General features: G+C 59.4%; 26 protein-coding genes across 35 annotated transcripts in view; 14 read left to right on the forward strand and 12 right to left on the reverse strand.

The window, feature by feature from the left end:
• Positions 1–8,227: 8,227 nt before the first annotated feature.
• JDV02_003576 (uncharacterized protein) lies at positions 8,228–11,641 on the reverse strand. Of its 2 annotated transcripts, XM_047984712.1 has the most exons (5): positions 11,393–11,641; positions 10,620–11,325; positions 10,432–10,507; positions 9,879–10,317; positions 8,228–9,682 (listed from the first exon to the last, which is right to left on the reverse strand). In XM_047984712.1, exons 1-5 carry the CDS (start codon positions 11,560–11,562, stop codon positions 8,347–8,349), a joined length of 2,727 nt encoding a protein of 908 aa, XP_047840687.1. In that variant the 5' UTR covers positions 11,563–11,641; the 3' UTR covers positions 8,228–8,346. The 2 variants fall into 2 exon arrangements, with proteins under 2 accessions (XP_047840687.1, XP_047840688.1); XM_047984713.1 differs by lacking the exon at positions 11,393–11,641 and having other exon boundaries at positions 10,620–11,379.
• A 3,690-nt stretch (positions 11,642–15,331) lies between these two features.
• On the forward strand, positions 15,332–16,297 carry JDV02_003577 (uncharacterized protein). The gene has a single exon (XM_047984714.1). It carries the CDS (start codon positions 15,601–15,603, stop codon positions 16,111–16,113), a length of 513 nt encoding a protein of 170 aa, XP_047840689.1. The 5' UTR covers positions 15,332–15,600; the 3' UTR covers positions 16,114–16,297.
• A 1,141-nt stretch (positions 16,298–17,438) lies between these two features.
• Positions 17,439–21,734, reverse strand: JDV02_003578 (uncharacterized protein; the record flags this gene model as incomplete). The annotated part of the gene is made up of 4 exons (XM_047984715.1): positions 17,439–20,798; positions 20,854–21,071; positions 21,122–21,586; positions 21,638–21,734. The coding sequence occupies 4 exons, from the start codon at positions 21,732–21,734 to the stop codon at positions 17,439–17,441; spliced, it is 4,140 nt and encodes a 1,379-aa protein (XP_047840690.1).
• A 2,846-nt stretch (positions 21,735–24,580) lies between these two features.
• JDV02_003579 (uncharacterized protein) lies at positions 24,581–25,345 on the forward strand (the record flags this gene model as incomplete). The annotated part of the gene is made up of 1 exon (XM_047984716.1): positions 24,581–25,345. One exon carries the CDS (start codon positions 24,581–24,583, stop codon positions 25,343–25,345), a length of 765 nt encoding a protein of 254 aa, XP_047840691.1.
• A 3,667-nt stretch (positions 25,346–29,012) lies between these two features.
• Positions 29,013–33,289, forward strand: CNH1 (Na+/H+ antiporter). 2 transcript variants are annotated; one of them, XM_047984717.1, is made up of 2 exons: positions 29,013–32,045; positions 32,099–33,289. In XM_047984717.1, the coding sequence occupies exons 1-2, from the start codon at positions 29,949–29,951 to the stop codon at positions 33,014–33,016; spliced, it is 3,015 nt and encodes a 1,004-aa protein (XP_047840692.1). In that variant the 5' UTR covers positions 29,013–29,948; the 3' UTR covers positions 33,017–33,289. The 2 variants fall into 2 exon arrangements, with proteins under 2 accessions (XP_047840692.1, XP_047840693.1); XM_047984718.1 differs by having other exon boundaries at positions 29,013–33,289.
• Positions 33,290–34,014: 725 nt separating this feature from the next.
• On the forward strand, positions 34,015–35,197 carry GPI12_1 (N-acetylglucosaminylphosphatidylinositol deacetylase). The gene is made up of 2 exons (XM_047984719.1): positions 34,015–34,165; positions 34,226–35,197. Exon 2 carries the CDS (start codon positions 34,290–34,292, stop codon positions 34,950–34,952), a length of 663 nt encoding a protein of 220 aa, XP_047840694.1. The 5' UTR covers positions 34,015–34,165; positions 34,226–34,289; the 3' UTR covers positions 34,953–35,197.
• Positions 35,121–35,887, reverse strand: JDV02_003582 (uncharacterized protein; the record flags this gene model as incomplete). Its single annotated transcript, XM_047984720.1, has 2 exons — positions 35,121–35,422; positions 35,497–35,887. 2 exons carry the CDS (start codon positions 35,885–35,887, stop codon positions 35,121–35,123), a joined length of 693 nt encoding a protein of 230 aa, XP_047840695.1.
• Positions 35,888–36,525: 638 nt separating this feature from the next.
• Positions 36,526–38,257, forward strand: GPI12_2 (N-acetylglucosaminylphosphatidylinositol deacetylase). The gene is made up of 3 exons (XM_047984721.1): positions 36,526–37,262; positions 37,365–37,467; positions 37,569–38,257. Exons 1-3 carry the CDS (start codon positions 37,037–37,039, stop codon positions 38,116–38,118), a joined length of 879 nt encoding a protein of 292 aa, XP_047840696.1. The 5' UTR covers positions 36,526–37,036; the 3' UTR covers positions 38,119–38,257.
• Positions 38,258–40,319: 2,062 nt separating this feature from the next.
• Positions 40,320–42,576, reverse strand: JDV02_003584 (uncharacterized protein). The gene has a single exon (XM_047984722.1). It carries the CDS (start codon positions 42,008–42,010, stop codon positions 40,547–40,549), a length of 1,464 nt encoding a protein of 487 aa, XP_047840697.1. The 5' UTR covers positions 42,011–42,576; the 3' UTR covers positions 40,320–40,546.
• Positions 42,577–43,562: 986 nt separating this feature from the next.
• Positions 43,563–44,012, reverse strand: JDV02_003585 (uncharacterized protein; the record flags this gene model as incomplete). The annotated part of the gene is made up of 1 exon (XM_047984723.1): positions 43,563–44,012. One exon carries the CDS (start codon positions 44,010–44,012, stop codon positions 43,563–43,565), a length of 450 nt encoding a protein of 149 aa, XP_047840698.1.
• Positions 44,013–46,202: 2,190 nt separating this feature from the next.
• MTS50 (Mitogen-activated protein kinase adapter protein MST50) lies at positions 46,203–49,428 on the reverse strand. The gene is made up of 3 exons (XM_047984724.1): positions 48,622–49,428; positions 48,350–48,511; positions 46,203–48,269 (listed from the first exon to the last, which is right to left on the reverse strand). The coding sequence occupies exons 1-3, from the start codon at positions 48,890–48,892 to the stop codon at positions 47,248–47,250; spliced, it is 1,455 nt and encodes a 484-aa protein (XP_047840699.1). The 5' UTR covers positions 48,893–49,428; the 3' UTR covers positions 46,203–47,247.
• Positions 49,429–54,111: 4,683 nt separating this feature from the next.
• LCB2 (Serine C-palmitoyltransferase) lies at positions 54,112–57,791 on the reverse strand. Its single transcript, XM_047984725.1, has 2 exons — positions 57,356–57,791; positions 54,112–56,819 (listed from the first exon to the last, which is right to left on the reverse strand). Exon 2 carries the CDS (start codon positions 56,689–56,691, stop codon positions 54,640–54,642), a length of 2,052 nt encoding a protein of 683 aa, XP_047840700.1. The 5' UTR covers positions 56,692–56,819; positions 57,356–57,791; the 3' UTR covers positions 54,112–54,639.
• A 2,208-nt stretch (positions 57,792–59,999) lies between these two features.
• On the forward strand, positions 60,000–63,200 carry JDV02_003588 (Acetoacetate--CoA ligase). Of its 2 annotated transcripts, XM_047984726.1 has the most exons (3): positions 60,000–60,871; positions 60,990–62,722; positions 62,791–63,200. In XM_047984726.1, exons 1-3 carry the CDS (start codon positions 60,152–60,154, stop codon positions 62,900–62,902), a joined length of 2,565 nt encoding a protein of 854 aa, XP_047840701.1. In that variant the 5' UTR covers positions 60,000–60,151; the 3' UTR covers positions 62,903–63,200. The 2 variants fall into 2 exon arrangements, with proteins under 2 accessions (XP_047840701.1, XP_047840702.1); XM_047984727.1 differs by having other exon boundaries at positions 60,850–62,722.
• A 5,903-nt stretch (positions 63,201–69,103) lies between these two features.
• Positions 69,104–71,562, forward strand: STE4 (G protein subunit beta). Its single transcript, XM_047984728.1, has 5 exons — positions 69,104–69,493; positions 69,590–70,308; positions 70,372–70,461; positions 70,530–70,649; positions 70,764–71,562. The coding sequence occupies exons 1-5, from the start codon at positions 69,364–69,366 to the stop codon at positions 70,782–70,784; spliced, it is 1,080 nt and encodes a 359-aa protein (XP_047840703.1). The 5' UTR covers positions 69,104–69,363; the 3' UTR covers positions 70,785–71,562.
• A 3,215-nt stretch (positions 71,563–74,777) lies between these two features.
• Positions 74,778–75,706, forward strand: JDV02_003590 (uncharacterized protein; the record flags this gene model as incomplete). Its single annotated transcript, XM_047984729.1, has 2 exons — positions 74,778–75,392; positions 75,458–75,706. 2 exons carry the CDS (start codon positions 74,778–74,780, stop codon positions 75,704–75,706), a joined length of 864 nt encoding a protein of 287 aa, XP_047840704.1.
• Positions 75,707–77,639: 1,933 nt separating this feature from the next.
• On the forward strand, positions 77,640–80,639 carry JDV02_003591 (uncharacterized protein). Of its 2 annotated transcripts, XM_047984731.1 has the most exons (2): positions 77,640–78,210; positions 78,530–80,639. In XM_047984731.1, exons 1-2 carry the CDS (start codon positions 78,205–78,207, stop codon positions 80,399–80,401), a joined length of 1,878 nt encoding a protein of 625 aa, XP_047840706.1. In that variant the 5' UTR covers positions 77,640–78,204; the 3' UTR covers positions 80,402–80,639. The 2 variants fall into 2 exon arrangements, with proteins under 2 accessions (XP_047840706.1, XP_047840705.1); XM_047984730.1 differs by having other exon boundaries at positions 77,640–80,639.
• A 929-nt stretch (positions 80,640–81,568) lies between these two features.
• Positions 81,569–83,397, forward strand: sbp1_2 (Ran GTPase binding protein Sbp1). Of its 4 annotated transcripts, none has more exons than XM_047984732.1 (4): positions 81,569–82,088; positions 82,259–82,679; positions 82,748–82,876; positions 82,931–83,397. In XM_047984732.1, the coding sequence occupies exons 1-4, from the start codon at positions 81,996–81,998 to the stop codon at positions 83,020–83,022; spliced, it is 735 nt and encodes a 244-aa protein (XP_047840707.1). In that variant the 5' UTR covers positions 81,569–81,995; the 3' UTR covers positions 83,023–83,397. The 4 variants fall into 4 exon arrangements, with proteins under 4 accessions (XP_047840707.1, XP_047840708.1, XP_047840710.1 ...); XM_047984733.1 differs by having other exon boundaries at positions 81,569–81,688; positions 81,945–82,679; XM_047984735.1 differs by having other exon boundaries at positions 81,569–81,688; positions 81,945–82,088; positions 82,748–83,397.
• A 1,783-nt stretch (positions 83,398–85,180) lies between these two features.
• Positions 85,181–87,043, forward strand: tfg3 (transcription factor TFIIF complex subunit Tfg3). Its single transcript, XM_047984736.1, has 5 exons — positions 85,181–85,593; positions 85,654–85,802; positions 85,920–86,312; positions 86,410–86,495; positions 86,565–87,043. The coding sequence occupies exons 1-5, from the start codon at positions 85,490–85,492 to the stop codon at positions 86,586–86,588; spliced, it is 756 nt and encodes a 251-aa protein (XP_047840711.1). The 5' UTR covers positions 85,181–85,489; the 3' UTR covers positions 86,589–87,043.
• A 5,326-nt stretch (positions 87,044–92,369) lies between these two features.
• ARO80 (zinc finger transcriptional activator) lies at positions 92,370–96,659 on the forward strand. Its single transcript, XM_047984737.1, has 3 exons — positions 92,370–93,543; positions 93,610–95,357; positions 95,418–96,659. Exons 1-3 carry the CDS (start codon positions 92,543–92,545, stop codon positions 95,831–95,833), a joined length of 3,165 nt encoding a protein of 1,054 aa, XP_047840712.1. The 5' UTR covers positions 92,370–92,542; the 3' UTR covers positions 95,834–96,659.
• A 113-nt stretch (positions 96,660–96,772) lies between these two features.
• Positions 96,773–102,637, reverse strand: JDV02_003595 (uncharacterized protein). 2 transcript variants are annotated; one of them, XM_047984739.1, is made up of 5 exons: positions 102,230–102,637; positions 101,721–102,162; positions 101,432–101,619; positions 97,765–101,322; positions 96,773–97,709 (listed from the first exon to the last, which is right to left on the reverse strand). In XM_047984739.1, the coding sequence occupies exons 2-5, from the start codon at positions 101,792–101,794 to the stop codon at positions 97,663–97,665; spliced, it is 3,867 nt and encodes a 1,288-aa protein (XP_047840714.1). In that variant the 5' UTR covers positions 101,795–102,162; positions 102,230–102,637; the 3' UTR covers positions 96,773–97,662. The 2 variants fall into 2 exon arrangements, with proteins under 2 accessions (XP_047840714.1, XP_047840713.1); XM_047984738.1 differs by lacking the exon at positions 102,230–102,637 and having other exon boundaries at positions 101,432–101,741.
• Positions 102,638–103,924: 1,287 nt separating this feature from the next.
• On the reverse strand, positions 103,925–108,063 carry MgPP2CL-1 (Protein-serine/threonine phosphatase). The gene is made up of 3 exons (XM_047984740.1): positions 107,485–108,063; positions 105,388–107,065; positions 103,925–105,338 (listed from the first exon to the last, which is right to left on the reverse strand). Exons 2-3 carry the CDS (start codon positions 106,720–106,722, stop codon positions 104,877–104,879), a joined length of 1,797 nt encoding a protein of 598 aa, XP_047840715.1. The 5' UTR covers positions 106,723–107,065; positions 107,485–108,063; the 3' UTR covers positions 103,925–104,876.
• Positions 108,064–109,250: 1,187 nt separating this feature from the next.
• On the reverse strand, positions 109,251–110,781 carry DID4 (ESCRT-III subunit protein did4). Its single transcript, XM_047984741.1, has 4 exons — positions 110,543–110,781; positions 110,197–110,472; positions 109,858–110,115; positions 109,251–109,805 (listed from the first exon to the last, which is right to left on the reverse strand). The coding sequence occupies exons 1-4, from the start codon at positions 110,546–110,548 to the stop codon at positions 109,662–109,664; spliced, it is 684 nt and encodes a 227-aa protein (XP_047840716.1). The 5' UTR covers positions 110,549–110,781; the 3' UTR covers positions 109,251–109,661.
• Positions 110,782–111,204: 423 nt separating this feature from the next.
• Positions 111,205–114,399, forward strand: FZO1 (mitofusin). The gene has a single exon (XM_047984742.1). The coding sequence runs from the start codon at positions 111,322–111,324 to the stop codon at positions 114,103–114,105; it is 2,784 nt and encodes a 927-aa protein (XP_047840717.1). The 5' UTR covers positions 111,205–111,321; the 3' UTR covers positions 114,106–114,399.
• On the reverse strand, positions 114,171–116,071 carry JDV02_003599 (Adenosine deaminase). 2 transcript variants are annotated; one of them, XM_047984743.1, is made up of 4 exons: positions 115,987–116,071; positions 115,764–115,903; positions 114,928–115,636; positions 114,171–114,666 (listed from the first exon to the last, which is right to left on the reverse strand). In XM_047984743.1, the coding sequence occupies exons 1-4, from the start codon at positions 116,035–116,037 to the stop codon at positions 114,496–114,498; spliced, it is 1,071 nt and encodes a 356-aa protein (XP_047840718.1). In that variant the 5' UTR covers positions 116,038–116,071; the 3' UTR covers positions 114,171–114,495. The 2 variants fall into 2 exon arrangements, with proteins under 2 accessions (XP_047840718.1, XP_047840719.1); XM_047984744.1 differs by having other exon boundaries at positions 114,171–115,636.
• A 608-nt stretch (positions 116,072–116,679) lies between these two features.
• On the reverse strand, positions 116,680–117,232 carry tom22 (mitochondrial import receptor subunit Tom22; the record flags this gene model as incomplete). The annotated part of the gene is made up of 2 exons (XM_047984745.1): positions 116,680–117,053; positions 117,145–117,232. 2 exons carry the CDS (start codon positions 117,230–117,232, stop codon positions 116,680–116,682), a joined length of 462 nt encoding a protein of 153 aa, XP_047840720.1.
• Positions 117,233–124,008: 6,776 nt separating this feature from the next.
• Positions 124,009–129,071, forward strand: part of GDH2 (Glutamate dehydrogenase) — a 5,150-nt gene continuing 87 nt past the window's right edge. The window contains exons 1-5 of the mRNA XM_047984746.1: positions 124,009–124,351; positions 124,604–124,947; positions 125,446–125,693; positions 125,763–128,679; positions 128,741–129,071. The exon at positions 128,741–129,071 is cut by the window's right edge and continues 87 nt beyond it. Coding sequence (XP_047840721.1) covers positions 125,492–125,693; positions 125,763–128,679; positions 128,741–128,831 — 3,210 coding nt within the window. The 5' untranslated portion in view covers positions 124,009–124,351; positions 124,604–124,947; positions 125,446–125,491 and the 3' untranslated portion in view covers positions 128,832–129,071. The remainder of the gene's footprint in view (positions 124,352–124,603; positions 124,948–125,445; positions 125,694–125,762; positions 128,680–128,740) is intronic.

Raw genomic sequence — 129,071 nt, forward strand, 5'->3', positions numbered from 1 at the left:
GGAGCCAAAGACACACCCCCAGGCCCTCCCCGACGAATGCGCGAACGTGCCCATCGAGAGGCGAACCAACCTCCTCCACCAGGGGAAGGGGAAGCTCCCGCTGGGCCCGTCATCTGGCTCCTCTGGGCCCGCTGGGTGGGCATGGATCAAACAGAGGGTAGTGGGTTCCCCACGTACAAAGTGCTGTGGAAGGTTAGTACCTAGTAGTACTACTAAGGTAAGGTAGGTATCCATTCGTAAGCTCTAGGTTCCCGTCCTTGGCCTGTGCGCCGCCGCTGGTAGAGCTTTGGCACAGTGTGTCTGCGACGGCCCAGACAGGAGGCCCTTGCCAAGGCCCATCCAACACCACCACCACCACCACCACCACCAGCGCTGTCGTCTTTGCATCGTGGCTTCGGCCAACCGAGTCGCCGCTCCCAACCGGTGTGTTTGGCACCACATATGAATTCCCCGATAGCTGACTACCTACTGTTAAAGCATGCCCGTTCTGTGTGTATGTGTGTGTGTGTGTGTGTGTGTTTCCACGCCACGAAAATCGGCCGAGTCGAGTGGTGCTTCCACCTTTCCCCGATACCTTTGTGTCAGACATGTCGGGCGGCATGGAGCTTATCACGACGGACCTTATCAGCGTCGAGACGCCCAGCTCACGCCGCCCGCCGAACTGGCAGCTCTTGCCTGGAGCTTCACCCGCGACAATCGGCTCAGCGCCATGCGCGCGGGCCGTTCGTTGCCGAGCGGGTGCATCTGCGCTGCCCCTTCCTTTGGGAGGCTCTGCTCTGCTCTGCTCTGCTCTGAGCGGCCTCCTTCCGCCCATTGCCGCGCCCTGGGACAGGCTCCAGACGGGCGTCGCACAACAACGCCTCTGCCGTGCAACGAGACATTGATGGCATCCCGCCGCATTCACGACTCTGGCACGCCGCCCGATCCAGCGCAGCTTCTCGTCGTGTCATCGGGTTGATGGGAGGTCCTCGCCCCCGGACGACAGGCGCCCTTCGCCCGGCCGCCACTGGGACGTGGATTTAGCGGCAGACGCGGACGGATTTAGCAGTCGATCAAAAACTACGATGCGCCGCTCGTGTCTACTACGAGGTGGGCTGGTGTGAGGTGCGCGGGCAGCAGGGGTCCAGTGCATTTTGATCCCCAGCTGGGCCTGGCCTGGGCTGGCCTCCGGCCCTGATGCGGGTCGGGTGTGATGTGCGGCGTGCGCGCTTCTGGCGCTGGGGCCGCCCGCTGATGGAAGCAATCAGCGGGCGGGTCTGAGCTTCGCTCGCGCTGTGCCGCGTCGACCACTAGCGCCGTGCCCTGGATCTTCAGGCTAGGCCGACGAGGCGCACAGTGCGGGACGCACCCCCAGCCGCCGACAAGCACGCACGGCTGCCCTGCATGTATCGTGTACGTGCACAGTGGCACGCAAGGTACGAACGAACGAAACGAAAAGACGCACGCACCTCCATGCTCGGGGCACGATGCGTAGGTAGGTAGGTCGTTTTTGACGAGACAGACGGCAGCGCCATTCCCTTCAGAAACGGGGGATGATGGGGTTGCAGCGCACATCGGTAGGGCGCCTGCACTGCTCCCCTTCCTAGGCGGCATGCACGCGCATGCATGGCCACCCACCCAAGCAGTACCTTAAGTAACATCAAGACCTCAGTTACTTGCAGGCAGGTGGTCAGGTACCTAGGTAAGGTATGGTGCGAAGTGACTTACTTGTTGAGGTGATTTCATACCTCTACTAACCCAGTAGGTGCCTTCTCGAGGTTGACCGTCCAGGGCGTGGATCAAACGCGCCTCTTCTCGCTCCCTCACAGCAGCTACCAAACTGCATAATGCCCGCCGGTAGCGTATGCGATTTATGTTTTGTGTGGTCACTGTGGTGCCTACGCCCCAGGTACCTTATGCCACCGGAGATATGTGACTGATTTGATGATGATTCCCCCCCACATCGCATTGGTCGTCTCTCTTTCTATGCTCGTCGTCAAGCCGCGAATCGCAGCGGCAAGGATCGCAAGGCCAGGCTCTCTACATCGACGGCGAAGCACCAGCTTGCGTGCACCGTCATGGCGCAGGCTCCAAGGCAGCACCACGCCCCCGTGCCTCCACCGCAATGCGAACCTGCCGTCTCGCCCCAGCAAAGGCGAAGGTGAAACGCATGATAAAAGCTTCGTCGCCCTCCAGAGCCGGCATGTCTCGTTCGTGTGGCCAATGCATGGCCTGCTCGAAGCGGTCATGTGGCGGCCGTGGCGGACACGGCCCTGATATCTGCCGCGAGCGATTTCTCTGACGAAGTATCCGGGCAAGTGTGAGCGCATCGTCTGCACTTTGAAAAGGGCATTCAGCTTCGGATCGTCGTCCTGCACTTTTTGCCGTGTCGTCACAGCGAGCACCTTAGACATGCCGCCTCGGTGTCGACGACGGCGAACTGGCACCTCCGGTGATGGCATCAAAAGGCGTTACACCCGCCCCAGTACCCAAGGTCGTTGTACTTTGCCTGCGTTCGGTCCCAAGGCAATGTTGCACGGTACACTACAGTACTGCCTGGTACCAGGCACTAGGTTTGAATTCCCACTTATCGCAGGCTGCAAGTGCCTAAAAGTACGTCGTAGTGCCGCTTGCTAGCCGGTCTGAGGCATTGCCTACGAGGTTGGTAAAGGACGGATCATCTACTATGCCAGCCTGCATCGCTCGCAGACGGGGCTGGCAGCCAAGCGGCGGCGAGGCCGGAGCCGGTGCTGTCTTTGACACCGACAATTTTGCCTCCATGTGTCATAGAGACGCCCGTGATGGATTCTGTCCACAATACACGAAGCTCACCGCACTCCATTGCACGACATGGTAGCTGCCCGTCCACTCACTCGGTTATTAGGTAGGTAGTTAGTAGTGATGGGCAGGGCGGGATCCGGGGTCACTCTGCGCACTGTACAGTGTGTTCTTGGCAGGCAGCCCAAAAAAGCAGCAGATCCACGACTTGTGCTTCCTGTCGTTCCAAGCGAACGCAACCACTCGAGGAAGGAAGGAGCGATCGTCGGCACAGTGCCGGACCGGACAGGCAGGTTACCTGGTCTGGTAGCTGGAGGTGGTGTTGAGCGCATATGGGATGACTGACCTCGTCGATTTTCCTTTCAATCCAATCCCACCACCACGGCAGCCCACGCCGCGCCACGAGACGGGCACGATCGACCGACGGCCGCACCTTTTCGAGGCGGCACACACGCTCGCACGCGCGCGCTCACGCCTCTCACCCCTTCCCTTCCGTGGAAACGCCATCGACAACTGGGGCCAAACGCAACCTTGGAACGATCCACCACCGCGCGCCAGATGGATCGCGCCTTGGCTTGGCCCTCTGGCCCCTGTGCCCTTGTGCCCTTGCTGGCGAATGGTATCCCTTTCCGTCTCCAGGCTTCGAAACCGACTTCTCTGCAGATGCTAGCGCAGCCTCTGCTGGCCGTGACGCTTATCACACACGCTGGTGGAGCGTCCAGGGTACGGCCATGTCTTGGACCTGGTTATTAGCAACTCTCTGGTCCTTCGTACCCATCCACGATGGCATGGCTCTCACCGCCAAAGGGGGCATCGTGGTTGAGATGGAACGACGACATCGACCACGAATCGAGACCCAGGCCAAATTGGCTGGGGAAACACTCCGTATTCAAAGGGAAAGAGGCTCGACGACGTCAATCATTTGACTCATGTGCTGTCCGACACTCCGATAGAGCATGATGCCTGCCACTACGGTAGGGCCCAGCACTAATAAGCCGCCTTTCACGCGGGACATCGTGCATGTAGTACATGCATGCATCTGTCGCTGACAATCAAGCGGGCTGCAACAGCTCCATCCCGTGCCACAAAGGCGCTCGGCAGCGAAGTCGATGGCCACACCACTAAGTCAAAGCCTGCGTCGTCTTGACGGTGAATTCTTGGTCGTGCCTTGCAGGGTCATCAGCGCGGTCCCTGGTACTATTCTTCTTGACGTGCCTCCGGGCTCTTCGCGCTCTGTGCGGGTGCGCCCCGTCATGCAGTACCATGACCCTCGGCTGCTGTCAGTCCCGTCATTGGTGTCGCAGATAAAACGCGTGGGAGCTCTCCACAGCAGACAGGCACATCAATTTCTGTGGCCCGACCAGTGCGTCGATCGAACGCCGTGCATCGAGGGCTTCATCACGTGGTGCTCAACCAGACCATTCGAAACATGGCAACGGGAACAGGCATGCCCAGGTGAAGGTGAGACCGACAAGGCCAGCCATGTCCAACGGGTGACCGCATCTCACTCGGTCCCGGATCAGGGTACGGTACCACTAACAAAACACATGAGGCAGGCAGGCTCGGGGTACCAAGTGGTATGTTAGTACTTCGCCATAATGCCGCAAACGCCGCTCCCGACGCGGCGCCGGGTTATGGACAAACTGCCGCCCGGGTATTCTGGGCCCCGTGCCGCCGGAGCGTTTCGCACCAAACCATGGGACCAAGCCGAGGCGGCCCTCCACTATATTGGGGTTGTTTAATCCCTCGTCGCTCGTGCAGAACCGCCCCCGTCTTCATCACAATGGTCAATGCCAGGCCAGGGAACGAAGCGTCCCGTTGCATCCTCCATGGTTTGCACAGCCACCCCGATGGGTCCTCCCAGCCGCGGGTGCATCACCCACAAATCCGCGCCGTTTCAGCATTCCCGTGCGCTGGTGGAGCCGCTATGCCGCGCAGCAAGGCCCACTCCTGGAGAATCATGACTGGGGTCGAGGCTCACCCCAGGCTTGGACAGTGTGCAGGTTGGGCGGCAATGTCTGGACTCTGGACGTCGGTGCTGTTCCGGGTCCGGTCTGGAACTGGTGATGAGGCGGCCTTGCCACCGCCAGGTGCCATCAAAAGGAGGACACGGCCGCCCATCTGTCGAGTTTCGTCGTCTTTATCGTCATGTGTGCCCGCGGGATATTGTTCAAGCCGGCTTGAGGACGGCGCGGGACAGCGCATGGGGTTGCATAGTGCAACCGTTTGAGGCCCAATCGTCCAAGATCCCGAGCCGCGTGGACCAGGTGTTCGTACGACGTGCGGACTTTTGATAGAACCGACTTGATGTTGCTTGCATGCAAGGGGCAGTCGCAGCATCACGTCGCTACTCGATGACAGCATAGACACGCATGGCTCTCTCTCTCTCTCTCTCTCTCTCTCTCTCTCTCTCTCTGTCTGTGAGCGCCTTCACTGCCCAAACAAACTCACATTAGCGAACCGCAGCAGCCCTGGATGAAAGCAGCGTCCAGGCAGCGCAAGAAGCTCCCGAGGCGAGTCTGTCACTGCTTCCAGCAGCCATGGCCGGCCGGGAGGTTGTGATTCTGCAAGCCACTGGAGATGCCTGTCACCCGGTCGGCCTTTGATTTGCCCACGCATCCTGGCAACAAGCGATCGGCAAGCTGCCAAAGCGTCCGATTTGCCTGTCCAGATGCTCTTGAGCTTTGAGTCACAGCTCTGCCGTTCCCGTCGGTCGCTGTCATGACGCGTCGATGCTTGTTAGGTCGAGAACTCGCACAAGATGCAAAGGCGACATCCATCTGAAACGTGTCCCACGAGACACCGCTTGCTGTGCGCTCGAACTGTGAACCCCGAAGCTCCTTCAGCACTGGCGACGATGACAGGCCGGCAGATTACGTCCGAGTACCCCGGGTACGCACGGTCAGTAAGCAGATGAATCGTCGCCTTGTCTGCGCGCCCTCTGGTCAATTTTGTTTGGTCTTCAGCCCGCGGCCGTGCTCACGACTTGTGGTCGGTGGCTGACGACCCTTGGGCAAGTCGGGAAAAGTCATTTGGATGCGACCAGGACCCTGGGAGGGATGGACGCACCAGCCTCTCCAACCCCTGACTTCCCCAGATTTTAGACACCATCCCAGCCCTCGAAGAACTGGAACTGCTTACTTCACGGCAGCAGAGCTTCGAGGCGTAGGGACAGGATCACTTATGCCACCTCCCGTCCATTGGTCAACCAGACTCGGTCTCCAACGAGCAAGGAGCCCTGCACAATGATGCCTTGGCTGCGGACGGCTGAGCTGTCGGCTGACTTTGGGCGCTGCGGCAGCATGTCTGTGCTTGCTGGCTCTCCACATATCGCAAACCGGGGGCCATCAGGCCACAAGGTCCTGAACTGCTGATGCCGAAAAGTTGTCGAACGACGCAGCCCCCATAGGCTATCCATCCGCCAGATGGGCTTGTTTCGGGATTTCAACGTCCGCGTCGACGCCGTGTCGCCATGGAGATGTCATTGGAGGACTGCAATTAGCAGGCAAGTTTACTGCGCGTCGGCTCCGATCCACCTCATTGTGTACGATAGATGGCACTTGCTGCACGGCTTACGGGATTGCCGGTGGCTACACGCACGGCGGGCATATGACACCTTCCCTGGCTAGGACATTGCCGAGCTGGCACGCCGACCCCGGACGATGGGTCAACTTGAGCCTCCGAAGTAGCCAAGGCATCAGGGGCGTCGGGAATTGCGAAGTACGAGCAGTCACTTTGTTGCTAACACAGGACGCTGACTGTTATTGATTCGAAGTCATTGGACCACGCCGGTGAAGCTCGAAAGACTCGTACCAGGAGCAACTTAATTAATGGGCTTGCGTGTGGCCTGCGCTCGAAGTTACTATACAGTACCTGGCCGTGCTTGACAGGTTGAAGAGCACCAGACGGAAGTCGCCGCTTTCATGCCGCACAGTCTTGTGTACAGTGAACAGCGGCATGCCAACAGGCGGAGTCGTCGAAGACCTTAGCCTTGCGACGGAGACGTCCAGTCAAGAGTTGACCCACAAACCCAACGACCTCTCGCCGGCAGGGGGACCACTTTGGCCGTTGGGGATTGGGGAAGGTTGGGGGGTCACTAGCTCGTAGTGCTCTGGAGACGACGACACCGGTCTTCTTTTGTGGCGGCCGCCGCTCCCACTTGAGCCGGCGGCGCTGGAGGCAAGGGAAGAAGAGCTTGGCGCCACCGGACGGCTGACCAGGACGGGGGCACCTGGCTCGAAAACCTGGGGAAGGACAAGTGGAGGGCGAGGTTGCGCCTTGGCCAGGGCCAAGTCAGGGTTCCCCGTTGGAGGCGAGTCCACGGAAGTTGGGGGTTGCATCAGCGGCCAAGTTGGGCTGGGCACGGAGAGGCAGACGGCTCCCTGATCTGATGCCTCTGGACGAGAGATTGGTACTCGATCGAAAGAGGCAGCGTACGACGCAACCGCGTGATGCGCCTCGGCTTGGGCGATCAATAGTCGGTGCAGCCGACGGATGGGCCATGCTTCGTCGGCTAAACTGGAGGCTGTTAGTCGAGTCCCCGGCAGGCTTCTCTGCGCTGGCTCTTTTCGTTCTGCCCTCGACTCTTCACACCACAACGTGGGAGGCGTTGAGATCCGGGCTCGCCACCAGCCTCTGGGGTTAGGAACGGGCAGGCAGGAATCTTTGTCTGGTCGGTTCTCCGTTGGAGAGAGAAGAGATAGAGAGGGAGAAAGAGGCTTGTTGGACCCACACACCCCTCGGGCTCAACACCTCCCGCTGAGGTTCTGGTGCCACCACGGCGGTGCGTGGTTGCGTGGGATTCTCTTCTGCTTCCAGGGCCTTTTCCGGGTGGCTGCAAGCCGCCTCTCGGGGGTTTACTGCACCCAAAGACGCCAATGGCAACGAGCCTCGCCACCCCTGAGGGCGCTATCCGTTGGAACTTTGGTACCAGCGCGGCTTTTCATGCGGCGAGCCTCCGTCGCGATACAGGTTTAAGGGACGGCCGCTAATCTTGTCTCCGGGGGTGGCGGGGCTCTTGATGGCACGAAGCAGCCACAGGGCTGCATGCACGTATGTACATACGTACTGTGCCGTATGCACCATGTATATGTATGCATGGACATGGACCGGCCACCTGCGATTTGCCCGCGGCGGCCGTGGGTGCGGATAAGGGACGGAGGCGGAGCGCATGGGTCGGACGAATTCTGGCTCGCTCGCGTGTAAGTGAGTGAGTGGCAAGAGGCTCGCCGTCCGACTGCGCAGAAGTGCCGACATGAACGACGATGTAGGCTTCAGCTGCAGGGTCATATCTTGCTCGAGCCGCGGCATGTCTCCTTTGACACGTTCTAAGGCGATGGAGGTGCACGAGAACGTATTCCTCACCGTGAGGGATATCATTGTCGACGACGGCCGAGTACGAACGCAACGACCTCCGACGCATCATCGGGTGCCGCGTATGTACCACAGGCGCTTCTTGCTTGATGTGCCATCCGAGTTTTGTTTGTGCGGAAACATGCTTTTCTACAATAAACACAGAGAGAATCCCTGTTGCTACTGTTGCCCGTCCTCATCTTATTATTTCTTGAACAAGGCCCTATATGACCTTACCTACTGTCGCCCAGGTAGAGCGGCCCGCCTCTTTGCCGACGGGCTGGCCGTGCCGTACGCATTCGCCGCCTTGCGCTTCGAAGACGACGTCCTCGGCGATTTGCTGTGACCAATGGTCGGGGGCGTCCTCGCGCAGCAGATGGTGTCGGCGCGGTGAGTCTTGACGCCGTCGCTGCCGCCGTCTCCGTGTTCAAGTCGCCGGTGCCGCTGCTGGTGCCGCGAGGGAGTAGGTCTGCGAGTATGCTCGCCGACTTGATCGGCGTCGGACGGGGGGTTGAGAACGCAATCGATGGACATGCCCGTGTTTCTCCCGCCAGGGAGATTGGTCCTGCTGTTGTAATGTCCGGTCAAGGGGCCCTCACTGGCGGGATCGGTGTTGTGTTCGTGGTCATGGTCGTGGTGGCCTTGTCCGGGCTCGTCTTCAAGTGCCATATTGTCGCCCGATGCCATCTCGCTACCACCGCCTAGTTCCGGCTCATACTCTGGCATGTCCCCTTCGTCTGGTGCGTCCTCGCCATCTGGCCCAGTCTCGATGTCGTCTACCTCTGTCTCATCCACTGGTTCGGTCTCGTCGTCTACCTCGGTCTCGTCGACTGGATTCTCCGGAGGCCAGTACGAGTGCTTGAGCGCGGCCTCCGAGATGTATCGAAGCATGGACACGTCGGTTTGCGCCGCAGCGTCATCGTCAACGCCGGGCACTTGGTGGTCATCGCCGTCGCCTTCGCCCTCGGCCGCGTCCAGTTCGACTTGCCCGGTGGTAGGCGCATTGCTCGCCGCGTTGCGCCGCCGGCGGTTCAAGTCGCTCTTGTCGGCCTCGGGATAGGCGTTGTAGTTGTCTTGGTCCACAAAGACGACGCAGGGCCCGGGGTCGTAGAAGATCGGAATCGTGCGCGTCACGGTCCGGCCGCGACGGCTGCTACTAACACTAGACAGGGAATTTTGTGTGCTGATAGTCATGACCAGCTGGTCGCCGTGTTGTTCGTTCTCAGGCTCGTACAGGAGGGCCACTTTGCACTTGCCCTTGCACTTGTAGCGTCTCAGCGTATGGAAGCCATACGTTTTTTGGCACGGGACCGTTTTGATGGCTTTTCCCTGCCGGCGGCCGAGTTCGTTGATGCGGTCCCATCTTGCCTGCCACGGGTGGCACACGATCTCGGCGTCCTCGCCGAGGTCGAAGGTCTCTTCAAGACTCACGCCGCGGTCTAGGATGGCACGGGCCGTGTACGAGGACGTGGACCCGACATCCCTAACGGCGAAGACGGCCCTTTCCAAAAACTCGCGGACAGTGACGGTGTTCTTGAGGGCGAACGCGGCGCCAACACAAGCGCTGGCGGACCTGCAAGTCAATGTCGAGTCAGTTAAGACGACATTGAGAGTGTAGCGCAGACGTCTCGATGGCTTCCTCCGGAACGCTGCCCACATGGAAAAGGATGGGAGAAAAAGAGTCGGGATTGACGAGAAGTGACGGACGCTTATCGGTGGAAATGAATGAATGAAATAAACGGATGGGGGACCACCCATGGCACTCCTACCTGTTGCCCGTGAGCCTGAACTTATCCGTAGTAATGCACGTCATGCCTGCCTCCTCGATCTTACGCTTCACCTCTTTGAGGATGGTGTTGTTGAGGAAGCTCCCCCCGGTCAGTACGACGGCGGCGTGAGTGCTGGCATGCTCGTTAATCTTCTTAAACAGGCTGCGGAGCGGCGTGGCGAAGCACATGTCGTAGAAGCTCTCGCTCGTCTCCGAGCTGATGTCAAAAGTCATCAACTTATCGTCATCCCTGCTCTTACAGCCCCGGACGACGAAGCTCTTGCTCGTCATCTTGGCCCGCAGCCTGCGCCGGTAGTAGTCCAGACAATCCTCGAGGAGGTACCGGGTCTCGTCATCTGTCAAGTCGAGGTCACACTTTATCTGCTTCTCGATGTGTTCCTTGACAAGGAGCGTGTGTAGCTCGGATCCCCCGTAGGCGCCTAACCAAAGGAGAGAAGGGGAGGTGAGGGTCACGTTAGCGCGCGGGACCACAACCGAGCGGTCAATTTACGCTCGCCATGGGGAAGAGGGGGGAAGGTGAGGGGAGAACATACAAGTAGAGGCGGACGTGGAGAAGAAGGCAGTGTTCGCGCCGTCTCTCTGGCGAACGAGCTCAAACGTGTAAGTGCTCTTTGGTGTCTGCTTCAGTACAATGCATTTACGCGCACGTTGTTGCCGCCGCCGCCGCTGCCGCCAACAAGAAGGTGCGGGGACAAAACCAAGAAAGAAAACGCTCTCGTACCAGCGTGTGGCCGCCAAAGTCGGCCTGGAGGTACGTCGTCAGTTGCCTCTTCTCCTTGACGTCGATGTTGTTGCTGCGCAGCAGCAAATGCCCTATGGCCTCGGACTCCTCCAGCCAGTGAAAGTCGGACGCGGGGATGTCGGTCCAGACCTCGCGAAGGAGCTTCAGGTAGTTCCTTTGAGTCCTGGGTGTCCACGCGGGGGGCAGCGTGGCCGTGACGACGACCACGTCGTAGCCGTGGTGGCTCGCGTTGACGTCGACCTGGCTCTTCACCTGTTGCAGGTGGGCGACAAAGATGTCCCTCAGGCGCTGAAACACCCGCCGTCGATGCGCGATCCTCTCTCTTTTGGACCCGCCGGTGCCATTGACCTCTAGAAACAGGTCGTTGACGGGGGGGAAGAGGCGGCGCAGCTGCCGGAGCTTGCTCTCCTGCCGTCGGCACTGCAGGTTGAGCCCCTCGACGGCGATCCAGTACAGCTTCAGAGGGATCGACTTGGAGTGCACCTCGGCGCCGAAGCCGAGGCACTGCGAGGGCTCGGAGTCAGATTTAAACGGGGAGGCCGTCGAGGGGAAGTCGCAGTCGCAGTACACGTTGCCATTGTGGCCGTAGGTGGTGTCGCTCGGTATTATGACGGTGGCTTCGTCTCTATCCAGATTTACGAGGCACGCCCTGGTGGCCGTCATGCCAACGTCCAACGCGAGCACCCTACATGGATGGCTCTTGTCAGTCAACGCAACGGGGGTGCTCGTCAGGATTGAAGTCATGGACGTACGCTCGGTGGCGCAAGGGCTTGGGGCGTTTTCGGGCTCGCCTCTTGTCAACGGGAGACGGCCTGTGGCCGCCGGGAACCGAGCTGACATGCTGTAATCGGTTGGCGGCTTGACGGGTTACCCTCCGGCCGTCAGACGAAATGGATTCCTGACCGGCGGATAGAGGCCCCATGTGGTCATCCCCAAGGAAACCCTTTTTGATTTTTGCGGCGATAGCGAGTTGTAAGACACCTGAGTGACGGGCCGTGAGGAGGTAGCAGAAGCGCCTCCATCTCCGACTACCGAATCGACCAAGCCATCGTTTAAATACTATAGCAATCGAGCGCAATTACCGCTAGTTGTACCGGCATTGATTTACTATTCGTAGCATAGTCGCCCACTGCCCCGTCGTTCTCAGCCAATCTTTAGCGCCCAGCCCCCTGTAGATGAAGAAGGTGCAGCCCTGCTGACGGCGACACTGAGAGCAAGCGCAATTTACTGAGGTATGGGTAACAAACAGCAGCAGCAGCACTGGATATGAGCGACGGCAGTGACACTAGCAGCGCCAGTAGTGCTAGCAGCACTCATTCAGCCAGCTAAAGTACTAAGGTAGCAGCATCGCTGGCAACGTACCTACCTAGGGGGCCGTGGCGCCAGCCCCAGAAAATAGGTACTAACTCATTGAACGATGCTACTATATACGTGCAACTGGAGAAACTGGATGCTACGAATAGCACTATTCGACTTACCCGTCCACTATGTCCTGTCTTCTGACTTGCTTAGACTACAGAATAGAGAGTTCTTCAAGAGAACATTCTAGAGCAATATGGTGCCCTTGGCATGTTTGTCTAGTCACGCATTGAAGCGGCACGGTTGTTGGCGGGGGCAACAGACTGGACCCTGCCGAGCAGCAGAATAGAAATGGAAAGGCTGGGTGACCAGGGGGCCAAAGAGCTGTTGGTCGAAGAGTCTACTAAGGTAGGTCGCACCGCGCGGGGTCTTGACCAACAGTCGAGTAAAAGCAGACGCGATAGGCTGTTGATGCCTGCGGAGAGCGTTGGCGACGCGCACTCGGCAGGATGCTCCCCTCCTCACTTCTCTTTCCCCCCTGTCTGCAGTTCCTGACCATCAGGCTTTCTCTGCGTAATAAGGGCTGCGGTCTTACGTACAGTTCGGGTGGCTGGGACAAGTCGTTGCTACTTCAACAAGGTAGCCTTGCTGGGCTGTGTGACGCCACCTTTCCGTATGGCTTGCGCTCGACTGGTGTCTTATAATGGAGGAGACGATGACATTGGCCGCCCATCATGTTCATGATGAGGGGTTGAAACATGGTGAATTAGCAGTAGCATTAGCCTATATTATTTAGTATAAATAAAATAATCACTTACTCTTCTGTATGGCATTATCTGGTCGGGTATGAGATATACTTTTTTCGCACGACGGCTGCTCATCGTGGAACAGATGATGAATATGCTATAGGAGCCCCAACGCCATGTCGCGTAGCACACGTAAAAGGGGCTGAACGAACCAGGTTGTTTTGTACGACACATGGTTTCGTCTGTAGTGACGCCCACGAATCAAATTCAATCGGGGATGGCCCGCGGAACCCCGCGGAGTTGCTCTCATTATACCTCCTGCCCTAAGCTGAAATATGTCGACTGAAACTTGCAGATGGCTTATTGGGATCGCCGGTGCTGACTACGTACGTTCACCGAGATTTGAGGCTCTGCGGGCGGCGAGATTGTTGCGGAGGAGGAGGAGCAGTGTAACTATGGCAATTGCTATTCGAAATTCAGTGTTCCCCGAACCCGAGAGAGCCCCCCTCCTCTCATTCTCTCCCGTCCACATGCATCTATCCAATGTGAGTGCCCGCGGCACTTCATAAGGCTCAACCTCAGCTCGCCCCCAGCCGGCCCTCGACAAGACAACGGATGTGATCACGTGTCTCAGTACATGTCTGGTAGTCGCGGACGGCTGGCCCGTGCTCGTTTCTTCACTCACGGAGGGAGCCAACACAACAAAGCCTCCTCTCATCGAAAGCGGTCGGGATCGGCAGGTGTCTCCAGCACACGTCCCCTCGGCGAATCTCCCGTCATCGAGGCCAGGATCGACGGCTCACGTGGCGGTTGGCAGGCACATATACACGCACACACACACACACACACACACACACACACACCTCAAAGTGCGGCAAAGAAGATACGAGGCAACTGGATGAAGAGAACCCGCGCAAGCGAGGAGGAGAAGAAGAAGACCAACACGCCAATACCCATGACCCGTTCGTCTTCGTCGTCGTCATCGTCGTCGTCTCGACCTGCTCTGGGTGCGTGTGCTTGCTTACTTGACAGAAAGGGGGCAGATACGATGCGTGGATCGCGACGCACCCACGTTGCACCGCAGAGATGCCGTCAACTGCCGACCGTCTGCTGCGCGGCTTTCGGCCCGCGCGCGCGAGGCGGTGCTCCTGCGTCGGCCGACTGAGCCGAAGAAGGGGTTGTGCGAGTTGTTCGCCGTCCAGAGCCGTGGCCTTAAAAATAAATAATAAACCGAGCCCGGTTGGCGTCTTTTTTCTTTACTCGTTACGAAGTACGTAGTCGTAGACGGTGCTCCCTTCGCTCGCTCCCGCCAAGGGACCTCCTCCCCCACCCCACCCCCGTGCTCATGTTACATTGAGGCGAACCAAGGAGCCTAATATTACTATTTATTCTCGACATACAGGGAACCGACGGTCATTGTGGGATTGTCGCTCCGGCTCTCCGGTGGATGAAGGGTGGGCCGATGCTGCCCTCGCAGGTAGTATGGGTGTGTGTGTGTGTGTGTTTTTGTGTGTTTGTGTTTTTGTTTTGGTGTGTGGTTGTGAGCCCTCCCCGTCGTCGTCGTCGTCGTCGTCGTCCAAGACATCGGCTGCATATTGTCGCTTGTCCGGATCCGACCCGTCGTCGTCTTCCTGTCGACAATGTCTCAGAGAATTCACGACAGGACATCATCCCCCACCTTCTACACTGAGCCGAACTGAGCTGAGCGAAAAGCTTGGGCCACCCCGTCAACTGCCTCATCGCAGCCCCCGTCGTCCCGTACGTACGTATCCGAAAGAAAAAAAGCTTCCATTCCCGCTGGCCCATGCGCAACATGGCGTTACCATACCCTGCCAAGCCGGCGCCCCCCCTCTCACGATTGATCCATCTGAACCAACACGGCCGCCCGGCCGGTCGGTTGGGATGACGCAGTCGGAAAATCTGAACCTGGTGGCCCGTCCTTTGGGTTTCACATCTGTCCGGAAGCAGAAGGTCGACTATGTGGCTTGAGCAACAACTCTCCCTCTCTCTCCAAGAGGCTGACCGACCGGTTCGCTGGAGCCCGCGCGCGCCGGAGACGTTGTAACTTGTCCCCCAGGGCCATAAATGGTTCCACTACACTGGAGCCCAACTCGCGGTGCGTGTGCGTGGCTGCAGGTCCTGTAAACCTCAAACTCAATTGGCGCCGCCACGATGCCGTCTGGATGCAACGCGTTTATTATTGTTTGCGCCCTGCAGAGCACTATACTAGGTTTACGTGGTACTGGTAGTCCGTCGTACGCAGCCGTAGGCGTTCCCAGGTCGCACGGATGGCACCACCGGCAGTCCTCCTCGTATGTTGTAAGTTAGTATACATACTCGGCGGAGGACCGCCCACCCCCGATCTGGCAGGTCGAGGGAAAAGCCCGATGCAACGGCCCTCCTCGGACATCTCCTTGGCCCACGTCGACGAAGCAGCCCCGGCTAGTATCCAGAGCCCTCGACAAACTGATCAGTCGACTGGTGAGGCCAACATTGACCTGCCCTCCTGACCGGGCTCCTGACGGAGATGCGCCGAGCCGTGTACGAGGTAGGCGAGCGAGCCCAACGACTGGTACTCTACTAGTCGTGTTACTGCCACGGCAGGCCTCACCGTGGTGCTCTGTTGCGCGGCGCTGGCCCGTGCCTGTATGGGATATGCCGGTCGAGTCAGTCGGTCCTTGTGTCATCTCATATGCATATGCCGCCGCATATAAAGCCTCTTGAACCTCTGTCCATCAAGACTTTCTTGATCATCAAGGATTCTCTCAGTACAAAGACCTCGAGCGTATGCAACAAAGACAATATCCGCACTCAGCCAACACAGCGACTCTCATATATCACTCACATCAACCTTATTCCCCTACCACCAACCCACGACACCAAAGTAAAAAAGAAAACAAAGAACCATCACCATCATGAAGCTGTCCGCAGTCCTCCCCGTCGCGCTCCTCGCCGGCCTCTCCTCCGCCCAGAACCCCGATGACAGCCGGTGGACCAACCAGGCCAACTTCCAAAAGACCATCCTCGACACCACCAACCACTACCGCTGGGAGCACGGCGCCGCCAACCTCCACTGGAACGCGACTCTCGCCGGCTTCGCCAAGAGCTACCTCGACCGCAGCAACTGCAACTTCGCCCACTCGGGGGGGCCCTACGGCGAGAACATTGCCTACGGCTACCAGGCCCCCGGCGACGCCATCCGCGCCTTTGGCGACGAGCGCAAGGACTACGACTTCAACCGCCCCGGCTGGCAGCCCAGGGCCGGCCACTTCACCCAGCTCGTCTGGAAGGCCACCGACGCCGTCGGCTGCGCGGCGAGGCACTGCGGCAGCAACATGCGCTTCTACCTCGTCTGCGAGTACTCGCCTCGCGGTAACATTGTCGGCGGCGACTACTTCAGGGACAACGTCGGTCGTAAGATCCGATAGATAGATATGCTGGGCGGCTCAACGTAGCGCCGCTACGACATTGCGTCGATACCAGAGCGGAGTCGGGTTTTAGAAGGGCTTGTGATATGGGCCGATATTTTGTACATAGTATTTTCCTTCCGTTGTATATGATTGAGGAGAGCCGCACCCGTAGAAAAGAACAACACGCTTCACATATCGAGTCTATTTTGACGTTTCACATAATGATCGCGCGCAAGACGTCGCCGATAAGAGCTTGTGAGACGATACTGGCGACGATCAGCGTAAGAAACATAGCACCGACGAAGATTGTCAGGAGAGACTGGACCGATCATGTTTGGAACCACGAGCGCCTATCTTTGCTTCGGAGCCAAAGAGGAATTCTTGCGCGAAGCGGAAGCGGTATGCAGCGTCGACATCGCGTAGCTGTCTGCAGTAATTATGAAAATCATCATCACAATCTCTCCGTCTGTGGCATGGCGTTGCATTAGATTTAGACGTCAAATGTCATTGGCCCAAGGTTGCCATGCCGTGCGGGCAAGTAGGCACAATAGTCGCCATGGCCGGAAAAAGCAAGACTTTCAGTACGGATCAGTCATTCTGAGCCTTGACACCGCGAAGAAGAAGCAAGTATACATTCCCACTTTTGAAACCCTTTCATGTACTCACAACCTACAATACGGCTCAACGCGGCCACAAGAAATTCAAGCTTCAAATCCAGAAAGCAACAACCCACCAAGCAACTTCACAGTTCGGTTCGGGAACCAATGGGGAGCAAACCCGGAGTAGAATTGAAACAAACGAGGATCAATAGCACAAAACAAAAATCAATCGAGGTACACGTCTCGCCGACTATCCATCACACCAGGGGCGCATACACGCCTCGGCAAAACAAGCACATAAATCGCAACGCGCCATACATACACCCAGTACGCCATGACGTGGCGCATTGGTTCATGGCCACGGTCAGGAGACGTTGATACCAGACCGTACGTCTCTCTAACAACTCTTGACTTGGTCCCCCCGGTGCCATCACTTACACGAAACAAACTCCACTACAGATATCAGGGTCGTCGCAAATTGATGGTCCGGCGGGGCCCAGGCACAATGGATTGCAACCTCCTGTCAAACCCTTTCATGCCCACTACCCCATCTTTCATCTGAACAACCTTCGGTGCCCCCGGTCCTCATTTCCTTGATAGAAGGGCCCTCATAATGGAATAACGGAGTTTCAACTGTTTTGAGCCTTTGTAGCATGTAGTACCATCAGTTCTCGTTTACGCTGTCTCAATGGGTATCGAAATGAAACTCCAAACGCCAAGATTGCTCGTATATCGCAGTAATCATCAAATCCCCTCCACATCAATGCCATACCGCGGTCTGCCTCCGACTGCTTTCTCGCCTTCCCCCCACCATCTGAGACTGTACAGTCTGTGATTGAATACACCACCACGGCGGAGCCTTGCAGACTGCCTCCACTCCTCGCCCGGAGGTGCAAATTGTCGTGTCGCCATGTCCGCCCCTGCCAGCAGCACTGCCTTGCCAGCAATTGAACACGGGTCGTGAGGGAGTACCTTGCCGACTCTCATCAGCCATCTTGACGCAATCGCACAGATGACCATAGCTGCCAACATCGCCTGCAGAGCGATCTTCGGACCGTTGTTTTGATGAAGGCGTAGTCGCCCTGACGTCGTGAGGACGCCGCCGTAGGTTGGCATCTGCTGTGATTTACCATCGGCGGGTCCCTGCCGCATATTCAGTGAAATAGCTTGCGCCATATACACGCCATAGAGCCGGTTGGCGGCCGCGGCCAGGTCATCGGTATGATCTCGTCCAATGAGTTTCTCTATGGCCTGGCCTCCCTTGGCATTGACCAAGGCGTTGACGAACTGATCAACGTCATTATTCCACGGATCCGTCTTTCCAGGCCCCGGAATGGTCCTATTAAAGAACGAATCACTAAGTCCCATCAGGAAAGAGTTCACGGCAAACGGGAATCTTTGACCCCCCCTCTCCGTCTTTTGCTTTCGGTTGGTATTTTCATCTGCAATGGGCGGGTTCTTGGGATCGATTTCGAAGCCCGGGAGGTGCCATGTAACGTTCGACCTGACCTCTTCAACATGCTGGTAGCACAAAAGAGATTCCAGATTTTGCTCAAATTCCCACCGCGTATCGGTTCCAACCTTTCTGGCGGATTTCGCCCTAATCAGGCCCAAAGTAATCGCGAAGCTCGGACACCCATTGTCCGGTATCGTAATGCCGCTGGCACCCATTCCAGATCCCAATGTTGGGTTGGTGTCAACTGGTCCATCCCCCCGCACCATGTTGTTCTGCCATATCATGGTGGATGCTTTGCCGATGTATGCGAACTCAGTCGTATTTGGAATGCTGAAATACTGCATCCAAGTCCACTCGCTACTATTCGACTTTGGTGGGTTTTCGCACCAGTCTGAAGGCTTGAGCGTCGTATTGAAGCCAACGTACATTCTCCCAAACTTGGGATTTTGGAACCCATTCCCCCCAGGTAAGGTCCTCATCATATTCAAGTCTTGGCTGGTATCAACCAAGGTTATTCGACGTAATCCAGTCGGGACGCGGGTACAGTTAAGTACAGCTCTTGTGGCTGGAACATTGACGGTCAAGGGTGCATCAGCGCTCGCGTTTCTGAGCGAGACCGTTGACTGATTGAGATGGTTGAAGACGAGATTCCTATACGTCCATTGTGTATAATCGAGATCAAGAAATTCAATCAGACTGTCGATTGCCGAGGCTTGATTGTCATTCAGAGAGAGATCGACGCCCGTGAAGTTGAAGTTGTCCAATTGGCGAACGTCGACATGCTCGGTCAATGGCACATCAGATGCGCTGTAGAGACCAGACACAACAATAGTCAAGAATCCGCCGATGAAGTTGGAGAGAAGTGCCACGGCGACTGCGAAATGACGAGCTTTCAGGCTCGTAAACATGGCGACAGGGAGCAGCTTCCCGACAAGATTCGTGTATATGGATCGGCCAGGGGGAGCCGAGCCTCCTTTAAGGGCCACATACGGCGCGAAAATGGCGGCCAGGAGCTCCAAGCCTGCGTACATGCTGGACACGCCGAGGGCTACCGCCGCCGGGATGTATGTTGCGAATACCAGCGCGTTATTTGCTCCGGCATCGACGAATCCATTCTGCGTGTTGGAGAAGTGCTGAACGATCTCGAGCGCCGCAATGATTGACAGGGGGAGTAACACGGCCAGACCCAAGAACCACTGTGTTCCAGCAACAGGACGCCACCAGCTAACTTCACGACGGCTGTCGTCCTTGGCAACTCGCTCCATATCGCTTTCTCTAGACTGCTTTGGGTGAATTTCGAAACAGATGGCACCATTGGACTCTGTCGCAGTACTCCGGAACGCGAATACGCACAGTGATCGCTGGATGACACTCTGCGGTGAGTTCGCCACGCTCGCCAGAAGCTGCTGCAGCGCTGGACTGGATGCGAGAATGGTCGTTGTAGCGGCTAAAGAGCCTGGCTCGTGAGGGGTCGCGGAATGGGGCCTGACAAGTATCATTCCCGCCGAGATGATGACGAGCGAACCGAGAAAGGAGCACATGAAGCCCGTGGAGAGCTGCTTTACCTTCAGGCGATCCTCCGTGAACCGAATCTCACCTGTTACGTTTCGGTCGGTTGGCTGGACGGCCAACAAGTGTAGAATCTGTGTGGCAATCCCCTTGAAAACGCTGGCGCCGGTTTTTATGAGTAAGTCTCCATCCATGTAGTCACCAATAGTCGAGCTATGGCTCTTCAGTGTCATGAGCTGGAAGAACGTGGGCACTTGCTCAGACAAGACGTAGTCTTGCCCGCCCGTGCCCAATTTCCAAGTCCACGAACTCTGAAGGACAGCCAGGCCCAGCGCACCGCTCGAAAGCCCCTCCACCTGTTGGCCTTTGACATGGTCGGTCGATGTGACAGCCAAGGCAGAGCCGTTCAGGGCACTAGAGGTGTGGACATCATACTGATTGACTTGGTATGTGGGTTTGCAAAGTGCCCCTGTGAGCTTGTTTATGTAAAGGTATTTTGGACGGTCATAGCTGGAATTGTGGGCCGCAAAACGCAAATCAGCGACAGACATGAAGACTCGCTGGTCGAGGCTGCTGTTTGTCATCATGTTGATATAAGAGGCGTTGGTTCTACCAGGGTACTGGCTGAAGTCCCAGTCGACATTGCAGGGGAAAGTCTCCATTTGCGCCTGATAGTTCTGGGTCGCGTTCTTCTGGTGGTAGTAGCCATGATCGGGGCCTTCGGCGACAGGCACGCCTTTGATCTTGCAGTCCGAGGTCTCAATGTCTGTAACGAAAAACTCCGCGAGAATGCTTCGCCAGGGCATGCTGACCGCGGATCCGTTCTTCAATGGTAACAGTTCGCAGTCAAGGTCGATCTTAATGCCCTCAAGAGAAGTGGTGAAATTGACGTGACCTAGTCTGTGGTCGATTGGCGTCTCCAACGTTGGGATCAGTATGTCTTCGGATGTCCCCTGTGGAAACTGAAGGCCTCGGAAATTGATACCGTAGTACAACTGAGTCGCGGCAGGACCAATGTTGCGAAGTAGAGTGTAGTTCCAGGGTCCGTTCAGCCTGAATTCACTTTTGATCCTGAACTCGCTGCTTTCTTGCGACATCTCGGTCGGCTCCAGGATCAGCAAGCCGGTCGAAAAGACGGTCTGGGCCACAGTCAGTACATGAGAAGCGCACTTATTTCCGTCTCGTCTCACTTACTGTACCTAGAATCAACAGGTGGCCAATGATCGACATTGCTACAGCCCAATGCTTGTTTTTCAACGCCATCCAAAGGCTCGTGGGCAGAAGAGGATAGATGTAGTCCAGGAGAAGAGATTTTTCAGCCGTTGTCGGGCCGTCGCTGAGCTCTTTCCATGGCATGAGGATCTTGTTGGCGTAGTCCACCTGTCGCCAAAGCGCGCCGACAACGACTAGCACTGCATAGACATTAGCCAGCAATCTGCACCACAGAGACGGGGTGTCGTACGGGCGGTTGGGCCGTATTTCCAGGCATAGTGATTAACTTCCTTCTGCACCCCGATACCATTGTTCTTTTGGGAGAAATGAAATAGGAGGGCAGTGGCCAGGAGCATCAAGAAGAAAACGACTGCGAATATAGCCAGGACTGTCTTTGTTAGCCACAAAGGGATCCAGAACCTGACGTCTCTGCCCAAGGGCGGGCCTTGTGACCACGACGAGCTCTGATTCGAGGTCGCGTCCTTGATGTGGCGGCTGGAGGAGCTAGAAGAAGACACATAGGGCCGCCCCCCGTCTGCAAGCTCTTCCTCACTTGGGCGTAATGGCGACATTGACTGTTGCACGTCGGTAAAGTCTATCTCTCCATCGCGGGGGACCGGATAGTATTGCCGAGATCTATAAGGGCCGGGAGCCAAGGTAGGAGCGTCGACATCTTCATCTTGCTCGAGATCATCGTACTCGTCGTCTTGAGGAGCTGGATCGCCATCAGCCCCTGTCGATAACAAGTGGGGGTAGGAGGCCAAACCTTGAAGATAGCGTTGAGAAGACTCAGCTCGCCTGGGTGGGTTGTCGAGGTGTTGCGCGCCAGCCGCGGCGACCGGTTTCCTTCTGATTGTTGCCATGGCGGCGTCGCCGGCAAATAGACTCCGCGACGAGCAGCAAACCCAGCAAGGGACACATGATCAGATGAGGCTGCCGGCGAGTTTTTAAAGAGCCGCCTACACAGCAGGGCTGACTGAAGATGCTTGATGAGCCTCCAGTAGCGCGCCACGGTTTCCTGGAATTGCGGGCGCTCTTTGCGCGATCGGGACACTAGGCCAATCATGCCAGGGCCAGCTGCCTGAAGCGGCAGGATTAGTGGCGTCCACGAACGACCGACAGGGGGCCATGGTTGGCTGATATTGATAGTAGACGATGCGTGTGTCCCGTTGGGTTGGGGTCCCTCGATGGTGGTGGCTGTGGCGGGGGCTCCCGCGCTCCCTCCCGCGCGCCCCTCCCATCCTTTTGAGTTTGTCAGGCATCCAGGCCATGTCCGATGGTGTCTGAAAGATGGCTGCTCGTCATCGAGCTGCTTGGCCTGATCTCTCTCCACGCGGGGGGACCAGATGCAGCCCGGAGTCGCGGAACATGCAGCGTCTGAAAAGACACTGCCTACCTGGTCAGCGAGCTGCTGCGACAAATTTGCCATGGGTAGAAGCTGGTCCTGCGGCTCGTAGAGGATCTTGTGGAGGCAAATTATCGGTTGGCATCACTAGGTAGTAACTTGGTGCCTACTTGCCGCGTCGTGCGACGTGGACACCTACCTGGATGCTGTGCTAGGCCAGGCAGGATTCCTACTAGCTGGTCAACTTGTCAGCACTAATAATTGGCATCGTGGTCCATGTGAGCCGCAATGCTGCATCGTCCAAGATGGCAAATCATTGTAGGGGGGTTGGGACTGATCAGCGGTGACACGGACAGCCAGGATGACTGGTGAGCAAAGCCCACCGTCAGTTCAGTGGTGGAAGCGTGAGGTTGTTGAATCGGCTGCCAGGGTATGCCGCAAATGCTCGGAGTTTGCCCACCGCCAGCACAGGGACAGGGTAGGACACCCAACTACTACAATTTACGTACTTGATAACCCTTATTAACAGGTACTAACTAACATATCCTCAGGCTACACCTACGTCCCAACCAGGTACCTTATGTAGATTACTGTTAGGAAGGTACTAGGTAGGTAGTGCCTACCCTACCCTAGGTACCAGCACAAAATATAGTCTGCACGAGAAAGAAGAAACGAATGCATCCGCTTTGGCCATCAAGCATGTCTGTCTGTCGCCTCAATCACCATGAGCACAGATCAATTCTTTTTGGGCTCTCTCTCTTCCCACGTGCGCGTCAGCAGACGCCAGAGCCGCAACGAGGTCTGTCAGCGCCCCTCTTGTGTGTGCTAGGTACTTTAATATGCAGCGCACGGTGTCCTGTAATGATACCCAGGCATTGGTTGACCACGCTACCCCCGCGTCGTCGGTCATTCTTCACGCAAATTGTCTCGTCAGACGGACCAGCGGCGCCCCTACGTTGTCAAGGTTGGCTACCTGGTTATGTCATAGCCCATTCCACGACCTCCAACAAACGCCCTGCGTCAACGCCGCTCGCCCGCGTGGTGGAAGGGGAAATATTGGGGTCCTGGGCCACGAGGGCCAATCGAGGCGCGGCAGCCAGAGGTCGCCTGCAACAATGTCAAACACGCCTCGTTTCGTTTTGACCCCGAGTCACCGGCGTCATTGGGCCCCCCGCCTCGTTCGTTCGCCACCACCAGGGTGTCAATCAGCCTGACGACCGGACTGCGTTGTGATGGGCGAGTGGTGTGTGTGATGAAAAATGCTGCTCCTGCTGCGCTCCAGCCGCTCCAAGCACGGTACAGGAACCTCTTTCGGGCGTCTCGTGCAGCTTTCCGGCCGGCCGCGGAGGTCGGTGGGACGTGGGTGAGAGCGCAAGCGGGTGGCCATGTCGCTTGCAGCAGCGCAGTGGCCAGACGAGGCCGGGGACACGACTCGAAGGCGCAGGCAGCCCAGGCAGCCTCAACAGGGGAAGCTGCGTGCCGTGACAAAAGAAGCGACCGCCATTGGTGATGAATGGGCCATGGAGATCTCAGCTCCTCATGCCCCAGGCCCGACGCGAGGGATGGCATGGCCGCCCGACCTTTAAAAGGAAGGGACCGTCCATGTGCGCGTGGTTGGTTGGTCTTGCGGACATGGCGATGCATTCCTGTCGCGCATTCCAGCCCGTCGCCGCAACCCGCCATCTCTGGGCTTCCTACCCCAGCCTCTCGTACCCTCACTTACTTACTTACCTTACTCAAGGTACTTATCCCGTGACCCGCGGTCGTCGCAGTGTCTCTTCGCAAAGTCTCACCCATCATCAACTGCCCCTTGTCACTCATACTTGCTTATCATTCTTCTCCCATCGCCTTTTTCCCCAGAATTGCTTCGGCTTGCGATAGCATCCATCGTGAGTCGATCAATCTCGCCGAACGAAACGCATTGTGAAACTACCGCCCAACGCTCCCGCGCGACAGCCAGGATTCGCCGCGAACCATAACACCCACGAGGCCAAACATCGCGGGCGAGGCGGCTCTGACGAAGATCTCCTGCGGAACCGTCGAGCCGGATAGGCTGTGTTGTTACTTTTGGGTCACCTGTGACGCCCCGCGTTTCGCATCGCCATCGCGGACGGGGACAGAAACGCCCGGGTCGCGCCACGAGCCCCCAACCACTGCCCCTCGTTCGCCGCGTGAGCCCGGCCCAAGTCTCCCGCGCTGTGCACATCTCAGGTGCCGGCCAGCGCGGGCTGTTCCAACTCTTCGCAGCACCCGTCGGTTCAGTCGGTGGCTCGCTCAGAGAACGAACAACGGGCACGGCGCTGGCGATATCGACGCCGACGAGGCTGAGTGAGCCCCTCGAAGCAGCGCGCCGACGACACTACGATGACGAGGCGACGATCTCGGCCGCCCGTCAGGCTGGTCGATGTGATTTTCCTGGCAGGCACGGCGTCAGGGACCGTCTTTTCTCTGTCCAACTTCCAGATGCTGGCGGGAGGATTGGTGCCGCTCAACTGCATCCTTGCCTACAACACACCAATTCGAGGATGCCGTATCCGCGACTTCAGCGAGAAAACGTGCCCTGACGAGTGCCGAGATTCCTTGAATGAGGTTCAGACCAATGTTCAGGCGTCGTGTGACCTCATCGGTGCTGGCGAGGGCACTCTCCTATTCAAGGCGCAGAAGGGCACCCTGACAGACTCGCTGTGCCGACCACAGGAGGAAATTATCCCGACGCCGGAACCGACGCCAGCGCCAGAGACGACAATTCGGAGCTTCTCTATCATTCCGTCAGAGGCACCGCCCCCTCCCCCGAGCACATCGGAGCCGACTACCATATCCAGCGTACCGTCTACGTCAGAAGTCGAGTCGACATCTACAGTGACGTCAACGAGCTTCACCTCGAGCATCAGGTCGACGGTCAAACCCAAGAGCACGTCTACACCTCCATTACCGTCGACGAAAAGCGAATCGACATCGACGTCGTTATCGTCATCCTCAACAACTCAAGGGTCGAGACAGACGATTCCGCCAGGGAGCGGTGGTGGCAGCCCGTTCGACTTTATCAGCGCTGCCTCCGCATCGCGATGGTTGGACGTCGCCGTGATGTTGGGCGCGGCCGGGGGCGCGGCCGTTTTCGTCGTGGTCTAACGGCTCTATACTAATGTCATGAGTGGCTCGCAGGCCGTCTTATTATATACTCATTTACTTCTTGTCGGGTGGTGAAGCGCACGGCTGGGTGTCTGGGGGTTAACGCGGAGCAAAGGGGGGGGGGGTTATATTTGGCGGTAAACGGACAGGCATCTCGGGATGCGAGAAACGGCGTTCAGGCTGGGGAGCATTGTCGCTGGACCCGGGCGTGCCCGGCTGACCCTTGTAGGCGGATCCCGAAGGCGTCACGTAACGAAGGGACGGGGAGGTTATGACGGACTGAGAGGGTAATTTGTAGCGAGATACCACATGCACGCCGGGAAGGGCAGCGGTTTGCTTCTTCCGCGGCCTCGCGCATACTGTACCAATTGAAAACGAATATTGACGCCACGCCGGGCTCGGTGTGAGAGCTGGAGCCACGGGGCCTCACCGCTGGCTGCCACGAGGTGCCGGGGACGAAGTGGTCCCGGGTTGTTGCAGGGTCCGGATGCCGGCACGGGCTGCCGAGCAGCGACGTTTGTCTTTAGGCGCGAGTCTGCGGCCTCGACACGCCAATGAAGGAAGTGACGGGAGGCGGTGGGCCACGCATAGGCGTCGTCGTCTCCGTCGTCGTCGTCACACGGCTGCTGATGCCGGTGCCGGTGACGGTGCCGGTGCGCATACGTATCTGGCGGTGGGTGCGGATGGGGGAGGGACACTTGACGAGAAAACGTGGCTGCTTGGTGTTTGCTTTTCTCCGGGCCCGTGCAGAGCCGACCTGCTGGCAGCATGTGCCTAGAACGTATTACCTACCTACATACAATGCCGGCAGGCGGTCCACGATGAGGTCGATGGGGTCGTTGAAGAAAACAAAAAAGAGACAAGGGGAAAGGTAGACTTGGTGGTCTTGCTGGGTGTTAGTGGCGGTGGGGGGTAACTTAGTTACCTGTACGGAGTAGCTGGACAGGGAACTGAGGGAAGCGAGTGCCTGGGGGGTGCGGTTCCTGGCACTTAGACGTGGCCACGGCTTGGATGGACTCCCAATACCCAACTCTCTACGAAGTAGGTTAAATATCCTATTATTGGACTGGGGAGCAGGGAGGGCAGACGGTACATCCAATTCGGTATGTGCTCACGGCTCATGCATGTGGCGGCTTTCTGACGTGATGTTCCCATCCATGCATCAAGCAGACGAGGATGATTTGCTCCCGGGGACGCGCTGTACGCCTCGAGAAGCGCGGGGCGGGCGGGTGACAATCGGCACCGCACGCACACACTCACAAAGCCAGGTGACTTGACCGGGGGGTGTGCCGGGCCATGACGTCGCCGCGCATACAAGTATCGCGGGGGAGGCAACCCGGTCACGACGGGGGAGACAAGATTGGCACGAGGGGGAGCGAGATGATGCCACTGTACGCTTGCCGTTGCTTTTCTCCGTTGCGTGCGCGCGCATCATCCCGGGATATACTAATGTAGTATGTACCACATACCTAGCAGGTTGGTAGTAGGTGCTTCGTTAGGGCACACCTGTGGCTCGGTACAGCCAAGCACAGCACATCTCATCACAAAGAGGGATTCTATTTCCGTACTTTGGGGTAACTAGTCGACAGGCGGGGTTGCTAGATACTCGGCCAGGCATTGGCGTTGTTGCGGCTTGCCTGCCAAGCGGCGCGAGCCCAGAGGACCAAGAGATGCGAATCTCTTGGGAGTGCTGGGCAAGGGTTGACAACCGGTTTGATTTTTGTTCTGGGGTTCTTTTTTCGGCCACAGCTGGCGTGCTGCTTTTACGTTGGAAACAACAACACTAACAACACTGCATGCCACACACACACACATGTTGCGCCGGGTGTGTGCAGATCGGCGTTGAGACGGGAGCAGAACGATGTCAATGGAGATCAATAACACACACGTGTGCCCCTGCCCTTTCCCGCTGCTTCTTCCCGTCGCGGCTCGAGCTGAGAAGGAGGAGCAGCAGCTGATGAAGTGTGCAAGGGGGCAGACAGGGCTCGGAAATACTATCTATCTAGGTGGCTGTCGGCAGAGGACGCTGGCGGCGCGCGCGGTTAGCCCGGCCCGGGTCGTCGGAAGAAAAAGATTTTAAGCATAATCAAAGGCTGGCTGGGCTGGGTGGCCGTCCTCATCGCCCGCCACCACCATCCAGAAGGGGGGGGTGAAGCCGCGGCAGGCGGAGATGGTGGCTATACTGTACAAGGACGTGTGGGTTGCCAGGATGTCAACCTTGGAAACCGACTCTTGATCTTGCCATCGCTCTGCCTTGACGCCATTGCGCTCAAGAGGCAGGGGGTGCCTACGCATTGCGTGGAGGCTGGGGGGGGGGGGGGGTTAGTAATGGAGCTGGGATGCTTGGTGGGCAGACATGGCAGGGCTGGCGGCGCGTGAGATAAGGGTAGCGGGCGATTCTCATGCGCGCCCTGGGTCGGGACTGAATACGAACAGGGATACGGGCGGGCGGCTTTGTCGTCAACTGGGCCTCTTGCGCTTTTGCTTACTCTTTTCTTTCAGTTGCTATCTTTATCTTGGTACTGTCGCGAAAAACATACGGGAGCTGAGGGTGAACAGAGCTCGGCAAGCTATCACGGCAAGCTGAGTCGGCCTGTGCCGCAGTGCCCTGCCATTCACAATACAGTCAGGCTGTTGCCGGCCATCACGGAGGTCATCAGTACTATAGTAGTTCGACGCTGGCCGGTTGTTAGAGCAGCACCTGCCCAGTCCACCAACGGTGCAATGGATCCATCTGCTGCCCACCACCTGGCAGGTACCCCCTCATGCCCCCTTTGTGCTGTGCCAAGCGAAACGATGCGCTGCCTGTACTAATAAGGTACCCCGCCGCCGGGGAGATGCCCTGCCCCCCCACTGAGAAAACGGGCGCTGCGTGAACCAGGGTGTCCGCACTGCGTCGCGGTCCATGCTCGAGGTGGCGTCCAAGGTCCCCCCCCCTGGCGCGCCGAGCAGCAGTGGGAGAGCCAGGATACCTCAGGCACTACCAACGTACTTCACCACTGATGAAGTCCACGATGGCAGCAGCAGGGTGTGCATGACGGTCCATCGCAGTCGAGGTGGAGGCGCCACTCAATGCGCGTTCGGTTGTCCCCGGAAGTGCCAGCACGGCCGTTTTATCCTGTTCGTCTGGCTGGCTACCCATCGTCTACCACCCATGCATGCGCCCGCGTGGGTGTAATGAATGCACCACCAGCAGAGAGGCGGGCTCTTGGCTCGTGGGAGGAGGAGGAGCGGCGCGAGCAGACTTACCACTGCCCCCTCGTCCAACGCCAAGGTCCTGCTAAATACTAAACAAGGCCAATCCCGGCTTTGATTCTTCATAAAGTCGAGCGCCGTCTGCTCACGTCGACGGAACGTGCTCTTCGGCCTCCCCGTCTCTCCCCCCCCGTTTCCCTCACCACTTATTACTTGACTTGGCAGCCCGCCTTCTTCCCATCCACCGGCCTCGTGCTCTCTTTCAAAGGCTGCTGCTCGTCCTCTCTGTCAGTCGACCACAAAGATCCTCGTCGGTCGGTCGATCGGTACGTGCGAGTGTAGTCGAGCGCGGGTGTGCTCAGAACCAACTTCACCCGGGGAAGGTTATTACCTGCTTACTTTGCAAAGTCGGTACATTCAGCGCCAGTGGACCTCGTCTCACCTCGACTGGGTCAAGGTACTGGTTACACAGGCGCCGTTTTACTAGCCCAGGTCCCTACCACCTACGGCGTGCCACTGAAAGTGCGTGCAAGCCGCCACTAACCAGCGCCTCCGTCCGTCCGTCCGCCCGCCGCCGTCGCCGCTGCCCCCGTTCCATTCATTCGGCCGTCCGGGTCGGTGCTTGCTAGGCGTGCTCGTTAGCTTCCAAGTTGTTAGCGGACGCCGGGCGACGCGACCCATGCCGCTAATCGGGTGACGACATTGTATTTCGATCCAAGGTCACTTGCTCCTTCCGATCGTCGTACCCGAGACAAAAACTCTGTTTTGTCTCTGCAAACCCCCGTCCCACGCCCCAATTCCCATTGTATCGCCCTCGTCAAAACAAACCCGGCCCCGGGGACCGCCCTGGCTATTTTCTTTCGGTTTGATCTGCTGCCTGCGTGTCTTGCATTTTTCCAGACCTCAGCGCTGCAGGCCGACAGCGGCGGCAGCAGCAGGAGCAGCAGCGGTACAGCCACGGCGACCGCAGTTCTTCCTCCGTCCCCGCGCCGGCCTCAACGGTATCCGGCATTCGCCGTGATAGCGCGACCGTTGTTGTCCGGGTCGTCCGTCGACAGTCCCGGTGTCGCCGAAGACTGCGAATTCCAACCCGTCGATACCTGCGCGCCGCAACTCTTCCCGACGCCCTCTTCGTCGTCTGTACCGACAATACTCGACCTGCATGTCTCCAGTCCGCGCCGCCCTCCGCCACGGCTCGAGATCGATTGACCGCCGCTGCGCGAGGCCGACCCCCGGGCCTGCATCAGCCCCGGCTGCGCCCCGGCGCCGGACGCGCACGTCCTCCTGTCCCGACGATCGCATGTCGCAGAGATAGCATCCCGGCATCACCCAACCTCTCAGCTGCCTCGGCAGGTAACACAAACAAACCCCCCCGGCCGCCTGCCTCCCGTGGCCACGGCAGCGCACCATGGCGTGGTCTCACCTTGACATTACCAAGCCGCACTTGGTCTACATCATCCTCGGCGGCTTCACCTCTCTCTTCATGCTCTGCTCCTCCTTCATCAAGGAGCGCATGTACATCGGTGAAGCCACCGTCGCGACGCTGTGCGGCGTCATCTTCGGCCCCCATGCCGCCAACCTCATCAACCCAAACGAGTGGGGGAGCGTCGACATCGTCACCGTCGAGTTCTCCCGCATCGTTCTCGTCGTTCAGTGCTTCGCCGTCGGAGTCGAACTGCCCAAATTCTACATGGAGAAGCATTGGCGCTCCGTCGTCTTCCTCCTCGTCCCCGTCATGATGTTCGGCTGGCTCATCGTTAGCCTCTTCATCTGGTGGATGGTGCCCCAACTGAGCTGGCTCGAGTCCCTGGTCGTCGCCGCCTGCGTTACTGCCACTGACCCCGTCCTCGCCTCCTCCGTCGTCGGCAAGGGCAAGTTCGCTAAGCGCGTCCCCAAGCACTTGCGAGACCTGCTGTCTGCTGAGTCTGGCTGCAACGATGGCATGGCCTTTCCCTTCATTTACCTGTCGCTGTATCTCATCCAGTACCATGAGAGCGCCAAGGATGTCAGCTTCCACTTCGTCGTCTATGTCATCCTCTACGAGTGCATCTTCGGCGCCATCTACGGCTTCATCCTCGGCTACATTGCCCGCCACGGCATCAAGTTTGCCGAGCAGCGCGACTTGATCGATCGCGAAAGCTTTCTCGTCTTCTATTTCGTCGTCGCCCTCTTCTGCGCCGGCTCGGGCAGCATCCTCGGCTTGGACGACCTGCTTGTTGGTTTCGCCGCCGGCGTCGGCTTCTCCAACGATGGCTGGTTCGGCGAGAAGACGGAGGAGTCCCACGTCTCCAACGTCATCGACCTGCTTCTCAACTTGACCTACTTTGTCTACTTTGGCACCATTATTCCTTGGGAGCAGTACAACAATGACGTCTTTGGGCTCAAGGCGTGGCGCCTCGTCGTCATTGCCATATTCGTGCTTCTCTTCCGCCGCATCCCCATCATGATGGCTCTGAAACCATTCATACCCGACGTGAAAAACTGGCGCGAAGCACTTTTCGCGGGCCATTTTGGCCCCATTGGTGTCGGCGCCATCTTTGTCGCCATTCTAGCCCGTGCCGAGCTGGAACACGAAGAGCCAGTGCCACTGGCCGAGCTCCCCCCTCCAGGCGTCGATCACTACTCGCTCATCTACCTGGTCTGGCCGATTGTCAGCTTCCTCGTCATCTCGTCTATTCTCATCCACGGCTCTTCCATCGCCGTATTCACGCTGGGTAAGCGCATCAACACCCTCACATTGACCATGTCATACACGGCCGCCCCAGATGATGGCCCGTCATGGATGAACAGGCTGCCTCGCATCTCGTCTCAGTCTCGGTCGCAGGCCAAGACCATGTCGGAGGCCTCGTTCGACGATCCCAAGGAGCCCGACTTTCCAGCCGGCACGCTCGCGCCACCCTCAAACTTTTTGCGTCGGCAGCGTGACGAGGACAACCCTAGCCGAGCGGGTAGCAGGGCTTCGTCCTTGGTTTCGAGGAGGCGCAAGCACAAGAAATGGGACGATGGAATCGGACCCGGTGGCCCTGTTAGTCACTCTGCCATCTTCCCCACCAGGCCGGCCGCCGCCACCGGTGACCTCGAGAAGGACCCGTCTCCCCCGGCTCGAGAGAACACCGACTCGACGACGCTCAACGGGGACACTCCCAAGGAAAAGGACGTCGATAGATCAGAGGAGGCAGAGGAGGTGCACGAAACAGAGAGGGAATCTCGCCGGCCTCGCCGCTCCCCACAGCATGTGGAAATCTACGACGAAGGCGGCCAAATGGTTTTCGAGAATGAGGACGGAGATGTGCTGGGTGTTGAGCGAACCGACGGCGATGATCATGAGGATGTGTCGCATCCTGCAAACACGCTGAAACCCAACGCTGAACCATCAAGCTGGTCATTCAGCGGCCTGCGACGCAAGATGAGCGAGGTGTACACCTCGGAACTTGAGAAGCGCAAGGACAAGGGCAAAGCTGACCGGCGACACGAGCCGGCTCGCGCCTACCAGTTCGGCAACATGGTTTGGGCTCCCCGCGCCCCTGAGTGGACCGAAATTGTACTGACTTGTCGCAGATTATTGTTGAGGATGAGGATGGTGAAGTCGTCAAGACGTACGAGCTCCCATCCCAAAAGGCCGAGGGACAGGAAGGCGGCGCCCTCATTGGAGCCAGCCTTAAGTACCTGGGTCTCGGCGCAAAGGGCCGTCAGGCAGAAAGGGACCCCGAGTCAGCAGCCGAGGAGGGCCAGGCCGGCACGAGCAGCGCGTCACCAAGTCGGCCGCCGACCAAGTCTGCCTGGTCAGGCTTCACCAGGAGTCGGCCTGAGCAAGCGCGGAGGAGGAGCGTGGCCCAGCAGCAGGAGGCCGACGACGACAAGAAGATTCGGTTCACCATTGGCGGCGTGGGCCAGCGCATGACCAAGGAGGACTTCATCATGGAAGTGCAGAAGCTGGATGCAGGCACGCGCAAGGAAGTTGTCGATCATTCCTCAGCATCGACCGCTCTTAAGAGGCTCGCCAGGCAGGATCCGCCCGTCAAGCCCGCTGGCCGGCCATCCGGGCCCCCGATCCCCGTGATTCATGAGCACGGCAGCCAAAGCAGCAACGGCGAGAGCAGTCGCACGGGCCGCGGACGCTCTGAGTCTCTGTCCCCCGGCCGTCGGCCAGCCCAACCGTCGAGCCGATCGCCGCCATCGTCTAGAGACGGGCATGCGACGGAGCTGGAGGAGACGGCCGTCGAGCGTAAACGCAGGCTGGCCGTGCTGGCGAACCAGGCTGAGGCCGAAGACGAGGGCGAGCACGAAGCTGGGGAGACGGGTGAGACGCCGGCCGAGCGACGGCGACGGCAAGCCGCGCTGGGCATGGCGCATGGCGCGGCGGCCGACGCCAGCGACAGTGACGACGAGGGCACGGAGCGCGTGCCACCCGCTAGGAGAGGCATTAGGTTCGCCGAGCCGCAGCGCAGCGTCAAGCAGCATAAACATCGCCACTGACGTGACTGGAGGAAGCTAAAGCCGGTTTGTGTTTGTCTTTTTCGTCTCTGCTGCAAGCAACGGCAGCGGCGATATGTGTACGAAACTACGAAGCAGGATGCATGCATTGGATGAAGTAGGGCTGCCCGTCCGTCCGCCCGTCCTGGACGCGGAGAGGGTGAGAGGTCTGTCCTCCGTCCCAAGGTCGCTGTTTTTATTGCATCGCGCGCACGCGCGCGTAGCGGGATTCACGTCATACATAGAATACCTAGCATCTGAGAAGAATGCATCGACGTTTGATTTGATTGCTGTTACGCACGCGCGTACGCACGTACGCATGCGTGTCATGGCGCTCATCTTATAGCTGGCTACATGTTTGCCTGTCTCCCTTTCGTTGTCCTTTAGTGGTGTGAGAGAGAGAGAGAGAGAGAGAGAGAGAGCACAGCGCAGCCCCATGGCAAGCAAGTTGTCTCCTCGGCTCCTCGATCTACTTCTGCTACATATATCGGCACTCACTAACTTGTGATAAAGGCTTCCCCATTCTGGCAGGAGCTGGTCCAACACTGTATGCATACGTAGTTGTGTGTGTGTGCGCACAACGCTCCCCTCCCCGCGGGCTGGCTGGGACTGGGGCCATCGCATCGCATCGCATCGCATCGCATCTCGCAAGCCCCCTTCCTCTCCCTCCCCCGGGAAAGCAGCAAAACAGCAGATGATGGAACGCCTAGACTCATTCCATCCCCACGAGAATATTTATCTGTTTTATTCATTCATTCATTCGTTCATCACTTGGCTCTGTCCTCCACGCTTTGTTGCGGAAAGCACCACGCATCCAGGCAGTAGCGGGAAACACGACAACGAACGCAAGCAAACAGGGGGGGAGGAGGGTTCCCAATCTGAAGCCAAGTTGCCGCCGTCACGTGAGGAGGTGCAGTAGTAGTCGTGTCAACGTCACTCACCCCCTGTCTTCGGCTGATGATGATGGTCTTCGTGTTTTCAGCTACTACCAGGGCCCGCCAGCCGCACCTCCCTGTGCCCCGATCGTTCGTTTTCAGATCTGTTGCTGGTCTTGGCACCGCTCTTGCCCAATTCACTGTCTTGTGCCCTGTCCGCATAGCTCGCCAGCGACACCTCCAGAAATCAGAAAGGGAACAAGCCATCGAGTACTTTGTACGTATAATATACAATCGCGACGGTAAAAAAGGGCGATGGAGTGACCGGGCTGCGCAGGGAAGCAGGACATGGCCGCATAACTGACTACAACTATCCACGACCATTGCCGCGTCTTCGCGCCATGGACGGCGGCAACAACAGCAACAACAACAGCCAACAAGACTCACCCCTGAGCATCACATCCAACATCGTCGGGCTGCTGACCTTCCTCGTGGCCATTGCGGCAGCCGCCTACGCACGCGTCGCGTACCTGCGCAACAGCGACGACGAGTACTTCCGCGTCAAGGCCTCGCTGTCGTGGTACAAGACTGAATCGCGCTGGCTCTCGGACCTGCTCACCGCGCTGTACGTCGAGCACAACCACTTGCTGCGCCGCCAGCACCAGCATGAGAAGCACGACCAAGGCGCCGTGCCGCCGCGCAGCACCGAATTCGAGATGTACTCCTTCGTCATGGACGACTTGCTCAACCTGGAGCAGCGGCTACTCGACCTGGTGACCGAAGTGGAGGAAAAGGTGTCGCGGGGCGACCAGGGCAGCTTCACGCTCGTGCGCGGTGGGCGGCGGGCCGGCCGTCCGTCCGTGGCCATGGCGTGGCTGCCGGTGCGGACGAAAGCGCTCGAGCTCGTGCGGCAGCGCGAGGCCCTGACGGCGCGGGTGCAGTTCCTGCAGATGAGCTTGATGTCGTCGCGGCTGAGGGACCTGGAGGCCAGGACCAAGTGGGCTGAGGCAAAGTTCGACGCGGGCCTGATAGAAGGCAATGCGCAGCGCGGCGGGTGGGCGTAAATTGTCCATGTGCCGGTACCGGGCAGCCGTTGATATGGGGGCGAGCCGTACCTTAACCGTCATTTCGGCCTCGCACAGAGCCTGGCTGGGTACATAGCTTTGGCAGCACGCGCGGTTCGTATGAAGCCATTCAGCTCAGAGCACCGCAGTCGAGTCCGTGCCCGTTCGTCATTTGATGTCGTATCCGCCTTGCCACAGAAAGACGCCGGCAATGGCAAGGCTTAACACCGCGGTGACGAGGTCGAGCTCCATAACGGCCCATAGCCAGAGGCAGCCCAGCGTAGGTGCCTGCTTCATGGTAGCGAGATAGCCGTAGGTGTTGGTGATGTAGATGAGGTAGCAACCAGAGAGTGCGCTCATGATGAAGAAGACGGCCTGGCCGAGCGGGCGCTGGTAGCGAAGGGGCAAGCCGGGGACGAGGACCGGGTTCGAGGCGTGCGGGTGGAGGAAGTAGAAGAGAAAGAGGAAGACTGGCAGCGGCGGCCTGCGTGTCAGCGACGGCCACATGATGGGTGACATACATGTCGAGGGCGAGGATACTTACCCAGCCAAGCTGTGCCGGCGCGGATGCAGACGTCGGGCCAGGAAATGTGGGTGCCGTACTGGTGCTGGACGAGGACGTCAAAGGTAAAGTGCAGCATGGCGAGCGAGACGGTCCAGAGCATCGACTCGAGGAAGCGCTCGGCGCCGGGCGAGAGCGTGGCGGCCTCGTCGTCGTCGTCGGCATCGCTATCGTCATCGTCATCGTCGTCAGCGGCGACGCCCTCGCTGCGCTGCTTCTCGCGGGCCAGCTGCCGCTCGCGCCGCGCGGCTTGCTCAAAGAGGTTGCGCTCGCTGGCAAAGTCGAGCAGCGTCTTTTCGGTGGGGGCGTTGCGGTCGGGCTGCCGCAGCTTGATGTTGCCGGCGGGCGTGACGACCTTGCGCTGCCTAGCCATTGGCGCGCGTGGAGATGGGTACAGGTTTTATTGGGCGTTGACGGTGGGCGGAAGGGAAGAGGTGGGAATGGCGATTTGAGGGCGCGTCAAATGTGTGAGGGCGTTGGGGGGACGGTGGGAGATGGCCATGGATGATGAATGAGGCGGATGCAAAGCAGATGTGGGTGGTGGGGCTGGGGTAGCTAGGGGGAGCTCTATTGACGCCTGACAGCCTTATTAGTGGCCTAGGGATGCCAGGCCGTCTTCCACTCGGGCAGTGGCTGGGAGGGGGAGCTGGTTGTCCCTGGAGCTGAAGCTCGGGCACTTGACTGCCCGCCGAGTTCGAATGGAAAGGTCCCCTAAAAATTCAGGGCAATGACATCAGGCGGTGCTGTCACTACTACAGTGGGTGCCGCCGCCAACAGCGGCTGCGCTAACTAGCCCAGGGCAGCACCTCACTCACCTGACGGGTCCAAATCGTCCCAACTGGGGGGAGTAGGCGACCACTGGTACGTTGGGAAGGTTGCATTTTCAGGGGCTCGTGCTCCCCTCCACATCTTCCAGGCGGTCAAACAACACCTAGGGATGCCCACGGCCGAGTCGAATCGAGTCGTCTACCCGCGAACCCCCGGTCCGATTCATCAATGGGCATGCCCGAACATTCACTGGTCCCATGATCTACAGTGCGTTACCTACCCTGCCGGGGGCGCGCTCGCTGCGCGTGTCCCCCAACAGAGCCTGCTCGCTCCCAAAGGAGGGCTAGCCGCGCCCGGCAAATGAGATGAGGTGGGCAAGCAGAGTCGAAAGGTGGCATTTACGGCCACGAACCAGTTTACATTGCCTTGGACAGTCTGTCAACCCACTTTCTTCACCTCACCCTTTCTCTCCCCTCCTCCTCCTTCGCCTCCACCTCCACCACCGCCACTACCCCTTGCATCTCGAGGCCCTTGCTTGTCTCTGCGCGACCTGCAAGCGGCCTGCCTCGTCTGCCATTGGCCCGCCCCCGCGGCGCTGCAGCTCTGCGCGACGCGAGAAGAGAGCAAAAAGGCGCCCGCCATCGACAGACCCGACCGACGACAGTCGCAAACTAGTACTACAATTTACAGCTCGACGCAGTACATCTCGGCAACTACGACAGCCGCGCACGCGCGCGCCGCCGCCGCCGCCGCCATGGGTCCGGTCCTCGTCCTCGTGGGCACCCTGGCGGTGGTCCTGCCCATGCTCTACATGTACACGGTCAGCGTCGTCTCGACGCGCTTCCCCGCCCTGCGCAACAAGCGCATCTGCCTGCTCATTGCCCACCCGGACGACGAGGCCATGTTCTTTGCGCCCACGGTCCTGGCCCTCACGCGGCCCGAGACGGGCAATCACGTCAAGATCTTGTGTCTGAGCACGGGTACGTTGCCCATGGTCGCACGCCTAATGGCTTGACTTGACGCCTGGACCCCTCTCTCCCGCATGGGCTTGCGGCTCGCTAATAGCCAATTGATGGCGGCAGGCAACGCAGACGGCCTCGGCGAGACGAGAAGAAAGGAGCTCGTCAAGAGCGGCATGCAGCTCGGCCTGCGGGACGAGGATGACGTCTTTGTCGTGGACAATCCGTGCGTTTTACTCGCTCCTCCCCTCGCATGGGCGCACGCGCTCTAGGCAGCGACTCGAGACACTTGGCTGACTGAACAATTCCTTTTGTTTGTCTTTCTAGGACCGACTTTCCCGATTCGATGACGACAACGTGGGACGCGGACAAAATCTCCAACCTCTTGTGCAGCGCCTTCGCGCCGCAGCTGGCCCGGCAGCGTGGTGATGACTCGGCCAAGCCGACGGCCAACATCGACGTTCTCGTCACCTTTGACGGGCACGGCGTGTCGTCGCACCCGAACCACATCTCGCTCTACCATGGGGCGCGGGCGTTTGCGGCGGCGCTCGTCCGCGGCAAGGCGGGCTGGGCGGCGCCCGTCGACGTGTACACCCTGACGACGGTGGGCGTGGCGCGCAAGTACACCTCCTTCCTCGATGTGTTCGCCACCGTGGGCGCGTGGGCGCTCGGGCTGCGGCACCAGGGGGACCGAGCACATCCGTCGGGCTTGCTCTTTATGAACCAGCTGGTCGGCGCGGGCGGCTTCTCAACGGCCTGCGGCGCCATGACGGGCGCCCACAAGAGCCAGATGGTGTGGTTCCGCTGGCTGTACATTGCCTTTAGCAGGTACATGGTCATCAACGACCTGCGGCTGGAAAAGGTCAAGGGAAAATGACTGCCGGCGGCAGCGGCAGCGGGACGCGGACGACGACAGAGGAGGCACGTAATAGCGCCCCTGCATAGGGTTTCGAGCGCAAGATGGGTACATGAGATACACACCACATATACATGCGAGCAAATTCATCACATCATCCACCCTGCGCCGCTTGTCTGTTGTACATGCTTGGTACCCCGCGGAAGCTAAGAAGTGGGATTACCATCTTCGGGTTGGGGTTGTGGTCGCATCCCGGCTAAGAGATGCAAGTCCACCGTTTGGCACCTGCAGCATCCCCGCCATGACACGCTGCCACGTAGTAGTAACATACACACACGGCCGCTGGTGCTGCCACTCCCGCGTCAGCTCGTTTTAGGCTTCCCGAGTACTCTGCGCATGGCAGCAGCTTAGCTGCGCTCCCTCAGCGTGGGCACATGCATGTTCGTCCTCGTCGTGGTTTTTCTCGGCAACGCGCATGCTCAAAGCCGCCCCGGCTCGCTTACTACCGTACCTTTTTTTTCTCGTTTTGGCACAGAAGGGCAACGTGTTTTGTTCGCTCGTGTCCGGTTCGTTCGTTGTACGTACGAGTCGTTTCGCTGCTCCGTTCTCAATGGTCCCCGAGGTCCGGCGGCTTCGCCGCGGCGGCGGCGGCGGCGGCGGCGGCGCATTGTGCATGCGGGACGTGATGTGACGGAAGGGATGTGGGGCCGATGCCCTGAGTACGTGGGTGTGGGGGGGAAAGGGGGTTTCAGTGAAGAATTCAAGCCCGCCACGGGGGCGGCGACGGGGCGCTCTGTGCCGTCCAAGCCGCCGTCAATTGCAGCCTGGTGTCGTAGGTGCGGGTCCCACCTAGGCCCAGGACCCCGGAAGGCCGTTCCGCACGCTGGTATCCGCCGCCGCCGGCCGGTCGGTCGGTCGGTCGGTCGGTCGGGGGGGCAAGTGGGCTGGGGCCATTTGACAGCATCTTCGTCTGGCATCACGTATGCTCTCCAGCGGAGGGAGAAGGGTCCGGCACCTATACCGCGCATTACTACCATCCACACACATCCATCCACACGCAAAACACCACATTTACCCGGGCGGCCGGTTGGCCTAAGAAGCAAAGCTTGCTTGCTTGCTTGTTTGTTAGTCTGCACGCAGGCCCACCACACACACGCGCGCGCGCACACACACACACACATGCCCTCCACTAGCTACACTATTTTACCAACGACAATAAGGCGCGCCTTCTATTCACCTCTTCTCCCCCCCTCCCCGCCCGCCATCTCCTTCATAGCACCCCTCTCGTCCATTCTGCGACATGCATACATACGCAGGTCGGTGCGGGCGCATCTCGTTGGGGGAATGGATGTGATGCTTTTTCTTCTTCTTATTCCCAGTGTCCCACTCCTTCCTTCCCTCCTCGACTTCGTATCTTCCCCTCCCCATCAGCAACACAACCCTATACCCCCCCCCCCTTTTCACTTTTTTCTCAATAATGAAAACTTCCTTTCTTCTCTTTTCATAAACCTTTGTGGTCATACATTCTTGCGAGGGGGGCGCGTACGTTGCCACGCACGGCACGCACGCACATAGCTATTCGTGCATCTGCTCAGCTCAGCTCCGCTCAGCTCCATCCCTCACCAAGACTGGGGAAGGAGGGAAAGCGGGCAGACTCAGAGCGCTCTGCGCGCACCTTCAAAGGGGAGTCAGTACATAGGGTACTAGTGAGGCTCATGTTTGCCGGCGACCTCGTCTTCATCCAACCCGCCGCCGGCAAAAGAACCGGCATCACCACCAGCATCACCACCACCCGACGACAACCGCTCCTCGACGACGCCATCCCCCTGCGCGCCCTCCGCCGCGCCGGCGCCGGGACCATCCCGCGGGCATGGTCTCCGGCGCCGGACAAATGCAGCTCGTCGCCATCATCACCGCCATCGTCATCGCCATCTTCTTCATCTACTTCATCTACTTCATCTACGCGGAGACCCGTGTCCTCCTCCTCCTCGTCTTCCTTCGCCTCCTCCTCCTCCAACCTCGAAGGTCCCACGGTCGCGGCCCACAAGTCCTCATCAGGTCCATGCAACCGGCATGGCATCGCGGCAGGAGGAGCACAAACAGTCTGCTAGCCGGTCGAGTAGTCCGTCGCAAGGCCATATCATATAGGGGGACGAGATCAGGGGGAACAGAAAGCTATGTATCCCCTAGTCTCGCCGCGCACATCGACCATATGCAGCCCCAGAAAAGTTCATGGATGTACATACTGGAACATGTCTATAAGTAATATGTAATCGTCAAGATACATCATCGTCGTCAAAATCATACACGAGGCGCCATGCGCCCCGACCGTGCCGCCATGCTCCTAGAAAAACCCCAATGCGCCAGCCCATCCAAAGTGGTCACGCACGTGCGGACAAAGACTCCTACAAAGACGGCGACCATGTGAGTGAAACACGTCACGCACGGCTCAGAAATGCACGCTCCGCTTCTTCTGCACCTTTTTCCGCTTGTCCTCGTCGGACCGGTGGAAGAAGCCGCTCACGCTCGCCCCGGACGGCCCGCTGTACGGGCCCGGGAACAGCGACCCCAGCCCGCCACCGCCGGTCGAGGGTTTCTTGCGCCCGCCCTGGTTCTGGTCCGGCCTCGGCGGCGGCCCCACGCTGTTCGGCCGGGCCGGCTGCGGAGGCGCGGGGCCGCTCATCGGGCCGTACCACCCAGCCGTCGGCGGATAGAATTGCCCCGGGTTCGGCCGCGGCGGCAACGGGGGAGACGTGGACGGAGCGGTGCTTGGGCCAGGGACCCCGTACTCCCTGCGCAGCCGCTCCGTCTCCTTCTCCACCTCGGCCTCGCGTCTCCGGCGCTCCTTGTCCTCCTGCTCGAGCATCTTCTTGATGCGTTTCTGCTCCTCCAGGTCGCGCTTCTCGCGCTCACGGGCCTTGCGACCCTCCTCGACCACCATGGCCTGCAGCCTCTTCGTCTCGGCCTCGACCTCGGCCTGCTGGCGGGCGTCCCGAAGTGGGGGCGGCGGCTGCGGCGACGTCGACTCGGGCCGCGCGCTGGGAGCTGGGGGTGCGTCGCCGAGCGCTCCTGACACCATGGCGAGCTGCGATGACGAGGCGGCCAGTGGGTTCGAGCTCTTGCGGGTTCCGTTGACGTGTGTGGGCCCAGCACCGACCGTTGCCGCGTTGAAGGGGTTGTGTCGCGGGACGAGATACAGGTCGCGAATCACCTCTGCGCTCAGGATGAAGGCGACCTCGAGCCCCTTGCGGTCCTCGACGTCGACGCGCGCCATGTTGGGCTCGTATATCGTAACAGTGCCTTCGTTCTTGGACGCGCGGAACATGGCGACGGTGATGTCGGGCTCCTTGTTCTTCTTGCCGCCCACGCTCCGGCCGGACATGTAGCACGTCATGTCCTTGCTCAGGCGGCCGTCGCGCTTCCACCGGAAGACGACCTTGGGCGCCAGGTCGGCGGCGTCGACGCCGCCGGCGCCCTCGCGGTCGATGCGGCTCGCGCTCGGGAGGCGGAAGCTGCGCTCCGGCACCTCAAAGTCCCAGGCGTCCGACTTGCCCCAGCTGCCCGGGCGGTGGCGTACGACGACGGCCTGGTCGGGGTTGTAGAGGGAGACTGCGAAGGAGTCGGGCGTAAGGGGCACGGGCGACGTGGAGCCGCCGTTGGCGCGGACCTCGGCGGCGGAGAGGGTCGGCTGCGTCCATGCGGGCTCGACGAGGACCTCGGCGTACACGACCGACGGGTAGTGCGCGTCGAGCAGGCCGAGGACGTACTTGTTGCGGGCATCGGGAGCGGCGGGCCGCTTGAGCAGGTACTCGGGCGAGGGCTCGGAGCCGTTGTGGGTGAAGTAGAGGACGGTCTGGAGGGGGTTATCGGCCGAGGGCTGGAGGCGGTAGGTCGGGAGGTTCTCGTCGAGCATGGCGGGCGGCTGGGTGTCGACTGATGACCGACCTCAAGCGTCGAAGCCTGTGGTGGGCGATCAAGGAAGAGAGACTGCGCTTGCCGTGGGTTGATGCAGGCGGTGGTGGGTTATGACGAGGTGGATATAAGGCAGTATAAAGGCGGCCTCTCCTCGCCCGTGGTCAGCAGGCCGTCTCGTCGTCAAGTATGGCAGGGTCGCAGCGCGGAATGTCGCACTCGATGCGACGCGAGGCGTAGAGAGGTACGTAGAAGCAACCGCAACAAAGCACGATGAGATAAGGTAGGTAGGTAGCGTGTGCACGACAATGGCGATGCTAGCGTAAAGCAACACGGACGGGGTCCCACCGTTTGCCGTGCGCGCCCGCGTGCAGTGAGTGGATAAGGATAAGAATGGGCAGCAGCAGCGGCTAGGCGGCTAGGCGGAATGCTATGTAGGTGATGGAGTCGATCGGGCAAAGGTAGTGGACGAGGCGGAGGAGGATGGATGGACGAACGGCCGGATAGCGGTTCGTTCAAAAAGGTTATGATGCGCCTCCACCAAAATCATGCATGGATGCATCAACTGGTGGTGGAAAGGTGTTTGCATCAGATTGCGTGGCTGCTGGAGCCGGTGCGTCATTGGAGCCGCCGCTGCGCCACGACGGGCAGCCCAGGCGATTGGCTCAGTCGCTACAGCACGGGTTCCAGCGCCTGGTGGGGAATCAACCCACTGAGGTGCCCAGGGAGGTGCCCTACCAGCCAGAGCTGCTCTCAGGTAGTACCGACCAGGCGCCGTGCCCCAGCCCGGAGGGCGGTGGAGGGGCGGGCATGGCGGGGTCCCACTGTCAGTGAGCAAACGGGGGGCGGGAACTTGCAGAACCGTCAGCCCCATGGACCGTCACAGTGAGGCTGTGCAGGCGACGGCACGACGCAGCTTATTAGGCTCAGACACGATGGCCTGCTCCCGGCCCGGGGTTCATGCGTGCGAGGGTGCCGTGCGTGCGCGTCGCCGTGGAGGAGATATACCACACGTGGGCGCGGACAAGGCAGGGCGGACAAGGCAGGGAGGAGTGCTCCCCGCGATCTCAGGCTTACGAGTCTGGGCGCGCGTCGTCGAGGCTGGGCGTTGATCATGTCATGGGTAATCTTCTCCTTGGTCGTTGCCTTCTTCATCTCGGCGCACTAGGTACTACGTACGTTACTCGCTGGCTCACTACCCGACATCTTCTAGCTCACCTGCAAAGAGAAATCCATATTGCTACCTACCTAACCCGCAACGCCGCCCGTTTGCCCTACCGAACCCGTGGCCGCTCGACGTGAATGCTAATAGAAGCCCTCGAAAGCTATCCGCCACATGCCAGCCAACGCCACCGCCCAGACGCCAAGCGTGCAAAACAAGAATCAGCCGTGCCCGAATGTATACCTGTATGCCTGTGTGGATGGATGGATGGGCATGTATGTGTGTATGTGTCTGACCCGTCTCTGCCACGCCTCATCGCCACATGGCGGCCGCCCTTTGTACCCTCACTCAAGGCTCGCTCGTCCGTCCTCCTGCCCGCCCATCATCATCATCATGTCACGATCCCGGGCGGCGGCGGCGGCGGCGGCGGCTCCCCCTCCCTGCCGTCCCCGTCCCCATCGCCAGCAGCCCCGCCGCCGCGTCGACGGCGCCTCTGCAGCCATGATATCCTCTCGTCGAGCGGTCTTCTGGCTGGCAGGCCCCTCCGCACCCTGTCCTGGCGACGGCGACGGCGCGTCTCCTGCTGCCTGCGCCCGAAGCAGGGCACCCAGCAGCAGCAGACGCCGCCAAGAATGAGCCCCAAGGCGATGCCGATTAGGAAACCCCGAATGATCTTCTCGCCCGAAGACCCCCCACCGATGAGCTCCAGCACGCGCTCGCGAATATCAATGTCCCCGGGGAGTGTGTCCAGCGACGACGGGGTCGCCGCCTGCGTGAGCGACGATGTGAACGAAGCGGGCGCGAAGGGCGGTTCGTGGACCGTGGTGGTGGCGGTGGCCATGGTTGGCTGTTGTCATGTGCGTCGACGTCTGTGCCCGACTCCGTAGCCAGGGAACGATCTTGTCGTGCGTCCGGCTCGACGGATGGGATGCCGCCGCGGTCGTCGACGCGATGCGCTCCGGGCGCGTTATTGGAGTAGTCTTGTTTGAGCGCCAAGCGACGGACGACGGTGTCGTTGTCGCCCTTGTCGTATCGCGTGACGCTGCCGCCAATGCTTGCGGGCGCCCGAACGGGCGATAATATGTGTGTGTACGAAGTATATGTGTGCGACGTGTAGTGCGGGCGTTGCATGCCACGGCCACGCGAGTGCGGCCTAGGCAGCGGCAAGGGAGAGCAGCAGCCCACGGAAAAGGGCGTGGGCGAGCAGCGCCGTCATCAACGGTTCCAAACGAAACGAGAGGCGGTTAGAGGTGGCAAGAAGCGATGGCGGCGCGGCCCCGCGGAGGTAAGAGGGGGATGCCCGTCCGGGGTGTGTGCGGCGGCGAGGTTGGTTAAAGGAGCCGTCGCCGTTGCCGTTGCCGTTGCCGTTGCCGTTGCCGTTGCCGTTGCCGTTGCCGACCGATCGACCGTCCCGTCTGCTGCGCGTCGACGCTGGGCCTCACCACGGCCAAGATGAGACCGATGGAGGGACGGCCAAGCTGACAAGCTGGACGCCTCCTTGGGCGGCGTGCTTACTGCTGGAATCCGGCGAGGGCGGGCGGGATCGCGGGCAGAGCAGAGGGCGGCTGCCGACGCTCCACAGATGACGGGGGAAGAAGGCAGGCAGGCGTCCGCGGGACGGTCGGCAATCCAAAATCGGGAGTGCGGCCTCACGAGTTGGGCGAGATGAGAGAAAGAAGGTGTGTGTGAAAAGAGGCGGATGATGGTGGATTGGAGAAGCATGCGCTGCTAAGGTAGGCAAGGTAAGGTATGTAGCTACCTAGTACTCTGTGCTAGGCACTTCTTAGGTGCTGCGGCTAATAAAGGTACGATTGGGGAAGGTATGGTATGTACAGGCGGGCAAGGTATGCGATGGAAGGAGGCGGCGAGAGGTCGGTCGGGCGCCTTAAACAACAAATCTGGACCCAGAACGCTTAGTACCTACTATTCTCTTCCGTTGATATGTCGTCTGCACAGAAGTTTCCTACTAAGTTACCTCGTAGACACTAACCAACCAAGCTTCCATTGCAGCGAAGATCTCTCCTCTGGCCGTCAACTCACTCATCCATCAGCAAAGCAGCAGCAGCAGCAGCAGCATCAGGGCCCGTCAAGTTACCTAGTACTGTATCCGAACGGATTCTGCACCAACGACACAATACGACATCCATGGCTTGCACGCCCGTCGGCCGGCCCATCCGGCTGGCTCCCTCCCTCCCTCCCTCCCCTCTCTCGGCGTGCATGCTTGGCTCCCATGGACGCGCCCCCGAAGGGGAAGCTGCTCACTCGCCTCTCTCGGCTGGCCGGGCGCGATTGGTCCCTGGTTCCTCTTCTCTCTATCTCCCTCCCTCCCTCTCTCCCACTCTCTCCCCCGGGCTTTTTCCTCTAACCATGCTGTGCTGCTTGCCGCCGCCGTCTCCCCAACGCAGCTCTGGCATAGCATCAAGCCACACCGCCCACCCCCGTCAGTCAGTCAGTCAGGGTGGCTGGCGCCTGGTCTCTGCAACGATAGATTCGGTGTCGACTCCTGTGGTGGCGGCCGCCGACCTGACGACGGGGCCGCCCACTGATGGCGGGGAGGGGGGGCCTCCGGGCGCCCCGGTCGCCCCATAGCTCCCGAGACCACCAACCTCCATGTCTCCACCCCCGCACCCAAATCGGCCTGGGGCGTGCGTGTGCGTGTGTGTCGCAGGCACTTCCATTGTTGGAAGAAAAAATCGCTGGGCTGGGCTGGACTGGCTCCAACAAATTGCACCTTGGCGTGTACAGTATACGATGAATACATTTCAGTACCAACGTACGAAGTACCTGCATCTCGCTCAACACCAAACACACCTACACACTCCCTCACACTCTTCACAACGTCGTGATGTGACCTCCTCAACCGCCAACGCCCACATGCATCGTTCGCCCCCGGAGAACAATCTAGACACGGGCACTCTCCAAGAACAGTCAAGCTCAGTTGCCTAGTAACTCCCATATCCCAACATCCCCCGGCCCGACCCAACCCATACGGTATCGTACATACGGCTCCAAAGGGGTCAACAAGCAGTGTCCACCTATGGAGCCGTCTAACCATGCCACAAGGCATACAATACAATACAAGCCGCGTCGTGCACGGCCAAGGCTACGGATATCTCAACATACATACAGTATAGGTGGATATATATAAGCAGTGCCAAGGGGTACGTAGTCGCAAATCATGCCCAACTCCAAGCCTATCCCATCCTATCCTGGCCTGGCCCTATACTCGTCCGCAGTGGCTGGCATCTGCAAGTGCCCGCCATCATCAAGCTCGCCGAGATGACCCCGAGAATCATCTAAGCGGCAGCGCCCTTCAGCACGACGCCTGGGTGGGAACCTTCGTGGATGGGGTCACCGCCATCAAGGGCGAGAGCGCGCGCGCCCTACAACGGCCTATATACTCGAGCAAGAAGGGCCAGACAGACGGCAAGGCGCTCACGGAAGGAGCGGTGGGCTCCCATGGGAGGGCCGTCACGGTGTTCCTCGGCGAGTGCGGTGCGCGGTGGCTCGGGCCCCATTTATCGGATGAGTAACCTTGGGGGGCCCGTGAAATGAAGTAATTTGTTGACCCGGCCTGTCGTTGCAAGGCTCCCGTGTATACTCCTGCATCGCAGCTCGTCACCACGCGTGCCTTCTGACGCCGGGATCCCACACAAAATGAGAAGAGAAAATGAGAAGAGACGCTGCCACGCTGCGCCAGACATGGATTGGGCGAATCGCATTCATATCGACAAACAGTCCGCTTGTGTACATGGCTCGCTTGCCTACTCCCTGCCATCAGGGTCCACGCATTCTCGCCCCAACCCCCGTCCATAGTGTCGTCGATATCCACCATTATATTTCATGCTCCAAACTCCTCCCGTGCTCCGGCTATGGCGATGCCGCCACTGTCGAAAGCCTGGCTTGCCAGGGCCTAGCGGCGTGCTCTTGCAGCCCTCGAGCTTGGCAGATTGGCAGCGGCCACAAGTAGACACGGCTCCGCGGTCTGGTGGCTCGAAGCGGCTCGATCCTTGCGGGGGTTCCTGTCGGGCCCCATGGTTCGACGTCTCCTCATCCTGGCGCCAAAATCCGAGCCCTCATATGATGCCACCGGGCGGGTCGTATCCAGTGGACGCCCCGCGAGCTGCGCCGCCCATGCCGCCGCTCCCTGGATCATCCACTTGCGCACTGTTCGTCTTGCGCAGCATGAACATAGGCTTCTTTCCCTCCTTGTCCAGCTGCTTGAACAAGATCAAGGGTTTCTCGTCCATGCCGAGACAGCGTTCCTGATCGCCGTACACGATGTACAAGGCGTACTGGTCCCACGGCGCGTTGATTTGATACTTTTTGAGGGCGGCCGGAAGCACCTTGTGGCATGGGTCATCCATGCTCACGCGGAATGACTTGAATATCTCGACCGAGGCATTGCTCGTGCTCGGTGTGTCTGGTACCGGCGTCTCTCGTCGTCGCGGTGGCACCCCGCCGGACAGCTTGTCGCGCCCGCCGTAGGTTGAGTGGTCCGTGTCGTTCAACGTCGTTCTATTCGAGGTGACAATGGAGTCGCCGCGGTATGATCGAGAAGCAAGAGTCGCGCCGCTGAGGTGGTTTTGCGGCGATGTCGGGGAGGGCATGTTGGGAGAGGGATACGCTGAGTTCTGGCCGCTGCCATTCATGGCTGCGAGGTGCGATGACGACATGACAGCCCGTTCCGCAGCGCTGGCAGGATCCAGCGTCTGCTCCGCTATCGTCCTCTCGTGCGTTGGTTGTGTCGGCGAGTTGCCTTTGGGCGTCGCCCCAATGAGGATCTTGCGCTGCGAGTATGATCGTATGACGCCCGGGCCGGGGCCCTGACCGGGCGGTGGTGTCGGGCCTGGTGGTGAGATGGTCGGCTCGAACGTGTATGCGCCGCTGCCGCTCAGGTTAGGCAGCGGCTGCTGCGCGTCCTTGACGAGGCGTAAGGCTGGGAGCATGTCTTCGCGAAGGCGTCGGAAGTCGTCTGTCATCCTCCGTAGGTCTTGCTCCAGCAGGCTCATTCGCTCGTCTCGCAGGCGTAGCTGCTCAACTAGATGTTTTATGTCTTTTAGGGTCGCTGTGGCGTACTGTGCTTCGGCGTCGGCAGCTACGTGGCAATAGCACGACCAAGTTAATCGACCACTCTCGCGAGATGCGTTTCACGGGAAAGGGGAGGGGGATGCTTACACAATGGCAGGTAGTGGTCGCTCTCGATGGGAACGTCTTGTGCTTTCTTGACATCATAGACACTCTTCAGGATGGTTAGCCTGTGGCCGACACTGGCGATGCCCATGCTCTTGAGGTCATCGTGTTGCAGCGCTACGAGCGCCTCGCCAACGATTTCGTTTTCTGCAGCAACGGCCGTCCGGTCAGCAATCGATCCAACGTGCCGGGGCGTTTGGGCGAGGCACAGCAGGACGCCTGCCCAACAGAAGGGGGGTATGGTATGCCCAACATACCCACGAATCGATCAGCATACTGAGGCAGGCCGATCGTGCCGATGAAGTCGGCGCACTCGTCAGCGGACCACTCGGTGATGATGGTTTCGGGGAGCCTGTCGGCGCTGGCGCGATGGGCGTAGGTGGTGGGAGTGTGCTCGGCCGATGTTGACAGCTCGGAGTCGATGGGCGAGGCCTCGGAATCGCCCACGGGGGAGCGGTCCCCTATGCTTCGCTCGTACTCGTCGTCGGCGTCCGACTCGGCGTAGGCGGTGCCGCCATCGAAGTTCATGGTGTCAGACGAGGGCGGCGGAGCCACGGAGGGCCAGGGGCGAGGGCGATGCCGGCTGGTCGCGGCTCGAGGCTTTGGAGGGTTCGAGGGCGGGCGAGACGTTGCGGAGGCTTGGGAGGGTTCCAGGCGGGATTGGGTGGGTGGCACGACTTGCGGGCGGGCGGCGACGGGCGGCCTCGATCAATCGCGGTGCGTCAAACGGCGTCGCTCGGGGCCGTGGCGGGTGTCAGCGGGCGACGTGGCCGTCGGAAGCTGTGCGTGCTGGAGCGACGAGGTTGAGGTTGAGGTTGAGCAAAGCTGATGGAGGAGGAGGGGCAGGCAAGGCAGGGCAGGGTCGGGCAGACTGGCTGGCTGGCTGGCTGGCTGGCTGGCTGGCTGGCTGGTAGGTAGGGAGGGTAGGTTAGTTAGCAGACAGAGCTGGCAGAGCAAAGCAGCGGCAGAGGCGAGCAAGCGAGGAGGCGAGGCGAGGCCAGTCGAGATTGGATTGGGCAGGCTGCGGCTGGCTGGGCCACCCATGTACGGGCCAGGTTTTGGTGTGCGACGGCGGAGCGGGTGCCAGCGTCAGTGGAACTTCTTTGAGGAGAAGAGAAGGGGGGGGGGGACCGGGTTGGAGGCTGAGCTGCGCCCCGAGCATCAGATCCCAGCACGGGCAGGTCGGCGGGCGGGCAGCCTGCGCGGCACCGTGGCCGCTACGGGCACCTACCTACGGTTACTACAGCACGCCAGCCAGCATGGAGCCCTGGACAGCAGCGGAAAGTTCCATGGGAAAATCCAATGGATGGGATGGGCAGGCCAGGCGCATGCCCGGAGGCCGGTGCCTAGGTACAGAGGGTGGAGGCTGTCTGCGGGCTGCTGCCGCTGACCTCCACTGGCCTCAGGAACTACCTAGTACGGCAGGTGTGTTTGGGTACCTGTAGGTGGCATTTACAGCGGGGTTGGGCGCTGCCCTCAGCGGCCCGTGGGAGCGGATGAGGGCCTGATTGGACTTCGTAGCGGATTTTTTCCAAGGACTCTGTGGAGCGGACGTTTGTCGGGCCATGCCCGCCCCCGCCCATGCAAAATGGAATTCTCACCTCACCTCAGAGGGGCAGCTCTGGGCCGGGGGCGGCCACCACTGCACCCAACCTCGCCTCGGCACCGCCCAGAGCCCGCCACTGTGGGTAGATAGGTAGAGGCCGGGCGCTAGGTCTGCGTGCTCCAGGGGGTGGCCGCCAGAGCGCTGGAAGGCCTGGGCTGCAGTGGCGGGCACGCACCTACCTCGCCTCCATCATCGTGCAGACGGGGGCTGCGCCGCGGCTTGCTGCTTGAGGAAATTCGATTCATCACTTTTGACGCGGATCCATCCGTGGGCAGCAGACGCGTGAAGCTCTTCCATGACAACAATATCACCGCACGTATCCACCAATATACGCTGATGGCGTGAGCGACCTCGGAAATCCGCCACCTCAGGCTCCTCCAGACGACGGTGGCGGCCGGGTGCTCGAGCAGCCAGCCAGCCCCTCGGAGAGGCACGACGCTCCCACAGTCGTCACACCGTTCATCGGAAGTCAAGGGCAGTTCTGTCTTTCAAGTCAGTCGGTCGGTCGGCAGCCAACAAGCGAGGAGAGGAGAGCGGCATGCAAGCATCGCACCGCAAGCGCACGCCCACGGGCCGGGCCACGCACGTCAATCCATGCATCCATCCATCATGCATGTCCGAAGCGCCATCCCACCGAAGCACGACAAGACTCGAGTGTTGTTGTTGTTGTTGTTGTTGTTGTTGTTGATCGAGCTGCAACTCTACTCGTAAATGCCACCCAAGTTAGTTATGAAGAAGGGTTCCCTTTACATACACGGCACTGACGCCTAACCCCGAGTGCCTCTCGTTCGGCCTTGTTACCGGACCTTGGCCTTTGCCCACTCTCTCCCTCCCTTCTCCTCCTGGACACTCTTGTCCGCGCGATGTGCCGGCTCCCCGGACGACGATTGATTAAACGTCTGATGCACACCGGCATCGAGTCCATCTGCGCTAAAGGTCGATCGATGGCGTAATAATACCCTTTGCCCATCCATCAACCATCACCACCATCACGACCAAGGACACGAACGAGCCGGTGGCCAAACACAAGCAAGGCACGTACATCGCCTCAAAGCACGCTGATTTGACCACGACGACGGCAACGGCAACGGCCTGGCGCGTCGTCAACGTAGCGCCTAGAAGCATTCTTCGCTAGTCCCATCCCAGGCTGCTTACCGCATCAAGAAACCCCCCCCCGGTCGAAAGAGACCAGCCGTATTCAACCGCCGATGTCATGCAACTCCACCACCACCACGACCCGCGGCCGCACCACCAACGGGTGCGAATCATGGAGCTTCCGGGGTCCCGGGCCTCACGGCTGACGTGCCGGTCCCTGTCTACCCTCATCCTTCCGAGCGGTCGTCCGTCTCAGGAGGGACGACTCGTCCCGCAGCAGCTGGTCTAGCAAAGTATCAAGCACCAACCAAGCATTGCCGAGAGTTCCATAGCCGTGCCTAGCCAAGTGCGTGTTGATACATGCTCTTGCTGCCAGGGTCAAACTTGGACTCCGTTCCCGTCCAAGGACACCGGCTACATGTGAGAGGCCTGCGGCGCATCAACGACAGAACTGACACTCGCACGCCATTTGCAACGGCCCATCCATCGCCCACCGGGCCATCCATGAGCGAGTGAGTACCAAAGGGAACCCCGTCAGTGTTGCCCTTATCAAATTCCTCACCGGCAGCTAGGACGACGCTTGGCCGCACGAACACAACATGAGAGATCTAGTATACACGTAGACAGGGAAACCAACCACGATCTCGTCCTGGGCTGTTAGGTGCCTGTGATTCTCGTTGTTGGCGTCACCACAATATCACCTCATCGAGGACCGCAGGCACGGTAGCATGTCGACGCATTGTAACTCTAGTATGTCGTGTCTGAGGAAACGTATTACCTGGTTACTTCGATCCATCCATGCTCTGTCCAGAGTAGTGGCATGGTAAGTATGTAGTCTGCGGTAGTCTCAAGACCCGCCCTCGTCGTCGTCGTTGTCGTCTTGTAACAGGTGACGGTAACACCAGACCAGCTTACACCGGATTGTGGATCGAGGAGGACCCTACTCTGCCTGAATAATAACTACATGCGCCTGCGCTTACACAACGAGCTCTCCCCCAAGCCAAGGAGCCGTAACAAAGCATAACCTCTCTACGGTGGTATAGTCGCCGCTCTCTCCGTCGCGCCCTTCACCCTCAGGTCGGTCCCCCGCCGTCAAAACACCGACCACCTGAATCATCGCCGCCGCCGCCGTCACCACCAGACGAGCGACCCGGTTCATCGCCGCGCCAAGCTCGGTACCTGACCTATGTCCTCGTCGCGCGCTTCATGCGTTTTGCATAGGCAACGAGCTGCACATCCACCCAGCCATTGCCCCCCGTACTCATCGATCCGTTGATCCATCCATACATGCACCCTCCTCTGCCTCCCCGTACGTACATAACGTGCCTACCCTTCTATGCCACCCCGGACCCTGACCTGGCGGCGAATCCAGCGCTGTGGGCCGCTCGCGCCGCCGCCGCCGCCGCCGATAGAACAGGCGGGCAGACACGCATCAGATAGATAGATCACCGACGAGAAAGCGGGACCGAGGCCGCTCGAAAGGGAGTACGCGAGGTCGCCGCAAAACTACGCTCATCCGAAAGAATATACTACGCACAACCTCCCGCCCTTCCTCCCCACACCATGTCCAACCTCAAAACCCCCGACGGCCGGCGGCGGATCTGCCCACCCTCTCGCCACTTTAGGGTTCCTTGTTCTCCTTCCGCTCGATGGAGTCCTACTCTAACTGACATCGTGAAACGCCGTCACCTCGTATAGCTCCACCTCGTCTCTTTCTCTCGCTTTTCTCTCTCGGCTTTTTTCTTTCTATGCATATTTGTCTCGTCTGATTGCACTCTTTCTACAGCAGCAGCCATATTCCTTGTCCTTCCTCATTCAGGTCCACCATCTCCTCCAGCTCCTCTACACATCCTCGTCCTTCTGCTTCTTCTTCTTCTTCTTCTTCTTCTTATCTTCTCCTCCCTCTCGAGCCCGCCCGCCCGCTGCCAACTCGGTACCTGGACGTCTGCGTTTCAGGTCCCTGGTACGTATGTGGATGGCAAGGCCCTTCTTTCTATGTTTGTAAACTCTCTCACTGGGTCATATCCGCGCCCCCCTAAACCCCAGTCCCTGCACATACATAGACACATCTACATAGTACTGTAAGGAGAAGCAGGTATGTAAGTCAGTACTCCAAAAGGAATCAAGCGCGGACGGACCACCGCCCGCCGCCATGCTCAACAGACAAGAGAAAATACCGGAGCAGAGGAAGAGCGCGATTGCAAATCAACCTGTCCCCTTCGGCGGCGGCGGCGTCGTTCGCGAACAGCTCGCTCTCGCTCCATGTGCCTGGTGCCTGGTTGCCTGGTATGTGCGTGCGTGCGTGCATACATACATGCGAGCGCGCGTGCAGTGTGTTCGTGCGTGCGTGCAGCACGCAAAGCATGCACCGGCCGACCCTCTGCCTGTGCCAGCGTCCGTGTCGTGTCCCGTGTCCCGTGCCCGTGCCTGTGCCCCCGTTCCTGCGCCAGAGCTTCATCATCCCCCCCCTCTCCCCTTCTTCCGTACGCCCACGAACCCGAGTCATCGTCTCAAGGGCGGCCCGCCGCCGCCGCCGCCGCCGACGACGACGACGACGACGACGACGACAACGACGACGACGACGAAACGAGGGAAGGCAGGGTGGGAAGGCAGTTCACGCCATCGTTTGACGCCACCACCCACACACCATCCCAAGGGGCCCGGCGTTTCGGGCGCGCTGCGCCTGCGGCAACTATTTTCCCACCTCCAAGCTACTACGGGTGCTGCTGTGCCTGACCGGACCTTTACTATCTTGGTACTAGTTGGTCGGCGTTTTGTCACGTCTCAGCATCGTCTTGTCGTCGGCGACCTCATCAAGGGGAGGGATGATGGATGATGGAGTGACGGAGCCTGTCTGCCCTGGCGTCGTCTCGCCTGGTCCAAAAAGGCGGATCCAAATGGCCTCGGCTGGCTTGCCGGGCATCTTTCTTGTCTTTAATCCACTCCGGCCCTGTCCACGCCCGCCGCCGCCGTCATCGTCATGTGTAGGATTCACCACGCACTGGTAGTATGCAGGAGCCGGCTTAGCCATGCTAGACTCCATTATGCTCGAGTCTCTTCATTTGTGATCTTAGGTTGAGAGTGTGTATATATGCACTTCGTGCGATGCTATTTCCTATGTACCGCCAACCAGTCCACCCTCATCATCGTCACCGCCGCGGCGGGCTTCCAGGCTCGAGTTTCCAATCATTACCGCCACATGATCCGTCACAAGCAGTCGTCTTCGCAAGGAGCCACGAGGACCTGGCCTGCTCCGCCTCGTTCCCAGGGGCTCCCGCCCAGTATTATCCGCCAGGTACCATAATGCAAATAAAGCCTGTATGTATAGGGCAAGTGCCTCCTCGGGCATGGCCCGATCGGCGCTGTTTGCCAGCAGAAGCAAACAGTTTCAAGAATGAGACTAGAAAAGAAGAGGATGATGATGATGCTGATCAATGCTTGCAGCCCTTGCAGCAAGGGCCAACAGTCTATTCAGAGATGCGCCCCAAACACCCAGCCCGTTGTCCGTTTCGTGCGTCATCGTCGTCAAAACGACGCATCCAAATCGATGTCGCCATTTATTCGGCTAAACCAGTTACCGCAGCGGAAGCTTAGCATCCTGAACGCCTCGCTGGATGATGTCCTCGAGGCGCCATCGAGGCGGCTGGATGGGCACCCCGTTGGCGGCCCTCCACTCGCGTTCATGCTTGGCATCGACGCCGGCAGGGAGCGGCTCCAGGCCTCCGGCCACGCCGGTAGAGAACTTGAGCTGCAGCAGGTCCGCCACCTCGTCGCACGCCGCCAGCAGCCTGTCCAGGTCGTCCTTGTTGTGCGCAGCCGAGATGCAGAAGCGAGCGCGAGAGCTAATAAGGGGTGTGGCCGGGTAGCCGACCACGACGACGGAAATTTTGCGCTTCAACATCTCGTGGCTAAAGGCCGGCATCTTTCCCGGGTTATAGAGCATGACCGGGATGATGGGGGAGTCGTCATGGCCGTACACAATGTACCCGAGGCGCTTGAGTCCGAGGCGGAGATAGCGGGAGTTGAAGGCAATGCGCTGTAGGCGCTCCTCGCCCTGACCCGGGCAGAGCTCGCCGGTGATGAGCTTGAGAGAGGCTAGGATCTGCATGAGCACGCTCGGGGTGGGCGACTCGCCGTATAGCGTGCTCGCATTCGTGGCCCTGAGCTTGTCGATGATGTGCTTGTCCGCGGCGATGTAGCCGCCGTTGGCGCCAAAAGACTTGGTCAGCGTTCCCATGAGAATGTCCACCTCGGCCGGGTCAATGCCAAAGTAGTCGCAGACACCTCGGCCACGCGGGCCCAGCGCGCCGATGGAGTGAGCCTCGTCGACGAACAGGTAAAACTTGTACTTTTTCTTGAGCGCCAGGATGCCGGGCAGGTCGCACATGCTGCCCTCCATCGAGTACAGACCCTCCACGACGACCAGAATCTTCTTCCAGGGCCGGTGCGTTCGAGGCTGGCCCTGGGAGATGGCCTCACGGAGCACCTTTTCGAGATCGCACATGTCGTTGTGCTTGAAGGATTGGATGACGGCGTTGGAGAGACGCGCGCCGATGCGAATGGAGGCGTGGTTCAGCTCGTCGGAGATGATGAGGCAGCCCTTGGAGACCAGCGCCGGGAAGGAGCTGGCGTTGGTGACGTAGCCCATGGAGAAGACCATGGCGTCGGGCTTGCCGACAAAGTTGGCAACCTCGCGCTCGACCTCGAGGGCCAGATCCGTCGTGCCAGCGTCGTTGCGCGGGCTGCAGAAGCTGATTCCATATCGCTTGACGCACTCCTCGACGGCATCTGCGCAGGGTCCCTCGGACTGTGCGAAGCCGAGGTAGTTGTACGAGCTCATATTGAGCGTCTCGGTATAGGTGCCGGTGTACTGGTAGTGGCGGTTGAAGTCGTCCGACTTGCGGTCCAGGAGGGTGATGTATCGGCCCGGCACCCCGACGGTGGTGCGAGCGAAGCAGTCGTCGAGCCTCATCTTCAGCCTGCGGGTGTAGAAGCTGTCAAAGTCGTCGTTGAGCGGCGCGTATCCATTCTGAACCTTGAGAGGATTGTACACCTTCTTGTCGCCAAATCGCTTGCCGAAGAAGTCGCGGATGTGGCCGAGCAGAATGAGAAGCAGGTAGCTGACGTAGGTTGTGAGGAGGAAATAATACGGGGGCTCGTCCTCGATGGGGGCGGCGAGGGGTTCGCCGTGGGATTTGCTAATATATAGGTGACTCGGATGGATGAGGGGGCCGAACTGGGCGTCGACGCGCCTGCGGTGGTCCATTTCCTCGGCCGACTGGGGCTTGAAGAGCGTCGTGGTGGGTGGCTCGACGTTGTGGTCGCCGGCGACGGCCGTGGACAGAGAGATGGTGGGCAAGGAAACAGACGGCGGGGTGATGGTGGATGAGGCGGCGCCATTGAGCGCCTGCTGCTGCTGCTGCTGTTGCTGCTGCTGTTGCTGCTGCTGTTGCTGCATGGCGAGCAGCGCCTGCTGGGCGGCCGTGTGCTCCTTGGACTTGGGGCTGGAGGAAAAGAGCTGGGCGAGGCGGTTGCCCTTGGAGGTGGAGGGGCGTCTCTCTCCCGTCTTTTCGGACTGGGGCATGGCGGAAGAGGTCGAGAAGGGGTTTGCCAGTTTGCGGGGCATGTCTCCGAGGCGGGTGAATCGCAGGAGCAGCTGGTAGCAGGCGCGAGGCAAGGTAGCGGTCCTAATCGAAACCTGGGCGGTAACGTCGACAAGCTATTCGATGCAGCGGGCGGCCTGCAAGAAGGATGCTGCAGGTTGAGAGTGGTCAGCGCCTTGGTTCAAGCAAAGAATACGGATGGTGGATATGCGCGCGTCCGTCAAGGGAGGCCGTTGATGAGGGCAGTGCATGACGGCCGCGTGGCGTGACGCATATTGCGTGCGTGCCGCGCCAACAACAAGGACAAGGCAGGCCCGACGTAGCCGGGATGGCATGGTGGTGGCGATGGTTGCGCAGAGCGACCACCAGGCCATCCATGCAGGTGCCGTGCGCTGTGCCTCCCCAGCAGCAGGTCACGTCGGACGGCAGTAGACGGTGGTCGCAGTCGAGGGCCAGCGCGGCCGGCCTGGCAGGAAGGGACGCATCATAGCCGCCGCAGTGAGGACCTCGCTGCCTTGCTCGATTCGGACCTGAAACGGCACAACGCGCCCCGAGCCAGGTGCGGATGCGCACCAGACCGACAGACCAGACCGACAGATCAAGTCCAATTGCACCGGTCCCCGGACGATGCGGATATGGTGGAACAGGAGGGAGACGGGAGGCGAGGGGCATCGGATTGGAACTTACCAGTTGCCCACGAGTCGACGCGGCTGTACGTATAAGGTGGCGATGATATGCTTGTGTCACCGGTTCGAGGGGGGCACGAGGGTTGTGACGATGCCGTTTCGTTCGTCTCGTTCTTCGTCGCCGGATTGGTCGGTCAGTCGTGGACGAGATTCTTCGGAACGCTCTCCGTGCTTTCACCCCGAGCAATACGGCCGAACAAGTCCCTCTCCGGCCTCTCCGTGCGGCACCGGGCACAGCACAGGACACGATACGACACAACACGACACGCACAACACAGCAACGCGCCGGCCCGATGAATCTTTGCAGTGGCCAAAAGCAACGGCAAGAACGTCGTCGAGCAAACGGTGGCAAGCGTGGAGACGGGGCGAGCGTGCTGGTCCTCGTACGGGGGGCTGGCTTCGATACACAGGGCGGAAGGGGGGGGGAGAGAAAAAAGAAGGAGTGAGTTTGCCGGGTGAGCGGGAACTGGCGAGATGACGGGCGGGGGGGTTCCAATCCAGGGGCAGACGTGCGTCTGCTGCTATCATAGGCTGGCGGCGCGATCCATGGATGATGGATTGGGTGCAGTGGATGGGCAGAGGCACGCCAGTGGAAAGCTCCAGCAGGGCTGGCAGCCGCCTGGGCAGAAGTCACGGGCTAACTTAGTAGCAGCCAGCGGCGGATGCAGCGGTATGCGGTAGAGGTACTAAAGTGTCGACCAGCGGGCAGCGCCTGTGAGGATCCACTGGATTGGAACCATGTACTGAAACTCGGAACGACAGGATGGAGCGCTGGAGTCATGGATGGGCTCGCAAGGCTCCCTCCACCCGCCAGCGAACTGGGTGGAGCGGCCGGAAGAGCCGTGGAGCGACCTCCCTGACGTGACGGGCGACTTGGAGGTACGTATAGACTCTGCCCACCGCCGCGCCTCCTGAGTCGCCGCGAACAGGCGAGGCGCCGGCCGACCTACAAGGTATTTGGGCATACAGTTTTCTGGGCGGTCCCGTGCCGAATTGACTTTGGCGAACCCAAACGCGTCAGGTGGATGTGAAGCCCGGACAAGATTCCACTTAGGTTCATAGTAGCGTGTGTACAGTCGACTGGCCGCCTGTGGCGGGCGCCAAGTTTCTTCAGCCACTGAAGCACAGCGGCAGGCCTCCGGTGGCACAGCATCTGGTTTGGTAGTTGTAGTCAGCCAAAAAAAAAAAAACGCGGGTCGGAGGCCCCCTATAATATCATGTCCGATGTACTCAAGGACGGGATGGAGATCAAGGGCGAGAGCAGCAGCACCCACGCCCCACAGGCAATCTTCCATTGCAGTGGCGGCCGCGGCCTCGGCACCAGCAACAAGGCCCACTGGCTGGCCGCAATGGAGTCTCCTCCTCCTCCAGAGTGGGGCATGCCGACGGCAACTTTTTTTTTCTTCATTAAATTTTGATTGACTGACTCTTGTCCGTTTGAATGTCTCGCCCCCCGCCTCGAAGAGATCCCTCCGGATGAATCGGGGCCACTCGCCAGACGGTGAGGGGGGGATTAGACGCCCAAGCGGTGATTTCGGAGAGCAGCGCGACGGCCGACACCCCGTGCACGCAGGCGAGCACAGAAAGTACGTGCGAGCGTGCTTGTAAGCCGTTGTGGTGACAGCACAGGCACGCGCCCGTCCAGCTCGGGTACTAGATTTACTTGGACTTGATGACACAGCAGCAGCAGCAAGATGGAACGGGGTAACTGCATCATTACCTGTCCTACCTGATCCCACCGATGGTGCTTCTCGCGAGTATCTCGTCCACGTTGCCCGAAGCGAGCGAATACTACCTACCCACGTAATAAGTACAACCAAAGCAAGTGGCCCCTCCGGCTGGGAGGGCCCGAGACGGTCGCGTGAGAAGGGGCCAGCCAGCGGCCAGTGGACTCGCAAGCCGCGCATCCCCCTTACAGTAGTCGCAACGCATCGGACAGGCGTGGAGGATGTGGTGACGCGCAACGGTTGGCTGGGCTCGTCAAAGGGTTGGTTTCCGACCCCACGCGATGTGCATTGTTTCGACAGCCAACTGCCGCAGCACTGCTGCTCACCGTGGGCTAGGATACTGTTTACTATGGGCTACTAAGTTAGCTCGGCTTTTGCTTGTGCTTGTTTCCACTGGCAAAGACGAGGCGCATCGTGTCACGGCGGCGCAGGACGGAAAGAGTAGACCGTTAAGTTTCCAGCAATGACGCTACCAAACCCACGATCCGACATTTGCTGCCAACGTGATGCATATTCTGCCGCGCTGCAGTTTGCTCTCTTGCGTGTGACCTGTTCGACCGTTGAGGTGCGCTAATAAAAGGAAAGCTCATCGTATGAAGAGGAGAGCTGCGCATCACCAAACCGCACAGCATAGTCGGCATCTGTCTACATCCCAAAGTCCTTTCTCGCACACGCCATATCCACGTCAATGCCCTCTGGACGAAAGATGAGAGCTCCGATCGAGCACCTCAGCAGCCGCTCTCCGAAGGGGAGACCTGACTAGTTGCTGACCGATGGTTGGCTTCGGCGGTGACAGGTAGACTGGCAGACCAGCCCCAGCCGCTGCTGGCTCTCGCTTACACAGTCAAGCGTCCATCAGGCAGAAAAGGTGGAAGACGGAGCAAGGGCAGACCGTGCATGTCTTTCTTCAGTCCTTCGGCTACACTTACTGTGCACACCCTGTCGCACAATTGTCATGGCCCCGTCCCCTCTTCCTCGACTCGGCATGATGCGGAGCATGGCGGACCAGTGACGGCGGTTGAGGCTCCGCGCTTCGCCCCGGGTTGCGCCGGGCCGCAGCGGGGAGAAAAATGGGAAGGCACTACCGTACGTTGTGCAACCACCACCACCGCCGCCGCCGCCGCCGCCGCCACCACCACCACCACCACGAGGCAACAACCACAAATCCCGAGCCGAAAGCTGAGCTGCCCCAACAATTTTGCTTCCCCCGGCAGTTGGTCAAGTCTCGTTGGCAACCGGCAACGACGCTTGAATGCCCTCTCCATCCCACCGCTCGTTTTTGTCATTCTTTGTCTCCTCTTCATCTCTCGCCCATTCTTTGCCAGGGTCCTCGCAGTAGGTCTGTCGTTGCCGATTCCACACGACATCCATACGTACCGACCGACCCGCTCGCTCGGCCTTCGCTTCTGCCCCTCCCCCACCATTCATTCCTCTCCGTCCCTGGACGACACGCCCGCGCAGGTCGACCCAATCGACGACAGAGAAACGGACGGACGGACGCACAGACAGACACGGGCACAGAGTATAGACGCACGCGCTGTGTAAAATCAAAGCAGGATATACCAGCAATGGGCGAGCTCATCAACGGGCACGGCAGCGAGGAGCTATGGCGGCATCCCGACCACGCCTCAACGCCCATGTGGGACTTTATCCAGCGCGTCAACGAGAAGCACGGCCTGCAGCTCCACGGCTACCCAGGCCTGTACAAGTGGTCCGTCGACAACGTCTCCTCCTTCTGGGAGGACGTCTGGGACTTTGTCGGTATCGTGGCCTCCGTCAAGGCCAAAAAGGTGCGTTCACTATCCGCCTCTCAACGCCAATACCCCCCCTTCTGCCTTGCAGACTCAACGACGTTCGGGGAAACATGTCCGACTTACACGCAGGCGTCTCGCGCTCCTCCGCCTTTAGGCACTCCCCGATGATGCGCCCATGTTCCCCCGCCCCGATTTCTTCTCCTCGGCGCGCCTAAACTTCGCCGAAAACCTTCTCTTCCCGCCCACCTCGCCGCCCATCGACCCATCCTCACCCGCCGTCATCACCACCACCGAGCTACCGGGCGATCTGCGATCCACATCTTGGGCCGAGCTCCGCGAGGCCGTCCGCCGCTGCGCCAATGCCCTCCGTTCCGCTGGCCTCGGTCCCAAGGACGTCGTTGCCGGCTACGTCTCCAACCACGTCGAGGCTATCGTTGCCATGCTCGGTGCGGCCTCCGTCGGCGCTATCTGGACCGGCATCAGCCCCGACAATGGCGTCTCCGCCGTGCTCGACCGCCTCGGTCAGATTGCCCCCAAGGTGCTCTTCGCCGACAATGGCACCGTGTACAATGGCAAGGAGTGGTCCAGTACCTCCAAGACCGCCGACATCGTCGCCGAGCTGAGCAAGTCCGGGCTGCAGACCGTCGTCGTCATCAACAACATCAAGAGCGACCTAGGGCTCTCCGACCTCGAGGCCCACGGCGTCAGGGCTGCCGCCTATGACTCGTTCCTCGATGGCGCTCCGTCCGGCGATCTCGTCTTCGAGCAGCTCCCTCCCTCGCACCCGCTGTACATCCTCTACTCCAGCGGCACGACGGGCCTTCCCAAAGCCATCATCCACACCGCCCTCGGCACTCTCATCCAACACAAAAAGGAGCACCTGCTCCACTGCTCGCTGTCGTCGTCGTCCCGCATGCTCTACTACACCACCACCTCGTGGATGATGTGGCACTGGAGCATCGGCGCGCTGGCCGCTGGCGCCACCCTCATCGTCTACTCGGGGTCTCCGTTCCGGCCAAACTCGCACCTGTCCCTTCCCCGCGTCCTCTCCGACCTCAAGGTCACTCACTTCGGCACGTCGGCTGCTTACCTGACGGCCCTAGAGGCCAACGATGTTCGCCCCGTCCGCGGGGCCGACATTGACCTGTCGCATCTACAGGCCATATACTCGACCGCTTCCCCCTTGCCCCCGTCTACGTTTCGCTTCGTCTACGAAGCATTCCCCAAGAGCGTGAACCTGGCCTCCATCACGGGCGGCACGGACATCATCTCTCTCTTCGGCGCCCCCTGCCCACTGCTCCCCGTTCGCACCGGAGAGATCCAGTGCGCCGGCCTCGGAATGGACATTCGCGTCGTCGACTCGGTCACGGGAGAGCAGGTTCCGGCGGGCGAGCCTGGTGACTTGGTCTGCGTCAAGCCGTTCCCCTGCCAGCCCCTCACCTTCTTCGGCGGCGACGGCGACGCCAAGTACAGGGCGGCATACTTTGAGCGGTTCGAGGATGTGTGCGGCGTCAAGGGGCCCGTGTGGCATCACGGCGACTTTGTCAAGATCCCGGATCCAGGCACCGGCAGCCTGGTCATGCTGGGCCGTTCCGATGGCGTCCTGAAGCCCGCGGGCGTGCGTTTCGGCTCTGCGGAGATTTACAACATCCTCACCAGATTCTTCGCGTCAGAGGTCGAGGACGCCGTTTGCGTGGGCCGCCGCAGGGCGACCGACAACGACGAGACGGTCTGTCTCTTTGTCGTGATGGCCCCGGGGAAGACGTTTAGCGAGGAGCTCAAGGCCAGCATCAAGGCCAAGATACGGGGCGAGCTGAGTCCCAGGCACGTGCCAGGCGTCATCGGGGAATGCGGCGGCGGCATCCCCAAGACGGGCAATGGCAAGAAGTAAGTCGTGACTTGGAACTGCGAGTGACTGAGCAAGTCATGCCTTTTGCTGACAGAAGCGGTTGCAGGATCGAAGTCGCCGTCAAGCAGATTCTCTCTGGCATGAACATCAAGACCAACGCCAGCGTTGCCAACCCCGAGGCATTGGAATGGTTCAAGACTTGGGCCGCGGGCCACTGATGCGGCGGGGAGCGTCTTTGGGACTGCGAGATGCTAAACGATACATGAAGGGCCAAGAAGAAAAGCTGCTTCGCGGCGGGTGTGGAAACGCGAGACGCGAGCTCATATTGGGCTCATAGATGCCGGAACGCTTATGACGACGTGCCTTGAGCGTGCGATACTACTCTATTGGATGATAGGACGTTGAAAATAGACTTGAACAAGGGGATACGAAGTTTTTGTCCGCCTCGTAGACTAGTGGTCGAAACCAAAGTAGCACAGCCAATTCAGAGGGGAGTGTTGACCGCTTAATCCTGGGTTGGTTAGTACAAACACACACATATCACAAACTTGCGTGTTGAGCGTTCATTGCCAAGGTGTTATTTGCCCTTGCTCCAATCAACCCGATGGATGCTGAACCAACAGAGACGGAGCGTAAGGTCAAACACTACCTCACCCCCAGTCTCAGGCCAGGACAAAAATTCCTTTCCCGATGCCCCTACCCACATACATACATAGACACGCACGCGCACGCACACACACACACACACATATATATATATATAATCCCCGTGGGGGAGGACAACCGCTTCGAGAGAATCACACATCTCGTTTAGGCAGGACGGGGGGGGCGGGGGCAGCAGCGTCGCACGGCGAGCGAGCAACCGGCCGGCCGGCCGGCTATATACAGCAACGACGACGACCTCGCGATTCTGCAAATTTTACGTACAGTCGCACACGCACACGCACACGCACACGGGTACGTTTCACGGCGGACGCCCGCCCGGCGCGCCGTACCGGGCGTGGCTAGCCGCCCGTACATTGTATATCACTAGGCATGCACGCACGTATGTACGTATGTATATGTATGTACTTGGTTTGGGCAAGTTTGCTCCACCGGTGTGTGTGCATGTGTGTGTGCGCGGAAACAAAACAAACCCAAACCAAACAAAAAATATCACCCTGGCCGCCATCTCCCGCATGTGCGCCTGCATGAGGTATGTACGTATGTATGTATGTACGTGCGTATGTAAGTAGCAGTCGTACAACCTATGCGTGTATACAACGTAGCATATCTTTGTAGTATGGTGTTGCGCCTGCTGGGCTCTCGCTCCATCGGGATGGTCTGGTCTGGTCTGGTCTGGTCTTTGTTGGCCGACCGTGGAGGATGGAAGTGAAGGGTGGTGGTTGGTGGTGGGTGCACCCGGGCGTCCGGAGTCACTCGCGGTTCGCCGATTCGTCACCAAGCCGCCCATGGCCGCGCTTCGTGAGCATGTACCTACGTGATGTGTGTATACACATACACACATTCAGTACCAGGTCCGAAAGGAAGGGGATGATGGATGTTTCACCACACAAATAGTATTTAAATGACCCCGATGGCAGCCTTTGTTTCTTTTTGTCCCTACCAAGTACAGAGTTCGATTGCCCGAGGCGAGCGAGCGCTCCGCAGTCCGTGAACCAGAGGGCAGCAGCGCTCGGGGCTGGGTGAGATCTACTACTACGAAGTACCACCTACGGTGCTTGCTCACGATGAGTCCTGGGGTTAGTAGTATTGGGGTGTCAAAGGGTTCAACCAAAGACGCCAAGCAAAAATGATGGTCAATGGTTCAGAACGCCACAGGGGCTGGCGATTGCCCAACGCGCTTGTCGAACACATCGAGCATGTCATCGAACACCACCATCACAGCAGCAGCACACACACACACTCACACTCACAACTGCAACCCCAACGGCCGAGCAGCGAATCCGTCGTCAGAATGCCAGAGTTCGCAGTCGACAGGACGCCCGTGTTCCGTGCTGGGGCTTCGTGCCTAGCTTGGAGGTAGTAGTACTACTACTGCCTACTAGCCCTTGACCTTGCGCGTGATCCTTGGGTCGATCCGTCCCTGATCGCAAATGAGCAGTACGTCGGTAGCCCATTTCGTTTGGTAGCGAAGTGGTCTGCAGGCGACAGGGTTTCTTCCTGCAGCACGTCCGAAATTGGCTTGCGGGCTCGTGGGCGGGACCTCCCTCGAAGCAGCAGCACAAGGGACCCGAGCAGTAAGAGCAGGCAGCCAATAACACACACAATCTCCGAGAGGTCATTGGACTGTTTGTGTTATGAGTTTGGTACCTACCTGAGGTAGCCAAGGCGCTGGCTGGTCTAGCGGCCATGATGATGAAGGAGCCAGCCGGGGAAATCATTTTTAGTGGCCTAACACGGTCTGACGTCGCTACTGGTATCGTGCTGGGCTCTGGACCCTCCTCATTAAAATCTAATGACAGGGATCCCGTCTCTGTTCGAGGCCGCCGACGGGGCAGAGCCAGGGGCGCCTGGCCTGTGGCCGTCGTGCGGACCTCTGGTTGAGGACTGATAGACAAAATTCTCTCATTGCGAGTTCTGGAAGGAGAGGGGCAATAAGTCAGATGCGCACTCCGAGGGTTGCGCCCCCCCGGTGCGCTTGTACGTCAGCCTCAGTTTTCGCGTCCTGGGCGACCGATACTACGTACAGTATACAGTAGGTAGTATTTTCCCCAAGATTGACGGGGTTGTACTTGAGCGATTGCGTGTGGCGCAACCGAGGCCTGGATGTGCGGGCATCCCAATGGGAGGTTTTCTCCTCCCCATCATCACCATCGTCATCGTCAACACCAAGACAGCCACTGGCCCCCGGTGATCAATGACCAAAAGGGGCCCGTGTTCCGCCCGGACAGGGCCTAGACTGGCCGGGTGTGTTGGACAGGGCACGCCGACCGACTTGACAGGGCTGTCAAACCACCCCCGTGCTGACCTGTCAGCGACGTCAACCATCGTGCGCATGATGCCGTCGGGCCCTAATTCGGCGCATCCGGCACAGGCGGAGAAGGGCGACATACTACATGGTAAGCAGCTTCCCTGGCCGGGCGACGCCCAGGCTGGCTTGGCTTGGGGGGGGGGGGGTGGTCGCCTTGCCTGCATGGGAGTTGTGGTCAGTAATAAGTACCTGTCTGCAAGTATCGCTTCGAGCGGAAATTTGTCGCCAGGTCTATTCCAGTACGGAGCACGCAGATTGTAAGACCTGGCGCTGTTGATGCGAGATCTAGGCAGCAGAAGCCTGCCCACGAGGGTACGGTGACTCGCATCGGTGTCTCAACGAGACTGGGTGAAGTCGTCGAAGAACGTCGAAACTGGCGCAGATCGGAATTGGCCCAGGGCTTGTGGACGTGACGAGGGCAGGCATCCAACCCAGGGCCTGGTGCAGGTCGCGCCGGCGGTTGGTGGTGGTGGTGGATGCAGGATGGAGGGGAGGGCTTGCCGTGTGCGCGTGTGAAAAGGCGGGAAAGTGGAAATCTCAACTTCTGGGACGACTGTCTTCGACACCACCTCGGCCATCTTGTCCGTCAGCAGTCAGGATACTACCTTACTTACATACCAGGTTCCGCCGCGCGGGTGTGCACCAATTCCTTGATCACCTACGTTAGTATACCTACTGCGTACCAATGTACGAGTGCCATCTCATCATCACAGCTTCATAGATATGTTTCTGAACCCCCCTCCCCCCCAGTCGCCTGGCGCCGCTGCAAGGCCTCGGACGGGAGAGGCTTGCATTTGCGAGATGCAGGTGCCCCCGCCCCCAATCGCGTGTCGCGTCAGCCTTCCATGACCCGTTGTAATTGTACTGTACGTGTTCGGCCATCTTCGTTCCGAGCACAGCGGTTGAAGAAGGGTCGCCAAAGCCGCCTACTGGCTGCCTTGTCAGACGCTGTCGCAGGCCCTACCTTGCGTACTGTCTAAATGTACTTCGTAAACTGCACTCTCAAAGTTTGTCACGCGTTGGGAGGCCAGCTTAGGCGCGACGCAGCAAACCACGGCGCCAAGTGGCATGGGGCAACAATAGTCGCCTATGATGTATTAAACCGTCGTGGTAGAGACGAGTCTGTGGGCGTGGCCGTTCGCTACATCCTACGTACTATACTACAGTAGCAGTTGTGAAGCATGGCGATTCCGCGACCACGACTCTGATCGCTGTGCGTCATTGATGTAAAAGATAAGGTAGGTATCTACAGGCACTGAGCAGGTGCCTACAATGCCCTAGCTCCAATACTAACCTTCGAGTGAGGTGGGACTGGCCGGGGCATGACGACAACGACGACGACGACGACGTCGCCTCCGCAGACACGGCTCCTCTCGCGCGGCGGCGGGACCGCTCCCAGCCCCAGCATCGCTGTCCTCGTGGGTGGATTTCGTGCATCTGCGCACGGGGCCAAGCCCAGCGCCACCGGCTGAGGTGTGTTGGAGATGGGACGGAGCCTGATGAAGGTTTCCATCCAGCTCCCGGCCTGCCCCGGAGGTGCCCTACCTTGGTACTAGCATCCCCTTCAAGGTTCACTCCTCAGTGGCCTTTCAGCGGGCCCCCCAGGGGAGCTGGAGGTGAGGTGGCGGCCCCAGCCTGCCCGGACGGTCCTCTCAATAGTACGTATTGGATGTCCGTCGAAACGAGACGGGCCCCCATCCCTCCATCCCATCAACCACAAATCGACATTGCGTCCGTCCGACCCGTGGACCGCGCCGAGGGGACGGGAGGGTCCCTGCCCGCCAGACCCCGGCGTCTCATCCCCAGCTGCCGCAAGAGGGGCTGGGCAACCACTTCACTCAGCAAAGCTCACTTTCCGCCGCCTCCACTGCTGGTGGAGCGGCTGGCCTGGCGTTCCATTCCCACCCAGCACGGCCAAATGGCCCCAACGGAGCGCGCTGCTGCTGGTGACGCCGCTGCACACGCCATGGAACCTTTCTTTGGCTGAGGCATCCCACCAGCGGCGAGCCCAAGGAAACAACAAAGGACGAGATGCTGTGCTGGCTTGATCGCCTAAATACAGAGTACTGCCAGTGTGGTTGCGGTAACTGGACAGTTACTCCACACATTTGGCGAAGCTAGATCCCCCCGGAATATATACCGCGACAGTTCCTTCTGTCTCTCTCTCTGTGTCTCTCCCTCTGTCTGCCCAGCCGTCGCCCCCAACTTGGCATGGCGGCCGGCCAGCCGACTTCTTCCAAAACGGTGCTACACTACGAGCAGGATGGCGTCTAGGCGGGCAGATGAGAAGGGGGGACGACAAAGAAACAAGTCTCTGTCCCGAGGTTCTGGTAAGGCTCCTCCCCAAGCGCGGTAGCAATAAAATGATGGCGCCTCAGGTACCCCGTTGCTCGTATTTAGCTGCTGGCCGGAGAGAGGTGTGTGCCTTGCCTTGCGTCTTGGTCTGTACTACCTAGGTAGTAGTACTAACCCCCAGCTCCGCGAGAGCCCGGGTTCCGTGCTCCTAATAACCGGATGACGGACGGTTTGGAACGATCATCCAGCAGCTCCTCCTCCAACTGTGCTGTGCTGTGCTGTGTACCCTCCCGTTGGGCCTCCGGACTTGCTTCCAAATGTTGCTTCGTCACCTGCCCCCCGGGTCGGGTCGGGTTCCGTAGCCCTGGCCGCAAACCCGTCCGCCCACCCCGCCCAATGGGGCCGCCGCCGGATCGAGACAATCATGTATCCAAGAATAACGGCCACGCAGATGCATCGCGAGCGAGCGAGTCGAGCGCCCGCGACGGGCGATTCACCCGCGCCCCCCGCGACAGCGGCCGAGTGGCCATGCTAAGGCATGTATGTCTTGGGCCCAGCCTGGCGTCTTCGTCCGAGGTGGGCGGGTAATAAATAGCCTCGCCGGCCGTCGTCCAATCCGCGGGCGAGGCACAGGAGCTAAGGTAGGTACGCACCCGCGGGGAGCTCGCTCCGCAGGTGGGGAGGTACCTGGCACCCAGACTGTCAATTTCCATGCCTCCAGCACCAGCACCGCACCTTATTACCGCAGGTACGGCCCTGCCTTGGTACTTGGTAGGCACGATGAAGGTACAGTGCGTGAGCAGCGGGAGCTGAGGCGGGCAAGGTACCGCTACAAGTCCCTTGCCAAAGCTACCACCCAAGGTACCTTCGGGACCTAATGAGCGTACACCTTAGCTTGCCTGCCTTCGTGCCCAGTCGCCCGTCCGCCCCTGGAAGGAGCTCGACGCTGTCCCGCCCACATTCCCCAGGCAGACCTACCTGAGGTGAGAGAGGTACGAGTACCCTACGAGGTACCTTGCCTACCACCACGACATGGAAGGCCTCGTCCATCCTCTGCAGCCGCCGCGCCTCCCCCCCCCCCCCCAAACCGGCCAACAATCAACCGCCTGCACCCGACACCCGCGCCAAACTGGGCCAAACCACCCTCACACACCACCGCACCACCGCAACCACTCATTTCTCCTCCTCCCCTTCTCCCGCCCTCTCTCCGTCTCTCCCCCCCCCAACCCGCCCGTCAATTCCATCGCCCGAACGACGAGCATCGCTCACCCTCGCGGCTCTGCTTCCTCCTCCCTCCGCCGCCGACCACTTCGACTTGCCCTCGGAGCCTCCCTGTCTCGTCTCGAGTCGCCCCGTGTCGTCGCGCCCGTTTAGCAGCCGTCCGCCCCCTGGTGCAACACAACGGCCACGATGAATTCCCAGGGCGCCAACGATGTCTCCCCCGAGGCCATGCAGGCGCGGATCCAGCAGGCGCGTCGCGAGGCCGAGACGCTCAAGGATCGCATCAAGCGCAAGAAGGATGAGCTGTCCGACACCACCCGTACGTGCCCAATTGATTTCGTGACTGTTTACCCGCTGCTCCTCCGCCGTTACCTTTGCCCGTGCTGACGCGGGCGTTTGCCTCACCCGATTGCAGTCCGCGCTGTCGCTCAACAGGCGCATGAGCCGATTCCTAAGAACCAGCTCATGAAGGCCAAGCGAACACTCAAGGGCCACCTCGCCAAAATATATGCCATGCACTGGTCCACCGATCGAAGACACCTCGTCTCCGCCTCCCAGGACGGCAAGCTCATCATTTGGGATGCCTACACCACCAACAAGGTCCATGCGATTCCCCTGCGATCCTCGTGGGTCATGACCTGCGCCTACGCGCCGAGCGGTAATTTTGTCGCCTGTGGCGGTTTGGACAACATCTGCTCTATTTACAACCTGAACCAGCAGCGCGACGGTCCCACGCGGGTAGCTCGAGAGCTTTCCGGCCACGCCGGCTATCTCTCGTGCTGTCGTTTCATCAACGACCGGGCGATCCTGACGTCCTCGGGCGACATGACGTGCATGAAGTGGGACATTGAGACCGGCCAAAAGGTGACCGAGTTCGCCGACCATTTGGGTGATGTGATGAGCATCAGCCTGAACCCAACGAATCAAAACACATTTATCTCGGGAGCTTGCGACGCCTTCGCCAAGCTCTGGGACATCCGTGCTGGAAAGGCTGTTCAGACCTTTGCCGGACATGAGTCTGACATCAACGCCATCCAGTTCTTCCCGGATGGCCATTCGTTCGTCACGGGATCCGACGACGCCACCTGCCGGCTATTCGACATCCGGGCTGACCGCGAGCTGAATGTCTACGGCGTAAGTTCAGTCCCCTCCCCAGACCCTGTGAACGATGCCACTGACAAAAAGTGTCTGCTCTAGTCCGAGTCCATTCTCTGCGGCATCACGTCTGTCGCCACCTCCGTGTCTGGCCGACTTCTCTTCGCTGGTTACGATGACTTCGAGTGCAAGGTATGGAGCAGCCTTTTTGAGACCGCGGGTCTCACCACGCTCGCCAAGCATTACTAACAGCGAACTAGGTGTGGGACGTTACGAGGGGAGAAAAGGTCGGATCGCTCGTCGGCCACGAGAATCGTGTCAGCTGCTTGGGCGTTAGCAACGACGGCATCAGCTTGTGCACAGGCTCGTGGGATTCTCTGGTATGTTCCCCCCCTGAATCTGAACCCCCTTTCTTCCGATGGCGTAGTTCCACGGCTGGTCGTCAACCAGCTCGTTTCGAATTCCGTGCCCGTTGCTAACCCGTACTTGTACAGCTTAAAATCTGGGCGTACTGAGCGAACCTCGTCAGCGATATCCAATGGAGGCATGTCTGGATATATCGACTCCAGCGGCACCGCGGACCCCATGACAGACCCGAATCTGCAAACGAATCGACGACTAATTCAGTCGTCAACTCCGATGGCGCCACGCACAACAAGCAAGTGCCGGCGTACGCAGGACGAAGTGACGACACGTACCTCCTCACATATATTACCCCCGTGGTGCTTTTTTTTTTCTTGTTAAAAACTCCGACGACGAAGCTTCGAGCGACACAAAGTCCAGACGCGAGACCAGTTGCGAGCAGCGGTGGGCCTGAGGGGGGAACTGACTGACACGATACCTTTTTCCTTGCTTTTGTCTTTTTTTTGTTTTCTTTTTTTTCTCCGCCTTTCCACGAGCCGAAGGACTCTGCACCATAGTTCCCCCTTCACCAAGACACCGCTGGTCGTTGGCAAAGGGCGGTTGTATTACTTGACGGTTCTCTCATGTCCAAGGATGGCCTGTTTGTGTGCATCAGTGGCCCTTCAGCGAGTAAGGGTCGGCGTATCACGCAAGGCACGGCCACACGGAACAAGGGGACTTTATATACGCCATGCAGGATCACGAGCAGGAATATTGAAACTGGCATGGACACGTGGATGTTGTGGCGGGGGGTAGCGGAATGAGTCAAGCGTGGTCTGAGAAGAAGAGGAGTATTGGAGTCTATACCATGAACAGCCGGACCTTGACATAATACACTACGATGACCCGAACATGGCGGGGGTCGAATTCAACCATGGGCGTAGGACAGCTGCGTCAAAGGAGCGACTGGTGCCTCGCAGGATCGCTCTGCGTGTTCCAAACGTGATGTTGGCTTTCATGTATGTCGCGGATAGCGAGGGCGACCCTCGGCTGGGCGGTGTCGGAGCATGGCCGTGCTTCACGCCGAGTCAAGTCCCGGCCACGCGGCCCGAAGGAGTGCATGGCTCAAGCACGTGAAGCCCGAGTCAAGCCATTGTTCCGGTTTGGGGGGGGATGAAACGGGGAAATTTATCTGCCAAAGGCTCCATGACGTCGTCGCAAATGGACACACTTGAAACCACTCGCACGCGGCGACGTGGAACGGTATGGGCTATGCATACGATGGCAGGACGAGCCCTCGCGATGTGTTTATGTATGCCTCGTGCATTTTCGGTTCTTGACCTGAGAGACGGGGGATGCAGCAGTACTGTACTGTTGCCTCAACGACGGGCAACGATAGTGGTGGCGATGGAGGTGTCGAGGGCGAGGTGTGTTACTCACGCGTGAGGCGCACGGTCCCGCTTCTCAAGAACAGACGTGAAGTGTATGCGCTGGGGGCCCAGCTCATCAGGGACTTTCCCTGGGGCAACGGGCGTGTGACGTCCAAGAAAAGAAGAAGCAAACAGCACAGCACTGACCTGGTCGATGTACGATGGAGAGAGAGGGGGGAGAGGGAGAGGAAAAGGGAAGAGGATGCGCCAGATATAGAAACGGAAGTCAAGGGAGGGTGGGGAGGGAAAGAAGGAAAAGGGGACAGAGCTTGAGAGCATGACAGCCTCGTCGTCGGTTGCTCCATTCACACTACGTACCTACCACGTACGAGTATGACAGTACCGTATACAGTACGTCCTCCGTATATCAAAGGAAAGGGGGAAACCAAATGGGCAGGCTCCGGCGCAAGGGCGCGCCTTCCTTTTTTTGCTTTTTTCCCTCCTTCTTCTCTCTTGGTCCCGCTGCCGCAGAAAACAAAGACGCTGCAAACGTACTATCTACTAATGTAATGCCATGTAATGCTACTGTACCTACTCATGTACATCAGCACTTACCAAGTGCCAAGGTAGTCGTAAAAGTCGAAGGAGTATACGGCTCGGGTCCCGCCAAGCACGGCAACTTTCCAGGGTTACGGACAGTATACTACGAGTAAGGAAAGGAGGAGATGATGCAATATGGGGGGGTTGAAGGCGCTTGCCAGGATCAAGAAAGAGACCTTGTTGCTGACCTTGCTGACCTTGCTGACCGGGCCGGTGACGGTGATGTGTGGTACGTGGTGGTGATGATGATGATGGACGTTGATGAGGATGACGGGTGACTGCCGGTGGGCTTTGATGAAACGCGCTAAGGGATGAAACTGCCGCCAGCTGCCAAGTCTATCCCAGATTCGATGCTGCGTAATCAGAGGCGGTCCATCATAGTACGGGTTGGTCTGGCAAAAGAAACGCCACTCTTCTGCCGGCGTCCTTGACTGTGGTGCTGTACGAAGTATTACTGCGCTGCGCCGCCCGTATGAGAACATTGAACGTGAGGGCCGTGCCGTCGGGGGGGTGAGGGGGCTTGTGTAGATGTGGAAGTTACGAATGCTACTTCGTACACACCTGACCACCTGAGCATCACTCTATCGTATCGGACGGCCAGTGAAGCATGTTAGTTTACTGGGCCGGATGCCTCCCCCCCGGGGCGTCGCATGGCCGGTCCTCTCTGTCACGAGTGATGCAAGCAATGCAGCCTGCCCCCTCGTCTCAAGTCAACAAATGACCTCTTCCTCCCGGTAAAATAATGTAGTGGGCTTGCTTGGAGTCGTCAGTCACCACCACAATGCAAGGAAACAACTACTTTCTGCCTTTCCCCCTTGCCTCTCTATCCACGGCGTCGGGGGCACCCACATAACATACGCCACATTATACGAGCAACAGACTCCTCACGGGCTTAATAAAAGCACTGCGCCCGCATCACAATAAAAATCCGCGAATTTGGCAGGGCGCTTTTTTCCGTCCACACGAGTTTCCACTCCCAGGCGGGTGGGCGGGGCGAGCTGGAACAAAACGAAACAGCGCATGTCCGGTTGTGCGATCAATGCGCGGCGGCGCACTTGCCCGTGTCACGGTCCGGCTTCTATTTTGGCCCCCCCGTCGCAATGTCCGTTTGGTCGTTTGTTTGCTTGCCAGACAGCCAGAAAAAGGAGTCAAAATAACAATGCAATAACCCCCCCATCCATCAGTGAGTGGGGAGAGGAGGGACGAACGGCGGTCCCTTTTGCCGGGGCTGCTGTTGCAGCAGCAGCAGCAGCAGCAGCATCAGACGGCATGTGTTGGCGCGCCATGACTGAGTCGTGGCTTGATTAAAGAAGACTCGTGCTGGCTTCCAATTGCATCCATTTCGTCAGGGGCAATCATTAAGTTCGTGGTAGGGGGGGGGATGTCCTGCGTTGTCTTTCTTAAGAAGTGCTTGTACTACCGTACGTGTCTTATTCCGCACTAGGGCGGGCGGCGCCACGAGGCGACGACGACGATGATGACGGGGGTAACCCTGGCTGGGCTTGACTGCCCCTCCATCCATCATCCCAGCCGCGGCCACACAAACACGGTCACACACACACTCTCTCTCTCTCGTCAACTCGCTCCGTCCTCGCGCCGTGCTGATCTTCACCCGCCGTCGCCGGAACCACGCGCACGCACGCACAAACACAACAAATAAATCCAGACAACCTGACACTACTACTCCATACCCCTGCAAGGCCACACGAGCAACCAGATCCCGTCTTGACGTCTCGCCGTACGTTGGAGCCCGCGCCACCGCCATCCGTTGTCCAACCACCACCACCTCACCCCATCTGCTGAAACGGACTTCGTTGCGTTGCGTCTCCGCCTGCCGCGCAGACACGCCCCCCCCCCCCCCCCCCCCCCCCCCCCCCCCCCCCCCCCCCCCCCCTTCCCTCCCTTACTTGTCCACGTCTACTTTTGGCTCGACTCTCGCACGCGCCCGACGGAGCCCTTCTCTCCCTTCTTTCATGCGCCCGTTTCTCACGGTTACGTTCCCGACCGCCTCCCTCTGCTCCCCCTGCTCCACTCCTTCGAGAAGTGCCATCCAACGCCAGAGCCGGTTGCCGCGACCAACCGAGCCCGCGACGTCGCCATCCCCGAACCCTGAGACCGACCCTCCCTCCCCCGGCGTCGCTACTTAAATAAAGCCTGCGCTCCCCCCGGGCCGCCATCGTCGGCCCCGTCCCCGCCATGGCCACCGCTGCCCAGGAAGAATTCGACGATCTGGTCGCCAAGAACACTGCCCGCGAGACGCTCCATCCCGAGGACCGTCGCGACGACGACGACGACGACGACGACGACCAAGACGAAGAGACGGCATACCGCAACGCGCAAATCGACGCCGCCATGCGCATACCCACCGCCGGCCCGGAGCTCAAGCTCCCGCCCGCGTCCTTTGACAGCGGCCGCGCCACGGGCGTCAAGGGCGTCATCGCAGATGCCCGCTCCTTCCAGACGGCCCGCCGGTCAAAGTGGGTGGACCGCGCCAAGTCGGCCCGCAGGAGCATCTTGGGCCTCGCCGGCGTGACCGGCAACAACGCCGGCGGCTCCAGGAGCGAAAGTGAGACGGACGAGGACGCCCGGAGCGGCGACCACTCGGATGAGGAGTCGTTTCTGCGGGAGTGGCGCGAGACGCGGAGGCGGGAGCTCGAGCGCGAGTCCAGCCGCGAGGTCCGCAACAGGAGGACGAGCCCGAGTGTGCGGCTGTACGGCCGGTTAGACGAGGTCGATGCCATGGGGTACCTGGACGCCATTGAAAAGGTCCGGCGCGAGACCAAGGTTGTCGTCTTCGTCTACGACAACGAGGTATGTAGCAGTCCCTTGATGATCCGGTGTCTCCGAACCCGGACCGAGCTGACAGGCGTTGACAGTGCGACGTATCGGCCACTATCGAGTCAGCCATGCTGCCCCTCGTCAAGGAGAACCCAGAAGTCCACTTCGTAAAGGTCCACTACGACGACATCGAGTTCGACCCTGCCGCGGTGCCGTCGCTCTTGGCCTACCGCAACCAGGGCGATTTGTTTGCCAACCTGACGGGGATCATCGAGATGATGCCCGACGACGACTCGTTTGACAGCGGCTCGCTCAAGCACATTCTTCAGGCACACGACGTGCTATAGCCGCCGCTCTTGGAATGTCTGATTGTAACGATACCCCCTTCTTCTACCCACGTTTGTTGCGGTCGGCCCGGCTCTCGTCTTTTTGGCTCAGCTCGCCGGCGCTTTGACTCATAGAGTTACAACCACGATGTTGTATTGTTCGACATGGACCACGTTTGATTGACGTAACTGATGATTGATTGGGGCCGCAGAGCGGCAGGCGGGCAATGCACACGCAGGAACGTTTTCTTTAGAACATGACGCATAGATGGAACTGTCGGCCGGGGTTTCCTTTCTTCCTCACTTTTTGTATGTGTATGTGTGTATGATAGGGGACTTCCAGGATCGGGGACGGGGCGCTGTCGGCCCTTTTTTTTCCTGTTCTTCTTCTGCGCCATGTACGGCAGCGAACCGGTGGCGCGCGGGTACCAACGACTCTTTAGCAAGCTAGTCACAATGTGTACAAGATGCGACCCTTTCTGTCCGTTGGACGGGGGGGGCTCAGTCAGGGTCGATGGGTCATTCTCGTGACGGAGTTGATGCCGTGAGCGAGAGGCCCAGACAGATGTATGATGGTGCTGGGCGTCCAGGCTTGGCCTTCCGGACTGAGGCGGGACGCCGTCGATGATGCGGATGGATTAAGGGCTGGACACCTTGGTGAAGGTTGGATTGGGCTCCCGACGGCGGCAATGGAATCTTCGGTGATATATAATACACGCCGTATGGCTAGGTTACACCCCTCTGTAGGTACTAAGGTAGGGGTGTCGCACAAGGCATCGTCATGATACGCACTGCATTTTGGGCTGTTCTTCTCTCTTCGCGCAGGGGTCCGCGCGCCTCCCGATACCAGTACAAGTATCCATGTATGTACATGGGTACATAAGTGGTCATTTATACACCCTTTTTGACGGTTGTTCTCACTTTGAAAGAGATGATGGATGGATGCCAACCCGCCTCGGAATCCGAGGCCTACTTTTAACCGCAGTGGGCAGCTCGCGACGGTGGAGAGAGTGTGTGGATAGTTACCTGGCACCCCTCCAAGTGGGCACCTTTCAGCCAGGTCGCCGCTCGCCTACGTCACGCTACTGGACCCTGGGCCTGGCTTGGGGGCAGGACGTCGTCTCATGACCTCGCATCATGCATGCCACATGGACAGAGAAGCGGGAACGGGGCGCTGTTGGAGTTGGCCACGCGCGGGCGCGGAGCATCAAGGACCCAACTACGTAGTCGGCGCGCGCGAGACAGAGAGAGAGAAAGATGGGAATGCACGGGCGGAGGGACACGGAGAGCAAGGGCGCGCGCGGCGCCATCCATGATAAGGCGAGGAGGGAAGGTGACGCGGACGGGCTTGTAAGCACGCAAGTGGCGCTGAGCCTCCCCCCTCCGCGGGGACAAAAAGAGCCAAGAGGCTGCTGACCTGGCTGCCTTATTGGTATTACTACCTTATACTTATAGTATCTACCAAGGTACCCGAGTCCTTTACATTTGCGCACGTCATGGTCGTCGTCGATTTTATTCGCATGCTTTGCTAGTCCCAAGCATGAGGTAGTCGTATCGACGAGTCGTGGTACGGAGTACAGTATACCTAACTTTTTGATACCTGGTAATGGTTTTCACTCGCAGTCACTCACGCACGCATCACTCATCCCGCCATCTTAAAAGGCAAAAAAAAGGTGCCACTGCCGGGCATGTCTTAGTAGTACCTTGTGCCCGAACTGCACTGCAGAGAAAGAGCGTGCTTTTGGGAGCCTCGCCACTCACTGCCTGACCTGCCCTGCTGCTCTGCCCACGCGTAAAGTACTCAAGGTAGACTGGTGAAAATAGTACGTAGTAGGGTTCCAGGTGTGGTGCCTGGCCGCCCTCCACCTCGCAGAAAGCGGGAAAGCCAGACAGCCGACTTGAAGGTATCAGGTACTCCGTGCACGCGGAGGCTCTATCTTGTACCTTGCCTTATCCATCCCCCTCCTCCCTCGCAACCCCCGCGCCCGCTTCTTCAAGAGCCGGCGACTGGCCTCTTTCTCATCCTCACCCACCCGAGACATCTTCGTCTCAGCTTTCCCTTTCTTCTTCTCTTCCTTCCCCCTTTCTCTCCACCAAACCGAACGTCCCGCCCGTCTGCACGCGACCCGAACCCGCCCCGCGCAGCAAGCCAGCCAGCCGAGAGTCATCATCCATCCATACCTTTAGATACGCAGTCAGTCCCGTCGTCTCCCGCCGCTTGGACTTCAGCACCTTCTCGACCTGCCTGCCTGTCGGTCGACCCAAGGAACCGAAGCGCGGACCGTCACCCCATCTACCTTACCTACCCCGCCCCCTCCCTTCCTCCCTGCCTGCCTGTCGCCTACCCGCCCGCCCGCTGCCTGCCTGCCTGCCTGCCTGCCTGCCTGCCTCACCCGTTTGGCCCAACCAGTCAGCCTCAGGCCTTCATCTCGACCGTGACCAGGCATCGGCGAGCCGCATCAGCTACGTGTGTGATATCGGGCACGCTCTCGCCCTCCACGTCTCGACGCCTTTTCTGCATGGTGGTCAGTCTCCGATCCCTTCGTCTGCGCGTTCGCCTCCGTCCTTGTTCGCTTTTGATGTTCAGCCCTGCGTTCCAGCTTTCGCGTTTCGTCTTCGTCCAGACCCCGACACCCCGCTCACCTCGTCATCCGCGCCCCTCGACCCCACCGTTACTTCCTGCCCATCTGCCTCGTATCTCTGTCCGCTTTTGCCCCCATCTACCTCATCTAGACGCCACCGTACTTTCGCCCTCGAGCTGCTTCATGGCAGCTTGACGGGCATCTTTTACCGTTTGAGACGCTCGACTTCCTAGCCCGCTAACGCCTCGTGATGGAAGAGCAGTCCTCCAATACTGCCCCAACGCCGCCGCCGCCGCCGCCCGCCAACGCACAGTCAGCGAGCCCTCCAGCTTCTGGGCTTTCCACCTCCGAGCCGACTCTTCGATTCCCCCGGCCGCAGGGGAACAGGCGTCTGGCCAAGTGGATTTCCACAAGCGACCCGGACATCATGCGCCTCACTACGACGGCCGAGGAGTCCGGCTTGGCCGAGTCCACCTACGAACTCATCTCCAGCACTGACAACGAATCCCAAGATGGCAACTACACCGAGTCCATGGGCGGATCTGTCGGCTCTCTCGACATTCATCGCCCCGACGATGTCCACAGCCTTGCCGGCACTGAGTACACCCACGACGGTGAATCAGTTCTCGACGACGGAGACGCCCAACTGTCCCAGCCAGCATCCTCTGACCGAGGCAACGAAACACAAGGGCGTGCCGGGCAGCTGGCAGCTGGAGACGCATCGATGCCTGAGACGGATGATATGCAAGAGACAGACAGCTCTGAGTCCGACGAGGAGGCCCGCTCGCGTTGCTCCCTCGAATATACGCAACAGAGTCTCGGTACTCCTTCCATCCTCACACCCGAGGCAAGTAGACTCGTGGATCTCTCAGAGCTTCAGCCTCGGCGGCGGCAGAACACCATAACGCAGAATCATGTCGAGGAGAAACCAAACGACTTGTTCGCCGATTTGCTGGAGATGGCTGTCCACGGCAAAAACTACCTGCTGGAGACGGTGGCTACGGCTCTTCCTGGTCTCCTGTTCGCAGCAGCGTTTGCTGTTCTCATTCCGATTCTATACACGCCACCCGTGGAGCAGCCCAACCCAGAAGTCGTCATCATGACCTCCACCATTACCGCGACTACGACATCCTATGTCACTACCAAAGCGCCGTCCAATCCTCAGCCGACTTCATTGGCAAAGAACGGCATGGGGCTTATACCCCTGGGTGATGGTGTACCTGAAGATGGCCTCTTTGGCCCCAAAAAGCCCCTAGTTTCTTTGACGCCCCAACCTCACAGCAACATTCTTTTGCATGTCGCACAGGACGTGAAGCAAACCTGGTTATCCAAGGGCTGTCTGGTCGCTACAGCTTCGAGAGATGAAAATGATTTCATCAATGTGGTCCTGATCCCAGTGGACGAAGGTATCCTGGTCAAATTCCCGAAAAAGGAAGCGCATGGCGTGGTCAAGCTAGCGTTGAAGGCCACATGCCGCCCCAAGATGCATAAGGTGGTTAAGGTCCACTTTGGCAAGGGTGTTCTGGAAGAAGCCTTCGAGATGACCAAGAATCTCGCCCACGATCTTTCTGGTCTTATGCCCGTGGCGGCCCATGAGGCGGAGCGCTGCATCGAGGGTGCCAAACGATCTCTTGGGGTTGTTTCCGATGCCATCGGAAACAACGTTATTTACGTCTCGGACAACGTCCTCGGTCGACTTGGCCACGCATTTAACACGGCTCAGCAATCACTCGGATCGGTCAAGACTGACGTCGTGACCCGCGTCAAGGGTGCCGCTGAGGAGGTAGCCCGGAACCTCGACGTTGCCTCGCAACAGGCGATGGAGCAGCTGCACAAGGTTCAAGGCGTGCAGAACCAACTCCAATTAGGGCTTCTTGACGCGCAAATTTCTGCGAAGATGTGGTGGCTCAAGGCCACGGGGCGGAAGGAAGAGCATGCAGAGTACAGGCGCAAGGCAAAAGACTTTGTCGCAATGAAGAACGCAGCAGCAAAGCAGCCTCGCCGGGGTAGGCGAGCCGAGGCCAAGGCTGAAGCGACTCGAAGGCCATGGTCGAGGGCTATGCGGCAAAGCGACTGTCAACGAGGTGCTCGACGAGGTAGGAGTAGCACGCACCAGTGCAAGATGGCGGTCTGAACAATACAGATATTGGGGTCTCTTTTTTTTGTTTTTGCGCTTTGGACGCATGGGGTTCGGATTGGCAGCCTGTACGGTATGGAACACAGCGTGGGATGGAGTTTGGAGGACGCCTGGGTTACGTCCGGCCTTCTCACAGGCCCTCTCTACTTTTCGAGAAGCTGGGCATAGCCACCACATGGACAAGGTAACAGGACCACATTGGTTTTACTACTCAACATGCTGCTGGCACCGTTGGTGACGGTTGTGACCTATCGTAGTTGGTGATATGTGTAAACGAGGACAATCGTACGGAGAGGCAACGAGACCCGTCAAGGCATGACGTTTCCCAGAGCATGGACGAAGCGGTGAGACGAATGCTAGCTCGAGCCTAGACCACTAGGTAGGCAGTAAGTTAGGCCACCGGCCGTCTATAGGGTAGATATTGATCATGGAGAGGTACCTCGAGGTGACCAGAAAGTGTGCAGCGCTGTTGTCTCGGGAGAGGTTGAAGCGCTTTGTTGCATGCTCAGTCTGGCCTGGCCGGACGTAACTTTGGCTGGGCTCTCCCTCTGCGGTGTTGCTCTGCACGATGTCGAACCAGGGTTGGCATATTTCACATGTGGGCGGGCGACTGAGATGACCCAGCTGGGGATTGAGTGCAGCGAAGGTGTCCATCTACGTTGCCCCCACTGTAGGTCGGGTAGGTACCGGGCGGTACTTGGTGGTGCGCTGTGGTTCACCAGCCCAGGACGCCCCCACCCGCCGCCAGTCTTGTATCTTTTCCGCACGACACCGCAAGAGAGTGACCTCTGGCGTCTGCTGTGCCCGGTCCCCGGTTTTCATCTCGAGCAGTGGCCGGCCGGTCTCCCCAATCAGTGGCGGACTTGCTCGTTGCCTTGAAAGGGAGGCTCCATCGAGGGCGCGCGCACGCGCTGATGAGGTACCCGGGGGTACGAAAGTACCTGGATACCCCAGCCTCTGGACGGCCAGCCAAGGGGGATGAGGGGAGGGAGGGGCAGCACAGCGCATACCTGTAGTACACAGGGCAGCAAGCTCTTTCCGCCCAGCGGCCAGCATCTGACTGACGAGGGGGAGAGGGAGGGGGGAGGTGACTGAGGTGAGCCCCCCCCCCCCCGGACTGTGTGCGAGCCCTGAACGGCGAACCGTCTTTGCAGCGACTCATAACCTGAACATCACAACCCCTCCCGCCCCAACGTCGCCCGACCAAAAAAAAAGTATCACCCACATCTCTCTCCCTTCCACGCCGGCCACGCACAAAGGAAAGAAGCAACATCTAGCGTACCGGTGAGTCCCGCTCTGAATGCCCCGTCCAGCGGCGCGATGCCAGCCCCTTTGCGCACGCGCGCTCTCTCTCGTCTCCCCTTTACCCCCCCTCGCTCTCGTTTTTCCTCCTTTGCGGTGGGGCCTCGCGACCTGGGCGTCGCCCCTCCCTACCCGGCCGCGCTGGAGGGGTACAATTAACTGCCCATGTCGTTGTGTGGGCGATGTTTTTTTCTCCTTCTTGAGACCGCGATGACTGACTTGACGTCTTGATATCTAGCGTACTTGCAGGCCTGTTCAGAAGCGAATCGCACGCACCGAATCCGACGTCATGTCTGCCACCGATAACACCGATCCCAAGGTCGAGGAGCCTAAGGTCGAGGAGCCCAAGGTTGACGAGGCCAAGCCGGCCGAGAAGACTGAGGTATGGAAACAGCCCACCCCAGACGGCGCAGCGCCGGACGCTCGCAGGATATACCACCTCGTGATGACTGCCGTCGCGACAGCGAAAGAGCGCCCGGTGCTGGCGTCCAACCGAAACGCCGAACGAAGCCACATGCTGACCCTTGACGCTTTGCGACGCGAAACAAATAGGCTTCCACCGATGACTCCAAGCCCGTGACCTCGTCGGCCGTCTTCTCGATGTTCGGCGGCGGCGCCAAGAAGGAGAAGAAGGAGGATGAGGAGCGAGGCGATGTGTCTGGCAGCGCCAAGGCGCAGCGCGAGGCGGCCGAGGCGGCCAAGGGCGACGATGCCGAGGACGCTCCCGAGAGCGAGGACGTGCACTTCGAGCCTGTCATCAAGCTGACCGAGAAAGTGGAGACCAAAACCAACGAGGAGCTCGAGGAGCAGGAGTTCAAGATGCGCGCCAAGCTGTTCAAGTTCGTCAAGGAGAGCAGCGAGTGGAAGGAGCGTGGAACCGGCGACGTCCGCCTCCTGAAGCACAAGGAGAACGGCAAGACGAGACTGGTCATGCGCCGCGACAAGACGCTCAAGGTCTGCGCCAACCACTACAGTAGGTTTCCGCGCAAAGATCCGCTCGCCGCCGCCGGAACCCGTGACCTCGCTGACGCGAGAATGCAGTCGTCCCCGAGATGAAGCTGTCCCCCAATGTCGGTTCTGACCGAAGCTGGGTGTGGAACGCCGCCGCCGATGTGAGCGAGGGCGAGCCCGAGGCCGTTACGCTGGCCATTCGATTCGCAAACTCTGAGAGTAGGTCGCGAGCACTCTTTTGAGTCGAGACCCGAGCTGACGGATGAACTGCAGACGCCAACCTCTTCAAGGATGCGTTCCTGAAGGCTCAGAAGGAGAACGAGGCCATATTCAAGAAGGCGACCGAGGAGGCCCCGGCCGCTTAAGCAGCCCGTCGCGTCGACCGCCCAGCGGATCCCGTCTTGGAGCAGCCGCCGCTTCCTGCCACGGACCTGAGTGGCGCCCCCTTTCCATCCCCCCAAAATAGTCACATCAGCGTCAGCATCGTCACCAGCGATGGTTGCAAACCAAACCCTTCCCCCAGAACCACAGAGAATCCCACCACAGAAAGCACTGAGACGAAAACCCCGGACGGATCGAGGATCGCGAGGGGAAGAGGATCAGAGAATGTGAGCAGGATAGAGCACCGAGTGGTGCGTGTCAGGCATGAGGTTTGACGGACGGAGGACAGCATTGAGAGCATCAGGTCACAACACCCCCCGTAATCACAAGCAAAATAAAAATGCATTAGAGAATTGGCGCGCGTTGCAGCACAGGGGGTTTGAGATTTGAGCGTGATGTACGCCGACGCACCTCGCACTTGTCAGCGTGTTGTGTGTGTGTATGCAAAAAGAGTGCTGCAGCCCAGCCAGTCGTGCGGCGTTCTACTACACTACTGTGAATTTGCCTTGTTCGCTGTAAAAGTCCCGAGTATTGAGATGAGACCAGGGAGACCAGGTTTTTTTCCCGCTGGGGGCAGCCACACGCGTAGTGTAATTCATCATCAAGTTGAGGAATTCGCGGCGGGCGTCGACATGGCTGCCCGCGCTGCGCCATGGCATGGAGGCGGACGTCTACGGATGCAATAGATGGCCTTATTTCGAGATAGCGCCGAGGCAAGCAGCAGCCTGGAACCAAGAGTGCCTGTAACAAGAGACTTTTGTGCTTTGAGGCAGGCAGGCAGGCAGGCAGGCAGGCACGGAAACCTCGAGCTAAGTTCCTGTGCTGCGCCGTGCTGCACTGGTGTGGGCGGTGCTGGGTGGGATCCATGGAGCTGGCTGGAAAGGGCCCGCGGCTCCCAGGCCAGGGCGGCAGGCCAGGGCAGGCCAAAGCCCGCCGCCGACTGCGAGTGGACGCTACCGCGGCGAGCCTTCAGCCTCCAAACGTCGTGCGCCCCCGTCCTAGATCCTTTTCCTCCAAACCTGCCTGCCCGCCCAAGCGAAAGCATCCCCGACCCTCCTCCGTGGCCCGCGTCGCATCAACCCTATCCTTCTCCCCATCGCTCCGACGACGACGACGACGACGACTACAACAACGACGACCGCCTCGCTCGAAAGCTACAAGGAACCGGCGCACCACGCCCTCCCCTCCCTCTCGGGATCAACCTTCTTCGAAGGGAGCTTTTATCACCTTTGCCTTTTTGAACGCGAGAAACGAAAATCCATCCGTCCGCGCGCTCCGCCTCTTCTTCTTGCTCCTCCTCCTCCACCTCCGTCGTCCGCTGCGTGTGTCCCTTGACTAGATCGCGCGGTTGTGTTAGGATTTCCCCCCCTCCTGCCGAGCCGCCGACGACAACGACCTTTTTGAACTACACCCCTCCTCCCTCTCCCTCCCCACCGAGCGAGCGGCCTGTCGGGATTGTCGAAAAAAATAAAAATACGACGCCTTCCTTGGTCCTCCCTTCACAGAGTGGCCGGAGGTTTTTTTGATTTTTATTTTGCCTTATTCCCACCCGCCGCGTCCTCCCTTCTCTCTTCTCTCTCCATCTTCCTTTTACCGCCTTCGTTTGTTTGTTGGTCGAGTAGCGTGGGCGGCGAAAGTGAAGCAAGCAAGCAAGCACGGGCGAGAAGAAATAGCTGAGGCTGAAGCTGCCGCTGCCGCTTCTGCTGTTTGAATCTGTCAGGCGCAAGGTGTCGGAGAACCTTGCTGTTGTTGTCGTCAAGAGAAGGAGGTATAAGGGAAAGGAAAAGAAGCGTGTGAAAAGGGAGGCAAGCAATCATGTTGGTCGAGGTACGTTCGGATTTGCGCATACGCACAGCACAGCACAGCACAGCACAGCACAGCACATACGCACATACACATGCTTTGCACGCACGCACGCACGCACGCACCGATGGCGGCCCGCGGGGCGGCGCGCCGTTGACCGGCTGGCTGGCTGGCTGGCTGGCTGGCTGGCTGGTCGGCTGCTCGTTCGTTCGTTCATCTGGTTGCTCGGTGTATGGTGGCAAAGCAGCTTGACGACGACAGGGGACAGCGACTCGTCCTGGGGACTGGACTGCTCTGCCAGGACTGACGGACCGGCGGGCGGGCAGGCGGTATCGGGGGCGGGCGTCGGGCGGGTGATGTACAGGCTGTGAACAGGCTGTGAACAGGCTCTGCGCGATTGAATGTCGGGGCCGCGCGCCTCGTCACCGCGGCGTGGATTGCTGAGCTCGTCTGCGTCCGTTGCCATGTCGTTCCACAGCCCTAGCAGCTGCACCTCGTCCTCCTCTGCCTTTTCTCACCCCGTCTGCGAGCTGCCTTCTGCTTTTTGTGACCTTCCCCCGTTTTCTTCTCCCCCCCGCCACTGCAACATCCCCATCGCTGCCAGTAGCAAGCGCCTTCTTCGTTGATCCTGTCGCTCGTTTGCCCGTCATGTCGCCCGTGACGAGGGCCAAGAGGATTATCCTGCACGTTTCCAGCGGTTCTGACGTTCGGGTACAGAGAAAGGTCAAGGTCGTCACCGACCAGAGCGTCATGTAAGCATCTCTTCCCCCCCGTGCACGGCGGGAACGGCTGGCTGACGACAGAGCAAACAGCGACAAGCCCTCACCCGTGGCCGAGTTTCCCATGAGAGAATGGAGCATAAAGCTGCACTTGCTGGACGAGGACGGTAACGAGCGGCCGGCGGATGTCTTCACCAAGGTCGTCTACAACCTGCATCCCACGTTCGAAAATCCTCATCAGAGTAAGATCCCATCCTTCCTTGACCCCCCTCATGGTCCGCAGGTATCCAGTGTCTGGATGGCCCCCAGCATTGGGCGGGCGGCTGAACGTTGGACTCGATTGCTGATGCGATCCACAGCCTTCAACAAGCCTCCGTTTGTCTGCTCCAACGAGGGCTGGGGAGAATTTGAAATCTCGATTGACTGCTACACGACTGAGAAGACGAAGCTCGCGCCTATCATTCACGACCTCAACTTCCAGCAGGAGCACTACGAGGCGGTGCACACCGTCACCTTCAAGAACCCCTCGCAGGCACTACAGGAGCGGCTGCGCGAGACGGGCCCCTTGCCCAACGACGAGGACCGCCCCAAGAAGAAGGGCGTGGCCGCTAAGAAGGGCGCCCAAAAATACGACTGCGAGAAGATTGCCGAGGCCCTGCAGAAGCTCGACGACGAGGAGGACCTCCTGCGTGTGATCCAGCTCATCAACGAGAACAAGAGCGCGGAGACGTACATCAAGAGCGATGTCGAGGGTGAGTTCTTGTTTCCCCCTTTCCTCTTGCCCCCTCCCTTTCTCTTTGACCGCGTGCCAATGTTGTCCTTTTTACGTTGATTCATGGCGGCTAATAGTGGACAATCTCGTTGAAGCCGGCGAATTCTCAATCGACCTGTACACGATGCCCGACGTTCTCTGTACAAAACTCTGGGAGCACCTTGTAAGTACAGCGAGGCCTCATCATAGCGGCAAGACATTCGACAGACTGATGCTGACGGCCTGGGAGCAGTCCAAGAAGAACCTGATTAGCTAGACGGTCAAATCACCGCTTCGAGTTTGGGGCCCAGCCTGCCCCGAGCCGTGTAGCCGGACGGGCGGCCTGACGGACCGACTGGCTTTAGACGACGGGCAGTGACGTGCGTGAACCATCAGACCCGTCAAAGAAACCGTTTCACAGGGGCGCGAGCCTCGGACGAGTTTGACAACAGGGGTTTCGTATAGTGGCACAATGAGGATTTGCTGGACGTGGAGGGAAAACGGACAAGGGAAGTGAGGGGGCGAAAAGAGGCGCGAAAGGCTGTGTTGCCGCTCTTTCGTATGGTCTTGGGAGCCCAGGGAGAGGGTGGCCCTGTGTTTTCACTTAATCATTGAGATTTTCTTGTTCCGTCCTCTTTTTTCTTGTTATCTGCTAGGTACCGGAAACGCGGAGTGGCCATGGGAAAGTCCTCGTGCTTTGTTGTTTGTATCAAGTAAAAAGTCCTGCAGTGTGCCGTTCTTGGTCCCTGAGCGTGCGTGTACGTGTGTTGGAAGGGTGAGCCGACTTGGTGGCTTCGTCGGCCTCTCTCTGGGCCGCGGGGAGGTCGGTGAGGGAGTGCCTCTTTTCCTGTCTGTCCGCGATGGGTGGCGTTGCTCGAAGTGACATGTATGCCAGTCAAGCGGACTAGGTACGTGGTAGACACGATGGGAGGGCGAGGGTCGAGAGGGGTATGGGATTGGAAAGAGTGGGAGAGGGGAAGAGAGAGACGGTGGAGGCATAAAGCGAGGAAGGGTTGATGATGTATGAAGATGGGGAGTTGGTGGTGGTGGTGGCGGAGGAGGAGGAGGAGAAAGGGGGGGGGGGTTGAAAGCGGGGGCTGGGGTAAGTAGATGCGCGGCATGAAGGGAAGGGGACTGCAGGAAGGGAGGAGGGAGTTGTTGAGAACATGTATGTGCTGTATAGGCCATATTTTGAAACACGACTATTACCTACCTACCTACGTAGGAACGTTTGTCGTGAGTGTCCTGGCCTGGCCTGGCCTGGCATGAATGTCAATGGGCGGCGACGCCTTGCCAAAGTGGATTTACTGACCTTGATGGCCACCACCGAAGAAGTTATATCGCGAGCAGAGAGGAGAGTATGCCTGACAAAAGGACGCCTTGCTGCGGTGCCTGTCTGTTGATGTGCTTGTTTCTCCCGGCATGCATGCGGTCAAGTTTTGTCGGATGGCTTGGAGGAAGCAATCATGGGTGAGCATGTCAATGATGAGTAGTAGGAACTAGTTAGCTTGTTCATATGGCCTCCCCGGCTTGCGACAGAATGTGTAGACGATCTTCAACCAATTGAACTACTAAAGGGCATCCGCAGGTGACTGGTTGCAGGGCACGTCTCTTGTGTGTATGTGTATTCGTCGTTATCAAGGATGCCTCCCCCATGGCGGTTGGTTGCGAGTGAAGCTCATTGTATTTCCACTGCCTGCTGCGTGCCTGCGTGCCTGCCTGCGTGGTACAGGCGCCTCATCAGCAAGGGACCCAGAACGGTGTTGACGACAACTCGGTAGTTCATGTCTCTCTGTCTGTATTGTGCAAGGTGGCTTACACGGAGGGAGGGAGGCAATCGCACTTTCCAAGGCTCAATGATTAAATCAACCATGCATTGCATTACTACTACTACTACTACCTCAGTCTGTAACGCAGCAAGTGCCGCAGTGCCATCCGGCGAATGTCAGGTAGGATGTGCACAGTCTCCGCACTGTACGGTACTTTGCACGTCTACTAGTGCTCTGTACGGGCAAAATCTGCGACGACGACGACGACGAGGGACGCCGCCACCACCACTACCACCAGCCTTGCAGGCGGGGCCCCCCCTGCAATGCCGCCGCCGCCTCTGCCACACGCTATGGGGTAATGGAAACCAGGCTTGCGCAGAGGAGCCTCCGGCGAGCTTCCCACGGCTGACGATGGGTTGGAGGGAGGGCGGTGGGAAGGAGGGCCGGCCGCCCGCTCCAGAATCCTCGAGGCGGGACCCCCGGAACGCCCGCCGCCCTCTCTCTCCCTTGGGATGGGGCATGGATGGGCGCTATGGGGTAATGGGAATGGGAGATGGGGCCCTCACGGAGGGGTTTTGTCGACGAGGCTTTGTCGTTTTGCTGTCGATGAGGAGTTTGAGCGAGCTGCGAGGTGACCATCGCGTCCCTGTTTGTTTGTTTCAACGGGGCTGCCGCTGCTCCAGCTCGTTCTGTACAGCAATGCGTACTTTGGACATGCGTGGTGGCACGTACAGACGCATGTATGCATGTATTCCGTACTTGCTGCTCCATTAGTACTAAGGTACGGACTGCGAAGTATGTACTCCGTACATTGCTCAGCTTCGTGTCGTGAAGCCAGTTCGGCGTCTGATGTAATAATGCAGGCAAGTAACAAGCAAGGAAGACAGACGGACATGGTTGTGCCCCCGCCCCGGTTGCCGCAAATAGAAACACATTGGTTCAACACGCGCAGGGTAAAGGGACGAGCCTGGTCGATCATATTCAGTCGCCGCGGCTTTCGTGCTATCTGCAAGGTTGGCGTACCCGGGGTACGAGTGAGGCTGCCACCGCGAAGAACAACACGCAGCAGCAAGCAAGCCAGCCCGGGGGGGATATATCTGATGGGGCATGCGTGGTGGGCGCGCCGTTCCCCAATCTGGACGGATGAGAACGGAGGCGCATCGTGACCCAGTGGCGTGGCGGCAAGGTGCCTGCTGACGACTTCATTGGCAGGCAGTGCCGCGTAGGAACAAAATATATGGCGTGTGGTTGCTCGTAATTGCACGGGCGCCAGGTGCGGTCCTTGTGTGTACGAGATACAGTACTGTACCACTCATCATCGCTCGGTCGTCTCTTCTTCTTGGCCGCCAGATGACGATGCGCCAGGCGAGGCCAATGGAAGCCCCACGTCGCTTGTCCCCGCCAAATGTCATGCGAATTCATTGGCGTCCCCCCCCCCCCCCAGGGGAACGTCTGATGTACATCGTGGGCATCATGATCCGCGCTCACGCGGCGACCAACACGCACATCTCGAACCAAGAGCGGCCACGTCGATGAGCGCACGCCTCCCGCTCGGAGGCTGGCATTTAGCAACAGGAGAGGGAGGGGGAAGAGAATGCGTGTCAGTGTGTGTGTGTGATCGCTCGCGTTGCTCTTCACGAAGCGTGGGCAAATTTAAAGCGGGGGAGGAAACAAATAAAAAAGCGAGCACATGACGCCTTGAGAAGGATTGATGGCATCGTGAAGTGCCCCGTGTCTACTTACTGCACGACAAAGGACGTCCGTAGTACCTACTTCGAGACTGATTCTATGCACCAAGTTCCTTCTACTACTGCTAGAACGGGTCTAGTCGGGACGGCGGCGGCAGCCACTGCCCCCCGTTGGACGTTTCCTTTAGTCTTCACCTGGACCCTGCCGGGTTCTGCGTCGTGATCGCCCGAGGGGCTCACCGTGGTGGCCTGCCGTTCTGGTGCTGGACAAGGGGCGGGGGGGCTGGCGGCGTTCAGAGAAGACGGCCAGGGTTCGTCCGTGGGCCTAGGCTGGATGGGTAAGGTATAGAAAAGGTTCAGGGCCAGGGAAGCATGCAGCAGCATGTATCAGCGAGGGGGGGAGGGGGGATGTTCTGGCCGTCTTCTTTGCCCTGGTCTTTGCGTATGCATGTGTGCATGCATGCATGCATCCGCGTGTGGGTGTGGGTGTCCGTGTGTCTTTCTGTCTGTCTTGCTTTACGGGTGCCACTTATAACAACAAGAGCAGCACCAGCACCAGCAGAATGAGAGAGAGCCCTGCAGGTGCGGCGCATCGATCGCAGACAGGCCATCATGCCAGGTAATGATGGAATGTGTGTATCTGCGAGCGAACGCAGGCCCCCGGCTGAGCTGTGCCGTTCCGCTGCTTCGACGCCATCAAACGCTCCGCACTCGACTGCACTGCACCGCACCGCACCAGTGCGGCCCCGTACGTGCGTCTAGAAGCAGAAGTTGCAGTGAGCGCCGCCGCCATGCGGAACGAGCGATGCGGCCAAGAGGGCCCTGGAGCCAGCCCCTTGTGAGGGCGAGAGTGAGAGAGAGAGTGTGTGAGAGTGAGAGTGAGAGAGCAGCGCAGCGCAGGTCGCGTCCGGTGCTGCGACGTTGGTGGTTCGCTCCGAGCAGGTCTCGAGCAACGTATCCCGTACCAACTACTAGGTACCTACTACTAAGGTACGTACATGCAGCCCGTGCCGTGCCTGTACCTCTGTATGCCCAAGGCAGGTAGGTGAGTGAGGTTGTAGTAGGTACTAGCCAACGCGTCGCATAAGGTAGTGGGCATCTCGTCACGGCCCCGCGTCCATTGTTGGCGGACGGGAAAGAGAGAAACACAGTGTTGGTGACTTACCTGCCCGCCCGGGTTGCACACAGCACCCCCCGGCCCTGCCGCCAGCTCCAGCAGGGTCGGGGTGCCAACGTGACCTGCAAAGACCCAGCGCGACCCCCGGCCCAGGCCAAGGTCCCCGACTCCCCAACGGCCACGATTGGTCAGAGAAGCGTCATGATTGGCGGACAGCCTGGCAATTGCCCCGTACGATTGGCCCGTGTGTGGAGAAGGGCGGATCCCGGCAGGAGTGGAGGCCCTGAAGCCCTTTTGAGGTGCCTTTGCCCCCCTTGTCCCCCCCCCCCGGGGGGGCCCGCCAACGACGCCTCGCTGCGAGTTACCAAACGGCATCGTCGTTGGAGGTGTCAGTCACTAGTCAGCATCTGTAGTATGCATCTACGTGGTATGTAAGTATGTACGTAGGTCCAGACAGGTGCACAGAGGATCGATCAATGGGATTGCGCTGCCCCAGTCAGCGGCAGCCATGATGCGCAGTAGACTGACGACTGTGCGACCCTTCCACTCCCCCCCTCCTTCCCCTCTGGCCTCTGAAAGGCGCGGCGGCCGGCGGGGCAGCAGCGGACGCACAGCTCGAGGGCCACGCAGAGAAGGACATGGAGGCCAGTACAGGCCAGCCGCCGCTCCGCCTCAACTGGGCGGGATACTGGGCCGCCTGCGAACTGTGGTTCGCAACGTGCGGACTTTTGCGGTGGTGGGTGGGCGCGGGGCGGGGACGATGTCAAGGACGATGACCACGACGGTGGTATGAATGTAGGTACCTGGCCGTGCCCCGAAACGAGGTGTGCCGTGCCGCTCGTCGCCTGGGTCATTTTGACGACACCTTACCTTCGTACCTTTTAGTACTAGAGCCTGTCTCCCCACGCTCCAGCACGCCCCAACCTAGTACTGAAGATGCCGGACCCAACTAGAGCCTACAGTGCAGCACGGTGCTACGGTACTTTGGTTGGCACACCCGTCCTTGAGGCGCCGCCCAGAAGCGAGCAACCAAAGGGCCCCGAGGGGGAAAAAAGGACGAGACTGAGAAGGGACAAAAAAAAAATTGTTTACCTCCCGAGTACCCGGAACGCACGCATTTCAGGTACCCCCCGCGTCGCCCGGTCCGTCGTCATCGTGGCCAAAAGGTACCCCTCAAAGCCAGCCGGCGTCCGGACACGATAGGTTTCGGTTGCGCTTTCCCTATCAACAGACTTTGGGTGCCCGCTGTCTCCTCCTTCTCCTCCTCCTGTCCTCGCCTCGCTCCTCCTCCTCCTCCACACTCTTGCCCCCTCCCACTGCGAACCCAAGGGTCATCGGGACAAGGTTCAGCGTTTGCGAGGGCCCCCTTGTCTTGCAGCCGAGCAGCTGTTGAGGTCGCTGGGCGTGCCCTTTTAATAACCGTCCGTCTCCTCCGTGGCCGCGCCGGCCGGCCGTGTTAGTCGCCCTCCCTCCCCCCCCCGTGCCTCTGGGTGCCGCCGCGAACCGCTGCGCGAACCCCGCTTCCAACCACCCCCCGAATCGCTTCACTTCGGCTCTTACCCTCGTCGTCCTCGCCAACCCGCCGCCAGCCGCCATTGCCATTGCTTGCCATCGCCGTCGCGAATCTCGACCTCGCGGCGGTCTGGCACTGCCCGCCATGGCCCAATCTCAGTACGGCACCGCGCAGTCCAGCCCGAGCATCTCGGCAAACACGCCCGCCGCCGCGCGTCCGCGCTCCAACGACCAGTCCCTGCCTCCGCGCTCCCAGTCGCAGCAGCGCGACGCAGAGGCCGACGCCAGCGCACAGCAAAACGCCCAGCATAAGCGCGTCTACCAGGCCTGCATCCCCTGCCGCCGTCGAAAGGTCCGATGCGACCTCGGCAGCGTCGACAACCCCCACGACCCGCCCTGCGTCCGCTGCCGCCGCGAGAGCAAGGAGTGCTACTTCAGCGCCACCCGTCGCAAGCGCAAGACGGACGACGGTGAGGGCAGCGACGTCGACGAGTACATCATCCGCAATGGCCGCAAGAGGCTGCACGCCGCCGCCTCGCCGCCGCCTCGTCTCGACCGACGCTTCTACAGCGACGTGCCCTTGACCCCCGGCGGCTCCCACGGCCGGAGCCAACCCCTGCGCCGCCCCGATGGCTCTCGCGCCCGGGACCGGAGGAATGGCGATTTTGATGGTGAAGGTGACGCAAACCAGCAGCTCGAGAACCTCGAAGCCCAGACGGTGATGCGTCGCGAGATGTACGGGCCCCATGACGCCCTCGACCTCCTCTACAAGGCAGCAACGGACAGGTTTGTTGTCGAGTTGTCCTCCAGGCCCTCAGACAAAGCTAACGATACCAGCCCGGCTGCTAACCACAGGAGAGAGGGGAGCACCGCCTCGGGCACGACGGTGCCCCCGCCCCAGCCCACGCCGCAAGAGACTGCTGCCCGGGAACCCCCGCGACCAACCTCCATGTCCATCAAGCTCGAGCATCAGCAGCAGCTGCACCAGCAGCAGGCTGTCCGGCAACCCATCGACCCCGACCTGGCGCAGCAGCCCGGCATACGGAGTAACCCTGGCTACCTCAGTGCTCTGAGGGCCTGGAGTCGCTTCCGCTTTGTCCGTGCCGGCTGGTTCACGTCGCAAGAGGCCATAGAGTATATCGACTAGTAAGTCTCGTCTCATGTATCCCGGCAAACTTGTTCTCGTGGCAATCGTGCTGATTCTGCTGGCAGCTATTACAAGTACCTCTCGCCGATGACCCCCATATCGCCCCCGACCTTCAGCGATCCATCCTCGCATATAACGCTCTTGACGGAGGAGCCAATTCTTACCGTGACTCTGCTCACCATTGCCTCGCGATATCGCCAGATGCCGGGCACCGGCGGGCACTGCCGATCGCACGCCATACCTGACCAACTGTGGAATTACCTGAGGGGCATGATCGAACGTTGTCTCTGGGGCCAGGAGGCCTTTGGCGGTGGTTTCTGTGGCTCTGGTGGCTCTTCCGCGCTCATCATGGAAGAGACGGACACGAGCAGCACGGCCCCCTGGCGCGGCATGCGCAAGGGAAGCCTGAGAACCCTCGGCACCATCGAATCACTCTTGATCCTCACCGAGTGGCACCCGCGGGCGCTGCACTTCCCTCCCCAAGAGGCCACCGACGAGCTGATGCTCCCCGACTACGATGCGACACCCATGGTGGGCGTCGATCCCACGAGGAATGTTGGAGCCGGATTCGGCGGGAAGCGAATCGAAAGTTGGTTGGAGCCCGCGTGGAGGAGCGACCGCATGTGCTGGATGCTTCTCAGCACGGCAATGGGGTTGGCGTACGAACTTGGAGTCTTCGATGACATCGACGAGATGCTCAAAGACGATGCCATAACTCGTCCGGAATTCCAGGACGAGGGCTACAGAACGAGAGCGAACCGGATCAAGCGGTTGCTTCTCATCTACACGTCCCAGCTGGCTGGCCGCCTCGGCTGGACAAGCATGACCCCCGAGCACCTGCGCAAGGCCGATCCCGCCGTGGCGAGGAGGCGTACAATGTCGAGCGACGGAGCCACGCCCAGCTCCTCGTCCCTCGCAAACGGCTTCAACTATGTTCCCGACCTTGAGCTCGATGATCAGATCATCCACTGCTGGGCAGGCATCAGCAACGCCATGCATCTCGGAAACGAGAAGCTGTTCCGCTCACGGAAGCATACTACAGAAATCATCCAGACCGGCAAGTACGTCGAGTTGCTGCGAGAATTCGCGCCCATGCTCCGAGACTGGTACCGCGAGTTTGAACTCTTTCGCCTGCCTCAGTTCATCAGGCACATCCTGACCATCGAATATGAATACGTGCGCATCTACGTCAACTCTCTATCGCTGCAGGCTGTTGTCGAGCGATGCACCAACAATGCCGGCAATACCGCCGCAGCCAACGGCGACGGGCAGACGACCAACCAACAGCTGTCGCCGCAAACCATGATCAACTACGGCAAGCTGCCGCTCGGCCAGCTGGGCGGCTTCACCGTGAATGATCAAGAATACGTTCGCGAGGTGGTGGACGGATGCAGGAACCTGCTTCGCACCGTCGTCGACGGCCTGCTTCCGGGAGGATACCTTAAGCACGCCCCCGTGCGGACATACTTTCGCATCATCAGCGGCGCCATGTTCCTTCTTAAGACGTTTGCGCTGGGCGCCCCGCGCTCCGACGTCAAGTTGAGCATCGATCTCATGGACGCAACCGTAGAGGCCCTCCGTAATTGTGTGGTGGACGACGTCCACCTCGGCATCCGTTTCGCGGACCTCCTTGAGACGCTCACGAGTAGGCTGAGGAACCGCTTCATTCAGGCCCCGACCATGCAGCAATCCTCGGGCAGGGGCCAAAGCCCTCAGCCCGAGGGTGCCGGTGCCGCAGGGCCGAATGGGGACAGCACCGCCAACTGGGTTGGCGGGCATGCTCAACGGCTGCGGGAGGGCCTTAACGGGCAATGTGAGTCGCCTGAAGCTGGTGACGTCTGGAAGCGAGCGCATGCTAACAGCCTAGATTCAGATCGCGCTGGGTCTCCTACTGCCGAGGGAAACAACATCTCGGCCACGCCATTCGATCTGTCGACGGGCAACTTCCCGTACCCGGGCAATACCTCGATTGGTCCCTCGACGCCGGCGACTCATGTCGACAGCCACCATGCGCCCGGCGCTGGCTTGGACATGCATCTGTTCGAGGAATGGAACAACCCAGGCAACGAGATGTGGTACCTGCCCCCTGGCCCAGCTTTCTTCCAGAACATGGAGAACAGTTCCGTTGCCATGACAGCCGAGGGCGTCAACGTTGGCGGGCTAGACCTGCTCGAGTACATGGCCATGGACCCGGTGCAGTTCTCGGGCATCGGAGAGGGCCCCGGGTCCGCAAATGGCGCCAACGGCGCCAACAACAACGGCGGTGGCAGCGGCAGCGGCGCTGCTTGATGAGGAGCGCCGAGATGAAATGCCGACCTACGGACATCGGCAGGTAATGACTTACGACGAAGCCGAAGAAGAATGCGCAAGCGAAAACTCGACCAGTCGAGCCAGCGATCCTCGCGCGTCTGTCGTCAATCTGAAGGATTGAGGACCTCATCACCAGGGGAGGCAACACTTTTTTTTTCACCTTTTTTTTTTTTGGCATCATTGGGGTCTCGAAGCACTGGCGAATCTGGAAACCAAAAAATGGGCTGCGAATTTCTCGAATTGTAATTGTCTTCCTTTTCTTGTGTCTCAATATTTTGTCCGGAGTCGGGCGGGCCAAGTGGAAAGGCAGGACGGACGAACAGGGAGGTCGCCTTGAAAACAAACGTGTAGCTCGAATCCCGGCACCCCTTTCGTCTCTAGTTTCCACCCCCGACGGCCCCCTCTTTTCTTGCCTTGCCCGGCTTCCTTTGTTTTGTGTTTCTACATGGGACGCCTTCAGCGGGCGGCGCTACCGGGTCATCATGGGCCGTTCGCATCTCTTGGTGCTCTGGGCAGCGCGCGGTATTGTCACTTTTCTTGTTCAGCGCCGTGTTTCTTCCCCGACGAGCAGCGGTTTTTACGACAATGAATGGGGTGGGCAAGCAGTGTATGATGGGAGCGAGAAAGATGGTTGGTGGGGGGGGACCAAGGCTCAACTAAGTCTCGTGTAAGTCTCGTGTAGGAGGAGAAAAGTTGGCTAGGCTGGTTGTTCGAATCGGTACACTAGCTAGCTACCTCATTGGCAGTTGGATGTATATCCCATCACCACGAGCTACTGCGTCTTAATTGTGTGCGTCGTCTCAGCGTGATGCCGTACACGATGTCGTACAAGCAAGCAACTCACGTCAGTAGTTGCGTCGCCTCATCACTCAGTGTTAGCGGTAGCACATTGATTGTCCATGGTTCACACGTTTACACGGCCACATTCCTCGCTTCATTGCTGCTATGATGCCGTCCGCTATCAACTATATACATGAGGGCCCATGCAACCCCCAGGACCTAAAGCCCATTCATCGGTCGATCCAAGGCCGTGGGGCTTATACTGTTTGCTTGGTCGCTCCCCCCATTCCATCCGTCCACCGACCTATCCACCTATCCATCTATCAACCCACGCACGGCCGGCCGGCTGACCCAGCTGTCGCGCACTCCGATTCCTCGAGAACAAGAAGAAGAGAAGAGACCTCGTTTGTGACAAAGAGAACCCCCATGGAAAGAGAGTGAGAGTGAGAGTGAGAGAGACAGGTTCGCAATTTTTTTGTTGGAGCCAAGAGGGAAAACTTAACGGCAAGAAAAGGCTGAGAGCGTCGGTTGACAAAGGAAGGGGGGTTGAGAAGAGCGAGGCCGCATGAGGAAAAGTGAAGAAAGCAGGGCTCGGCCTGACGACGTATGGTATCATTCCACTATTTTTGACTCGGCTCCTGTGAAGGAGGCGATACAGTCGTGAGAAAGTGCAACGAAATCATGATGACAAGATCACATTTTTTGTGAAGGCAAATAAGGGAAAGCAACAAGAATTGGGCGCTATAACAGGCAAGAAGAGCGTAACGTGCCGAGGCATGGTGAACGGCAATATGCCAAGGTTAGGACATGTCGTGATAGGAAGGGGAGCAGCCGATTCCCACAGAAATGTGACAGAAGGAAGAGCCCTAGCCGACAAGAAGGCGAACAAGCAAGGTTGTCTCCTGTCCTATGACGAGAACGCGTTTGGTTGTGTGGGCTCAGTCGGACGCGCAGAGAGTCTAGGGGAAAGCTGGTTCTCGCGTACCAGTATTAGGGAGTGAATGAGACGTGCGGCGCTTGTCGAGCGTCTACAGACCGTAGGTCGTGCTGCGCGTCGCATGTGCTTCTTGGAGAACTGTGACCAAGTTAGTTCGGCGACTGTCTCACGAGTCGTTGATATCGGTACATACTGTTCAGGACATTCAACTGCCCGGCCCTGTCCTCACACGCAAGCTGTATGCTGGCCCCATCGATAAAGTCAAGTACAACACTGTTTGGCAGCTCCTGGAGCTCAACATCCGGGGTATAGGGCGGCCGGAACTCGGAGAGGTGGTATCGCTTTGTGCCCTGTGCCTGGCGGCCGCTCTGGGCAGGTAGGGCGCTGAGGATGATGAAACCCTGGGAGTCGAGGCACATGTTGCGACGCTTCCACAGCAGATTGTCGGGGAACTGCACGTTGACGTCGCCCATGTAGGACACGACCGAGGGAGACCCGGTGGTGGCTGGCCTCTGAGTCGCTGCCTCGGCAGCCCGATCTTCCGCGACGGAGGGCGAGAGAACGGTGGGTGAATTCTTGCCGCGAGACCCGGAGAGGTTGGACAGGCGACGCATGAAGCGACCCGCCCTGGACATCTTCTTGTCCCCGTTAGTCGACTTGGCGTCGTCACCAAAGCTCTCTCCGGTTGGTGACGTATAGCCATCACGGTCCTTGCTGACCGATGACCGCCGGCTGCTGATGGATAGCCGAGGCGAAAAGGAGCTGGTCTGATTGATGGAAGGAGGGCGCGTCGGCGAGCGTGATGGATTGGAGCTGGTCGGTGCACCAAAGATATCGCCCTGATTCGATGTCACGGACCTGCGGCGCTCCTTGATGAAGTCCTTGACAAGGCCCAAGGAAGAGGACTGGCGAGACTTGCTGGCCTTGCCGGCGTCTTGATTCGCCGACCGCTCCTCCAGCGGCGCTTCTGTGCTGGCTTGTGCCGGCTCGCGGACGGCTTTGTGGTGGTCCACCAGCAAGGGCGACTGCTTCAGTTCCAAATGGCCGTACTCGGAGGGATCCTTGGAGGGGTCGAATCCCTGGCCGGCCTTGTCGTTCGGATCCCGAACAATCCTGGCCGTGACGGAGACGTACTCTGAGCGACCGCGGTGAGTGCTTGCGGGCGAGCGGTTGGGGGCGTTGGCCGTAGCGGTGGTCGGTGACTCGAACACAGACAGGCGGCTGGTGACGGAGCCAGATCTTTCTGCCCGTACGTGCTTGCCGTCTGGAGACGACTCGTTGGAGATGGATATAGGCTCGGCGGTTGACCGGAACGAGTTTGCCCTGTCCATAACGGAGGGCGACCTGGACGGCTCCCGCTTCTTGACCGCGAAAAAGGTCGAAGACGGCCGCTCACGCGCACTGACAGCCGGCGGTGCGTCGCCCGACGACGCGGAGAGCTTCTCCAGCGCCTTGATGCGCTGCGAGATGCTCGAGCCAAGGTTGGACTTCTTCATCAGATTGCCGCCCTGCTGCGCCGATTGCTGGTTGACATGGTGCAAGTAGGCCGCTCCCGTGCTCACAGATCGCGCCGACGTCTGATTGATGCCCGTCGGGACAGTCAACTTGCCACGGACGGGATTTGATGTGGTTCGGACCATGTGGGCAGCCGGCGCACCCGTGGGCGCAGCCCTCTTGGCGGGGCTGGGAGGGAAGGTAGCCGACACAGGAGTTTTGGCAACCGACATGTGTTTGGCTTCCTGCACTGTCGCGCTCTGCAGCTCGTCCATCAACTCTTCGTCGTCTGAGAGGCTTGCCTCCCGCGGCGTCGTGCTCCGAGTATGGGGCAGGTCGGTGTCGATGGGCTCAACAAGGGCCCTTCGCTTTGTGGCCTTTACAGAGACAGGAATAGTATCCGTGTCGCTCCCGTCTTGTCCGTCCACCTCAGCCACCGTCGCGTGAGCTTTTGTGATGATGGGGCTTTCCTCCAGCGCTTGCCGCGGGCCGTCTGACCCGACGGTAGGTTGCGCGGCGACTTCGTCGGCAGCAAACAGGTTCTGGGTCGAGGCCTTGCTTTCCAAAGGCCTCGGCTGTGAAGTGGGGGTGGTGGCCTCATTATCAACTGTTGACGTGGTAGTCTCCGCGTGAGGAATGCTGCTTGTCTCGCTATCCACGTTCGCGGACAACGGCTCCGGTGGAGACTTTGACGACGATGGAATGCCGACCGAGTGGTCAGAAATTGGTGGTGCAAATGAGGAGTGGTTTTCGACATGTTCAGGCGCCTGCTCGGGCTTGTCCTGTTCTTTTCCACCGGACGACACGTCTTCCGAGACAGACCCCAAAATCTCGGCGGCCCGTTCTGCTGGTGCAAGCGGCGCATGCTGGGGCTCAGCACGTTCGTATAAGCCTCCGGAGGACACTGCTTCGGCAGCGCCTGGTGTTCTCTCGTCAATCTCCAACGCGGTGGCGCTATCCTCCTTCACAGGTTTCTCAGCTGTCACAAGCAGATCTCTTAGCCGCGCCTCTTGCTGATCCTTCGAATTGGTATCTTCCGCGTTGTGCTCATCATCTGGCGCCGTCTCATCATCCTTGGCTTGGACTGTCTCGTCGGTAGACTCGGAGATGGACGAAGCCTTGGTTGACTGTGCTGCCTCTGAGGAGGCCACAATTGGGCTGGTAGGTCTCGAGTCGGACTGTGTCAAGTCTGAAGTTTGATCAGTAAGCACCGAAGATGAGAGCATATCCATCGCCGACCCAGCATTGCCAGTCTTTGCCTCATCCTCAACATCTTGCTCCGTCTCTGGTTGGACACCTGCCTCGGGCGCTTGATTCACGACAGCGTCGGAAGTGGCATCTGTGCACTCTTCCGTTACGACTTCGCTGATGCTTTCTGCAGGAGGATGCATGCTCATCTGTTTCTTCTTCTCCCTCAGCTTCATCGCCTTCATCAGTCTCGCCTTTTCAGGCGAGATGGTGGGCTTCTTCGCAGCTGGCGGCGACATCGATACTGGGTCAGGGGGGATGCCTGAGCTGGTGGATGGTCTCGCGACCGCCAGATCATGAGCCCGCACAGGGCCGTCGGCTCCTAGAGCTTCAGATGGAGGCAGGTTCAGGCTGACGGCATCATCCGCAGGTGGGGGCATGGTAATTCCGTCTCTGCTGCCCTTGCCTCGCCGGCTTCCCTTGCCAAAGAGCTTGAACCCTGCCGGTATAGCAGATACAGGACGGAAATTCCCAGCCGTCTGGGGCCGGCCACCGCTTTCGAGGGATGGGCGAGGGCCAAGTTTGACCTTGGGTTTGGTGTAGGGGTAGGATGAGTAGGTAGAAGAGTAGTCGGGACGCGTTGAGTCTGCGTCGCTCGACTTACCCGGCGATGTTGGGCCCTCGTCGACTCCCACAAAAGTTGGCAATTCGGATGTTGAAGCGACGGAGAACTTTCTGTGTTCGGGAGATTCCGCCAGCTGAGAGTTGAGCGTGACTGGCTCGATTTCGCGGCCCTCGCCAGCTGGCGGCTGTGGACGGTCCCCATCCCTGTGCTGCATGGACTGGCGCTTGACGGCACGCTGTTCCTCCTCCTCCTCCTCGGCAATTTCCACCAAGCGTCTTCTGCGGAGGGAACTGGTGGACGAAGAAGTCGAGCAGGAGGCAGCGTGCAGGGAGCAGGCTGCCGACAGTTTGGTATCCTTGAGCTCGGCTGCTGATGAGATTTCGAACGTGGTATCGTACGGCGAGAACCGCTCACAGACGGCGTTGAAATGAACAGCCACGCGAGCTGCAGAGGGCAACGAATCACTAGTCAGCATATCGACCTCTCAAGAGTCGCAGGCATCGCGCATTTGCCCGTGTCGTTCAGACACAGGTGGCCATATGTGACAACGCACCTTGAATTATTCGAGAACAGTCTTCGGGCAAATATTTGATGATGACGTTCCTCCTTCGATATTTCAGAAAGCCATAGAGGGGGCTTGTCTCGTCGTATTCGTCGATGGCATTGCGCACCTCTACGATGCCTCCGTTGCCGCGTTTCAGGAGCTCAACCTCGTCACGAGAGGCATACTTGAGGAGGAACCTTCCAGACGAGGGGCACGGGCGCCCGCCGAGTCAGCCAAGCGTTCACTTATGAAGGGAAGGAGAGCGCCTCCGTGGCACAGTGGGGTTTGCATTCCATACCATCCTCCTGGCTCGGATGCAGCCGTCTCGTGTGCTTCCACGACCTTTGCATCGTCCAACCCATTGAGAGACATTGTGCCGAGTATCGCCGCCTAAGACGCACAATACGTCCGCTGTGATCGATGCCGCAGCGGCAGAGCAAACGAGCTGTCGGGTGCAAGCCTCAAACTCGACGTCGAACCCCGCGACCCTGGAGACGTGCTCTTAGGGACTCGGTTCGCGAGCTCGGTGTGGTAGGCGATGGGCCTTGGTCGAGTACATGGGCAACGGCCCGACACAAAAGGGATTGCTGGTGGTTGTTGGTGGTCGAGATGTCCTCGTTCCTCGTCGACGTCAGGTTCGAGTACGTGTGGGCAGGAGACGCTGGCCGCCGAGGCGGTTTGTCGCGATTGTCGCGGGCTGAGAAGGGGAGGGGACCGAGACAATGCTCAAAAAGCAACGGCTGCAGGACCCGAAGGGGGCAAATGTGTTAGCTTTGCCTATCTTAGCGGGTGTTGCAACGCACGCACTGGCTCTAGCACCGGAAAAGGGCCCGAACGGATTGTCTGCTTCCCGGCAAGTGAATGGATGGTTTGTGGTGACACATACCGCGTCACACAAGCAGGGCGGTGGTGCGTGGTGTGCCACGAGGCTTCTTCACCTCGAGAGCTCAGCTTGCACCGCCGACGCCGTCGTGGTGAGGGGAGAGAGGTGAGGTAGTAGGCGGGCAACGGAGAAATGTAGAGAGAGGCAGGCGGTCGAAGGGAAAGGGTATGTATGGGTCGAAGCTCTCGCCAGGGGAGCCTGAGAAACGAGTGGAAGCCCGCCGCGGGTCTAGATTGCCTGGGCTGGGCTATAAGGTCGGTTCCTCTGATGCTGTACCGCGAATCGCAGAATGACGTACGCAAAACATCGGGGGGGGGGAGAAAGGGACACGCGTGGTGCGAGTACAAGTAACAAGGAGAAGGAAGCCGAGGACGACGGCGACAACGATGGAGCCACAAAAGGATGGATGGATGGAGTCGGAGCACACAGCGCGTGCCTGAAGGGGGGGTTAGGGGGGCCGGGTCCTATCATGGCAGGCAATATAGGGGCCTGAGCACCCGCACCAGCAGCTGCTTTCCACCAGTTGGCTGCATGGAAGCCGCACCGACAGACATGAGCGACCCTGGACCCCTGGCCATCCCATCCATCTCCATCCCATCCCATCCCATCCATCCCATCCATCCGATGCATCCACCGGAGCGCTCGACTGCCTGCTGTTGGGGCGTCGGTCCAGGGGTGCCCTCCGTCCCCTTGTTGACGAAGTCTGCGGAACAGCAAGCCCGCGAATCCAGGCACGCAAAGGAAGGCCGCCCCAAAAAGGGCTGCTGAAAGGCGTTCGCTACTAACGTAGGTATCCTTCCTATCCAGGGCCGCATCCAGGCACCCGGGAACGCCTGGCGCCACAAAACGCGGCTTGAACGTGAACCTCGATGAGATCCCATCCATGTGGGAAGTGCTCGGTCGCCGCGCCCACAGCGTCCATCCGCCGACGCGCCAGCCTTTGTTCCATGGGTGTTCATCACAGACTCACTCCACTCCACTCAAAGCACCCATTTTAATCGACAACCGTCAAGGGGAGGGGCCCAGGGGACGCGCTCGCTCTGTTCTTTTCATTTCGGAAAGAGACGGGGTTCCATCCATTGGGTTTCCATTGATTCTTTTTACTCTTTTCTTTCCCCTTCACTTTCTGCTACCGTGCGGCAAAGGCACCACCGTATGTACAGTACGGCACATTGCAATCCTTACTTTGTAGACGCCCGCCAGCCCAACCCCGCACCGAGTCGGCGAGATCGGTGGAGAGATGCAACACCCACGGACTCGCGCGCGCGCCCTGGCCCGCGGCGTCAAGCTCCCATTGTCGTCGCCCACGCACAACGCGGGCCGAAAACCAAAAATATGGAGAGAGGGGACCAAGGGGACCAAGGGGACCAAGGGGACCAAGGGGACCAAGGGGACCTAACCTCCGGGCCGAGCTTCGCCGACCGCGCCTTCCTTTCTGACCTTTCTTCCTCTTCTGATCGTCACACGTACTGTACTGCTGTACATACATGAATGCGTACAGGATCAAGCACGTACCTCCAGTGACGTGTATTCGTACGTACGTGCACAGTATACACTATACTGGATATGCGCGGCCGCCTGCAGCGCATCCGTGCACCTATCCTTCTATGTCGAGTCTTCTCCCTTGCCCCAACGCCCGGATTCATCATCGTCGTCGTCGTCGCCGCCACCGCCGCCGGGCGTCGTTTGCGAATCAGCGTAGCACGTCACTGCCTGCAGTCCTTGGCTGCAGACCTCGTTTGCTACCTACGCACCAAAGTGTATGGCCATGTGCAACTACCTAGTACCTATCTATGAGACCCATGTGCGCGCCCTACAACTACCTACGTATCTTCAAGCACAGCACGCGTGCCCTCACCGTCGCACAGGACTGGATGACAGGTCCAAGTCCTCCCCCCCACCAACTCCAATCGCCGTGGCCCCCTGTAAAACTTCCATGGAGACCTGACTCGGGCCACGACGTCACCCATCTCCGTCCATGCAAGCAGTGACCACCTTGAGAGGAGGTCAAAGTGGCACTCCAACTCGAAAGGGCTTCCTTCAATGGTTACAGATTGCCGAACGGCTTACTCCACACATTGCAGTCTCAATTGCAGCGTGGCGCCGCTGAAGCAGAGACAAACGGACACTGGCCGCCTTGGGTAATCCCTTTTGACTGCCCGGCGGTCATTCTCATGAAGAGCACAGCTATATATACACATACAGGTGCCTAGTTGCCGCCGCCACCGTTGCGGGAGCCACCATGGCCGGCCTCGTCTTTCTGCCCGTCCTCGCTGAATACGATGATCAGCCGTTGACTCACTATGCGATACTCACATGGTGCAGACATCTCGCGGCGTCTACTCGCGGTCGTGTAGCCTGCCCGCGGCGCAGGCCGCTTACACCTGCACCTTCGATTGCCCCAAGATGCACCAACCGAGTCTGGTCACCAGAAGTAGCCGAGCCCGGCCGTTTCGCAGCAAAAGCAACTGTCCTAACAAGGAGAGAATCAACGTCATGTTTAGCTCTGCTGTCATTCAATCCGCTAATGCGCCCGCACAGGACGGGGGCCGTGCCATGGGCTCCCGTCAGCTACGAGTCTGCTGCCTGTTTGTGAACGGGATCATTGCCCGGACTCGGCGTAACTTCCGGGCTGTCTTCCTCGCCAATCGAATGAGGCTCCTCCTCCAGTGTCCCGTCCAACGTCGTCGGAACAAAGTCTGCTTCCTCAGAACCAACGGCGTCGTACCCGCGACCACTGTTGCTGGCCGACACTCCGAGCGGCGGGGTGCTTCCGTCGGCGATCTTCTGCTTCGTGTCCATGACAATTTTGTCTGCTTCGCTGACCAGAGACGCTGCCGCCGTCTCGCCCGTCTCCTTGGAGCTCTGATTCTGGCTTGCAGCTTCCTTGTCGAACCGAACAATCATACACGAGAGATTGTCGGTGCTGAAGCGGCTCAGCGCATGATCGACGAGCAGTTTGGAGGCTGCAATGGGGTCCTGCATATTCCGGACCAGATCGACCGCTTCCTGGTCACTACAAACGTCCCAAAGCTGCAGACAGTCAGCGCATGATCAGCAAAACGACAAGTAGACAACTTACGCCATCGCACGCGATAATAATGAACTCATCGAGATCGGGTTGAATGACCGTCTCGGTGGTGTACGGGTGGCCGGTGACGAGATCCTTCATATAGGCGTCGCCAAGGGCCCGCGTTACAGCCAGGACACCGTTAACACGGTTGTTGAGGATCAGGCCACCAGCGTTTGCGATTCTTCTGCCTTCATTCTCGTCGCTGCCCTTGTGGTCGTATGATAGCCGAAGGGCCCGGCCGCCACGACACAGTATGATGCGGGCGTCGCCGACGTTAGCTGTGTAGAGGACGCGCTGCCGGCTTGCCGAGCTCTTTAACCTAGCATGGGCAGCGTCCGTGGAAGGTCTCGGGTCAACCTCCGTTACGGTCGTGGTGGCCTCCTTCTCCTTCTCTTTGTCCTTTTCCGACTGTGCATGCTCGTTAGCCTTGGCCGCCGCCTTGTTCGCCGCCTTGGCAGCGGCAGCGGCGGCAGCCGGAGCAATCGGAAGAGACCCGGTGACCGATCGGTCGCTCGGGACGCGGTCCTCCCAGCGCAATACGGCTATGGCGGCCGTGCAACCGCTGTTTTTCAGGGGAAGCTTCTCAAGCTGTGCGTCGACGGCTGTGAATGTCTGATCCAGGAGCTCCGGGACCGCAACATTCGGGTTCTTGCGTATCATGTCCTCTAGGATAATATGCAGCTTCTTGCCGCACCAGTCGGCAGCGAAGGTTCCGGCATGCCCATCAAAAATGGCAAAATAGCCATTGTCTGACTGCACAATCTCACGCTCGGCCGTATCAGCGGCATCCTTTTCCGTCTTAGCCGCCTTGTCGCCGGCCTCCGTTGCGGGTTCGGGCGTATCGAGGAAGTTGTAGAGAAAAGCGTGCGTGTCCTCCATAGTGCGCCGGCATTTCTTATTCCTATCTTCCCAAACGCCAACGCGAAAAGTGGATTTAGGGCCTGGGACGGACTCGCCTGCAGAGTTGTTGTGCTGGCCTTGGGGGACAGCGAGGGCGGGATCTTGCTTGCCAAGCTTTTGTAGAGGCGTCTGCGCGCTGAGGTCTGAATTGCCGCGGCCTCCCTGACCGAAACTCAGCGAGTTCTTGGCCGAAGCGAGGAGACTACTGGCTTTGCTTCCAACGCCACTACTCCTGCGCTTCTTATCTGCATTGGCGCCATTGTCGTTCCGGCCGGGCGGGCTTCCGTTGCCGCTACGCTTCTCCCCGCTAGCAGCCTGATCCGTCGTCTTGATGGAAGTTGCGGCGCTGGAGCCGGGGCTCGAGTCCGGGGAGGGCGACTTGCCCTCGCCCCTGATGTCGCTCTCGGTTTTTGATCCTGAGGAATTGGAGCCACCGCCAAACATCCTATTCAGCAGGCTTCCTCCTGATGAGGAGAGACTGCGACGCTTGTTGCCTGCCAGCTTGTGATTGGGAGCGTGAGACCGCTGAGTCGGTGCAGAGCTGTGGGTATGACGTTAGATCAGGTACAGTCTGACCAGTGTTCGGGTGAGTAGGCCGCAGAAAGCGGGCGATCCGGCTTTGCAGGTCGTCGGGCGCAACGCGAGAGTTTCGCGCCTAGTTAGAGACAGGCAATATGCGCTGGTGGGTATCGTGTCAGGCGTGGTGTTGTAGCCGCAATCGACCGTCGGCAATGGCGAGTATAACACGCCTAGCGTAGCTAAGGACGGGAAGAGTGTTCGATACCTGCTATTAGGGACAATGGTCAGTCGCTTGCGCTCGAATCTCAGGAGTACGGTCGTGGCGGAACATGAAATAGGTAGCAGGGCAGCGAATCACCGAGCTTAAAACACTCGGGATAAGCGGCAAGCGCGGGCAAGGGAGTAGGTACGTCGTGTGGGAGCACGAAAGGCAGGTAGCCAGGCGCATGAAGGCAGCTTAGAGGCTTGCTTGCTTGCTGGGCTGATCCGCTGCGCAGAGTACTGTCAACATCGAGCTCAAGCGAAGCTGGCGAGCGATGAATCACCACGGGAGACGCGGCTCGCGCCGCAACCACCAAGGCCGGGTCCCGGTGCAACGCAACAACCGCCACATGCGGACGGCGAGATGGACGGGTCGCACGCCGATGAGAAACGGCAACAGGAGGGGTGGCGTGGCAAGATACCTACCGTGCTTGAGGGGGAGATGACGAGGAAGGCGAGGCAATGTCGAGATGCGCTGGGGCCGTGGCCTGCACCGCGTGGTTCGGATCAGCGCCGCCTCCTTCGAATGCGGCGTCCGCGATGATTGTGGAGGGCGAATCGATCGGCGCGGCAGGAGTAGCGGTGGTGGTGAAGTTGACTACGGGAGCCGGTCAGAGGGGGGAGGCGGGCTGGTCGTTGCAGAAGGTAAGTGGTAAGTTAGTAGTGAGACTGGCGCGGAGGTGGCTGCTTGTGTCGTTGACGGACGTCGGGTTCTAGCGCCGCTCAAATGCAGGAGAGCCTTGGGGGACCGAGGGGGGTGGGTTGGAGGGGGAGGAGGGGGAGGCGACTCGACCTCCCAGACTTGGCTTCGGAGCTGTTGGGGGGGGACCCGACGCGCCCAGGGAACGGACAGAACAGCGGGGAGCACCTGGACCTCACCTTCTTACCTTCAGTGCGCTCTCCCGGCGCGCAGCTGGGCGGGCTGACCGAGCAGGGTACGATTGGATTTGATCGCCCAGGCGGGCTGATGGCGGGGGAGCGCCACCTCTGGGTGGATTGGCAGCCTGACCGATGCGACTGACGTCTGTGACGGAAAGCCGGGTCCGTGGGAACTACTAAAGTGCAGAGGGCGGCTCGTGGTGGCTCCCATGGTAGGTAGGTACCTACTAGGTAGTAGTAGTGGGGCAGTGCGTATCTCTCATACATCCATGGATGGAACCCGACTCCTCCAGGCTGGGCTGGGCTCGCCTCAGGCTGGGGGGGATGGGGGGTGACGCGGAGCCCGGAGCGCGACGGGAGCTTCCAGTGAGTGCCGTCGCTGATTTACAGCGGGCGGGGTTCACGCTCCCCCCTAGTAGTAGTACCTAGTAGCTGCCTGGTACTACCTTAGTACCTGGTAGCGTTTCACGGGTCCCCGAGTGCTGGGACCGACAAAGCAGCGACGCGGGCTTACTGGAAGTACCAAGGTAAGTTACCTTACAGAGGTGGTCCCTGCCGCGGCCATCTCCAAGCACAACTCCAGGGCGTGGTGGGATGGCGTCCGTAGTCACAGACAAGACATATCCAAACAACATCGTCCCCCCCGTCTCTGCTTTACATCATTCTGTCTTCAGCGCCCCCTCCCAAATTATGGCACAATTCCCAACGATCCTACTTACTACTACCTTGCCCTGCATTATTGCAACAGAGCTCGCGCACCTCGCACAAGATCACTGTTGCACCCAAGACGAGACAGCTGACCGAGAGACAAAAGGCCACGCAACTCGCGGGAGCTGCGGAAGCCGTTGTCAAAGCTTGTCACCAACCCCATATCCCTAGCACGGACGTACGACCGGGGCACGTCAATTGGTACCAAGCAGGCGCATCCGTTGGACGTGGCAGGCATTGCTCGCTTGTTCTCCCGAACTCCGGCTCGATGAGCATGCTTGTCCGGCGACAGCCGCGGGTGCTCTGCTGAACAAGCTACCTCGCGCACGAGGTTATAGCCGTAGGCTTACATCGCCTCTTTCCCTTTCCGTCCGATGTGCCCGAGCTGGGGGCACGTTGAGGCGACTCCACGGTGGAGAGACCTGAGGTCACCAGGTCTGCAAGGGTTGAGCTAATAAAGGCGGGGACGCCGAGACCGATGTGCCTCTCCACGACCTACAACCGCGGATGTATGTGCATTCGTCCTTGAAAGGTCACTTTATCAGCCAGCTAAGTGTGTTACCGATGGACATGCGACAAATACAGGGGGTACTCTACAAGGAACCCGTATTTGTTGTGGTCTGGGTATAGTGAATTTTACGCAGCAACTCGACTCGTCGTTCCTGATGAGAATCAGTCATGGCCACTGGCAAAGTTATCACAACCCACCACGGTGTGTGATCACCCCACATTGATGAATTATCGCAACCGCTATGGACAGTGTCGAACAAAACATGAATCAGAACAAAAAGACAGGGCATCATGCCACTGCGCCAATCTCGGGGCAGAGCGCGCATGGGCGGTGGTACCCGCGCCCTTCCCGTCTAGCCAACACCGAGAAATACAAGCGCAGTCAGGAAACATGCAGCTTCTGTAACGCAGAGGGGCATGCGCAGGAGCGTACATGCAGACGCGCGAGGCCTGTACGTACATGACGGGGCTTCTAGCGTGCAATGCGTGCACCTTCGTCCCCCCTTTCATTTCTTCAGGCTGTCGAACCGAGCCTGAAGGTCGTCGTCGACCGGATCGCCGCCGCCGCCACCACCACCCGCCCCGACCGCTTGCGCAACCTTGCCCTCGGTGACAGCTGAGTTGCCCAGTGCCGTAGGCGTCTCGCCCAGCTGTGATGCAAATGTTAGCCGATATAACGGGTGTGCCGGAGGGATAGCTCACGGCTTGATTGAAGTCGATGCCAATCTCTTCCAAGACCTGATCGACGACCTCATCCCCTTCCTCCTCCACGCCAACATCCATGGCGTCGTCAACGGCATCGTCCATCATCTCCTGTCTTTGTTCCATGATGTCGTTCTCCCGCTCGAATTCCATAGCAATCCGTTGCAACTGAGGTAGGTTCATCGACTTGTTCATGCTGCCAAGTGCCATGGTCGCGCCCTTCATGGCCTGCATCATTTGCTCGTTCGTCCGATATGTCTGTATAGTAGTGCGCGTCGTCATTAGCCTCGATCGACATGGACATAGGCCCAACGCGGTGCCGCCTTTGAGCAGTCATACCTGCAGCCGCAGCGAAATCTTCTGAAGTTGGCTTCGCATGGCAAAGAACTTCTCAATGTACCGCCGCGTACGTACAAGATCCTTTGCTTGGATCTTGCACGCGCCCATCTGACCATTCTTGGCGCTCGTCTTGATCTGTTGGATAAGGGTCTTCTCTTGCTTCTCGAGCTTGACACGCGTTTGGTCGAGTTCCCGGATCGCCTTGTCGAGCATGCGCTGGTTCTTGCGCAGACGCTCCGCGGGCGTCATGCGCTTGCCAAAGGCCCATTCTAGGATCTGCGGTCGCAGAGGGGGTAGGTCAGTCGTCGTCCACCAGGATCGCATCAGCTGAGACGGGGCGCCCTACATTCATCTTGCGTGCTCTCTGACGTCCGCAGGGAAGGGCTTCTCGGGAAAGCCACAAGGCGGCGGGCGCGGATAGAATCTTTTCAACGACAGCGTCAATCAGGCAGAAACAGACTGCGTCGATGATATTGAGGGGCGAGAGGATGCAATCCGTCTGCCTGGCTGGTGGCAGCCAAGGATGATGTCCAGGTCGGGCCCTACGTAACCGCGGGTCGCGGCTCTGCCAGCCAGTTGAACTTCTGCGGAAAGCCCAACCGCAGGCGGTACCACCAGACATGCGCCGCTGGCCCGCACCCCGTGCTTGTTCCGTAGTCCAGAGTGGAGAGGACCTCTAACTTCCAACCTGGAACCGACCTGCTGAGGTACCCAGGCATGGCTGGGCGGCTGCAGGCGACCCCACTCCACTGTAATCAACGAGGTCCAGGCGTCACTCATCGGTGGGGTGCACTGACAGCTTGCAAGCTGGAGGCGACAAGAGGTAGAGGGGCAGTACAGGGGCGACAAAATGCCCGCAGAGGCCCGACGACGCTGTCGGCCTCCCTCCCGAGTTTCTGCCGCCACGTGCAGCCAATCAACGCGTTTCCGCAAGCTTCCGGGCGGCGCTGCACCCGAAGGCATCTGTGGCGGCCAAACATTTCTGTTGGCCGCCACCCCATCCGTGCCATCATTACTCCTTCATTCATTGTTTGTCCTGCATCCGAAAGAGGTGCTCTCCCGCCCGCCTCCCCATTTTCCTAGTCACGGTTTCTCGATCATGCCGCTCTGGCGAAGTCGTTCGAGATGAGCCAGGACTACTTTTCCCCCAAGGGCAAATCCCCCGCTCGCTCCGACAACGCCGACGCTGACGCCGATGCGCCCAAGGATACCGCCTCGCCACCCTCTGCGGTTCCCGGCTACATGACGGTTGGCAACGGTTCCACCTCTGAACACGCCGCGCGCCTCCAGAGTCTGCTCGATGCGGATTCCGGCTACGGTGGTAGCGTGACTGGCGAAGACCAACACCACTCGACCACAGCGGCCGCGTCGAGCCATACCTGGGACATGGCGATGCACCACGACAGGCCGCAGTCTGGCGCGCTGCATCAGATGTGGTACAACTCGCAGCGCGCGACCCTCGGCCGCTCTATCAATAAGGTGTTGGAGCTCCTGCAAACCTTGCAAGATATGAACGCATCCTGGCCAGCGCACTACCCATCCGTCCAGCGAGCCGACACCTCTCCGTCTTCCGAGCGGCCGTCATCCCGCCCCGGCCTTAGTCATGCACACTCGATGATGGGAGATGGCCCGACCACATCCGCCTCGACGGATCCTCCACCGGTCTTGCGACGATCCATGACGTCGCTTGAGAACGCTTCGGCCGAGTCAAGTCGAGCTGCTGAAAACCGAAGCATTCCCGAGCCACGGCTCGTGTCGCCTCAGATTGCGCAGGAATTTTCCATTTTGAAGTTGGACTTGAAGCTGGGCTCGTTGCATCAGGCCGAACTGGTTCACTCCCTGGAGAAGAGCTCCATTGCGTCACTCTTGGACGGCAAAATCAGCTCAAGCATAAAGCACCTGCTCTCACTCCGTGAGCGAATCGAAGACACCTCCAGCAAAGTCCTCATTACGGGAGACCTCAATGCGGGCAAGTCCACATTTTGCAATGCGCTCTTGCGCCGCAAGGTGCTCCCTGAGGATCAGCAACCCTGCACTGCCATATTCTGCGAAGTGCTCGATGCAAGAGAAAACGCAAACATCGAGGAAGTGCATGCGGTTCACAAGGACACCACGTACAGCAGAAACGACGAGTCTACCTACGATGTGTTCAGCCTGAAGGAGCTGGAAAGAATAGTGGTGGATAACGAGACATATACCCAGTGCAAGGTATACGTCAAGGACGTGCGGACGATCGACGAGTCGTTGTTGAACAACGGCGTCGTGGACATTGCGCTGATCGACGCACCCGGCCTAAACTCGGACACGACCAAGACGACTGCCATTTTCGCCCGTCAGGAAGAGATTGATGTGGTCGTTTTCGTCGTCTCAGCGGCCAACCACTTTACTCAGTCCGCCAAGGAGTTTATTTGGGCAGCCGCTGCGGAAAAAGCTTACATCTTCATCGTTGTCAATGGCTACGACACCATCAAGGACAAGGACCGGTGTCAGAAGCTCATCCTGGATCAGGTGGCCGGTCTCAGCCCGCGCACGCACAAAGAGTCATCGGAGCTTGTGCACTTCGTCTCGAGCAACGCTATCCCGGCGGGACCGTCTCCTCCGGGTGGCCCTGGCGGAAGTGGTGGTGGAAGCGGAAGCTCTAGTGGTGGCGGTGGTGACGACCCGGGAGCCGGCAGTGGCAAGGGCAAGGGCAAGGACATGGACAAGGTCCGGGATTTTGAGGCCCTGGAACAGTCCTTGCGCCGATTTGTCCTCGAGAAGCGGGCTCGTTCCAAGCTGGCGCCCGCCAGGACGTACCTGCTGAACATCCTCAACGATGTCAATACTTTGGCGACAGTCAACCAGGAAGTGGCCCAGTCAGAAATGGAGCGGGTCACGCGAGAGCTCAAGGAGCTCGAGCCTCAACTCGAGTCTAGCCGCAAGGCCAGGTCGGAGGTCGGCGACCAGATCGACCGCAATATCGAAGACACGTGCAAGGAGGTGTACGACCACACACGTGCAGAACTAAACAGCGCCATCAGCCAGGCTGGGCGGACCAACTACGATGTCCCGTATCCAGGCTTCCTAGGCGCATTCCAGTACGCCGAGGATCTCAAGGAAGCAATGCTTTCGCACATCGGCGACGCGGTCACGAGCTGCGAGGAGCACGCGAGATCCAAGACTGTCCAGGGGGTCAACGCAATCAAGCAGCTGGGCCTCCTCCATGTTGGAGACGAGTTCCAGAACCTGCAGTTCCGCCCGGATGTCATGTTCCGTCGCAAGCGCGACGCCCTCGCCCGCCAGGTCGACATTCACACTGAGCTGTGGGACTTTGTCGACTGGTCGACCCTATTACAGCGCCAGGAGAAGTTTGCGGGAACGGGCATGGCCCTCACGGTTGCCGGTGCCGTTGTGCCGCGAATGATCGGGATGGATTCCTGGGTGAACCAGGCTCTAACAGCCACGCGCGTCTTGAGTAATGACAACCTACGACAACTCATTCTGCCCGGGATTGTCGTAGCCGGTATGTTGAAATTAATGCCCCATCTTTTTAGAGCCCAACTAACACGCATTGCTTGTTTAGCCGTTGCTGCGTCCGCATACATCCTTCAGCAGATTCCCAACTCATTGCCACCCCGTCTGGCCAGCAAAATCTCAACTCAGCTCAGGAACCTCGACTACGTACACGCCAACTCGTCACGAATCTCCTCATCGGTGCGCAAGGTCTTGCGCTTCCCTGCTGACAACCTTCGGGTGGGCTTGGATCAAAGCGTCAAGGACCTGGGCACCCGGCGGGATGAGACAGTCAAAGTCAAGGCCGAGAGTGAGCGCGCCAGCAAGTTCTTCCGAACCCTCATAAATAAGAGCGAGGCGCAGCGCAGCATGGTCGAGGGCGTGGATCTGGATGCACCGCCCCCAGGCGTGCATTGATTGATGAATTTCCTGAATCACGAACACGATGTTGACGGCGTTTTGGAGAGAGCGGGAGATGTGAGGCAGGTTTTCTTGCGATGGCCGTCCATATACTTTTGGTTGGGCCAAGACGAGGTCCCCATTCTGCAGGAAACTTAGACTTGATGGGAAAAGCTCTCCCCTCTGTTGTGGGCTTTGCTTTGCTCCGTCTTTTGTAATTGCATAGCTTGCTGAGCAGCAGTCTGAAGCAAGCGCGCTCCTTAGCGTCGCCCCTACCTTGGCATACAAGAAATATACCCGTTGCCCCCTGTCATGCTGCTTTGCTTGCCACGGAAGTGCGTTGGCACGATTGGTTCGCGGTGGTGGAAACGGAGCCATCTACGCCATCAACCAGTGCCTGCGACATACTCAGGTCCACATGATATCTCGCAGTCTCTGCTTCTCAGCCTCGCCACCAAAGATAGAATCGATGGCCTGCTGTGCGAGAGCACATATCTGGTCGCGGTCGAGCTTGAAGTGCTGCGCAACGAGGCGGTACTCGTTGGAAAGGGGGCTGCCGAAGACGCCCACGTCGTCGGTCTGTTGGACCCCCGGCCGTGTCAGCACAATTTAGTCTCTCCCTCTCATTCACATTTTCTTCCTCTGTTCTCGCCACCGGTCCGTCTCTCAGTCTCTCTCACGTGTTGGGCAGACACGAAAGAAGATGCACTGCACCTCTCTCGCCCATCACGGTTCCACAGATTGAGGAGTTGACTTCGACAAAGGAAGGGAAGGGAAGGAAAGGAAAGGGGGAAAGGGGGAAAGCGGCCATGATGGCTTGTTTGCCCCGCCCGCACTCACCCCCAGGGACAGCCGCGGGCCGTCGACGCCGCGCCAGTAGCCAAAGTGGTGGCCCTCGAAGCCGCCGCGCACCATGCCGGCCTGGACGTTGCAGCTCAGGCACAGCTCGAGACACAGCCCGCGGCGGGCAATCTCGCGCCGCGCCTCCTCGTCCTCCCGCACCCAGATGACGTGCCCCAGGCGCCCGGGCCGCCAGCCCAGCAGGGTGTCGAGCTCGGCGCGGGAGCCGCTGGCCTCGGCCTCGGCGAAGTGCACCGTCAGGCCCAGCCCGTGGGGGTCCCTCGCCGCCGCGCCGAGCACGGGCGTGAAGAGGGCCACGCCGCCGTCGGGCCGCGCCGTCGGGTCCCCGCAGAGATCAAGGCCGACGACTCGCTGCTGCTGGTGACCCTCGGAGCGCAACCGCGCCGCCAGCGCGAGGATCGACTCCGCCGTTGCGAGGTCGTGCCGCCGGTCGACCGACAGGATGAGCCGCGCGTGCAGCGGCGCGTCGTCGCCCCCATAGTGGGACTCCCACGCGCCCATGGCGTCGAGCAGCACCCGGACGTACGCCTCGGCTGAGAGGCAGCCGGTTGCGCGTGGCGTGGTCCGCAGCTCGAGGTAGACGACGCCGTCGGCGAGGAACTCGTCGAGCACGGACGTGACGGCATGGCGGATCGACTCCTCGTCCGTCAGCAAGTTGTATATGTAGCTGCTGAAGAGCGGGAAGAATCTGCGCGCCCGGCCCCCCGCGTTCGTTTCGTTGGAAGCATCAGCGTGTATGTCACAAGGCGTGGAGAGATCTGCACTTGGCCGGGCTCGTGTGGGAGGGAGGGGAGGGGGGGCAGGGGGGCTCCTACGTCTTGAGATTGTAGTCATGCTTGCCCTCCGGCATGACGACTAGCGGGTCCTCGAGGTCAGTCTCGCCGGCTTCCTTCTTCCGAAGCCATATTTCGTGCAGCGTGCGTCTCGAGACGCTGCCCGTGAGGTGGGCATGAAGCTGCAGGGAGAGAGATATATAGCGGTTAGCCAGCAGTCTGATCTTGTGCAGCCTCAGTGATAATCACCAGGCGGTGGACTTGCCTCGATCTTTGGCAATGCGACATAGTCCATCGCGTTCCCTTGAGCCCTCATGGCGGCCTGACGTCTGGTAAATGAGAGGATGAGGTGACTCTTGTAAGTGGTGGTCTTGGTGCGCGTCCTGGTCGGCAACGGTCGGCAACCCCACTTCGCGGCCTCGTACCCTATACAAAATAGGAGACATGATCTTCGTCCAGCAATATTTACAGTTTCAGCTCTGGACTGTTTTCCCGATGCCCGTGCATGCCAGGTCTTTGTCAATTCATGCTGCTATAAGAGGTAGTTAGGTTTGGGCCCCAAGCAAGTAACTTATATCCCTTCCCCCACAACAGCGTCACCAACGACTGAAAGGTGTTATGCCAGTGCCAGGAAGGGTCACATCGTGCAAGCCATGAGAATCAGAGTCTAATATAGCTTGACAAAATTCATGTGAACCCATCTGCAGTGGAGATGTCATTGCTTCAGTTGCATACCGATTCTGCATGATGCATTGGCGTCATTGTCCATATGTCTCCCCGTGTGCATGCTTGTTCGCCTTCGAACCCCCATAAATGTCGACCCCAAGGATGGCAGAGCATCGCCTCGCCCATGCCACCACCCATTCTATTGTACAGCTGGAACCTAGAAAAAGTCCCGAGATACCACATCATACATATTTGATGTCACATTGTCGCCGCCTACGTTGAGCCGCTCTCCTTACAGAGCAGGCTTGGCAGCGTTGTCACCCAGCGCGGCGCCGACCCTCTCGGCAGTGCCCTGTTCAGATCCGGCCGTGAGCAGCTCGCTGCCCTGCTGGCGCATGTTGTACTCCTGCTCCATGGCGGTGAGCTGCTGGTCCTCGGCGAAGGAGAGCGCGAAGGGAACGCCGAAGAACAGGGCAGAGGTCGTGATGACCCAGGCGCCCTTGCCGCTGAAAGACAGAACGCTCCAGGCCTTGCTGGAGATGTTGCTGACGTGGCCGGACACCCAGCCTCTCGTGGTAGGGGGGATGATGTCGCGCAGGGCATATAGCCGCTCGGCGAGCGTCTCGTTTGTGGGGTCATAGTCGGACTCGTTGGAGATTTCAGAGTCTGCAGGCTGCGGTTAGATTCCCAGTCTCGTTGCACTGAGGCAGGCGCCGTCTGCAGGTGGCGGATATGGGTCCCCAAGGGGGAGACGAACCAGTGTCGGTAAAGTCCTCCTCGTCAACGTCAGGGCCGGCCTGGTTGGACTGGAAGTGCTCGTCCTCGACTTCGGTGAGGGTAACCATCTTGACGGATTATAGGCGGATGTGCGTTTGGGATGATATTAGGCGCGCCAAGTGAATGTGTCTCGCTGGCGGATCGGCGGGTTTTCAGGCGGGCGTCGACACTCGTCCGTGGAGTTCTTGCGCCGCTGGAGGATGCGCGATCGGGCGATGAACAGAGACTTTGCAAACGTCTTGCCGATCGGGATGGAAACGTTATGGCAGGTCGGGAACACGAGGTGGAGCTTGCGCTGAGATGCGATGCGTGGTCGATATCGGAAAGTTGTATGCTTCGGCGAGCTGCGTCACGGACTCACGGCTGGGCACCTTGGAAATTTTTCGGGCGGCATGCACCATGGGATGTCGTTCGGCCTGGGCCGCCTGTGGTGGTTTAGCCGAAGAAGACACGGCCATTTCATCACGTGCTTGGATGCGTGAGACTCTCGCAGAAAGGTGGATCTATTTCAGGCGACAGAACACAGCTATAAACAAGGCGCCCTTCCTTTGTCTCAAGACAGGTCTTGTCTATAAACTCGAAACGAGCGTCTTGCATCAATAATTGCATTGCTGGATTGCAGCTTGTATTGGCAGAGATTCGGAGGACGCAGTTTCAATTGTAGGGATGGAGTTTGGGACTGCGTCAAGGGCTGGTCCCGTGACATGCGCCAGGGAGAGAGAACCATCAAGGCAAGGTTTTGGGCGTGGAGCTGAAATCTGGTCACGGGACCTCCCCAGAGCCTCGATAGATCCGTCGAGACCGCCCAAGTAGACGGCGAGTACCGTACCTACCTTGATGTTGACGTCGGGGAAGCATTCCGTTGAGACATTCGCGAGGAGGACGACGCACGCCCCCTAGCTGGCTGGCCCCTGCACGGCCACCACTACCCGGACACTTAACTAGCACCCTCGTCTCGTCGTTCGGTGAGAGGGAGGAACGTAAAGGTTGGTGGTGATGAGTCGCAAGCGTCGCTCGGGCTGCAGGTCACGGGGCCAGTGCCTCACCCGAACTAACCGAGGAATGGGCCATGGTTCGCAGGACGGCCACGGCGGTGCCTGACGACGGGAAGCACGCCGCGGCGCGACGGAATAAGGAGCAAGGTTCTGGGCACCACCACCCCAGCCCGCCCAGCAAGGGGAACAGCCGTGCGGGCGCAGCAACATCGTGACGGGGTGCTATCTGGAGCTTGATGCATGCACTACCTATGCTGTACTGGGCAATACGCCAGTGCCCGCGCCGCAGCCTACTCGTGTAAGCAGATTCGCGCATCCCCGGCGGCGACGGCGAAGGCAAAAGCAACGGCCCGCCGCAACGTGGTGTCGCGAATCAATCTTGGCAGAACACCTGGCGGCACGACGGCCGCCCACCGCATCTCATGTCCATCCCTGGAATTGTACATACTGCAACTAAGAAGAAGCAGTACCTCGGTGTGTGCATGTGCCTGTGGCGAGCACCTCACATTCATCCATTCATCGCATCATCGCATCACATCACACGACGAGACGATGGTGAGTCGTCGGCCCCCCCCTTTTGCCCCCACAGGTGTAAGTCGGGGCAACCGCGCGCAAACATCCAACGGAATGAGGTGCTTTTTGCACATTGCTGGGTCGACTGGAGCCACTGTACGTAAGACGCCACGCCGGACGCGGGCACGGCCACCCAAGGGGGAGGAGAGAGAGGAAAAGTGAAGAATCGTGACCTGTCGGCCGAAAAGGGGGCGGCCGAGGGAGGGGGTGCGCGCTGCGAGGGACGAATTGCGGATGCGGAAACGCTAGCCGATCCCAGGAGGAAGGCCAGGTTCAAACTGGTATTTACTGCACTGTGCAGGACAGCACGGTGCTGTTCTCCAAAACTTGGAAGCAGCTTTTTTCGTCATCTCGTGGACGGCATGGAACACTCTGGCAACAAGTGCGATTTCTGCCGTCCTCGTGATGCACTGCCGGCGCCAGCTCCCCCCCTCCCCCCTTTTTCTTCGGGGCCCGGGGGTTTTTGGCGCGGGTTAATACCTACCTAGTAGAGGTTCAGGCTTGCGTGCCAGGGCTGGGGGTGGGTTTGGCTGTCGCGCGATTAAGTAATTGGGGGTGGGGCGCGCACCGCAGCTGTGGAAAGGTAGCGAGTGAGCGCGGCTGTTGTTCCAGCGTGCTTCCATAGGTGGATCCCCGTCCCGTCCAGCGGAACAATATACCGGACAGGTACCTGCCACGCACAGCGGGCGCCGCGCAGCTCGGTGCATGTACCAGCACTGTACTTTGACGGGGCGGGGGGCCACCACCTCGCCTCGCCTCGCCTCGCCTCAGCCAACCCCAGACTCCCATCCTGGACACGGGAGGAGGAGGCAGCTCACGATAGCTAAAGTGTAACGAGGCGAGAAAAGAAGGTCCAAAGATGAACGATTTGGGAACCACGCGAGCCATTTGTTCCCGCACCCTGCTCTGGGGAAGAGAGACAATGTCTGTCCCCCCACTCCCCCCCGAGAAAGGTGCGACGCGGGCGGGGGATTTGCCAATCGGACAGTGCCGTGGCGGTGCTCAGCAACACGATCCCGTCTCAGCTGCATGACGTGCTGAGCAAATCAACGGACTTGCTCCCTGTTTCAAGCACCAAGTGGGAGACGGCCGCTGCTCACCGGTACGAAGTAGGGCGAGTCGAGTTGTGTAAGTACTGCAAGTAGTCTTTCGCGCGCGCATCCGTATCCCAAAGTGCATCGTCCTACAGGCCGGCGCTTGCTTGCGTGGGCAATAGTGACTGGCCCGTCACTGTGTGGTTTGTCATCCGGGGCACCGGCATCAAGCTTGCTCGCTCGCACGCACGCACGCACACACAAGTACATTGTTGCGCAAGATCGCAGCTTATCACTGGACAGCAACCAATGAGTGTTTTGCAGCCGTTGCTGCATCTGCGCACAGGCTGCTTGCGCCGCCCGCAAATGCCCTCCCCGCCTCTCGGCGCTCTGTGCATGACTTCCAGTGACTTGCCTGTTGACAGACTCTGCAGGCATTCATCATCCCACGCCCTGGCGCTTGAACCCTTGCGGTCTTCTCGTGACCGGCAACTCGAAAGAGCGCTTTCCAACTAAAGACGCCAGAAGAAGCCGGGCAAGCCATGCGCAAACGATTGGCTCCCGTCAGGTACGCTGGGGGTAATGAAAACCGCGGGCTGAGAAACCTGGGGGTAATAGAAACCCCAGGAACAGCCTTCAATGGGCCCTCTTAGACCTGCCTGGGGGGTTGGCCTGGGGCACCTCCACTCCACTACACCTTATTACTTCACCTCGCCTCACCAGGCTCACCTCACCTCGCACTCGGAGCAGCAGCCGGCCGATGGCCGTGGTGGGGCGCGACTTTGGCAGTGTTTTAGTGGGGGCCGGGCTCCCTGTGCCCTGTGGTGCCCCGACGGAGCCCGGAGGTGGGGCCCGCCCCTCCCCCGAACCCTGCCAGGTGATGAGCCTGCAACCTGCGGAGGCCCTGCGACGCCGTGGGCACTGGATCCTCCGTCACAAATGTTGAGGGCAGAAGGCGACCCGGACCGCAGAGGTTGGCGCTATTCGAGTGCCGGATTGCTCTTCCGTGCCTTTCATTGTCATCATCGTGCATCGTGCCGCCGGTGAGATTGTCGTCAGCAGCAGGGAGGAGCAGCGACAGCATCGTGAGCCTCAGCATGGAAGTAAGAAGCCGGCGGCGGCTGCCTCCACGTCCACGCGGCACCCGGTCTCCGGTGGCCCCAACGGTGGCTCGTTGACCTTGCATAATGATCCAGTGAGCCCCGGCGTCCGCGCCGCCCGCCACCGGCACGCATCCACCCCCGCGCTCCTCCTGCATGGTGGCTCGGACTGGTGATACGCACGTCGGCCACGCTCTGTGACCGTGAGGGTCAGAGAGCTGATAAACGCGCGATGCGCGTACCTCTACCATCGTGGCCCGCTCTCCGTGCAACTCCTCAAGGTATCGCGACAGCCAAGAGACGATGCAGCAAAAGGGCGGTGGGCAAGTGACTCTGCCCATTGTGACGAGTCTCCGGGCCGCGCTGCGGTAAATAATGCCCAGGCATGTTTTGATCGCGCTTTGTAACCCGGCCCCCCGTCAATGTCATCGACATGTAGCCGGTGGGTAGCCAATGCGCGCGCGGCGTGTAATCGCAAACAAGACAGTCCGATGCGGCACGCATGCAGGGAGGTCCCACGGGCCTCGTCCAAAGCGTGGGCGGATGACATGCATCCCTGGTTGCGTCGACTTGGACGAGAGCGTGACCCCCGGAGCTGGTCGTCCACCTACCTACCTGTCCTCCCAACAATGCAGTGCGTGCGAACTCTTGTACCGGTTTGAGGAGCTCGGGGAGCATTATATGGGTATTGCCGCACGATTTGTCTGGCAGAGCCCGGTTGCATGCAGCACGCCTGGTGGACGCCTGCCTCATTCGCCGCCTTGCTTCATCGCGATGATCCATTGCAACACCATGGCGACTATCAAGTACAGTCCAGTACCGCTGATGGAGTCGAGGGACTTTATTCGCGGCACCACACGCGTCGTCAAGTGCATTAAAACCGCATCGTGCCTCAAAATATCCCTCGGATCGCGTTGCCGAGACGGCGTGCCGGCGGTACGCCGATGCTCCCAGCAACGGTCCGAAACGCACGGTAGCAGGGCGCAGACGGCACGGCTGACGGTGCTCGGGACGCCCCACGGCGTGAGTCGCCGATCGGCCGGCGACTGCTTTGTCTGCGTGCGTGCGTACATGCGTACGTCGCACGTCTGCGATTGACCACGGAGCTCGCACGAGGCCATCGTCGATTCCAGGCGTCAGCCCCTACTCATCTAAACGCATGGGAGACTCTGGGGAGTCCGGGGCATGGCGCGCGCCAGGATCGACCAAAAAGCTGGGGGACGGGGGAGCAGCCGCAGACGGCTTCGGAGACGACGACGGGGCCACGACCCGGAGCAGGAAATCTCTGATCAGTCTGCTGATGCACTCGCAGGCCCAGCACAGGCCAACAGTCAAACCCACGATTTCCATGGGGGAGGGGGGGGGGGGGTGTGGATGACACGGATCCCCGATCGGGCTAGCATCGACCCCAATGCTGCGGCAGGCGAGCCCAGTTCCCAGAGAGAAGTGAGGTGGTGGAGGCGGGCGCAAGAGAAGCACCAAGGAACAAACCAGAAAAAAAAACTCTGCAGAGCCTCGAATAGCCGTCCCATCGTCAACGGCGGAATAGGTAGGCATGGATGGAGCTTGTGGTGGTGGTGTGTCGGGTGTGTCTGCGTTGGCTGGCCGGCCGTTCGCGGGGCTCCCATTCGACTCAGGTTTTGCCTACCTCCGTACTTGCAGCCTTTACTGGTGGGGTGGGCTTCCCGCCGGGCTTCAAGTTTCCACGCTCGCTGCCAGGAATGTCCCCAATGGATTGGATACATGGTGGTACTGGAGCGACCAACGTGGGTTGCAGCATGCGGCGAACTGCTCGCTGCAGAACACCTGGGACCTCTGAAAAACCTCTGCCAGCCACACCCCTCCACTCATGCGCCCCTCCCCCGGGCGCACCCTGGCCGAGTCGTGCCTGGATGCCTGGCCACCTGAGGGAGCCACGCGCGGGCGCCTGGGCCACACCTGCTTCCCCCTAGAGCCTAGTGTTAAGGCGGTATTTGGTAATGCGCTGGGGCAACGACACAACTCGTCCGAGGTCATGATCACGATCGTTGGGGATGCAGGATACCGTGCAGCATACCTAGGTACCATGTTAGGTATTACTGTACCTCGCCCAGGTATCGAGGACCTCTGCCCCAATTCCCCGCTAGAGTCCGGTCTCTTGGCATTGCCGTCGTGTCTCGGGGCGTTCTGGGTCGCCGGCGGCAGTGCAAAAGCAACCGATCCTAGCGGTCAAGGCGAGCAGTTCACGGTGAGGTGCCGTTAAGAACAAGACGGGAGAAACTGTGGGTTCGGCGCAGTCCCGATTCTTCTGGGCGGCGCCCAGGCTTCTGTGAGGCAGACGGGACCCATTGATACCGGACGCGTGTTGGACCATCGTGTCGGAGTACTCCGTACCTGGGCCCGTGCTGATGGAATAATATACACTTATGTGGTGGGTGTGGTGTGTGAGAAGCGCAAAGTAGGTACCTGACCTTGCCTGCATCAAGACACGAAGAACATTGATAGGCGAAGGTACAGGTAGTACTAGTAGTACATACTATACTACTAGCGACAGTACTGTCCCATGCTTCGGAACGAGAATGGCGGCGGGCGTAGGCGCAGCCTAGAGCCACTTGCGGGTGACCACTTCGCCGCCGCCCTGGGCTTGGCTCCGGCACGCTGACAACCTTGTGTGTATCGGGGCTGGGAGTCACCTCGAAGCTGCTGCAGTGGGCCAGCGGGCAGCGTCATCCGGCACAGTGCAGTAGTACTTCTGGCCTGACCGCCGGCAGAGCCTGCGGGGCCTCGGAGCAAAGGTCATGGAGGAACGGTATTGGGGACATTGGCACTGTGCCGCTCCAGATGGGGTGGGCTGGGACGTCCGCTGAAAAGCCCATCACGGAGGGGGATGGGGGTGTGCTGGTGCTGGTGCTGGTGCCGCCTACCTCGGAGTGTGCGGGTGCGGGTGTTCTGGGCCCCTCCCTCCCACTCATCCGTCGCCTCACCAGGCCCACGCCCTCCCTACCCACGAGGGGCGGCAGGTACGGCCAGAGTACCTGCGACGCAACCCAGCCCAGTGCTTGGTACCTGGCCGTACCGTACCCGTATAGCCCGCCTTCCCTCGGGAGAGAGGAGGGAGACGTGGAGGGATGATCTTTTTTTGGAGGGGCATGATGCGAAACGACGTGGGCAAGAACGGCAGCCGACTTTGCCTCACTCGAGGCCAAGGTACTTAAGGGCAGCGTCGCCGTGTCGTGGCTCGTCCCGTGGAGCGGCCTGGCCCCTTGACCTCGTTGACCTCACCAATCTCCCCCCCTCTCCCCCCTCGAGACGTCGGCAATTGCTGTCTCGTCACCGTCAATTGGTGTCCGCTCGCATCATTACATTGCATCTGTTACGCCAAGCCAGCTTTTGCTGCCTCACGTCCCTTCCATCCTCTTCGTCCTCATCTCGCCTATTGGCGCACCCCTTTGACATCTAACAAGCACTGCACGCGCAACTAGCCTTGCTTGCCTGGACAAGCGAAGGTATGTCAGCTTTGCCCCAGTCTCAGCCCCCTCCCGTCGCCATGAGCCGCAGAGCCTCGAGTCTCCCCGCTGTGCGTGGGCGCCTCCGTTGCTTAGCCGAGCTATTTCCAGCCGTGGATGACGCTCCACTGAGCTCAGGGCTGTGCCTCCGGCACGGCCGACGGACGGGAGATGGCCAGGCAAGGCAGCTGAGCTGCGCAAGCCCAGTGAAGAAAAAGCCGGGCTTCTTGGCTGACCACAACGGCGTCACAGATACGTGCTCCAATCTCAGACATAAAGCCGCGTGGTGGCCGTCGCATTTTCTCTTCCCGGTCGAATCCCGCGTGTCTGTCACCTGTCTCGTCGCCTGCCACACCTACCTCCCACACCTTCGAGAAACCGATTTTGCCCCGCCACCGTACCCCGCCAACTCGGCTGCCACATTCCGAGTTGCATTGCATCGATCGCCCCCCGACCTGCATCCGGACAACCCACCTTCTACGTCAGCGTGTCTCCTCGACAAGCTGGCGCAACCACTTCTGTGATTTTGACTGAAGAGAGGTTGAACGTCGCGCTACGGCACGGACGGATCATCTCAGCGGCAGCAGGATCAAAAGGTACGTGCAATTGGCTTGTCACCGTGTCATGTGGCCGCGTCTCGTGTGCGTCCTGGGGTGGCACGGCCCTGGGCCGCCGTGCTAAGGGCATCGTCTCTACCGTGCTCCCGGCATCCGGCTATCCCGCCGAGCCGGACTTGAGATGACGGCTGTCTTTGCCAGCCCTGCCTTGTTGGTCACGGGATCCCTCACTCGCATGCCCCTTGTGCCCCTGGTTGGGGCTGACTGCGCCTCGATTGCCATTCGTTGGTGCCAGGAAGCCCGCCTCTGCCACCCAACTTACACGAGTTTGGCTTGGGCTGTGCTTCGCAACTGGCAGTTCGTTTCGTGTCTATCGACTCGACTGCTATAAATTTGGCAGAACGCGGAACATTTTGTTCAATGGGGCCTTGTCTTTTGGGTCCTTGCAAGATACCCTCTGTTTCCGCCGGCCATCGCTACTGGACAATTAATCGTGCCAATGGAGGCAATGATGGCTGACACGTCGCCCCTTAGCAGGTTCCCCGACTACGTTGATCCCCTACGAAAGAAAAAGAGAACCATCATGGCGACATCTGTCCCAAAACTCAAGGCTCTGGCCAATGTCCAGTCCGAGGAGTCTAGTCGTGGACCGTCACCGCAACCTACCCACTTCAGCGTGCCCTTGATGTCCAATACCAACGGCAATGGCAACCGCGTTCTTCGGTCAGCCACCGTCGGCTATGTTGCTCCAGAGTTCACCGGAAAGCTTGAGCAGATGAAGGCTGGTGAGTCGACCCCCCGCCAGGCCGTGCTCTCAATTGTGTAGCACTTTTCACTAACATTATGCGTCGTAGTCAAGGATATCATCGTTCAGGCCGGATGGATACCCGAATCCCTCGTCGAGGAACAGATCCGCTGGTTCTACGAACAGCTTGGCATTGACGATGTCTACTTCCACATTGAGACTCCCGACGTCATTGCTAGCCAGATCACCTCGCTCTACGCCGCCAAGGTGGCTGCCTACTCGCGAGAGGACAAGCGGGAAGAGATCCGCCTGGACATGGAGGCTAATGATCACGCCATCTATATTGACACCAGCGAGCCCGGAAAGGGTCATGTTGGCGGCCCCAGATATGAGTCGCGCCTCGAAGCCAAGTACCTCGACCACCAGGGCAGGACCAAGTACCGTGTAGAGACGTTCCGGTCTCCGGCAGTCATTGGCGCCAGCCCCAACTCCAAGGCTACCCTGCGCTGTTATTTCGTCTACCAGTGCCAGTTCAAGCAGAGCGTCGAGGCCACGGACCCAAAAGAGACCAACATTGAGCTCATCTCTGACAGTGGCTTCTGGCAAAAGGCGACGGACAACACCAAGCAAATCTACCAGGAGATTATCGAGCTGGCTGTCAACCGGGCTGGACCCGTAATTGAGGTCTTCGACATCGAAGGCGTCGCAGAGAAGCGTCTTGTTGTCGCCTTCCGGACACGCACTGCTCGCGGCATGTTCTCCGCCCTCAGTGACCTGTACCACTATTACGGCGTTACCAGCTCCAGGAAGTACGTGGAGCAGTTCTCCAACGGTATCACCGTCATGAGCATTTACCTCCGACCGGCCACCCACCTGGACGGATACTTCCCACCCCTCGATGAGTCGATTTACCAAATCACCAAGGAGATCTCTCTCCTGTACTGCCTTCCCCAGAACAAGTTCCACAACCTCTTCGCTGTTGGCGATCTCAGCCTCCAGGAGGCCGTGTACGCTCATTCGGCATGGGTCTTCGTGCAGCATTTCCTCAATCGGTTGGGCCCCGAGTACGCATCGCTGTCGGAGATTCTGAGCATCACCGATACCGCCCAGGCTGCCTTGCTGTCTAAGCTTAAGCGGCGTCTCCGCACGGAGACCTTCACCCCGGACTACATCCTGGAGATCATCCAGAACTATCCCGGCCTCGTGAGGTCATTGTACGCATCTTTTGCCAGCATCCATCTCGGCAATGGGCCTGAGGAGCAGATCGTGGCCCCTACGCCCAAGGTTGAGGTCTTGTCAGACGAGAGGCTCAAGGAGACTATCTCCAAGACCGTCTCCAACGAGCACGACGAAATGGTCATGACTGCGTTCCGCGTCTTCAACAACGCCATCCTCAAGACCAACTACTTCACTCCTACAAAGGTCGCTCTCAGCTTCCGGTTGGACCCCTCCTTCCTACCGGAAGTTGAGTACCCTCGACGTCTTTATGGCATGTTCCTTGTCATTGGTGCCGAGTCCAGGGGCTTTCACCTGCGCTTCCGGGATGTCTCCCGCGGTGGTATCCGAATCGTCAAGTCCCGCAGCAAGGAGGCCTATGGCATCAATGCGCGAAATCTCTTCGACGAGAACTACGGCCTGGCCAGCACTCAGCAGCGCAAGAACAAGGACATCCCCGAAGGCGGTTCCAAGGGCGTCATCCTGCTGGACCCCAAGCAGCAGGACAAGGCTCAGGAAGCCTTTGAGAAATACATTGACAGTATTCTAGACCTCCTCCTTCCGGCTGTGAGCCCGGGCATCAAGAACAAGCTCGTGGACCTGTATGGCAAGGAGGAGATCCTCTTCATGGGTCCCGACGAGAACACAGCCGACCTGGTTGACTGGGCCACCGAGCACGCGCGTGCTCGTGGTGCCCCGTGGTGGAAGTCGTTTTTCACCGGCAAGTCCCAGAAGCTGGGCGGCATTCCCCACGACAAGTACGGCATGACCACACTCTCGGTCCGCGAGTACGTCAAGGGTATCTACAGGAAGCTCGAGCTCGACCCCTCCCAGGTCCGCAAGATGCAGACTGGCGGCCCTGATGGTGATCTCGGCAGCAATGAAATCCTTCTTGGCAACGAGAAGTGGACTGCCATTGTTGACGGCTCCGGTGTTCTGGCGGACCCCAACGGCCTGGACAAGGACGAGTTGGTCCGCCTGGCCAAGAAGCGCGCCATGATCAGCGAGTACGACATGACCAAGGTGTCCAAGGACGGATATCGCGTCCTCTGCGAGGAGAATAACATCACTCTTCCCAACGGCGAGGTCGTGACCAACGGCACGTCTTTCCGCAACACATACCACCTGCGGGACACCGGTATGACGGATGCCTTTGTTCCCTGCGGTGGCCGCCCCGAGTCGATCGACCTCATCTCGGTCAACAGACTCATCAAGGACGGAAAGACGACGATTCCTTATATCGTCGAGGGCGCCAACCTGTTCATCACCCAGGACGCGAAGCTCCGTCTCGAGGCGGCCGGTTGCATTCTGTACAAGGACGCCTCAGCGAACAAGGGTGGTGTCACCTCGTCGTCTCTCGAGGTCCTGGCCTCGCTGTCCTTTGACGATGCTGGCTTCGTCGAGAACATGTGCGTGGACGCCAAAACTGGCCAGCCGCCTCAGTTCTACAACGACTACGTCCGTGAGGTGCAGGCCAAGATTCGCGAGAATGCCCGTCTGGAGTTTGAGGCCATTTGGCGTGAGCATGAGACCACTGGTACTCCGCGATCCATCCTGTCGGACAAGCTCTCCATCGCCATCACGGACCTTGACGAGGAGCTTCAGAAGTCTGACCTGTGGACCAACCCCAAGATCCGTCGCGCTGTGTTGCAAGACGCACTTCCCTCCCTTCTGCAGCAGAAGATTGGCCTCGACACAATCATGGAGCGCGTGCCGGAGAACTACCTGCGTAGCATTTTCGGCAGCTACCTCGCCAGCCGGTTCGTCTACGAGTTTGGTAGCGAGCCGAGCCAGTTTGCCTTCTTTGACTTGTGAGTTCGCCCTTGCCTTGAAAACGAACGAGAATGTTCTAGTTGACTGACTTGACTGCAGCATGTCGAAGCGCATGGCCAAGATCACGGGCCAGTCCAACGGAGCTGAGGGCGTTCGCAGAATGTCTGTGAGCGGCGGTGTTGGGCTGTAAAGGGAATGAGGTGATAGGGGAACGACCCTGCTACCCTCTCTGTAGGAGCAAGGCACATGACCCGCATGATTGGTTTCTTGTTATGATTGTGTCGATTTACGACGGGCACTCTGTTTCAAAAGCATGGCAGCCGGGGAGGCTGATGGGCATTGTCTTTGGGATTGAGAGGATTGGCGGGTTGGATCAAGAGCATGAGGCGCTGGCTCACTTTAAAGGCTGGCCACAGGGTCAGAAAAAGCA

This window comes from Purpureocillium takamizusanense, chromosome 3 (assembly GCF_022605165.1).
Source record: "Purpureocillium takamizusanense chromosome 3, complete sequence".
In the NCBI taxonomy this organism is placed as follows: Eukaryota; Fungi; Ascomycota; class Sordariomycetes; order Hypocreales; family Ophiocordycipitaceae; genus Purpureocillium; species Purpureocillium takamizusanense.

Excerpts from the sequence above, each read along its gene's own strand:
- JDV02_003599 (XM_047984743.1), bottom strand. The coding sequence starts at position 116,037 with ATGAGGGCTCAAGGGAACGCGATGGACTATGTCGCATTGCCAAAGATC. Across the intron at positions 115,904-115,986 it reads TCGCATTGCCAAAGATCGAG|CTTCATGCCCACCTCACGGG; the intron begins GCAAGTCCACCG and ends CTCTCCCTGCAG. Across the intron at positions 114,667-114,927 it reads GCCCGCGGCTGTCCCTGGGG|ACCGACGACGTGGGCGTCTT; the intron begins GTGAGTGCGGGC and ends GGGGTCCAACAG.
- DID4 (XM_047984741.1), bottom strand. Across the intron at positions 110,116-110,196 it reads AGATTTCGCTGCGGCTGCAG|ACATATCGGACGAACGAGCA; the intron begins GTATGACTGCTC and ends ACTACTATACAG. Across the intron at positions 109,806-109,857 it reads GCATCGACTTCAATCAAGCC|CTGGGCGAGACGCCTACGGC; the intron begins GTGAGCTATCCC and ends TTTGCATCACAG.
- JDV02_003595 (XM_047984739.1), bottom strand. The coding sequence starts at position 101,794 with ATGTCTCTCAATGGGTTGGACGATGCAAAGGTCGTGGAAGCACACGAG. Across the intron at positions 101,620-101,720 it reads GCATCCGAGCCAGGAGGATG|GTTCCTCCTCAAGTATGCCT; the intron begins GTATGGAATGCA and ends CTCGTCTGGAAG. Across the intron at positions 97,710-97,764 it reads GCAGTTGAATGTCCTGAACA|TTCTCCAAGAAGCACATGCG; the intron begins GTATGTACCGAT and ends ACTTGGTCACAG.
- MgPP2CL-1 (XM_047984740.1), bottom strand. The coding sequence starts at position 106,722 with ATGTTTGGCGGTGGCTCCAATTCCTCAGGATCAAAAACCGAGAGCGAC. Across the intron at positions 105,339-105,387 it reads TTATTATCGCGTGCGATGGC|CTTTGGGACGTTTGTAGTGA; the intron begins GTAAGTTGTCTA and ends GACTGTCTGCAG.
- STE4 (XM_047984728.1), top strand. The coding sequence starts at position 69,364 with ATGAATTCCCAGGGCGCCAACGATGTCTCCCCCGAGGCCATGCAGGCG. Across the intron at positions 70,309-70,371 it reads GCGAGCTGAATGTCTACGGC|TCCGAGTCCATTCTCTGCGG; the intron begins GTAAGTTCAGTC and ends TGTCTGCTCTAG. Across the intron at positions 70,650-70,763 it reads CAGGCTCGTGGGATTCTCTG|CTTAAAATCTGGGCGTACTG; the intron begins GTATGTTCCCCC and ends GTACTTGTACAG.
- MTS50 (XM_047984724.1), bottom strand. The coding sequence starts at position 48,892 with ATGAACTTCGATGGCGGCACCGCCTACGCCGAGTCGGACGCCGACGAC. Across the intron at positions 48,512-48,621 it reads GTATGCTGATCGATTCGTGG|AAAACGAAATCGTTGGCGAG; the intron begins GTATGTTGGGCA and ends CCGTTGCTGCAG. Across the intron at positions 48,270-48,349 it reads CGACCACTACCTGCCATTGT|CTGCCGACGCCGAAGCACAG; the intron begins GTAAGCATCCCC and ends ATTGCCACGTAG.
- JDV02_003588 (XM_047984726.1), top strand. The coding sequence starts at position 60,152 with ATGGGAAGGCACTACCGTACGTTGTGCAACCACCACCACCGCCGCCGC. Across the intron at positions 60,872-60,989 it reads CCTCCGTCAAGGCCAAAAAG|GCACTCCCCGATGATGCGCC; the intron begins GTGCGTTCACTA and ends CTCCGCCTTTAG. Across the intron at positions 62,723-62,790 it reads AAGACGGGCAATGGCAAGAA|GATCGAAGTCGCCGTCAAGC; the intron begins GTAAGTCGTGAC and ends AAGCGGTTGCAG.
- FZO1 (XM_047984742.1), top strand. The coding sequence starts at position 111,322 with ATGAGCCAGGACTACTTTTCCCCCAAGGGCAAATCCCCCGCTCGCTCC.
- JDV02_003591 (XM_047984730.1), top strand. The coding sequence starts at position 78,518 with ATGGAAGAGCAGTCCTCCAATACTGCCCCAACGCCGCCGCCGCCGCCG.
- JDV02_003576 (XM_047984712.1), bottom strand. The coding sequence starts at position 11,562 with ATGGGGCCTCTATCCGCCGGTCAGGAATCCATTTCGTCTGACGGCCGG. Across the intron at positions 11,326-11,392 it reads AAGCCCTTGCGCCACCGAGC|GGTGCTCGCGTTGGACGTTG; the intron begins GTACGTCCATGA and ends CCATCCATGTAG. Across the intron at positions 10,318-10,431 it reads CTCCACGTCCGCCTCTACTT|GCGCCTACGGGGGATCCGAG; the intron begins GTATGTTCTCCC and ends TCCTTTGGTTAG.
- GPI12_1 (XM_047984719.1), top strand. The coding sequence starts at position 34,290 with ATGGACGGCGGCAACAACAGCAACAACAACAGCCAACAAGACTCACCC.
- GPI12_2 (XM_047984721.1), top strand. The coding sequence starts at position 37,037 with ATGGGTCCGGTCCTCGTCCTCGTGGGCACCCTGGCGGTGGTCCTGCCC. Across the intron at positions 37,263-37,364 it reads GATCTTGTGTCTGAGCACGG|GCAACGCAGACGGCCTCGGC; the intron begins GTACGTTGCCCA and ends TGATGGCGGCAG. Across the intron at positions 37,468-37,568 it reads GTCTTTGTCGTGGACAATCC|GACCGACTTTCCCGATTCGA; the intron begins GTGCGTTTTACT and ends TTGTCTTTCTAG.
- tfg3 (XM_047984736.1), top strand. The coding sequence starts at position 85,490 with ATGTCGCCCGTGACGAGGGCCAAGAGGATTATCCTGCACGTTTCCAGC. Across the intron at positions 85,594-85,653 it reads GTCACCGACCAGAGCGTCAT|CGACAAGCCCTCACCCGTGG; the intron begins GTAAGCATCTCT and ends CAGAGCAAACAG. Across the intron at positions 85,803-85,919 it reads GTTCGAAAATCCTCATCAGA|CCTTCAACAAGCCTCCGTTT; the intron begins GTAAGATCCCAT and ends TGCGATCCACAG.
- sbp1_2 (XM_047984732.1), top strand. The coding sequence starts at position 81,996 with ATGTCTGCCACCGATAACACCGATCCCAAGGTCGAGGAGCCTAAGGTC. Across the intron at positions 82,680-82,747 it reads GGTCTGCGCCAACCACTACA|TCGTCCCCGAGATGAAGCTG; the intron begins GTAGGTTTCCGC and ends GCGAGAATGCAG. Across the intron at positions 82,877-82,930 it reads TCGATTCGCAAACTCTGAGA|ACGCCAACCTCTTCAAGGAT; the intron begins GTAGGTCGCGAG and ends GATGAACTGCAG.
- LCB2 (XM_047984725.1), bottom strand. The coding sequence starts at position 56,691 with ATGCCCCGCAAACTGGCAAACCCCTTCTCGACCTCTTCCGCCATGCCC.
- CNH1 (XM_047984717.1), top strand. The coding sequence starts at position 29,949 with ATGGCGTGGTCTCACCTTGACATTACCAAGCCGCACTTGGTCTACATC. Across the intron at positions 32,046-32,098 it reads CCTACCAGTTCGGCAACATG|ATTATTGTTGAGGATGAGGA; the intron begins GTTTGGGCTCCC and ends GACTTGTCGCAG.
- ARO80 (XM_047984737.1), top strand. The coding sequence starts at position 92,543 with ATGGCCCAATCTCAGTACGGCACCGCGCAGTCCAGCCCGAGCATCTCG. Across the intron at positions 93,544-93,609 it reads GCCATAGAGTATATCGACTA|CTATTACAAGTACCTCTCGC; the intron begins GTAAGTCTCGTC and ends TTCTGCTGGCAG. Across the intron at positions 95,358-95,417 it reads GGAGGGCCTTAACGGGCAAT|ATCGCGCTGGGTCTCCTACT; the intron begins GTGAGTCGCCTG and ends GCCTAGATTCAG.
- JDV02_003577 (XM_047984714.1), top strand. The coding sequence starts at position 15,601 with ATGAAGCTGTCCGCAGTCCTCCCCGTCGCGCTCCTCGCCGGCCTCTCC.
- JDV02_003584 (XM_047984722.1), bottom strand. The coding sequence starts at position 42,010 with ATGCTCGACGAGAACCTCCCGACCTACCGCCTCCAGCCCTCGGCCGAT.